Source organism: Chenopodium quinoa, unplaced genomic scaffold (genome assembly GCF_001683475.1).
Source record: "Chenopodium quinoa cultivar QQ74 unplaced genomic scaffold, ASM168347v1, whole genome shotgun sequence".
NCBI classification, from domain to species: Eukaryota; Viridiplantae; Streptophyta; class Magnoliopsida; order Caryophyllales; family Amaranthaceae; genus Chenopodium; species Chenopodium quinoa.
This window is the reverse complement of record NW_018743894.1, coordinates 116,827-261,005: the sequence shown is the minus strand read 5'-3', so window position 1 is coordinate 261,005 and position 144,179 is coordinate 116,827. Positions and strand designations below refer to the sequence as shown.

Below are 144,179 nucleotides of genomic sequence, written 5' to 3'. Positions count from 1 at the left end.
TAGCATATGATTGTGCTTCAACCCACTTCGTAAAGTAATCAATCTCTACTAGAATAAATTCATGGCCTCCTGTCCCTGGAGGAGCGATCTTGCCAATTATGTCAATTCCCCATGTAGAGAATGGCCATGGTGATGTGTAGGTGTAGAGCAAAGATGGAGGAACGTGTTGTAAGTTGGCATAAATTTGACACTTTGGGCATCTTTTTACATATTGATGGCAGTCCCTATTCATGGTAGTCCAATAATACCCTTCTCGCATTATTTTCTGGACTAACATTTTGCCATTTATATGAGTTCCACAGATTCCTTCGTGGACCATTCTCATTATTCTTTGTGCATCCACTTTCCCTACACATAGGAGAGCTCGACCTTTAGGTACCCTTTTATGTAGCTCGTTGTCTATGAGTACATATTGAGAAGCCAAAAGTCTCAAGGCTCGTTTAACTCTTTTGTCAGCATGAGGAGGGTGTTCTCCATTGGTGACATAGTTGAGAATGTCTGTGTACCGTGGTTCTTCTTCTTGTTCTTCATCTTCGTCTTGGACTGGGTTGTCGTCTTCTATAGCCTGTATATATGCCGGTTTGTGCCTTTTTCGATAGTTAGAGACATTTGCTCGATATCCGTGGGAATCATAACCATTGAGGCTAATCTTGCCAAGGCATCAGCAAATTGATTTTCTTCTCTAGGTAGATATGTGTATTCCACCTTCTCTAACTGATCGGTAAGAGTTTCCAGATAAGTTTGGTAAGGGGCTAGGCTTTCGCTCCTTACTTTCCACCTTTTAGATATTTGATTGATGATTAGAGAGGAATCTCCGAATATCCTTAACTTCTTTACTCCCAATGCCAGGGCTGTTTCAAGGCATACCACACATGCTTCATATTCAACAGCATTGTTGGTAACGTCGAAATCAAGCTTTATTGAGATTGGGACATGTTCTTCTTTAGGTGATACTAGTAGCACTCCAACACCACATCCCTTTTGGTTTGAGGCTCCGTCGAAATACAAGGTCCAAGTATCATCTTTGGTGACCATCAAATCTTCATCTGGAAATTCATTGTCCTGTATTGGTGTCGAGTCTTCTATTGGAAAATCTGCCAGAAAGTCTGACACCACAGATCCTTTAATAGCTTTTTGTGGCATAAATCGCACATCGAACTGGGCTAAGTTGACTATCCATCTTGAAATACGCCCATTGAGCGTTGATTTCTCGAACAAGTATTTGAGTGGATCCAATCGAGATACCACGAAAACGGTATCCACCAACATGTAATGTCTCAACTTAGTTGTGGACCACACCAAAGCGAGGCACAATTTCGTGAGTGGTGTATAGCGTGTTTCGTATTCGAGCATCTTCTTACTTAAGTAATAGATTGCATTCTCTTTGTTTTCTACCTCTTGTGCTAGCATGGCTCCCATTGTCTCTTTGGTAACCGTCAAATATAACTTAAGAGGTATTCCGGGAAGTGCTGGTGCTAATACGGGAGGATTTGCGAGATAGGCTTTGATCCGGTCAAAGGATTTTTTGACACTCGTCATCCCATATTACTGGTACATTCTTCTTGAGCTTTTTGAAGATTAGTTTGCATATCGTTGTTAGTTTTGATATGAACCTACTTATGTATTGCAACCGGCCAATGAATCCTCGAATCTGTTTCTCGGTTTTGGGCGGTGGCATTGACATGATTGCTTTAATCTTGGTTGGATCTATCTCTATTCCTCTAGAGCTTATGACGTACCCCAAGAGCTTGCCTGAGGTGACTCCAAAAGCACATTTTAATGGATTCAACCTCATATTGTATTTTCTTAACCTTTCGAAAAATTTCCTTAAGGCTACTTGATGGCCTGGACGGTCCTTTGATTTCACAATCATGTCGTCGACATATACTTCAACTTCTTTGTGCATCATGTCATGGAGCAAGGCAGTTGCTGCACGTTGGTAAGTAGCACCTGCGTTTTTCAACCTAAATGGCATTACCGTGTAAAAGTAAGTGCCCCATGGTGTGATGAAAGTTGTCTTCTCCATGTCTTCTTCCGCCATGAGAATCTGATTGTACCTTGCGTATCCGTCCATGAATGAGAAAAGCACGTGATTTGCTGTGTTGTCTACCAGAATATCGATGTGTGGAAAAGGGAAGTCGTCCTTTGGACTTTCCTTTTTTAGATCTCGATAGTCGACACACATCCTTACCCTTCCGTCTTTCTTTGGAACTGGGTCGACGTTGGCGACCCATTCGGGGTATTTGGATACCTTGATGAAACCTGCAGTTATTTGTTTTTGAACTTCTTCTTTTATTTTAAGTGCTACGTCGAGTTTCATTCGACGTAACTTTTGTTTTACAGGTTTCATTCCTGGAATTAATGGTATAGTGTGTTGAGCTATTTCTCTGTTAATGCCTGGCATATCTTCATATGACCAAGCAAATACATCGATAAATTCTTTAAGCAAGTTAATTAAATCGGATCTTTCTTGTTTATTCAATGTAAGTCCAATTTTAACTTCTCTTTTATAAGTTGAATCATTTGAGATGTCAACTGTTTCAGTCTCTTCAATTACTGGTGTTTTCTTTTCAAGTGTTTCCATTGCTTTAATAAATTCTTTATCTTTTTCATCGTTAGCCAAGCAATGTTCGTCATCTTGGGTTAGGGAAGAAAACGAGAAGTAAGGAGAATGAGCGATATTATTATACTCTGAGATCATTACATCAAAGAGTAATATGTCCTCAGGGACTGGATCACTAACTATCCTAGGAGAAGAAATAGGAAGGGAAGGCGTTATAGCTAAAGACTTAGAAGATTCTAAAGGGAAAGACTCTGACTCAGACTCTGACGATTCTTCAAACATTGGCCCTTGTCCTATCGTGATCGATATCTTCCTCCCACTCGGAGTAATTACCTTGATAGTCTTGCGCCACCCTTGCAGTAATCCTTCAGCTGGAGTAATTAGCTTTGAGGGGTCAAAGTTTTCGCTTTGTAGGACCGTTTGAATGAGTGAGGAGTTATCTTCCTCATAAACTGGCTCAATCTTTTCTCGCCCAAACAGTAATCCCATGACGTTAAAATCAAAGCATGGAGGTGCTCTCTCCTTATGGACGGGAGTTGGGATTTCGTCAATGAAGTAGCAATCCAAGAAAATCTCGAATCCTGGTGTCGTATGCCATTTACAACAAATGGTTCGGGAAATTCATGGCATGGATAATCCTCTCCTTCTTTTATAAACTGACCATTAAGCGTAAGAGGGTACTCATCCATTGGAATTGCTTTCTTTTGAATGCGAGCGTCCCTACGTGCTTTTAATTTGTCCTGGGCTCGCTTGAGATCTTTCTGAGTCGGTTCGAAAACAAGTCCGAAAGTATCTAGTTTAGGGAGGCCAGGTGACTCTATCGATTTTGCTATCCCCTTCTTCTTTCCTAAGGTCATCCGAGGGAAGTGTCCTTGTTTCTTTAGCATAGTGTTGATAATCATATTGGAATGGGGGTCGTGGCAAAGAGATGTCCTTCATCCTCTTGGATTAAGGAGACTTCTTCGTTAAAGCCCCATAGGTCTTCATCATCTTCGTCGTGCTCCACGTTGATGATTGGATTCTCTATTGATTTGATCCTCATTGGCGAAGCATCAATAGTGATGGGGATTCCTCCAACTATAGCTTTCACTTGTTGGTGGAGAGATGAAGGGACGGCCTTTAGATTGTGGAGCCAAGGGCGTCCTAACAACAGATTGAATGAGGCTTTGATGTCTACCACTTGAAAAGTAGTAGCATGTTCTATTGCTCCGGCCGTCACATCTAGGGTTATTTTTCCAAGAGCTTGACGTCGAGTATTATCGTAAGCTCTTATTCCTTGTGTGGACGGAGTTAAATCCTCATCCTTTATGCCGATCATCCTTGCAGTCCTAAGTGGACAGACATTAATAGCCGATCCATTGTCTACAAGAGTCACGGGAACATTCATCCTTTTGCAGACTACCGTAAGGTTTAATGCTTTGTAGTGCTTGTCACCTTCCGGGGGTAAATCTTTATCAGAGAAGGTGATTAGATTAATTGGACTAGGGAGATCACTCGTGAGGAAGTTAGCTAGTCCCTCAGGAGTAGTGTCAGAATCTGTCCTGATTTTATCCAAAGCATTCATCACAGCCAACCTATGTTCTCGAGATGTTGCTAAAAGCTTCCATACATTCATCTCAACTTTTGTCTTCTTGAATTGTTTAACGATGTCATTGTCTTCGATGATAGGTATGGGAACTTGTTGTACAGTAGGCATGGGTTGTGTTGAAACAGGAGGTTGTATTCTCTCGGATCTTGTGAGGACGTCTATTGATGAATCTTCTTCAGCCCAAACGTCGTCCATGGTGTATGATACAGAAGGTGAAGGTCCTACTATGTCTTTTAGATAGACATCTTCTTCATCACTGTACCATACTCCATTAACATTTATATCATCTTCTTGTTGAACTTGGACTAATTCCTTTCTATCAATCATTTTCTGCACCAAATCCTTGAATTTGAAGCAGTTTTCTATGGTGTGTCCTCCTGACTGATGGTATTAACATTAATATCTATCTGTTCTTTTTAATGATTCAAATGGTCTCGGTTCGAGAGGTTTGACCTTGCCACTCTCGGAGAGCATTTTAAACATTTGTGCATATGGGATCCCAATTAGAGTATAAACTTTATTGCTCTTCTTGGGTCTTTCGGTGACTTGTAAGGGAAAGTGTTTTGCCTCATAAGTCGTTTTTACTGGTGTGAATTCTCTCTTAGGTTCTTCATCATATTCCTTGCGAAGTTCATTCAAAATTTTGAGAGTTTCATGTAACAGTTGCGATGTCTCCCTCAGATATAGTGTGAGTATTTGTATCTCTACCTCTTTTACTAGTTCTGGAAGATTATCTTCGACATCGAAAAAGGTCTCTTCTTCTTCCTCTTCGACGTTGGTTGCTTTGACAGGTTTAATGAGGGAGGAGGGGTCAGCTTTGCTTTCTTCATCGGAGATAGCCAATGTGTGAGCTAGAGGTGCATTGTCAATACTCAGTTTCTTACTGGCAGGAGGCAACGACAGCTTGTTACTGTCAATCAGGTCTTGGATAGCTTCCTTAAGCTTCCAACAGCTTTCAGTAGAATGGCCCCTACCTTGATGATATTTGCAATGCGCATTGGGGTTCCAATTAGGCGACCTCTTCTTGACTGGTGGATCTCCAAATGGTCCAATGGGAGTTATAAGACCTTTTGCATTTAGCCGATCAAACGCGGTGTCATAACTCATGCCAATAGGAGTGAAGTTTCTCCTAAACGGTTTCTTTTGTCCTTGGTTGTTCATGGCGAGGACTTCTCCCAGATTAAAAGCGCTAACATCATTTGAGTGGGCGGTTTTGGAAGAAGAAGGATTGTCGTTCTGCTTTCCTTTCCAGCCATTGTTGGAGTTATTGTTGGCAGCTTTAGATTTAGCTAAGTCATCTTCAATATTAATCCCAATATCATAAACAACCTTAAAGGTATGAAGGTTATTTTGATATTTAAGATGTTTTGAATATTTTTCTTGGAGATTTTTAATGAACAATCTCACAGACTCTTTTTCACTTGGTACCTCAATCATTTTAGCCGAGGTTTCTCTCCACTTGTTAAAGAAAGATGTGAAGCCTTCATTCTCCTTCTGCTTGAGAATTTCAAGTTCTCTATGGTCAATTTCGACTTGAACGTTGAACTTGTACCTATCGACAAAAGCGTTTGCTATGGATTCCCAGGTAGAGGTCTTTTCTTTTTCAAGAGAAAAGAACCATTGTTGGCAAACGGTCTCGAGAGATAGCGAGAACAAAGAAGGGAAAACTTTCTTATCGATACCCTTGATATTCATTATTGTTTAAAATGCCCTTAGATGGAAGTAGGGGTTGTCGATTGCCCTAAACTTTGGGATGTCGTTGGCGCTGAACTTCTGCGGGAGAAGATCCTTATCCACCGAGACCCCTTGGGATGTGAGTTCTTGAAACTTGTAGTCGATGTACAACTTTCTTAGGCTTTCTTGCATGAGGTCCATTTTTTGTTGCTTCGCGGGATCCTCGATCTTAAGTGCGAGAAGCTTTAGTGTTTCAGTTACAGTAGGCAGTTGGTTCTTGAGATCATTAACTTCTTCCTGAGTTGCCATTATAATTCTTGCTTTCCTCTTGCGAGCTATAGGTTTGTCGAAAAGTTGGACTTGTACGAAGAGGTTATCTTTGATTAATCGCCCTTCCTTTCTTGACCACGCGCTGTAAATTAAGCCAGTTTGCGTTTTAATTACTTAACTCGAATCAGTTTGACTTTATGGCTTTTATTTTAAAAAAAAGTATGCATATTTTTAGGGAGCAATAATGTACATGTGTTTAGGGAACTTAAGTACTATTATTTATTGGAGGACTAATATCCGACTTACCCCCCTAAAAAAAATGACGAAAAAATAACGCGCGCACACAAGACTCCCTTAATCATGGTCAAGACATGTGTATTAGTGTGTGTATTGAGTGTAAGTGACATGCTTGGACTTCTTGTGTAAGACCATGGGACTTAGTGCCTAAACTCGAATATTAATTCGATTAAGCATTATTGCTAGCAAAATTAACCGAATTAAACAGGAAACTGATTAATTAGACATTAGGTGATGACCCGACAAATAAACCGAACTGTCGGCCAAGCAACAGGACTGGCGTCACAACATGGTGGTTGGCGCCAGACTTTTTAGTAAACGTCTGGCGCTACAGCCCAGATTTTGGCACCAATACTGGCGCCTCGGTCTGGGACTGTTTTCGATATTATTAGTCAACTGGGGTATACCTAAAGTCGTACTAGGTCAATTCCGATTAAAAGAAGAAAAAACTTTATTGACTCGAATTAATTAATTAATTAATTAATTAGGAAAAGTTCTTTAAGTCATTAATTATAATCTCAACACAAATCAACAAACGGTTAGGAGGAGCATAAAATATATATGCACAACAAATAATGCACAATTAGTCAAGTAAGCACAATATGATGCAATGAGTTCGCAACCTAACCATGGCTCTAGTTCTCTAAAGTTTGGGATATGGTTTAGTCAAACAGGGTCCATGGTTAATTGTCCAGATGCACCACGTAGAAGCCTAACCGTGAAGGGTTAACACGTGTGGATAGAACACCGCGAGTTTTTAGGAAAAACTCACTTCCATGGTTTGGTGAATTCAACCTCTCAGATATACCCCTTGTTGCCAGGAGCGTTCAATCGGGTAGATAGAGCATGAATTCCCAGAGGGTTATGTCCATATGTAGAACACATATGGGTTTTAGAAAAGTGAGAAAAAATTCAATCAGGAAGTAGGATCGAGCAAACAATACGAAAAACCGGTCGAAATTAGAACGCATATTTCTGGCTCGGTATTAAGGGAAATTGGCGTCAGCAAACGGAGACTGGCGCCGACTTTTAACTGTAGCGCCTGGCGCCAATACTGGCGTCTGGCGCTACGGAAAAAAGTATGGCGCCAAGCTCTGGCCCCTGACGCTACTTCCCACATGCCTCAGCAGCTTTCTGTGCTCAATAAAATCATCCAGTTTCGCGCGGTGTTATTTCAGTCCTAGTTGTGAAAGACATTTCTCAAATTTCCTACGTGTAAAATCCTACGTTTTTGACTCATTACGGATGGTCTTTCCAATGAGAACCTTTTTATGCATATGACAATAATGTTAATCAAAATTACGCACGTGAAATACTTAGAACTTTTCGAGTCTCATCCACTCATTCTAAATCATTGCCGAAACAAATTCAGGAATTAAAATAGAAATCCTCCCCAGTGGAGTCGCCAAAAACTGTAAGGAATAATTTCAAGCCTTTAAAAATCCCACTAGCTTGAACCCCACTGTGATCATACACTAAAGTACGGTGGCGTCCAAAAGGGAAGAAGATAGAGCAAAAGAGTCGCCAACAAGTTTTTAAGGAACTTGTAAAACCGTTCACGAGGTGAAGGTTACACCCCTTAACGATCCAAGAGATCGTCAACTCCATAAGGTCATGAACCAAATAAGGGTTCGGGGATGATGGTACAAATCCAACCTAAAAAAAATTGAACCTGCCCTAATAATAGGCCTCTACTTTATTCTGATCGTATTCGTGCGCGCTTTCTGATTAACATACAATCAATAAGATTAACCCTAAACCTGTTTAATCTATGTTGGTTGAATTTAATGCACAAATAAACTATTATTGGCGATCACTTGAATTTATAATCACAATTATCCCTAAACAAGATTATTAATATCTTATTAAGCGTGGTTGCAAGTACCAATTCCCTTTATCATGCAATAAAAGGTGATCAAGCAGTAAAGAATAAATATAATATGCATATCAAGCAACATAATAAATAATAATAATCAACATCATTAATAATAATAATCATAAATATTAGGAAGAATATAGGAAGCATCATACTTTTAATCATACTTAATATTAAAGATACCCTGGACATGATACCAGGAATCAAAATTACAATCTAAGCATGATATCTACATCATGAAATCAATTAAACCATTAAAGTACTTACTTGGATGCCTCGTACCTCTTTCTAATTACAAAATACACACGTTAGTAACTTCAAGGAAAAATAATAATCAAAACAATTAAATTAAATAATTGAAATAGAGATTTGGGACCAAACCCTCAGAAATTAAAACCTTTCACGTCTAGGGCGAAGGCAACTTCGAATATGGCTAGGTGTTAATAAATCTTGTGAATGCGGAATTTTGTACGAAAAAGCAAAGTTTAGAAAAGAATGCTAAAAGATTAATGTTATTGAAAATTGATGAATGAATGATGAAGATGAATGAAAAGAATTGATTATTGGTAATTCATAAAGTGATTGTTGCTGATTATAGATTGTAGATTATTGAAACCGAAGTTTTTGATAAGATATTTATAGAGAAAATCATCCAAAAAAGATAATTTATCAAAACAGAGTCTGAAGATCGCAAAACTAACTTGGCGCTAGCCCTGGCTCATTGGCGCCAGGACCAGTGGCTAGCGCCAGGCGCCAATGGCTTGCGTCTGGCGCCAATCCTGATTCTAGGCGCCAAGGCCTGGGGTTGGACGCCAAATTGGATTTCAACGTGTTTTCGAAAATCTGATAAATTCCCGTACTGGAAGATAAAATAATATAATTTCAGTCGAAAATGCTATTTGATCTTGATTAAAACTCTGAAGAATCCTAATTGAATTAAGAATGATAAGACCGTCTAGAATGTTCTAGAAGACTAAAACCATTCCTAATTACATTAGGAATGATAAATCATATTAGGCCCTCCCCGAGATCGTTGGGCCGTACTTAAAACTCAAACCGGGCCCAGTTTAGTAAATTGGCCATAAATTCCTCAATATTCATCGGAATTGGACTTATAATATATCGTTGGAAAGGTCTTTGCAAACCCCATCCAACTACACCACTATTGGACCCATATCATGGACCAACCAAACTGGATTGGCTGTTTTCTTAAAATAAAGTTTTCAAAAACAGAGAGAAGAGAAAAGAATTAAAACTTTCCGTAGCACTAGACTTTTCCACACTTTCGTTTCATTCGATTATGATTCGACGTGAAAGGAACGCATCACTGGGTTTGGTTTTGGGGAGACACAAATGGGTGTCTACACATACTTAGGAGAGAGGGTCTCTAGACAGCACTCTTCTGATGTCTTCGTCGTTCCTACTGCTCCACCACGTCATATGTTCGACGAGGCGTGGTTGTCGAGCATGTCTGAGGGAGCTGGTACCCCTTGGCGGTCCCATGCAATCCTCGGGCGGTGTTATGCTGAGGAGCTACTACCTTTGTTAGCTCCAGCCCTCGTACCGGCTGAGGATGTGAGGGTAAGATTTTCTTAGCTTTACTTTCCACTAAGTAGCCCCCAAGTAATGTTTTACTGACCTTTGTCTTATCAGGACGGTGCTGCTGAGTTCGTGCCACCCCGTATGTCCATCCACTACCAGGGGATGTACGGGCCGATCGAGGAGATGATTCTCCGGCTCCGGAGGGCGAGCGCTTCGTATAGCGGTCGATTCCTCGCCACCAGACTCAAGTAAGCCTAGTTTTTTCATACTTTTGTGTTCATATATCATGCATATTTACTGACTTTTTTTTCTAACAGTTTTCACGCGAGGTGGTTTCGGCTATGGCACGATGCATAGATGCCTTCCGAAGCCAGCTCGTCCGGATGAGGAACGCGGCCACTTGCCGTCGGGATGACGTCAACTGAGAGGTAGCCTTTCTTTACTCATTATTTTTGCATTGCTGCTTCAATTTTACTTTGTTTTTGATTTAATTCTTTTTGCAGGGCCAACCTATTGCTTCTCACACCCGCACGAGACCTGAGGGGCGGAGGGATCCGGCGGGGTCCAGTTCGAGAGGTCGTTGCACTTTGTCAGGGGATAGAGGCGGTCGCTCTGAGGCTGATCAAGCTGACGTTGCTGAGGGCTCGGGATCTTCTTTTGAGGGTGCTCACGCTGCACCGGTAGGAGAGGCTACCTCGGCTTTCAGAGGGGGTGGGATGTACGAGGTTGGATCGTCATCGCAGTAGCCTTCGCGTCCTCAGCCTCAGGTTGATCCTGGCTGGAGTGGTCCTTTATTAAGTCTTCCTCGTCCTACGGAGACTGGAGCTGGAACTGGAGCTGGTGGAGAGGTGACTCCTCGTACGGTGCAATTTTATGATATGATGGGCCTACGTCCTTCGGCGCCGTAGTTTGTTCCTGTGTATATTTTATTTTGACTTTTTTTATAGAACTTTGCCTTAGACTCTTTATTCATAGACACATTTTGTATATTTATGCTATTATGAATTTTTTTACTGTTGTGTGTATGTTTGTGTGTGCAAGAATTCCGTCATTTTTATTATTGATGGAGGGTATCTGATTGTCTCCCCCAAAAAGAAAATATAAAAAAGGAAAAAATCGAATAGAATGTCGGGTGTTTGGAAATTAAAATAAAGTCCAAAAATAATAATAAAAATTAAAAAAATAATAGCTATATTTAATTAATTATAAAAAAGGATAGAAAAGGATTAAACAGAGCCATAAAGTCATTAACCGACTCGAGTTTAATATTAAAAACGCAAGTTGAGGACGTGCGGCTGATCAGGCAACTTGGCGCCAGCTGGCGCCACACTATGGCGCGTGGCGCCGGGCGCTACACTATGGCGCGTGGCGCCGGGCGCTACACTTAGCGTGTGGCGCCAAGCGCTGGCGGCTGGCGCTAATTGACGCTGATGCTGTATTTTAATCTGTTTAAAATTCCTCGCAGTTTGTGTATAAAAATCCCCCTGCCCAATCGATTCTTTTCATAATTCCAGCGAATAAATAATTCTCTTCTTTTAGAAAAACAATAATCATGTCTTTAGTCACCAAGACCTTCACCCAATACACTCATGAATGGTGTCGATCTCTTAATGCGAGGGAGAGAAAAGAATTAGATTTATTTCACCTTGGGGGAATTTATGGCATCAAAGGGGTAGATCTTGACCTAGACTTCATACATACCGCTTTAGAATTTTGGAATGTTGATACTCATTGTTTCAGAATAGGGTATAATGAGACTAGCCCTTTGCCGGAGAATTTGGTGCTATCTTAGGCTTCCCTACGATAGACCTTATAGCAATCCCTAAAGTAGATGCATATTATTATAAGGATTTTGAGCGCTTCTTTAATTTGAAGGAAAGGGATTTATCAAAAATTGTGAATGGCAACATAGTTAATTTGAAAGAATTTGCACTCTATTATTTTGATAAACCTCTTTCTGAATCTTTTCATATATATAGAAGAAGGGCGTTCCTATTTTGCATGCTTAACCAATTTTTTCTTAGTAGTGGTAAAAATAATGAGGGTCAATCAATTATAACCACTGTAGTAGAACAAATTGAATCAGGGAGAAATCCAATGCCATTAATAGTTGGAGAGACTATGAATAGTCTAGATGAATTGAAAAGGGACCCAAAAACGCCTCTTCGCGGCTCTCCAATTTTATTACAGGTAGAAAAATAATATTTTTAATTACAAAAATCAAAAAAATATATATTTTTGTATTGTAATAATAATTTATTTGCATTGCAATTTTTTTTTACAGATGTGGCTAATGGAGAGGCTAGGATTAATTAGCCCTCTGGACGACATTGAAAAATATACTCCCAATTGCTTCGTGAGAAGGAAGAAGCGCATCCCTAAAATTGGGCGCCATGGGTGGAGAAAAGTCTTTGAATCACGTGATTTTTCTATCAAGTGGGTCATTCCATGGTGGAAAATAGAAAGGATGGTTGGTGTTAACAAGCAGCCTTTCTGTCGTCTTCCAAGCTTGTCTCGTGTAACTTATTATTATCCCTGCAGGGTAAAAAGACAATACGGCTTGCTTCAGAATATTCCTTCCGGAGATCTTCGTCCTCCCTTTGAGTACCCTATTTCTCAAGAAGTAGACAGATTTGATGCTTACTGGGGTGCTAGACCTTTATGGGAAGTGATTACCCAAAAGGTTCCTCCTTCTTTGCCCAATGATGTAAAGAAGTGGTTGTTGAAGAAATCTTCGATTGATCAGGGTAGAACCGATGTGAAGAATCGTCTAGGTGACAGGGTGACTCCTGCCAAGGAACGCTTAGGTGCAAGAATTGAATTCAAAACACCTGCAATGCCTAGGATGAAAGTTACTACAAAAGACAAAGGGAAAAGGAAAGCTAACACCATATACACAAAAGCTCGGGTGGAAAAGAAGCATGGAGTGTTAGCTGAAGGGGAGACCATCTACTCCAAAATCGAATGTAGGTCCTCCAAAGGATGCCTACTAGCTAAAGTCATGGATGAAGAGGAGGAAGCAGACAAGAATTGGAAAAGAGCTAGAAAGGAAAAGAAAGATTAAGAGCATTGCTTAGCTATAGATTTATTAGACTTAGATTGTTATTTAAAGTTAATTTATTTCAGCTTTATTTAAATTCCATCAATAATGTAATTTTATTTTATTAATGAAATTTCAGCTTTCAATTAAATTATTTACTTTAAATTTATTTTAATAAAGCAATGAAAATCGAAAAAATTAATTTTCAAGAAATTCTTCGAGTACGGAAGTCGAAAATTTTCCGAAAAACACCGAAATTCGCCCAGATTTTATTCCCAATTGGCGCCAGTCATTGGCATTTGGCTCCTGCCATTGAAGTCTGGCGCCAGGCGCCAATTCCATCGGCTGGCGCTGATGACTTCTGGCTGGCGCCAGGTTCTGTTCTGCGACGCCAATAATTCGCCGATTTTTTGTTGAAATTTTTATTAATTCTGGAACGCGGAGATGTCGAAAAATAAAGTGGTCGCACCCGTAAAGGGTTTCCTACATATCCTTTCTTAAGGAATCAGGCCGAACGTAGCTCTCTTGAGTATCCTACTCAAGTAATTATGGGTAGTATTTTCTTAAGTTGGTCATGTTTGAGAATTCATTGCCATCCATATCAGTTAGTTTCGCTGCACCTCCTGACATGATTGTTTTGACAATGTAGGGTCCAGACCAATTAGTTCTAAATTTTCCCCTTGGGTCTAAAACATTTTTCCTTAGTGCTTTTAATACCAAATCTCCTACTTTGATATTTCTTGTCTTGACCTTCTTATTAAAATGCCTAGCCATACGAGTTTGGTAACACTGAGTATGATGTAGAGCTTCTAGTCGTTTCTCATCAAGTAGAATTAATTCTTCGTATCTTGCCCTAGTCCATTCAACTTCATCGAGTTTACTTTCTAGCGCAATGCGTAGAGATGGTATTTCTAATTCGATAGGTTGTACGGCATCCATTCCATTTACCAAGGAAAATGGCGTATTTCCTGTTGATGTACGGATTGACGTGCGATAACCCCACAACGCGAAGTGAAGCTTGTCAGGCCAATCCTTATAATTTTCTGTCATTTTCTCGATGATAGTCTTTAGATTTTTATTAGCTACTTCGACTGCTCCGTTTGCTTGAGGTCTATAAGGAGAAGATTGATGGTGTTGAATGCCATATTTTTGTAGCAATTCTTCAAATTCGGCTTGAAAGTGAGTTCCATTATCACTTATCATTTCATGTGCGACTCCATATCGACAAATAATATTTCTTTCGATAAAGAGTACTACATGTTTTGCAGTGAGTTTGGCGTATGATTGCGCTTCGACCCACTTTGTGAAGTAATCGATTGCTACTATAATAAATTCGTGGCCTCCTGTTCCTGGGGGAGTGATTTTGCCAATGATGTCAATTCCCCATGTAGAGAATGGCCATGGCGATGTGTTTGTGTAGAGAAAAGATGGAGGGACATGTTGTAAATTGGCATAAATTTGGCACTTAGGGCATCTTTTTATGTATTGATGGCAATCCCTATTCATTGTAGTCCAATAATATCCTTCTCGCATTATTTTCTAGACTAACATTTTGCCGTTTACGTGAGTGCCACAGATTCCTTCGTGAACTATTCTCATTACTCTTTGTGCATCCTTCTTTCCTACGCATTGGAGAGCTCGACCTTTAGGTACCCTTTATATAGCTCGTTGTCTATGAGTACATATTGAGAAGCCAAAAGTCTTAATGCTCGCTTTGATCTTTTGTCAGCATGAGGAGGGTATTCTCCATTGGTGACATAGTTGAGTATGTCCGTGTACCACGGTTCTTCTTCTTCTTCTTCTTCTTCTTCTTGGACTAAGTCGTCGTCTTCTATAGCCTGGATATATGCTGGTTTGTGCCTTTTTTCGATAGTTAGAGGCATTTGCTTGATTTCCGTGGGAATCCTAACCATTGAGGCTAATCTCGCCAAGGCATCGGCAAATTGGTTTTCTTCTCTAGGTAGATATGTGTATTCTACCTTCTCTAACTGATCAGTAAGAGTTTCCAGATAGGTTTGGTAAGGGGACAGGCTTTCGCTCCTTACTTTCCACCTTTTAGATATCTGATTGATGATCAAAGAAGAGTCTCCGAATATCCTTAACTTCTTTACTCCCAATGCCAAAGTTGTTTCAAGGCCTACCACGCATGCTTCATATTCAGCAGCATTGTTGGTAACGTCGAAATCAAGATTTATGGAGATTGAAACATGCTCCTCTTTAGGTGATACTAGTAGTACTCCAACGCCACATCCATTTTTGTTTGAGGCTTTGTCGAAATACAAGGTCCAAGTATCATCTTCAGTGACCATTAGGTCTTCATCTGGAAATTCATTGTCTTGCATTGGCGTCGAGTCTTCTATTGGAAAGTCTGCTAGAAAGTCTGACACCACAGATTCTTTAATAGCTTTTTGTGGCATAAACCTTACATCGAACTGGGCTAGATTGACTATCCATCTTGATATGCGTCTATTGAGTGTAGATTTCTCGAATAGATACTTGAGTGGATCTAATCGGGAGACTACGAAAACGGTATCCACCAACATGTAATGTCTTAACTTAGTTGTGGCCCACACCAAGGCGAGGCACAACTTCTCGAGCGGTGTATAGCGTGTTTCGTATTCGAGCATCTTTTTACTTAGGTAATAGATTGCGTTCTCTTTGCCTTCTATTTCTTGTGCTAGCATGACTCCCATTGTTTCTTTGGTAACCGTCAAATATAACCTAAGAGGTATTCCGGGAAGTGCTAGTGCTAATACGGGAGGATTTGCGAGATAGGATTTGATTTTTTCAAAGGCTTTTTGAAACTCGTCATCCCATATTACTGGTACATTCTTCTTTAGCTTCTTGAAAATTGGTTCACATATCATCGTCAGTTTTGATATGAACCTACTTATGTATTGCAACCGACCAATAAATCCTCGAATATGTTTCTCAGTCTTAGGTGGTGGCATTGACATGATTACTTTAATCTTGGTTGGATCTACCTCTATTCCTCTAGAGCTTATGACGTATCCCAAGAGCTTGCCTGAGGTGACTCTAAAAGCAGATTTTGATGGATTCAACCTCATGTTATATTTTCTTAGCCTTTCGAAAAATTTCCTTAAGGCTACTTGATGGCCTGGACGGTCTTTTGATTTTACAATCATGTCGTCGACATATACCTCGACTTCTTTGTGCATCATGTCATGGAGTAAGGCAGTTGCTGCACGTTGGTAAGTAGCACCCGCGTTTTTCAACTCGAATGGCATTACCGTGTAGCAGTAAGTACCCCATGGTGTTATAAAGGTTGTTTTCTCCATGTCTTCTTCTTCCATGAGAATCTGGTTGTAACCTGCGTATCCATCCATGAACGAGAGAAGCACGTGATTTGCCGTGTTATCTACCAGAATATCGATGTGTGGCAAAGGGAAGTCATCCTTTGGACTTGCCTTATTTAGATCTCGATAGTCGACACACATCCCGTCTTTCTTCGGAACTGGGATGACGTTGGCGACCCATTCGGGGTATTTGGATACCTTGATGAAACCTGCAGTTATTTGTGTTTTAACTTCTTCTTTTATTTTAAGTGCTACGTCGGGTTTCATTCGACGCAACTTTTGTTTTATAGGTTTCATTTCTGGAATTAGTGGTATAGTGTGTTGAGCTATTTCTCTATTAATGCCTGGCATATCTTCATATGACCAAGCAAATACATTGATAAATTCTTTAAGTAAGTTAATTAAATCAGTTCTTTCTTGCTTATTCAATGTTAATCCGATTTTAACTTCTCTTTTATGAGTTGAATCATTCGAGATGTCAACTGTTTCAGTTTCTTCAATTACCGGTGTTTTCTTTTTGAGTGTTTCCATTGCTTTAATAATTTCTTTGTCTTTTTCATCGTTAGTTAAGCAACGCTCGTCATCTTGGGTTAGAGGAGAGCACAAGAAGTAAGGAGAATGAGAGATATTATTATACTCTAAGATCATTACATCAAAGAGTGATATGTCCCCAGGGACTGGATCACTAACTATCCTAGGAGAAGAAACAAGTGGGGGAGGTGCTACTACTAAAGACTTATAAGATTCTAAAGGGGAAGACTCTGACTCGGACTCTGACTCAGAAGACTCTTCAAACATCGGTCCCTGTCCTGTCGTGATTGATATCTTCCGTCCGCTTGGAGTAGTCACTTTGATAGTCTTGCGCCACCCTTGCAGTGATCCTTCGGCTGGAGTAATTATCTTCGAGGGGTCGAAGCTTTCACTTTGTAGGACCGTTTGAATGAGCGAGGAGTTATCTTCTTCATAAGTTGGCTCATTCTTTTCTCGCCCAAACAATAATCCCATGACGTTAAAGTCAAAGCATGGGGGTGCTTTCTCCTTATGGACGGGAGTTGGGATATCATCAGTGAAGTAGCAATCCAAGAAAATCTCGAATCCCGGTTGTCTTATGCCGTTTACAACAAATGGCTCGGGAAATTCATGGAATGGATAGTCCTCTCCTTCTTTTATGAACTGACCATTAAGCGTAAGAGGGTACTGATCCATTGGAATTGCTTTCTTTTGAATGCGAGCGTCCCTAGGTGCTTTCAACTATTCCTGGGCTCGCTTGAGATCTTTCCGAGTCGGTTCAAAACCAAGTCCAAAAGTGTCTAACTTAGGGAGGCCAGGTGACTCCAGCGGTTTTGCTATTCCTTTCTTCTTTCTTAAAGTCATCCCAGGAAAGTGTCCTTGTTTCTTCAGCATGGCGTTGACAATCATGTTGGAATGGGGGTCATGGCAAAGAGATGTCCTTTCATCCTCCTAGATTAAGGAGACTTCTTCGTTAAAGCCCCATAGGTCTTCATCATCCTCGTCATGCTCCACATTAATAATTGTATTTTCTATGGATTTGATTCTCATTGGCGAAGCATCGATAGTGATTTGAATTCCCCCAACTATGGCTTTTACTTGCTGGTGGAGAGATGAAGGGACGACCTTTAGATCATGAAGCCAAGGGCGTCCCAACAATAAGTTGAATGAGGCTTTGATGTCCACTACTTGGAAAGTAGTAGCATGTTCTATTGCTCCTGCCGTTACATTTAGGGTAATCTTACCAAGAGCTTGACGACGAGTATTATCATAGGCTCTTATTCCTTGTGTGGACGGAGTTAAGTCTTCATCCTTTATGCCGAGCATCCTCGCAGTTCTAAGTGGACAGACATTGATAGCCAATCCATTGTCTACAAGAGTCACAGGAACATTCATTCTTTTGTAGACTACCGTGAGGTTTAATGCCTTATAATGTTTGTCACCTTCTGGAGGTAAATCTTTGTCAGAAAAGGTGATCAAATTAATCGGACTAGGAAGGTCACTTGTGAGGAAGTTGGCTAATCCCTCAGGAGTAGTGTCATAATCTATCCCGATTTTATCCAAGGCATTCATTACAGCCAACCTATGCTCTCGAGATGTTGCCAGAAGTTTTCCACACATTCATCTCAACTTTTGTCTTCTTAAACTGTTTAACAATGTCATTGTCTTCGATGATAGGTATGGGAACTTGATGTACGGTTGGCATAGGTTGTGTTGAAACGGGAGGTTGCATTCTCCCAAATCTTGTGAGGACATCTATTGATGAATCTTCTTCAGCCCAAATGTCATCTGTGGTGTATGACATAGAAGGTGAAGGTCCTACTATGTCCTTTAGGTAGACATCTTCTTCATCACTGTCCCAAACTCCATTAATAGTTGTATCCTCTTCTTGTTGATCTTGGACTAGTTTCTTTTCATCAATCATTTTCTGTACCAAATCCTTAAATTTGAAACAGTTTTCTATAGTGTGACCCCCCGATTGATGATACTGACAGTAATATCTATCTGTCCTTTTTAATTACTCAAATGGTCTCGGTTCGAGAGGTTTGACGTCGCCACTCTCGGAGAGAATTTCGAACATTTGCGCATATGGGATCCCAATTGGAGTGTAGATTCTATTGCTCTTCTTGGGTTTTTCAGTGACTTGTAAAAAAAAGTGCTTTGCCTCATAAGTCGTTTTCACTGGTGTGAATTCTCTTTTAGGTTCTTCTTTTGGAAGTGGAAGCTCATCATATTTCTTATGAAGTTCGTTCATAACTTTGAGAGCTTCACGTAGTAACTGCGATGCCTCCTTCATATACAGTGTGAGCAATTGTATATCTTCCTTATTTGCCGGTTCTGGAAGGCTGTCTTTGACATCGAAAAAGATCTCCTCTTCTTTTTCTATGGTATTGATTTCTTTGACAGGTTTAATGAGAGACGAGGGGTCAATCTCGTTTTCTTCATCGGAGATAGCTAGGGTATGAGCTAGAGGAGCATTGTCGATTCTTGGCTTCTTACTGGCAGGGGGCAACGACAGTTTGTTATTGTCGATTAGGTCTTGGATGGCTTCCTTAAGCTTCCAACAACTTTCAGTGGAATGGCCCCTACCTTGGTGATACTTACAGTGTGAATTAGAGTTCCAGTTAACCGACCTCTTCTCAACTGGTGGGTCCCCAAATGGTCCAATGGGAGTTATGAGACCTTTTGCATTTAATCGATCGAATGCGGTGTCATAACTCATGCCAATAGGAGTGAAGCTCCTCCTAAACGGTTTCTTCTGTCCTTGTTGTTCATGGCAAGAACTTCTCCTAAATTAAAGGTGCTAACATTATTTGAGTGGGCGGTTTTGGAAGAAGAAGGATTGTCGTTCTTTTTTCCTTTCCAGCCACTGTTTCAGTTATTGTTGGCAGCTTTTGACTTAGCCAAGTCATCTTCAATATTGATCCCAATGTCATAAACGGACTTGAAGGTATGGAGATTATTTTGATATTTGAGATGCTTGGAATATTTTTCTTTGAGATTCTTGATAAACAGTCTCACAGACTCTTTTTCATTTGGCACCTCAATCATCTTAGCTGAGGTTTCTCTCCACTTGTTAAAGAGAGAGGTGAAGCCTTCATTCTCTTTCTGTTTGAGGATTTCATGTTCTCTATGGTCAGTCTTGACTTGAATGTTGCACTTGTACCTATCAACGAAAGCTTTTGCTATAGACTCCCAGGTAGAGGTCTTTTCTTTCTCGAGAGAAAAGAACCATTGTTGGCAAACGGTCTCAAGAGATAGTGAGAAAAGAGAAGGGAAGACCTTCTTATCGATACCCTTGATACTCATTATTGTTTCAAACGCTCTTAAATGAAAGTAAGGGTTGTCAATTGCTCTGAATTTTGGGATGTCGTTGGCGTTGAACTTCTGCGGAAGAAGATCTTTGTCCACCGAGACCCCTTGTGATGTAAGCTCTTGAAATTTATAGTCGCTGGAAAACTTGCTTAAACTCTCTTGCATGACGTCCATTTGTTGTTGCTTCACGGGATCGTCGATCCTAAGTGCGAGAAGCTTCAGTGTCTTAGTCTCAGTAGCCAGTTGGTTCTTAAGATCATTGACTTCTTCTTGAGTTGCCATTATAGTCTTAGCTTTTCTCGTGCGAGCTATGGGTTTGTCAAAAAGTTGGACTTGCACGAAGAGATTATTTTTTATTAATCGTCCTTCTTTTCTTGACCACGCGCTGTAAATTAAACCATTTTGCGTTTTAATTACTTGACTCGAATCAACTTGACTTTATGGTTTATTTTAAGGGAAAAAGAAATAAAAAGGGTGCATGTTTTTGGCAAAAATAATGTACATATTTTTAGGGAAATAAGTATTATTATTTTTATTGGAGGATTAATATCCGACTTACCCCCCTAAAAAAAATGACGGAAAAACGCGCACACAAGACTCTCTGAAACATGGTCAAAGTACGTGTATGGGTGTGTGCGTTGAGTGTAAGTGACATGCTTGGACTCTTGTGTAAGACCATGGGACTTAGTGCCTAAACTCGATCATTGATTCAATTAAACATTATTGACAGCAAAATTAATCGAATTAAACAGAAAACTGATTAATTATACCCTAGGTGATGACTCGACCAATAATTCGAACTGTCGGCCAAGCGACAGGACTGGCGTCACACTGTGGAGCTTGGCGCCAGACAACATAGCTGTCGTCAGGCGCTACACTCTATAGGGCGGCGCTACAGCTCAGACCTTGGCGCCAATATTTGAGCTTCGGTCTGGGACTGTTTTCGGTGTTATTAGTCAACTGGGGTATGCCTAAAGTCGTACTAGGTCAATTCCGATTAAAAAAATTAGACTTTATTGACTCAAATTAATTAATTAATTAATTAGGCAAAGTTCTTTAAGTCATTAATTTATTTAGTCTCAACACAAGTCAACAAACGGTTAAGAGAAACATAGAATATATATGCACAACAAATAATGCACAATTAGTCAAGTAGGCACAATATGATGCAATGAGTTCGCAACCTAACCATGGCTCTAGTTCTATAAAGTTTAGGATATCGTTTAGTCAAAGAGGGTCCATGGTTAATTGTCCGGATGCACCGCGCGGAAGCCTAACCGTGAAGGGTTGGCGCGAGTGGATGGGACACCGCGAGTTTTAGAAAAAACTCGCTTCCACAGTTTGGTGAATTCAACATCTCGGATGTACACTTTGTTGCACGGAGCATTCAATCCGGTAGATGGAGCATGCATTCCCAGAGGGTTATGTCCATATGTGGAACACATATGGGTTTCAGAAAAGTGAGAAAAAATTCAATCAGGAAGTAGGATCGAGCAAACAATACGAAAAACAGGTCGAAATTAGAACGCATATTTCTTGCTCGGTATTGGGGAAAATTGGCGCTAACAATCAAAGACTGGCGCCAGTTTTTAATTGTAGCGCCTGGCGCCAATACTGGTGTCTGGAGCTACGGTTAAAATGCTGCTCTGGCCCCTAGTTGTGAAAGATATTTCTCAAATTTCCTACGTGTAAAATCCTATGTTTTTAACTCATTACGGATGGTCTTTCAAATGAGATCTTTTTTATGCATATGACGATAATGTTAATCAAAATTACGCACATGAAATACTTAGAACGTTTCGAGTCTCATCCACTCATTCTAAATCATTGCCGAAACAAATTCAGGAATTAAAATAGAAATCCTCCCAAGTGGAGTCGCCAAAAACTGTAGGGAATAATTTCAAGCCTTTAAATCCCACTAGCTTGAACCCCACTGTGATCATACACTAAAGTACGGTGGCGTCCAAAAGGGAAGAAGATAGAGCAAAAGAGTCGCCAACAAGTTTTTTAGGAACTTGTAAACCGTTCACGAGGTGAAGGTTACACCCCTTAACGATCCAAGAGATCGTCAACTCCATAAGGTCATGAACCAAATAAGGGTTCGGGGATGAAGGTACAAATCCAACATAAAAGAGATTAAACCTGCCCTAATAATAGGCCTCTACTTTATTCTGATCGTATTCATGTGCGCTTTCCGACTAACATACAATCAATAGGATTAACCCTAAACCTATTTATCTATGTTGGTTGAATATAATGCACAAACAAATCTATTATTGGTGATCACTTGAATTATAATCAAATTAAACCTAAACAAGATTATAAATATCTTATTAAGCGTGATTACAAGTACAAATTCCCTTTAAACATGCATAAAAGGTGTGATAAAGCAATAAAAATATCAAGCAACATAATAAATCAATATCATGAATAATAATTATTTATCATAATCATGTTCATGTTAATATTAAAGCATAATAAACATAGCAAGATCCTAGGCATGATACTAACAAGATTAATAACAAACCATAGCATGTCACTAAACATTAAAAATCAAATCTTTAACCCTAACATGATACTAACAATCATAAATATTAGGAAGAACATAGAAAGCATCATAACAATCATATTTAATATTAAAATTACCCTAGACATGTTACTAGGAATATCATAATAACAATGTAAACATGATTTCTACATCATAATATCAATAAAAACCATTAAATTACTTACTTTGATGCCTTGTACCTCTTTCTAATAAGAAAATACACACGTTAGTAACTTCAAGGAAAATAATAAATCAACAATTAAATTAAATAATTGAAATAGAGATTTGAGACCAAACCTTCATAAATTAAAACCTTTCACGTCTAGGGCGAAGGCAACTTCGAATATGGCTAGGTGTTTCTAGATCTTCTGAATGCGGAATTTTGTATGAAAAAGCAAAGGTTTAGAAGAACGAATTGAATGTTTTAAGAGAGATGAATGATTTAGAGAATGCTAAAGAATTAATGATTGTTGATGATTGAAAACGAAGTTTTTAATACGATATTTATAGAGAAAATCATCCAAAAAGATAAATTAACAAAACAGAGTCTGACGCTCAGAAAACAAAACTGGCGCCAACCCTGGCTAGCTGGCGCCAGACACCACCACTAGCGCCAGGCGTCAATGGCTAGCGCCAGGCGCCAGGCGCCAGGCCTGGTTCCATGCGCCAAGGCTTGGGGTTAGGCGCCAAGCCTGATTCCAACGCGTTTTCGAAAATCCGATAAGTTTACCGTACTGGAAGATAAAATATAATTTCCTCAAAAATGCTATTTGATTTTGATTAAAACTCTGAAAAATCAACAAAAGTCAATTTATCAATGCTAATTGAATTAGGAATGAAAAGAACCATCTAGAAGATTCTAGAAGACTAAAACCATTCTTAATTGCATTAGGAATGATAAATCATATTAGGCCCTCCCCTAGATCATTGGGCCGTACATAAAGCTCAAATCGGACCCAGTTTGGTAAATTGGCCATAACTTCCTCAATATTCATCGGAATTGGGCTTATAATAAATCGTTGGAAAGGTCTTTGCAAGCCCCATCCAACTACACTACTATTGGACCCATATCATGGACCAATCAAACTGGATTGGTTGTTCTCTTAAAATAAGTTTTCAAAAACAAAGAGAAGAGAAAAGAAAATAAAACTTTCCGCAACACTAGACCTTCCACACTTTCACTTCATTCGATTATGATTCGACGTGAAAGGTACTCATCAATGGGTTTGGTTTTGGGGAGACACATTTGGGTGTCTACAATATCCATCACAAAAGGGCAAGGACCGATGTTTGAAGAGTCGTCTGAGTCAGAGTCGGAGTAAGAGTCTTTCCCCCTAAAGTCTTCTAAGTCCCTAGTAGTAGCACCTTCCCCTCCTATTTCTTCTCCTAGAATAGTTAGTGATCAAATCCCTGAGGATATATCACTCTTTGATGTAATGATCTCAGAGTATAATAATTTCTCCTCCTTATTTCTCGTGTTCTTCTCTAACCCAAGATGACGAGCATTGCTTAACTAACAATGAAAAAGACAAAGAAATTATTAAAGCAATGGAAACACTCGAAAAGAAAACACCGGTAATTGAAGAAACTGAAACAGTTCATATATCAAATGATTCAACCCATAAAAGAGAAGTTAAAATCGGATTAACACTAAATAAACAAGAAAGAACCGATTTAATTAACTTACTTAAAGAATTTATCGATGTATTCGCTTGGTCATACGAAGATATGCTAGGCATTAATAGAAAAATAGCTCAACACACTATACCACTAATTCCAGGAATGAAACCCGTAAAACAAAAGTTACGTCGAATGAAACCCGACGTAGCTCTTAAAATAAAAGAAGAATTTCAAAAACAAATAACTGCAGGTTTCATCAAGGTATCCAAATACCCCGAATGGGTCGCCAACGTCGTCCCAGTTCCGAAGAAAGACGGAAGGGTAAGAATGTGTGTCGACTATCGTGATCTAAATAAGGCAAGTCCAAAGGACGACTTCCCTTTGCCACACATCGATATACTGGTAGATAACATGACAAATCACGCGCTTCTCTCATTCATGGATGGGTACGCAGGTTACAACCAGATTCTCATGGTAGAAGAAGACATGGAGTAAACAACTTTTATAACACCATGGGGCACTTACTGCTACATGGCAATGCCATTCGGGTTGAAAAACGCGAGTGCTACTTACCAACGTGCAATAACTGCCTTACTCCATGACATGATGCATAAAGAAGTCGAGGTATATGTAGACGACATGATTGTAAAATTAAAAGACCGTCCAGGCCATCAAATAGGCTTAAGGAAATTTTTCGAAAGGCTAAGAAAATATAATATGAGGTTGAATCCAGCTAAGTGCGCTTTTGGAGTCACCTCAGGCAAGCTGTTGGGATATGTCATAAGCTCTAGAGTAATAGAGGTAGACCCAACCAAGATCAAAGCAATCATGTCAATGCCACCGCCCAAGACTGAGAAACAGATTCGAGGATTTATTGGCCGATTGCAATACATAAGTAGGTTCATATCAAAATTGACGACAATATGTGAACCAATCTTTAAAAAGCTGAAGAAGAATGTACCAGTGATATGGGATGACGAGAATAATATCTCGCAGATCCTCCCGTATTAGCACCAGCACTTCCCGAAATACCTCTTAGGTTATATTTGACGGTTACCAAAGAGACAATGGGAGCTATGACAGCACAAGAAGTAGAAGGTAAAGAGAATACAATCTACTATCTAAGAAAAAAGATGCTCGAATACGAAGCACGCTATACAGCAATCGAGAAGTTATGCCTCGCCTCGGTGTGGGCCACAACCAAATTAAGACATTACATGCTAGTGCATTCCGTCTTTGTAGTCTCCCGACTAGATCCACTAAAGTATCTATTTGAGAAATCTACACTCAATGCACGCATATCAAGAAGGATAGTCAATCTAGCCTAGTTTGATGTAAGCTTCATGCCACAAAAAGCTATCAAAGGATCCGTGGTGTCAGACTTTCTAGCAGATTTTCCAATAGAAGAATCGACGCCAATACAAGACAACGAATTTCCAGACGAAGACCTAATGGTTACTAAAGATGATACTTGGACCTTATACTTCGACGGAGCCTCAAACCAAAAGGGATGTGGCGTTGGAGTATTGCTAGTATCACCTAAAGAAGAGCATGTTCCAATCTCCATAAAGCTCGGTTTCGACGTTACCAACAATGCTGCTGAATATGAAGCATGCGTGGTAGGCCTTGAAACAACTTTGGCATTGGGAGTAAAAAAGTTAAGGATATTCGAAGACTCTTCTCTAATTATCAATCAAATATCTAAAAGGTGGAAAGTAAGGAGCGAAAGCCTAGCCCCTTACCAAACCTATCTGGAAACTCTCACCGATCAGTTAGAGAAGGTAGAATACACATATCTACCTAGAGAAGAAAACCAATTTGTCGATGCTCTGGCAACACTAGCCTCAATGGTTAGGATTCCCACGGAAATCGAGCAAATGCCTCTAACCATAGAAAAAAGGCACAAACCGGCATACATCCAGGCTATAGAAGACGACGAAGTAATCCAAGGCGAAGAAGAAGAGGAAGAAGAACCATGGTACACGGATATACTCAATTATGTCACTAAAGGAGAATACCCTCTCCATGCTGACAAGAGAGCAAAACGAGCATTAAGGATTTTGGCTTCCCAATATGTACTCATAGACAACGAGCTACATAAAAGGGTACTTAAGGGTCGAGCTCTCTTATGTGTAGGAAAAAAGGATGCACAAAGAGCAATGTGGATAGTCCAAGAAGGAATCTGTGGCACTCATATAAACGGTAAAATGTTAGTCCAAAAAATAATGCGAGAAGGATATTATTGGACTACAATGAATAGGAATTGCCATCAATATGTAAAAGGATGCCCTAAATGCCAAATTTATGCCAATTTACAACATGTTCCTCCATCCTTGCTCTACACCTACATATCACCATGGTCATTCTCTACATGGGGAATCGACATCATTGGCAAAATCACTCCCCCAGGAACAGGAGGCCACAAATATATCTTAGTAGCGATTGATTACTTCACAAAGTGGGTCGAAATGCAATCATACGCTAAACTCACTGCAAAACATGTAGCAATCTTTATCGAAATAAATATTATTTGTCGATACAGAGTCCCACATGAAATGATAAGTGACAATGGAACTCACTTTCAAGCCGAGTGTGAAGAATTGCTACAAAAATACGGCATTCAACATCATCATTCTTCCTCTTATAGGCCTTAAGCAAATGGAGCAGTCGAGGCAGCTAATAAAAACCTAAAGACTATCATCGAGAAAATGACAGAAAATTACAAGGATTGGCCTGACAAACTTCACTTCGCATTGTGGGGTTACCGCACGGCAATTCGCACATCAACAGGAAATACGCCATTTTCCTTGGTATATGGAATGGATGCCGTACAACCTGTCGAACTAGAAATACCGTCTCTACGCATCGCGCTAGAAAGTAAACTCGATGAAGTTGAATGGACTAGGGCAAGGTATGAAGAATTAATTCTACTCGATGAGAAACGACTAGAAGCTCTGCATCACACTCAGTGTTATCAAACTCGCATGGCTAGGCATTTTAATAAGAAGGTTAAGACAAGAAACATCAAAGTAGGAGACTTGGTGTTGAAAGCATTAAGGAAAAATGTTTTAGATCCAAGGGGAAAATTTAGACCTAATTGGTCTGGACCCTACATTGTCAAAACAATCTTGTCAAGAGGTGCAGCAAAACTAACTGATATGGATGGCAATGAGTTCTCAAACATGACAAATCTTGACCAACTTAAGAAATACTACCCATAATTACTTGAGTAGGATACTCAAGAAGGCTACGTTTGGCCTGATTCCTTAAGAAAGGATACGTAGGCAACTCTTTACGGGTGCGGCCACCTTATTTTTCGACATTCTCGCGCCCCGGAATTAATTAAAAATTCGACAGAAATTGGTAAAATATCGGCGTCGCAAAGTAAGCTCTAGCGCCAGCCAACAACCATCAGCGCCAGCCGATGGAATTGGCGCCTGGCGCCAGACTTCCCTGGAAGGCGCCAATTCACAGACAAATTCTGGGCAAATTTCGGTGTTTTTTGGAAAATTTTCAACTTCCGTACTCGAAGAATTTCTGGAAAATTAATTATTTCGGTTTTCATTGCTTTAATAAAATAAATTTAAAGTAAATAATTTAATTAAAAGCTGAAATTTCATTGATAAAATAAAATTACATTATTGATGAAATTTTAATAAAGCTGAAATAAATTAACTTTAAATAAAAATATGAACTAAGTCTAATAAATTGAAAATAAGCAATGCTCCTAATCTTTCTTTTCTTTCCTAGCCCTTTTCCAATTTTTATCTGCTTCCTCCTCTTCATCCATAACCTTAGCTAGTAGGCATCCTTTAGAGGACCTACATTCAATTTTAGAGTAGATGGTCTCCCCTTCAGCTAGGACTCCATGCTTCTTTTCTACCCAATCTTTTTTCTCTGTGGTGTCAGCTTTCCTTTCACTAGTGGAAAAAATCTCATTCGTAACACGATATTCGTAACGGGCAAAGCTTTGCCCGTTACAATTAAGATATTCGTAACGGGCAAAATAGTGTCCGTTACGAATACTTATTTATTTGTAACGGGCAAAATAATGTCCGTTACAAATACGTATGTAATTGTAACGGACAAATTAGTGCTCGTTACAAATAAATAAGTATTCGTAATGGACACTATTTTGCCCGTTACGGATACTATATTACACGTAACATACATATTGTGCCCGTTACAAATGCCCAAAATTGACCCAAAATATGAGAGGAGCCCAGTATTTGGCTCTTTAGGGTTTCACCCAAATGCCCAAACTATGCCGTCATTCACCTCTTTCTCTCTCATCACTCCCTCACTCCCTCTCTCTCTCCTCTCCTCTTCTCTCCTCCCCGTAATTCAACAATCTTGCCCATCAATCTCAGGCCCTCTCTCGTCTCATTTCAAAATCATGCCCTCTCTCCTCTACTCCATCAATCGATCTTCCCCTTCCATTGTTGGAACGACGAGAGAGAGAAATGGTTAAATTGACTGGGGTTGTGCCGGATCTCCTTCAATCCGCCCTTCCACCGCCTTCCGCCGCCCTCCTTCACCGCTTCTCCTTAATCTCGCCCGCAATTTTCGCCGCCTCTCTTTCACTAACCCTAGGTACCAATTTTATAATTTAATGATTATTATTTTTTATGTTTGAATTTCTGGATTCGTTTTTTATTTTTTTAATATACGGGTTTGTTTAATCAAATTTGTGTGACTTGATTTGGATGATTGATGGGTTTGTGTTAATTTTGCTGGATATTTTGTTGTGTATATTAGTTAATTTAAACATTTGAAATCACCTAGGTTTTTTTTATTTGATTAGTTCTTTTTTATTTCATTGATTTTGATCTATTTGTTGCTATCTCTGTTTTTACTGGATTAATTAATTTAAACAGTTGAAATCAATTAGGAAATTTTAAATTGACTGATTGATAAACTGAATTTTCAGGGTTTGTGATTTTGTGTTTTGAATCCTTGTTTTTGTTGTAAAGTTTGTAAATATTACTTGATTTGGAATTTTATGGTTTATCATGTTAGGGTAATGATATGTTTTTATATATGTAATGTTGCAAATTGATAGCTTCTGCTAGTTTGTTCTTCTAATTAGGTTAAAAAAAAGTAGTGGGTTTTGTTTAATTATCATAATTTATGTTATATTTGAGATTTTTGGGAGGAATTTAGCCACAGTAGTATAGCATATGTTTACTTAATACTTTTTTTCTTATAATTCTGCTATCCTTCAGCCTAAAATATGTATACTCAACAGTGCAATCGTTAACCTATCCCACAGGCTTGGGAAATTTTTAGTAATTGATTTCATAAGAAAATAGTTTTTTTTTTTTTTTACATGTTACACTTCATTTTAGATCAAAAGATGCTTAACTTACATAAATTGGTCAATTCTGAATCTTGGACTTGTATCTATAATCTATGTCTGTCACTACTCAATAATCACCAACTTCTCTTACAATATGAAAGATCAAAGGAGGAACCTGAGGAGAAGCATAAGATTCTTAAAGAGATAACTGAGACTATGAAGCATAGAAGCCACCTTGACAGCAGCATTGAATTGATCGGAAAACTTTTATTTGGACTAAACAATGGTCCTTCGGTCCTACACGCAAAGCCAAGCCGTGGAATGCCGCTTGTGGATGATTGGGATTGCTTGAAATCAATGGTAATTAATTAAATTTGTATTCTTGGTTGATTTCATAGTAACAGGACATGTAGCTAAATTTCTGTTATTTTGAACTTAATTAACTGTGAAAACTTTCATATCTTTAGGTTCGGGTGTTTGAGAAAGAATGTGGGACCTTAACTCAATACGGGATGAAACATATGCAGGCCTTTGCAAACATCTGCAACAAGGATATTCCGCTATCAGTAATGCAAGAAGCTTGTGTTGCAGCTTGTAGTGGCCACAACTCTGGCCAGTGGCATCCATCATTCCATGGTTATAGTGCTTAAATGGCTTTTCAGTTGTTATATAATGCTATATATTACTGTATCATATGTGTGAATGTGTTGTTAGACGGTTAGACTAGACCACAACATGGTGATATACTACGGTCCAGAAAGTGACTACTGTGTAGTGTGTTATGTGGTCAATTGCCCAGCTTACGTGCTTAATCAATGCATTTGTTCATAAATATTTTTCATAATTGGCACTTTCATGGGGTATGGACTATGCCCACTATGGTCCCTTAGGACCCTTACCCCAAGACGTGAGGTCGAATTCTACCTCTTGGTTTTCCCCATGTAGATTCGATTGGGATGTTTTAACGAGCATGAGTTCAATAATGTAGGTTATATATACTCATGCTTGAAGCAAAGATTAGATGTCTTAGTCCTAAGACAAAATAGTCACTTTGCAACATTACTTTTATTCAAGGAGTAATTATAAAAGTAAAAAGCGGGTTGGTGGGAAATAGATTTGAGTTCATCATATATTCTTGTGAGTTTTGCTCAGTTAGTTTAGGACTTTAGGTTCATGCTTTATTTGACCTTAAGTATCTGTGAAAGCCCATGATAAATGAACACTGGCTGTGGTTTGCAATTGTTTGAATTTTGGTGTACTATTTTTAAGTGGAGAAAAGCTGCTGATTGAATTATTGGGTGCAGAGTAAATTATAATTGGGGGACATATCAGTCAAACATCTGTATGTGATGTGTATTGATCTGTTACTTTTACCTTTTTTATTTTTATTTTGTTTTTTTATGCTTTATCCTAGATATTAGGCAGCCATTTCCTAATATCTTTCTCTGTATCATATTATGTATTATTGTCCTAATCTCATGTAATATATAGGAGAGGTTTTCTATCCAGATTGGACATCTTTCAAGTTCAAGCAAGTGACCTGTCTGGTAGTTCTTTGGAAAACAGTCCTCATAGTTTTAGAGATGATCAAACTCAGGCTAACAGCACAAATGAGGGCATTGACAATACTCATGTACCAAATGATCCTCAGATTGAGGTTCTTGATAGTGCTAAAGTACAGAATGAGCTTGCAAATGAGATCCTAGATGATGCTCAACAAAATGAGTCTGCAAATGAGATGTAAATCAGTCGAGAGGGCAGTGGGACTTGTGAACAAAGTGATATTGAAGGAAATGCTGGTGTTGGTCCATCTGCTGATGTAAATCAGTCGAGAGGGCAGTGGGCACATTAATTTACAACAATTGGAAGTTCAAGCTGAAATGACGCTGGAGCTTGCCTCAGATGCGGAGAATAGATTAGAGACAATTACGAATTTTTTGAGATGTAAATTTAAAATTTGATGTGCCATATTTTGATAATGTTTGTGTGCCTTTGTGGCATGGAAATCAGTATTTGGGTTTTTGGTTGTTCATTATTATAAATGATAATTTGAAATGTCAATGGAAAAGGAAAAGGGGTATTTGTAACAAGCACCTTTTGTGCATGTTACAAATACCCCTAATATTTTGATTTTTCAAGACATTATTCGTAACGGGCAGTCAAAGTGTCCGTTACAAATAATGGCTATTTGTAACTCGCAGTCAACATGTCCGTTACAAATACCTGGCTATTCGTAACGGGCAGTCAACTTGTCTGTTACAAATACCTGATTATTCGTAACGGGCACTTAACCTGCTCGTTACAAATACCTGGATATTCGTAACGGGCACTTAACCTGCCCGTTACAAATAACTAGTTATTCGTAACGGACAAGTGGCCGTTACGAATAATATTTCTATCCGTAACGGCGGTATTTGTAACGCCCGCTGCCCGTTACGAAAAGCCTATTTTTTCCCGTTACGGATAGGCTTTTTTCCACTAGTGTTTTTCCTTTATCTTTGGTAGTACTTTTCTTCCTAGGCATTGAAGGTATTCTGAATCCAATTCTTTCACCTAAGCGTTCCTTGGCGGGAATCACCCTGTCACCTAGACGACTCTTCACCTCAGTTCTACCCTGATTTTTCTTTGAATCCTTCGAAGGTTTCTTCAGCAACCACTTCTTCACATCATTGGGAAAAGAAGGAGGAACATTTTGGGCAATCACTTCCCATAAAGGTCTAGCACTCCAATAAGCATCAAATCTATCTACTTCCTGAGAGACAGGGTACTCATAGGGTGGACGAAGATCCCAGGAAGGAATATTCTGAAGCAAGCCGTATTGTCTTTTTACCTTGCAGGGATAATAATAAGTCATACAAGACAAACTTGGAAGACGACAGAAAGGTTGCTTGTTGACACCAACCATCCTTTCTATTTTCCACCATGGGACGACCCACTTGATAGCAAAATTGCAAGATTCAAAGACCTTTCTCCACCCATGGCGCCCAATTTTAGGGAAGCGTTTCTTCCTTCTTACGAAGCAATTGGGAGTGTACTTCTCGATATTTTCCGGAGGGCTAATTAATTCTATCCTTTACATTAGCCACATCTGTAAAAATTGCAATGCAAATAAATTATTATTACAATACAAAAATATATTTTTTGATTTCTATAATTAAAAATATTATTTTTCTACCTGTAATAAAATTGGAGAGCCGCGAAAAGGTGCTTTTGGGTTCCTTTTCAATTCATCAAGACTAATCATAGTCTCTCTAACTATCAATGGCATTGGATTTCTCCCTGATTCAATTTGTTCTAGTACGGTGGTTATAATTGATTGACCTTCATTATTTTTACCACTACTAAGAAAAAATTGATTAAGCACGCAAAATAAGAAAGCCCTTCTTCTATATATATGAAAAGATTCAGAAAGAGGCTTATCAAAATAATGGAGTGCAAATTCTTTTAAATTAACCATGTTTCCATATACTATTTTTTATAAATCCCTTTCTTTTAAATTGAAGAAGCGTTCAAAATCCTTGTAATAATATGCATCAACTCTAGGGATTACTATGAGGTCTATCGCAGGGAAACCTAAAATAGCACCAAATTCTTCTGGCAAAGGGCTAATCTCATCATACCCTATTCTAAAGCAATGAGTATCAACATTCCAAAATTCTAGAGCGGTATGAATGAAATCTAAGTCAAGATCTACCCCTTTTATGCCATAAATACCCCCCAAGTGAAACAAATCTAATTCTTTTCTGTCTCTAGCATTAAGAGATCGACACCATTCATGGGTGTATTGGGTGAAAGTTTTGGTGACTAGAGACATGATATTATTTTTCTAAGGTCAAGAATTATTTTATTCGCTGGAATTACGAAAGATTCGGCTGAGGCAAGGGGCTATTTATGCACGATTTACGAGCAGTTTTAATCAGGATGAAATACGGAAACAGCGCCAATTGGCGTCAGACTCCGTAATTGGCGCCAGACGCCAAGGCTTGGCGCCACACGCCAAGTGTAGCGCCTAGCGCTACACCCAATTGCGTGGCGCCAACTGGCGCCAATATGCCACGTCATTCGCGCTTTCTTAAATTGCGTTTTTACCTTAATCCGATTCGACTAATGACTTTACGGCCCCGATTATCTTTTCTAAACTTTGTTTAATTAATATAGTTATTATATTATTATTATCTTATTCTTTTTGGATTTTATTTAGATTAATTTCCAAAATTTGTTATACACACAAGATTTTATTTGATTTTTCCTTTTTTCATTTTTCTTTTTTTGGGGAAGAGAGTCGGATACCCTCCATCAATAATAAAAATGACGGAATTTTTGCGCAAAATTGTTTGTCACACTTTTCTTGCACACACAAACATGCACATAATAATAGCAAACATAATTAAACTCATAATAAGTATGTATATACAAAATATGTCTAAAAATGAGTTTAACTAACAGGCAAAGTTCTATACAAAGTCAAATAATAAAAAGCACAGGTACAAATCACTTCGCGCAAGAGCTGACAAAGAAATAAGTCAGTAAACATGCATAATATATGTGGACAAAATTTGCAAATAAATGAGCTTACTCGAGTCTGGTGGCGAGATATCGACCGCTCTATGAAGCGCGGCCGAGGAAATCATCTCCCCAATCGGCCTATATGTCCCTTGGTAGTGGATAGACATACGAGGTGGCACGAACTCAGCAGTATCGTCCTGATAAAGCAAAACCAAGTCTGTGAAGCATTACTTGGGGGCTACTTAAAGATAAGAGCCGAAAAGGCGTACCGTCACATTCTCAGCCGGTACAGGAACTGGAGCTAGGAGCTAACAACGGCAGTAGCTCCTCTACACAGCATCGACCAGGGGTCGTGCAAGATCACCAAAGGGGACTAGTTCTCTCTGACATGCTCAAACAACCTCGCAGCACCAGAACACTCAACCACTCGCTGGGGTTGTTCTATCTTCTTGCAACATTTTTTCGGGTTCCTTGGTACGCCAGTTAGCCCCTTTAAGCAATTTGACATGATTTTTAGTAATCGGCTTGATTTCATAAAGTGATCGACCTGATGAAAGATCGTCTCACTTAGCTTAAAGTGCCTAAGCATTGGCTCATTGACAAAAGGCGCCGACATACTAGTTCATTCGCAAAAGTCACTGATATAGTGGTTCATACGCAAAAGGCACCAGCATACTGGTTCATTCGCAAAAGGGCACCGACGTACAGGTTCAAAGCAACGAAAGCGCCGACGTACAGGCATAGCGAGAGCAAAGTTCAAGAGAGCTTTTAAAGATCGACAAGCGGAGATCTTCGGTAATTTCCTTTGGAAAATTATCGCATCAAATGAGGATGGCGTCAAGTGAGGATATCTTCGACGGCATTCCCTAGCTTGCGGAAAGTTGTCACAAACAACTGAAGGTAATTTCAGGAAAAGTTGTCTTCGATCGTGTTCCCTTAGGCGTGGAAGATGGTCATAATGCGGAAGGAGATTGTTTCAAGAGAAATAATCTTCGATAGTATTCCCTTGGTCATGGAATATTATCAATGCGGATGAGGATTGTTTCAAGAGAAGCAATCTTCGATAGTATTCCCTTGGACGTGGAATATTATCAACGCAGATGAGGATTGTTTCAAGAGAAATAATCTTCGATAGTATTCCCTTGGACGTGGAATATTATCAATGCGGAGAGGATAGTTCAGGCGAAGCAATCTTCTATATTGGAAGCAGTTACGGGCGTAGCGGTTTTAAAGCGGGATGGCATTCTCTAGCTTGTAGGAGGTCATCAAACAACAGTGAAGCGACAATAATCGGTTACTTTCAGAGACGTGTGCTCAACGGTGCAAGATACGCGTTTCTTAACTCTTTTATCTGTTTAACTAACGCTAGTTTGTAGGTATCGGCGTTACAAGAGTGATTTAGGATCGCAAAACGTTCTGAATCATTCTCCGTCCCTATCGATAATTTGACTTTCGTTTTCGGAACTTGTGTTTCTCCAAAACTCAATCAAAGTGGGGGCTTATGTAGACACCCATTTGTGTATCCCCAAAACCAAACCCAGTGATGAGTACCTTTCGCGTCGAATCATAATCGAATGAAGCGAAAGTGTGGAAAGTCTAGTGTTGCGGATAGTTTTAATTTCTTTTCTCTTCTCTCTGTTTTTGAAAAATTATTTTAAAAAAAAAGCTAATCCAGTTTGGTTAGTCCATTATATGGGTCCAATAGTAATGTAGTTGGATGGGGCTTGACAAGAGCTTTCCAACGATATATTATAAGCCCAATTCCGATGAATATTGAGGAAGTTATGGCCAATTTACTGAACTGGGCCCGGTTTGAGTCTTATATGCGGCCCAATGATCTAGGGGAGGGCCTAATATGATTTATCATTCCTAATGCAATTAGGAATGGTTTTAGTCTTCTAGATTCTTCTAGAAGGTTCTTTTCATTCCTAATTCAATTAGCATTGATAAATTGACTTTTGTTGACTTTTCAGAGTTTTAATTAAGATCAAAGACGATTTTATCCTCCTGTACGGCAAAACTTATCTGACTTTCAAAAACGCGTCAAAAACAGGCCTGACGCCTGACTCCAGGCATTGGCGCCTGGCGCCAGTTAGCCAGCGTTGGCGCCAGCTCTGTTTCAGTTGCGCCAGGACTCTGTTCTGTTAATTTATCTTTTTGGCTGATTTTCTCTATAAATAACATATTAAAAACTCCGTTTTCATTCACCTACAACCAGTTTTCAATTCTCTCTCATTCTCTTCAATTCTTATTCTTTCATTCGCTAATTCTCATAAAGATTTCCTTAATTATCTCTCTTTTTCTCTTTCTTAAAAACTTGCTTTTACATACAAAATTCCGCATTTACAAGATCTAGAACACATCTAGCCATATTCGAAGTTGCCTTCGCCCTAGAAGTGAAAGGTTTAATTTCAGAGGGTTTGGTCCCAAATCTCTCTTTCAATTATTTAATTTGATTGTTTGTTTATTATTTTCCTTGAAGTTACTAACGTGTGTATTTTGTTATTAGAAAGAGGTACGAGGCATCAAAGTAAGTGCTTTAATGGTTTTTATTGATGTTATGATGTAGAAATCATGTTTAGATTGTTACTATGATATTCCTAGTATCATGTCTAGGATAATTTTAATATCAAGTATGATTAAAAGTACGATGCTTTCTATGTTCTTCCTAATATTTATGATTGTTAGTATCATATTAGGGTTAAAGATTTGATTTTTATTGCTTAGTGACATGCTAGGATTTGTTATTAATCTTTTTAGTATCATGCCTAGGATCTTGCTATTTTTATTATGCTTTAATATTAACATGAACATGATTATGAATATTATTATTGTTATTATAATGATTATTTTTATGATTTATGATTATAATTGTTATAATTGTTATGATGATTATTTTTATGATTGATGATTATTATTTATTATGTTGCTTGATGATATTTTATTGTTATTTCTTGATCACACCTTTTATGCATGTTTAAGGGAATTTGGTACTTGTAATCACGCTTAATAAGATAATTAATAATCTTATTTAGGGTTAATATGATTATAATTTCAAGTGATCGCCAATAATAGTTTATTTGTGCATTAATATTAAACTAACATAGATAAACAGGTTTAGGGTTAATCCTATTGATTGCATGTTAATCAGAAACCGCACATGAATATGATCTGAATAAAGTAGAGGCCTATTATTTGGGCAGGTTCAATCTCTTTTAGATTGGATTTGTACCTTCATCCCCGAACCCTTATTTGGTTCTAGACCTTATGGAGTTGACGATCTCTTGGATCGTTAAGGGATGTAACCTTCACCCTGTGAACGGTTTACAAGTTCCTAAAACTTGTTGGCGACTCTTTTGCTCTATCTTCTTCCCTTTTTGGACGCCACCGTACTTTAGTGTATGATCACAGTGGGGTTCAAGCTTGGGTATTAACGCTTGAAATTATTCCCTACAGTTTTTTGGCGACTCCACTGGGGAGGATTTCTATTTTAATTCCTGAATTTGTTTCGGCAATGATTTGGAATGAGTGGATGAGACTTGAAACGTTCTAAGTATTTCATGTGCGTAATTTTGATTAACATTATTGTCATATGCATAAAAAAGATCTCATTAGAAAGACCATCCGTAATGAGTTAAAAACATAGGATTTTACACGTAGGAAATTTGAGAAATATCTTTCACAACTAGGACCGAAATAACACCGCGCGAAACTGGAAAATTTTATCGAGCATAGAAAGCTTCTAAGGCATGTGGGAAGTTAAATAGTCATAAGTATCACAATGCAATTGAAATAAACCACTCATTCCAATACCCTTAAACAATTTTTCTACCGGTTTATCGATTCCTAATCTAGAAAGCGTAGAATGATGAACAAATCGTGTAGGAATCACCTGCCTCTAGATGAGGTTGAGCATCCTTTTCCGTTGTTCTTGTGAGTTTATCACCACCTCGCTTCATCCCGGAATTTGCAGCTCCGGGTCAACCAATGGTGGTTGTTGTTGCCTTGAGCTTTCACCCCTTACGGTTCAAGATCTTTTGGAGGCCATTTTTTATGAGAAATGGTGGAATTTGAAGCTTTCTCTCTCTTAGGGTTTTGGAAAAATTTGAGAAAAAGTGGTAGAAATTTAGTGTAGATAGAAGGGAAAGATGAGAGGATTAAGAATATGTAAAAAAATTTGAGTTAGGATGGAAGAATTAGAAAAGATCTTGAAAAGAAGTAGAGTTTGAAGGTATGAAAATGGGGGTTTTAGAGAGAGAAAGTGATAAAGAAGTAGATGAAATAAGGAGAAAGTGAGAAAAGAAGAGGAAGAAAAGAAAGTATTAGGTCTGCCAAAAAGTGGCGTGCCCGATCGGGCAAGCGTCACCCGATCAGGCGAAAATAGTTTGTTCTGAAAGTTTAAGTGTGCGCCCGATCGGGCGCGAATGCGAAGGGAATTTTCGCCCTTTACTCGCCCAAAATATCTTTTTTCCTTACTCGATTTTTCAAAAATTTTGCCCGATCGGGCGAAAAAAGCTTGATTTCCAACCTCACTTGCGTGCACGATCGAGCGAAAATAAAGTTGGAATTTTCTTTACTTGCGCGCCCGATCGGGCGAGCCTCGCCCAATCGGGTCCGTGCCCAAATCGGATCTCTTCTTTATTTTCAACTTGTTTTGTTAAGTCTCCGTACCTGTCAAATCTATACCTGTACAAAAACACTCGCAAAAGGTCTCTAAAAAAATAAAAATAAAAATCAAGTAAAATAAGAGAAAAACTAGTCTAGAAAACAAGAAATATGTGTTTCCTCCCGCAAAGCGCTGGTTTATCCAGGTCCCGCACTACCTTCTTACCAAGTACAAGAACTAGGACCGTTGACCTAACGCTTGGTTGGGTGGTTTCTCACCCGGTCGAGCGATGTTTAGGCTACATCGCGACTTTTTGACATACCTTGTGGGACGCCAATTCACCTTATCTGGTTGATCCTCCTTGACTTGGACTGAGGGTTCTTCAATGTGACGCACTAAAGATCCCTCTTCGACCGAGGGTTGCTTCAAATTGTCACTGTATTTAGCACTTGCAACTCGATCTGGCGGAACACTCACCGTAGGCTCAATTGTCACAACTTGCTTGTTTGATTCCACCTTTTCATCCTCAAAGCCAAGACCGACAGTGTAGAGGGATCTTTCTATTGCATCAACTTCCTTCTGCCATTTGTCTATCTCATCTGTAAAGGACGCAACACAAGATACCGCCTCCAAGGGATCTTTTACAAGAGCTTGGGGCTTCTTAGAATAATTATGAACCACATTAACACTAAAGCACTTCTCCTCTGTCATGGGGCATTTAGGGGTATTATTAAGATTAAAAATAATTTTATCGTCCCCTACCGATAGTGTTAATTTTCCACTTCTCACATCTATAATTGCTCCTGCAGTGTTAAGGAATGGTCTACCCAAAATAATTGGGGTTTGCATATCCTCGGCCATATCAAGAACAACAAAATCAATAGGTATATAAAATTTACCTACTCTAACAGGAACATCCTCTAAAACACCTAAGGGGTATTTGAAAGAACGGTCGGCCATTTGTAGAGTAATATTAGTAGCTTTTAATTTACCCATATTTAACTTGGAACACACAGATAATTGCATAACACTAACGCTAGCACCCAAACCACACAGTGCATTCACTAGTAAAAAAATACAAAAAGACACCCCCTAATTGGCAGCGGTTCAGTCCAAACCGGTGCCAAAAATAGCCTTAAAACATGCTGGTCTAATGAACCAAGACATATGGCACCGGTTCGTTTCAAACCGGTGGCAAAAAATAAAGCCCACCGGTTTGAAGCGGTGCCTTTTTTTAATAAAAAAAACCGCCCCTTTATAATCACCCCCAACCCTAATTACAAACCAGCCGCTCTCTCTCCTCTTCTCCTCTTTCTCTCTCCTCTCCTCTCCTCCTCTTTCACGATCTCCTTCTCCCTACTATTTCTCTTTCTATCTCCTTCTCCTTTCTTTCTTTCATTTGAAGACCACCAACATGCAACATATGGGTTTTTTTTTCGAGTTTGATTTCAATTTCTGGGTTTGTGATTTTCGATTTAGATTTTTTTTTCGAGTTTGATTTAAATTTCTGGGTTTGTGTTTTTCGATTTAGATTTTTTTTCGGTTATTATTTTTGTTTTTCTGATTTTGATTTTTGACTTTTGATTTTGATTTTTGTTGTCTGTTTTTGATTTTTGTCGTCTGATTATGATTTTTGTTTTTCGATTTTGATTTTCGATTTTTTCTGGTTTTTGTTTTCTGATATTGATTTTTGAATTTTGTTTTTCGATTTTGATTTTTGAATTTTTCTGGGTTTTTTCGATTTCAATTCTTTTTCGTTTTTGTTTTATTTTAATTGATTTCAAGGTTTTTTATTTGTTCGTTTTTGTTTTTATTTTTTCGATTTCTAGGTTTTTCAATTTTTTATTTTTGTTTTTCGATTTCGATTTTTGTTTTTCTTTTTTTTCGATTTTGATTTTTGTGTTTCGATTTTTAATTTTGTTGTCTGATTTTGATTTTTTATTTTTGTTTTTTGATTTTCGATTTTTTCTGGGTTTTTTCGATTTCAATTTTTGTTTGTTTTTGTTTTTATTTTAATTATTTCTGGGTTTTTTAATTGTTCGATTTTGTTATTATTTTTATGATTTCTGGGTTTTTGTCATTTTTTTTTCTGGGATTTTGTTTTTATTTTTTCGATTTCTTGGTTTTTCAATTTTTCTCGATTTTGTTTTGATTTTTTGATTTCTGGGTTTTTTCGATTTTGTTTTTATTTTAATCAAATTTTTTTTCCTTTTAATCGATTTTAATTCGATTTTTTTTATTTTTTGGGGTTGTTTTTTTATTTTTTTCGCAGCTTATTCATTTTAATCAACTTATTTTTGATGTTTTAATTGGCGCAGGTATACTTAATCGAAGAATCAAGAATCACGAATATGGGGATTTTTAGATTGTGATGTTCTAATTTTTTTTTGATTTATATTGTAGTTTTTTTTTTTATTTATATGTTGTAATTTTTTTTTGATTTATATGTTGTAATTTTTTTTATTTATATGTTGTAATTTTTTTTATTGATCTATGCTGTAAAATTTTATTGATTATATATATATTAAACAGAATCGTTTATATTGATTGTGATGTTTGGTTTATATTTTGTGTTCTTATTTAATTTAGTTTATTTAATTTTTAAGCAAAAAAAGACAAAAAAAATATTTAATTTTGTTGTCACTTTTGGCACCGGTTAACCGGTGCCAAAGTCATTGAATTAATTTTTTTTTGAGATTTTTCGGCACCGGTTAACCGGTGCCAATTCCAACTTTTGCCACCGGATTGAACCGGTGCCTTTTTAAACCTCTTATTGGCACCCCCCCACATTGGCACCGGTTCAAACCGGTGCCTTAAGCCGGGTTTGCACCGGTGCCAATGTGACAAGGGATAGAAAAACTAACTGGATATTTTAATTTAGGTGGAGATTTATTTTGAAGTACGGCACTACACTCTGCAGTGAAAGCTACTGTCTCTACCTCACTAATAGACCTTTTTCTTGTCAATATTTCCTTCATAAATTTTGCATGTGCAGGAATTTGTGTGATTAATTCAGTGAAGGGAACTGTTACCTTCAAATCTTTTACCATCTCCAAAAACTTACCAAACTGCTTATCCAAATTTGTTTTCAAGTGACGATTGGGGAATGGAAGTTTAATAACTGGATTTGGATCATTATTGCTCTTACCTGGAGTGGCCACCTTCCTTGGAGAGTCGTACCCTTCAATGTTGAATTAGATATATTAGTACTACTCTTTAGCCCTGCGGGGCTATTAGCTACATTGTCTGGTTTAACGGAATCAAGATTAGCATTATTTATTAAGACAGGTTCATCATCTCTGGGCATAGGGGGCCCTTCATAGTTTGAACCACTCCTTCTTAGAGTAATTCCATAGGCTTGATCCGTAGGCCTGGTCGGCTGTGCTGGCAAAGCTCCCTGTTGGCGGGTTCGTAGAGTAGCGGAAAGTTGCGCAATTTGATTATCTACAAATTTATTGTGTGCTAGAATTGAATCAATTTGTGCATCTCTACTCTCCATGTGCTTCTGCATATTAACCATCATCACTCTAATTTCTACCAAAGCAGGGTCGGAAGATGAGGAGGGCTGTTGTGGTTGGTTCTTTTGGCCAGCATTGGGGTGGTAATATTTCTGTAGGCTTGGATTAACATTATTTATTAATTTCTAATGCCATTGTAAAAGGCTTGGATTAACTGCCATTGTGCCAAATTATGGTGGGGCTATTCTCTTTGTAGGTCTTTGAACCTCTCCCAAGCCTCATATAAAGTTTCATCGGCTTCTTGGGCAAAGTTCTGAATCGCACTCCGTAGTACGGCTGTTCTCTCTGCAGGATAATACTTGTTATAAAAATTCAAAACAAGAGTTTCCCAGTCAGTTATACCAAGTGCAGTTCTATTTAAACCATTAAACCATAATTTGGCTTTTCCAGTTAAAGAAAAAGGAAAGAGAATCTCCCTGATTTGGTCTTGTGTGACCCCAGCTTGCCTGATGGTATTACAGTACTGACAATATTCTGCAATATGAATATTTGGGTCTTCATTCTTAGCTCCACTAAATTGCTTCCTTTCTATCATCGTTATAAATTGGGGTTTAATCTCAAACTATACCCCATCAAGAGCCGGAGTGGGAGTAAGGTGTGGAAAATCTGTAAGCCTTGGTTGTGAGTAATCACTAAGATTCTTTGGAGCCGTCATCTTTGATTCTGGATCTAATGATAGCTCTGAATCGCTAGAATCAGTTGGAGGATCTCGGTGATTATTATTATCACCAGAATCCGCCAGAATTTGCTTGTGAAGATTCTTCTATCTATGGAAGTATCGTTTGATCTCAGGATCGAAAGGGATGTACCCTAATCTGGAACACCTAGGCATAAACAAAAAAAACTAAAAGCAAATATGAGACCTGCCTCAAAGAACTAATGTTCCCTGAGACAGAAAGAAATAACCTAGACTACAAAAATAATCAAAAATAAAAATAAAATCGTTTCACCGGCAACGACGCCAAATTTTGACAGGCTATAGTCGTATCACCTAATCAAAATTAATTCCTAAATCCTTTAACTAATGTAGATAGGGAAGTAGGGTCGAATCTACAGAGAAACGAGTCTTTCTATTCCTAATTAATTAAAATAATCTAGATTATAAAGTAACCAAAATATTATAATCAAAAGGAATTAAACTACGAAGATTAAGAATAAGGAGAAAACAATATATAAAAGGTCTAGGGTATAGGTTCACCAATAAATAATATTCCAGGGTAAAACATAATAATCAATTATCAATGCATAAATTAATCAGATTATAAAGGGCTTTCGCTACGTATTACAATCACACAATTAATTTACCGGTATCAAATCTCATCTCTCGAATCTCGACTTAACCATTTATAAATTAACCTGCCTATTAAAACTAAATCTAAACATCAATTCTCATCTTTTGAATCGAATCAATATTGTCAAACTCATGCATAAAAGATCTGCGTAAACCTAGTCACAGAGCATTAAATATATCAATAGGAAATTAATCTAGCATTGACAAATAACAACAATAAATTACCCCTTCATATATATTATTTATAGAGCCCCATAAACCCTAGAAATAAAACCTACTCACACATAATTAATTCTAAACAAATTCAAAGTAATAAAACAAGACATGATCAAAGGAATAAAATAAATAACTAAGATTAAGAGAAGATAAATCGTTACCAAAGAAATTTGGAATTAAGAATAAAGTTAAGAACAAAGTATAAGAGAGAGAAACTAATCTAAAAGCTAAGTAAAGAGAGAAAATCTAAGAAAGAATTAAGAAAAAGTAAAAAGAAGATCCTAAACTTGCTTAACGGAAAAGTATTTATACTAAGCAAGAATCCTAAACTAAACCAAATTTAATCGTCGAAAATTAACTCCTTAAAATAACATGCGCCCGATCGGGCTTAAGGCCGCCCGATCGGGCGCGCCTTTGGCCACGCACCAGCACAACTCTCGCACCACGCCTGATCGAGCTAAGCTTGCCCGATCGGGCCCTTGCTTCACCTCGAGGCTTAGAATTTTGATTGGGCTTATTTCTTCGGCCCAATCCAGATATCCACTTAGGGTGTTGATCATTCGGTCCAAATACCTTGGTAACCCGATTACCGAGCCCTTAATCACCGGCTTGATGACTCTAACCGGCCTTGGACTTCAAAGATGGTCGTGCTCCTCCAATTCCCATAGTTAATCCATGAAAACCCGGTAAAATGCTCCAAAAGTGCAATTTCCTAAAAACTCAACAAAAACTATGAAAACACTAGAAAACACCAATTAGTAATAAAAGTGGCTCTAAAGATCCAAAAACACTACTAATTATGTCCAAGGGACGGGGGTAAAATATTATATAAAATAGACACATCAAACCTTCTAGAAGGTTCTTTTGAATCCTATTGTGATTAAGATTGATAATTAAGTTTCATGAGTTTTATTTGGAATAAAATAAGTGTTTTAAATGAAATTACGATTTTACCCCTCGTACAGACTTTTACGCTTAATTTTATCAAAAAAAAGAAAAATGTGTGAGAAAATCTCCTGCAGCGTCGAACGTTAGGCTGTCGCCTAGCGACAGCCCCTATCGCGCGAGGCTGTCGCCTAGGGAGTCGCTTGGCGACAGGGCCATCGACGTGTTTTATTCCTCTTCAAACTCCGATTCTTTTTTATCAAATCCGGACTGTTTTCATTAGAAATAGATTTCTTAGACCTCCGTTTTTAATCACCAATTCTCATCAAGAATTTCTTGATTTTCTCTCTCTCTCTTTCTAAACCAACCGTTTTCACAAACAAAATTCCGTATTCACAAGATCTAGACACACCTAGCCAAATTCGAAGTTGCCTTCACCCTAGACGTGAAAGGTTTGATATTTATGAGGGTTTGGTCCCAAATCTCTATCTCAATTATTTAATTTAATTGTTTTATTTTAATATTTTCCTTGAAGTTACTAACGTGTGTTTTTTGTTATAAGAAAGAGATACGACGCATCCAAGTAAGTGCTTTAATTTTTTTATTGTTATTTTGATATAGAAATCATGTTTAGGTTGTTATTTTGATTCCTAGTATCATGATAGGATGCTTTTCTTAGTATGATGTTTAGGGTAAAGAATAAGTTCCTTATATTAATTATGATTTCTGTGATACTTCTTATTTTCTTTCTTAATAGCATGTTAGTATCATGTTAGGGTTAAAGCTTTAATATTTATTGTTTAGTGACATGCTAGGGTTTGTTATTAATCTTGTTAGTATCATGCCTAGGATCTTGCTATTATTATGCTTTAACATGATTATGTTAATTATGATTATAATTTTATGATGATGATTTATTATTATGATGATTATTATTATGTTGCTTGATGTTTATTTATTATTATTTCTTGATCATGCATTTTATGCATGCTTAAAGGGAATATGTACTTACAATCACGCTTAATAAGATAATTAATAATCTTGTTTAGCGTTAATTTGATTATAATTCAAGTGATCTCTAATAATAGTTTTGTTTTGCATTAATATTCAACCAACATAGATAAACAGGTTTAGGGTAAACCTATTTCTTGCATGTTAGTCAGAAAGCGCACATGAATACGAGAAGAATAAAGTAGAATCCTATTATTAGGACAGGTTCTTTCTCTTTTAGATTGGATTTGTACTTTCATCCCCGAACTTCCAGTCTAGGTTCCAAACCTATTGGTGTTAACGATTGCTTGGATTGTTAAGGGGTGTAACCTTCACCTTTTGAACGGTTTACAAGTTCCTAAAACTTGTTGGCGACTCTTTTGCTCTAGCTTCCTTCCCTTTGGACGCCACCATGCTTAAGTGTATGATCACAGTGGGGTTCAAGTTTGGGGTAATGCTTGAAATATTCCTATAGTTTTTAGCGACTCCACTGGGGAGGAATCCTATTTTAATTCCTGAAATTTATTTCGGCAATGATTTAGAATGAGTGGACGAGACTCGAAAAGTTCTAAGTATTTCATGTGCGTAATATTGATTAACATTATTGTCATATGCATAAAAAAAGGTTCTCATTCTAAAGACAATCCGTAATGAGTAAAAAACATAGGATTTTTACACGTAGGAAATTCGAGGAATATCTTTCACAACTAGGATCGAAATAATACTGCGAAAACTGGAAAATCTAAGAACACAGAGAGTTGTTGAGGCATGTAGGAACTGGCGTCTAGAAAATAGAGCCTGTCGCCGAGTGACAATTCTGTCGCTTGGCGATAGGGCTCATATCCTGGCGACAGACTCTGTTGGCTAGTGCTACGTTCTTCTAATACCGAGCCAGAAATTAAATTTGCCTTCTTGTTTTGCCCAATTCTAGCATTGTTGGCTCGATTCTACTTCCTGATTGAGTTTTTCTCACTTTTCTAAAACCCATATTTGTTCTACTTATGGACATAACCCTTTGAGAATTCATGCTCCATCTACCTGATTGAACGCTCTGAGCAACAAAGGGTGCATCCGAGAATGTTGAATTCACCAAACCATGGAAGCGAGTTTAACTCGCGGGGTCCCATCCACACGTGCCAACCCTTCCAAAGGTAAGGCTTCCGCGTGGTGCATTTGGACTCATAACCATGGACCCTCTTTGACTAACCCATATCCCGAACTTTAGAGAACTAGAGCCATGGTTAGGTTGCAAACTCATTGCATCATATTGTGCCTACTTGACTATTTGTGCATTATTTGTTGTGCATACTTTATGTGTTTTTCCTAACCGTTTGTTTGACTTGTGTTTAAGCCTAAATAAACTTATTAATGACAAAAAGGACTGTGTCTAATTAATTAATTTGAGTAATTAAAGTTTAATAAATTAATCAAAACTGACTTAGTACGACTTTAGGCCTGTCCCGTAGAGTACAAATGTTCCAGTAATGGCGCAAAAATTTGGGTTGCAGCGCCAAACGCTGCTGTGTAAAGCCGTGTGTCAACTCTGTCGTCTGGCGCTACACTACAGAGTGCGGCGACAATCTTGTTGCTTTGGCGACAGTTCAGATTTTTACTCGAGTCACCACGACAAGTCTAATTAAACAGTTTATTAATTAGTTTGGATATTTTTTTGAAGGAAGTAACCTTATTTAGTCCTTAATTGAGTTTAAATACTTAGTCCCATGGTCTTACACAAGAGTCAAAGCATGTCACTTGCACTCACAAATAAAGCACACACTAATATGAATAAACACTTTGACCATGTCTAGAGAGTCTCATATGCGCGTGTTTTCCGTCATTTTATTAGGGGGGTAAGTCGGATATTAATCCTTCAATTAAACCACTTGTTTAAACCCATATACTTGATTCCCAAAAATATGCACCCTATTTTTGCTTTTTTTTTTTCTTTTTCCTTATAAACCAGTAAAGTCAAAGTCAATTTGAGTCAAGTCATTAAAACAAATAAAATGGTTTAATTTACAACGCGTGGTCAAGAAAGGAAAGACTTTTAATCAGAGACAACCTTTTCGTTCAAGTATAACTTTTTGATAAAACAGTCGATCGGAAAAGAAAAGCTAAGAAGATAATGGCGAGTCAAGAAGAAGTCAATGAACTCAAGAAGCAAATGGCTAGTGTTACTGAAGTGCTAAGAACCCTAACCATCCAAATCAATGACCCTGTAAAGCAACAACAAATGGAGCTCATGTAAGAGAGCCTGAGCAAGATATCCAATGACTACAGGTTCTAGGGCATTAGCGCACAAGGGGTCTCGGTGGACAAGGAGCTTCTTCCGTAGAATTTCAATGCCAACAACATCCCAAAGTTTAAGGAAACTAACAACCCCTATTTCCATTTAAGATCCTTTGAGACTCTAATGAATATTAAGGGGATAAATAGGAAAGTATTTCATTCTTTATTTTCTCTATATCTTGAAAGCGTTTGCCAACAATGGTTCTTTTTCCTTGATAAAGAGAAGACCTCTACTTAGGAATCAATTGTAAACGCTTTTATTGATAGGTATAAATACAATATTCAAGTTGAAACTGATCATAGGGAACTTGAAATACTTAAGCAAAAAGAGAATGAAGGATTCACTTCTTTCTTTAATAAATACAGTGAAACCTCTACTAGGATGATTTAAGTACCAAGTGAAAAGGAATCTGTAAGGATGTTCATTAAGAACATCCAAGAAAAGTACTCCAAACATCTTAAGTATCAAAACAACTTGGAGCCCTTCAAGGCCGTCTATGATATTGGAATTAATATTGAAGACGACCTTGCTAAACAAAAAGATGCTAATAAAAACATCTCCAACAGTGGCTGGAAAGGTAAGAAGAACGACAATCCTTCTTCTTCCAAAACCACCCACTTAAATAATGTTAGAACCTTTAATTTGAGTGAAGTCCTTGCTATGAACAACCAAGGACAAAAGCAACCATTTAGGAGGAACTTTACTCCTATTGGTATGAGTTATGACACCACATTCGACCGACTGAATGAAAAAGGTCTTATAACTCCCATTAGACCATTCAGGGATCCACCTGTTGAAAAGAGGACAGCTAACTTGAATCCCAACGCACATTGCAAGTATCACCAAGGCAGGGGCCATCTCACTGAGAACTGTTGGAAGCTTAAGGAAGCTATCCAAGACTTGATTGACAACAACAAAATTTCATTGCCCCCTACAAGAAAGAAGCCAAGTATCAACAATGCACCACTCTCTGATTCTTTGGCTATCTTTGATGAGGAAGACTATGTTGATCCTTCATCTCTCATCAAACCAGTTGAAGATATTCATGCTATCGAAGAAGAGGAGGAAACCTTCTTCGATGCCATGGGTGACTCCTGTCACGGACAAGAACCTGCAACTAAGGAAGAATTATGGATTCTCATACGATCAATGTGGGAGGGGATAGATTTGCTGCGCACAGCTATTAAATTCGCGAAGAAACAAGAAAAGGAGATTCAAAGAAAGCATGTCAAAATTCCACCTATGGAGAAGAATCCATTTTCTCTCCAAGTAATCGACACACCCAAGAAGAGTAATAAGCCTTACACTCCAATTGGTACTTCTTACGCTAAAATGTTCAAAATGCTCTCTGAGAGTGGTAATGTTAAACCTCTCAAACAGAGACCATTTGAATCATTAAAGAGGACAGATAGGTTCTATTGTCCATAACATCAATCAAGGGGACATTCCATTGAGAATTGTTTTAAATTTAAAGATTTAATTCAAAAGCTGATTGATAACAAGAAGCTAGTCCAAATTTCACAAGAACAAGATATTAGCATCAATGGGGTTTGAGACAGCGATGATGAAGACACCTATCTTAAAGATATGGAAGGACCTCCACTTTCAATGACATATTCAGTAAATGATTTTTGGGATGAAGAAGATTCACCCATTGACGTCCTCACAAGATTAGGGAGAATGCAACCTCCCATCTCAACACAACCTATTCCTACCATGCAACAAGTTCCCATACCAATCATAGAGGACAACGATATTGTAAAGCAATTCAAGAAGACCAAGGTCGAGATGAATGTATGGAAACTCCTAGCTACATCCCGAGAATATAGGTTGGCGGTAATGAATGACTTGGACAAGATTGGGATAGACTCCGGAACCACTCTTGAGGGGTTGGCTAACTTTCTCACGAGTGATCTTCCTAGTCCCATTAACTTGATCACTTTTTTTGACAAGGATTTACCTCCAGAAGGTGATAAGCATTACAAGGCTCTAAACCTCACAGTAATCTGCAAAAGGATGAATGTCCCAATGATTCTTGTAGATAATGGATCGGCAATCAATGTTTGTCCACTTAGAACTGCAAGGATGCTAGGAATAAAGGATGAATACTTAACCCCGTCAACACAAGGAATAAGAGCCTACGACAATACTTGTTGCCAAGCTCTTGGAAAGATTACTATGAACGTACTGGCGGGAGCAATAGAACATGCCACTACTTTCCAAGTAGTGGATATTAAAGCTTCCTTCAACTTATTGTTGGGACGCCTTTGGCTTCATGACCTTTAGGCCGTCCATTTATCTCTTCATCAACAGGTAAAGGCTATAGTTGGAGGGATCCCCATTACAATCGATGCTTCACCTATGAGGATTAAGGCTATTGAAGATCCGATTATTAATGTCGATCACGATGAGAATGATGAAGATTTTTGGGGCTTTAATGAAGAGGTCTCCTTAATCGAGGAGGATGAAAGGACCCCTCTTTTCCATGAACCCCACTCTAATATGACGGTAAATGTTATTCTTAAGAAACAGGGAAACTTTCTCGGAATGAATCTAGGAAAGAAAAAGGAGAAAGTAAAGCAAATAGAATTACCTGGCCTCCCTAAATTAGATACTTTCCAACCTGGTTTCGAACCGACTCTAGAAGATCTAAAGAAAGCCCAGGAAAAGTCTAAGGCGCGTAGAAACGCTCGCACCCAAAAGAAGGCAATCCCAATGGACCCATATCCTCCTACACTTAATGGACAGTTTATAAGAGAAGGAGAGGACTATCCATGCTACGAATTTCCCAAGCCCTTTGTTGTAAATGGAATAGGAAACCGGGGTTCGAAATCTTCCTGGATTGCTACTTTCTAGATGAGATCCCAACTCCTATTCACAAGGAGAAAGCAGCCCCATGCTTTGACTTTAATGTCCTGGGACTCCTCTTTGGGCGCGAGAAGGATGGGCCAAAGTATATAGAGGATAACTCCTCGCTCATTCAAACGGTCCTACAAAGTGACAATTTCGACCCTTCGAAACTCATCACTCCAGCAGAGGGCTTAGTGCAAGGATGGCGCAAGACGGTCAAGGTGATTACTCCGAAGGGAAGGAAAATCTCAATAACAATAGGATAAGGACCAATGTTTGAAGAGTCGTCTGAGTCAGAGTTAGAGTTAGAGTCGTTTCCTTTAGAGTCTTCCAAGTCCTTAGATGTAGCACCCCCTATTTCTGATTCTTCTATTTTAACATCTACTCCTAGGATAGTTAGCAATCAAGTCCCCGAGGACATTTCTTTATTCGATGTAATGATTTCCAAATTTAATAACATGTCTTCTTCCTCTTACTCCTCGTGTTTTTCTCTAACCCAAGATGACGAGCATTGCTTAACTAACAATGAAAATGACAAATAAATTATTAAAGCAATGGAATCACTTGAAAAGAAAACACCGATAATTGAGGATACTGAAACGGTTGATATCTCAAATGATTCAACCATTAAAAGAGGAGTTAAAATTGGATTAACGCTAAATAAAGAAGAGAACCGATTTAATTAATCTACTTAAAGAATTTATCGATGTATTTGCTTGGTCATATGAAGATATCCCAGGTATTAATAGAGAAATAGCTCAACACACTATACCACTAATTCCAGGAATGAAACCTGTAAAACAAAAGCTGCGTCGAATAAAACTCAACATAGCTCTTAAAATAAAAGAAGAATTTCAAAAACAGATAACTGCAGGTTTTATAAGGGTATCTAAATACCCGGAATGGGTCGCAAATGTTGTCCCAGTTCCAAAGAAGGATGGAAGGGTAATAATGTGTGTCGACTATCAAGATCTAAATAAGGCAAGTCCAAAGGACGACTTCCCTTTACCACACATCGACATCTTAGTAGATAATACAACGAATTGCGCGCTTCTCTCATTTATGGATGGATACGCAGCGTACAACCTGATTCTCATGGCAAAAGAAGACATGGAGAAAACGACATTCATAACACCATGGGGTACTTACTGTTACACGGTAATTCCATTCGTGTTGAAAAAAGCAGGTGCCACTTAGAAACGAGCAGCAACAGCCGTACTCCATGATATGATGCACAAAGAGGTTGAAGTATATGTAGAAGATATTATCATGAAATCGAAGGATCGCCAGGGCATCAAGTAGCCTTGAGAAAGTTCTTCGAAAGGCTAAGGAAATACAACATGAGGTTGAATCCGTCTAAGTGTGCTTTTGGAGTCACCTCAGGCAAACTCTAGGGATATGTCATAAGCTCTAGAGGAATAGAGTTAGACCCAACCAAGATCAAAGCGATCATGTCAACGCCATCGCCGAAAATCGAGAAAAAAATTTGAGAATTTATTGGCCGGTTGTAATATATAAGTAGGTTCATATCAAAGCTAACAACGATATGTGAACCAATATTCAAGAAGCTCAAAAAGAATGTGCCAGTAATATGGGACGACGAGTGTCAAAAAGCCTTTGAAAAGATCAAAGCCTATCTCGCAATTCCTCCTGTATTAGCACCAACACTTCTAGGGATTTCTCTTAGATTGTACTTAACAGTTACCAGAGAGACAATGGAGGCTATGCTTGCACAATAAGTTGAAGGAAAAGAAAATACAATCTAGTACCTAAGCAAGAAAATGGTCAAGTATGAAGTACGCTACACACTGCTTGAGAAATTGTTCCTCGCATTAGTATGGGCCACAACCAAGCTAAGACATTACATGCTCGTACATACAAAGTAGTTTCTTGAATGGATCAACTTAAGTATTTTTCGGAAAGTCTACACTCAATGGGCGCATATCAAGGTGGATAGTCGACTTAGCCCAATTTGATGTAAGATTCATGCCTCAAAAGGCTATAAAAGGATCTGTGGTTTCGTACTTCCTAGCGGATTTCCCAATAGAATATTCGACGCCAGTACATGACAACGAAGTTCCAGACGAAACTTGATGGTCACAGAAGATGATACTTGGACCTTATACTTCGACGGAGCCTCAAACCAAAAGGGATGTGGCGTTGGAGTACTATTAGTATCACCTAAAGAAGAGTATGTTCCAATCTCCATAAAGTAAGATTTCGACGTTACCAACAACGCTGCTGAATACGAAGCATGCGTGGTGATATGTCTATTTTATATAGTGTTTTACCCTCGTCCCGTGGTCATTATTAGTAGTGTTTTTGGCTCTTTCGGGCCACTTTTATTACTAATTTGTGTGTTCTAGTGTTTTCTTAGTTTTAGTTATATTTTACACGAAATTGCGCTGTTAGAGCATTTTCCCGGGCATTATTGGATCGACTACGGAAGCTAGAAGGACACGACCACTTTTGGAGCCCAAGATCGGTGAGAGTCGGTGACTAAGGGCTCGGTTATTTGGATCAAGAGGCAATTGGACCATGTATTCGAGACCCGAGAGGAAATATGGATTGGGCCGAGAAATCTAGCCCAATCGAAGTCCAAGCCTTGAAGACGAAGGTCGGGCCCGATCGGGCAAGCATACGCCCGATCGGGCGGATGCGCGCATGACTGCTATCAAGGAAAGGCGCGCCCGATCGGGTGAGCGTAGGCTCAATCGGGCGCGGCACATTAGACTGGGCGTTGTAAAAAAGGCGGGCCCGATCGGGCGCCCCTTCGCCCGATCGGGCGCGTGTTTTTCCTAGTGTATGATTAAGTTTAGTTAATTCTTGTTTTAGGAGAAGTATATATACGTTTTGTACGGATTATTTACTTACCTTCTTTCTGTTAGACTTTCTCTCTCTACTTAGTATTTTTCTCTCTTTTAAATTCTCTCTAACTCTTGTTCTTAATTCCTTCATTAATTCCAGATTTAGTTTGGTACAATTTCTTCCCTTTTTAATTTCAGCTATTTTAATTGTTTTCTTGATTATGTTCTTATTTATTTATTTGATTGGTTTAGTTATGATGATTAGTGAGTAGTTTAATTATAGGGTTTATGGGGATTCATAATTAATATGAAGGGATAGTTTGTTATTATTGGTTGTTGATATTGCATGATAATTTCCTATTGAATTGTTTTAGTTCTTTGCAATTAGATTATGAATCGAGCAGATGAAATTTGATTGTGAATGTTTAGCAATATTCGATTAATGAATCGAGTAGATGTTGATTTAATATTAATGGCTATTTTTAATAGGAACTTAGGTCTAATAAATTGCGAGAGCCTGTTAGATCTATGTTGCTTAATAAATTGTGAGAGCCTGTTAATCATGTTATCTATGCATTGTTAATTATTAATTACTTCGTTCTATCCCGGAATATTAATTATTGGTGAACCTGTGACCCTAGGCCTTCTTATTATTGTTTCTTTTCCCCTCAAACTCATTCTTCGTAGTATAGAATTCACACTAAAAACATTGGTTATTTGGATAATTTAGAATATAATAATTAATTAGAACTAAAAAGACTTGTTTCCCTGTGGAGTTCGACCCTACTTCCCTATCTACCTTAGTTAGTGATTTAGGTAATTATTTTTTATTAGGGGATACGTTTACCCTGTCAAAATTTGGCGCCGTTGCCGGGGAAACGGTTTTATTTTTATTTTCTGATTATATTTTTGTAGTCTAGATTATCCCCCTTTTTCCTCAGAGAACATTAGTTCTTTGAGACAAATCTCATATTTGTCTCTAGTTCTTTGTTTATACCCAGGTGTTCTAGATCAGGTGACATCCCTTTTTGATCCTGAGATCGAGCGTTCTTTTCATAGGCAAAGGAGACTCTATAGACAAATTCTGGCGGGTTCTGAGGAGGACAATGATCAAGAGATCCTCCCCCCTGATTCTAGTGATACAGATATTCCTTCAGATTCAGAATCAGAGATGACGGCTCAGAAGAAACTCAGTGATTATTTGCAACCAAAGCTCACAGATTTCCCGCACCTTACTCCTACTCCGGCTCTAGATGGAGTTCAATTTGAGATTAAGCCCCAATTTATCACTATGATAGAGAGGAAGTAGTTCAGCGGAGCTAAGGGTGAAGATCCTAATCTTCACATCGCAGATTTCTGCCAATATTGTAACACCATTAGACAAGCCGGGGTTACGCAGGACCAAATCAGGGAGATTCTCTTTCCCTTTTCATTATGTGGCAAAGCAAAATTATGGTTTAATGGTTTGAATAGAATTGCACTTGGTATTACTGACTGGGAAACTCTTGCTTTGAATTTCTATAATAAATATTATCCTGCAGAGAGAACAACGGTACTAAGAAGTGCTATTCAGAACTTCGCTCAAGAAGCCGACGAAACATTATATGAGGCTTGGGAGAGGTTCAAGGATCTACAGAGAGAGTACCCCCACCACAATCTAGCACAATGGCAATTGATCCAAGCATTTTATAATGGACTTGGAAATTCTTCTAGATCAGTACTAGATTCAGCAGCTAGTGGGAGGTTTATGAATTTAAATGTGGATGATGCAGGACAGGTTATCGAAGACATGGCAATACACAATTCCCAATATGGGAATGCGAGGGGGTTTGAAAATAAGGGAAAACATAATGTCGATTCCGTATCCTTTTTGCAAGCTCAATTAACATCTATTTGCCAAAAATTAGATAATCTTACTACTGCTCCTAACTATGTAGCTAATGTTTCTTCTGTTGCTAACCATGAAGCTTTTTGTGAAAATTGTGGAATTGTAGGTCATTGGGGGCAAGATTGTAGGAGCTCTATGGAACATGTTAATGCCTTCCAAACTTATAGGCAAAATAACCCCTATTCCAATTTCAACAATGCCGGTTATAAAAACCATCCTTATCTTTCATACCGGAGTACCAATGTACAAAACCCTCCACCTCCACAACAACCACAACAGCAACCCCCACCACAGCAAAAATATTACCATCCTAATGCCGGCCAGAAAAGCCAAGCATCACCCTCATCATCTTCCGACCCTGCCATGACAGAAATTAGAGCGATGCTAGCTAATATGCAAAAGCATATGGAGAGTAGGGATGCGCAAATTGATTCTATTCTAGCCCATAATAAAATCATGGACAATCAAATTGCACAACTTTTATCTACCCTACAATCCCGTCAGCAGGAAGCTCTACCATCACAACCTATCCATCCTATAGATCATGCTAATGCAATCATTCTAAGGAGTTGTTCACATTATGATGGACCTCCTATGCCAAAGGAAGATGGACCAGTTTCTGATCTAGATTTCTCTATACCAAACGGTAATCCTGCTAGCCCTGCAGGGCTACAAAAAGATACTAACCCTACTAATGTTTCTGTGCAGGGTAAATTGCAGGATAAGGGAGGAGTTGTGCGGAGCCCAGTTATCAAGCTTCCATTCCCTAATAGACAAATGAAGAGTAAGCTTGATAAACAATTCGGTAAGTTTTTAGGGGTTGTGAAAAACCTGCAGGTAACAGTTCCTTTCACTGATTTAATCACTCAAGTACCTACTTATCCTAAATTCATGAAAGACATTATGACTAGGAAAAGGGCCTTTAATGAAGTAGAAACTGTAGCTTTCACAGAGGAGTGTAGCGCTTATTTGCAAAATAAATCACCTCCTAAATTAAAGGATCCCGATAGTTTTTCTATCCCTTGTCACATTGGGAATGTTTTTATTGATAAAGCTTTATGTGATCTGGGTGCTAGTGTCAGTGTCATGTCATCATCTATATGTGCTAAATTAAATATGGGGGAATTAAAAATTACTAATATAACTTTGCAAATGGCAGATCGTTTGGTAAAATATCCCTTAGGTATTTTAGAGGACGTACTTGTCAGAGTTGGTAAATTTTTTATTCCTGTTGATTTTGTTGTTTTAGATATGGCAGAGGACACACAAATACCCATTATATTAGGTAGGCCTTTCCTCCACACTGCAGGAGCTATTATTGATGTGAAAAATGGTAAACTAACCCTTTCTGTAGGTGACGATAATGTTACCTTTAATTTAGGGAAGGTTTTGAAAGGGCCTATGTTAGAGGAAAATTGTTGTTATATTGATACAATTGATATAATGGACGATATTTTTGTTGATAGCTTGCCACAGGTTCTTGCGAAGGATCCCTTGGAGGAAGTTCTCTGCGGGAATTTATCTAGCGACAATGCAAGCATTTGGGGTAATGAGGTACAAAGTATTGAAAAGGCTCTTTCCTTAGAAGAGTTATGCCCTAAGGAGACAATGAAGGTAGTAAATTTAGTTCAAGAATCAAAACCTGCAGAGGTCAAGAAACCTGCGCTAAAACCTCTCCCTTCTCATTTAAAATATGTTTTTCTAGATGAGCAGGAACTACACCCCGTGATCATCAGTACTGCACTCACTGACCTACAATCTCCCCAACTTCTAGGGGTCCTCAAAACCCATAAGAAGGCTATAGGGTACAATATTGATGATCTCAAGGGTATTAGCCCTGATTTTTGCATGCACAGGATTCTTCTAGAGGACAATTACAAGCCCTGCATTCAACCCCAACGAAGATTAAATCCCAACATGCAGGAAGTAGTCAAGAAAGAGGTGATGAAATTACTTGATGCAGGTATCATCTATCCTATTTCTGACTCCAAGTGGGTAAGTCCTGTGCAGGTAGTACCGAAGAAAGGTGGGATGATTGTGATAACTAATGATAAAAATGAATTAATTCCCACTAGAACTGTAACAGGGTGGCGTATGTGCATAGACTATCGTAGACTAAATATTGCCACTAAAAAGGATCACTTCCCTCTCCCCTTTATTGATCAAATGCTTGAGAGGTTAGCTAATCACAAATTCTTTTGCTATTTGGACGGGTATTCAGGATTTTTCCAAATTCCGATTCACCCTGAAGATCAGGAAAAGACCACCTTAGACGAATCACGTCCTGACCGAACAGTCAAAGTTGGGACGACTGCTCTGAGAAACCTTGGTGACGACTTTCACAACCTATTGAAAGAATATAAGGACATCTTTGCATTTGAAGTCCATGAAATGCCAGGCATTAGTCCTGATCTGGCGGTACATAAACTCGCCGTGGATCCAAAAAAGAAGCCGGTACGGCAAAAGAAGCGGAACCATGGCGAAGAAAGAAGTCAGGCGGCAGCCGCCGAAGTTAAAAAATTACTTGATGCAGGGTTCATTCGGCAATGTTACTTCCCAGACTGGGTTGCAAATGTGGTGCTTGTTAAAAAGCCGAATGGCACCTGGCGAATGTGTGTAGACTACACAGACTTAAACAAGGCGTGCCCCAAAGACAGTTACCCTCTGCCTAAAATTGATAACCTGGTCGACTCGACAGCCGGCCATGCCTTGATGAGTTTTATGGACGCCTATTCTGGTTTCCATCAAATTCCTTTATGGAAGAAAGATCAGGAGAAGACGGCCTTCGTCACTGATCTGGGGTTATACTGTTACACGGTCATGCCGTTTGGTCTTAAGAATGCCCCGGCTACCTTCCAACGAATGATAAACACTGTGTTCTTTGATCAGATTGGGAGAAACGTCGAGGCATACATTGATGATATGATTGTCAAGACTAAACTTCAGAAAGATCATCTGTCGGACCTCCGAGAAACTTTCGCCACACTCAGGCGGCACCATGTCATGCTCAATCCCAAGAAATGTGTCTTTGGAGTTGAGTCTGGGAAATTTCTCGGATTCCTTATCAATCAGAGAGGAATAGAGGCGAACCCTGAGAAGGTGCAGGCGGTCATTGACATGCAGTCGCCTCGTACCATCCGAGAGGTTCAGAAGTTAACAGGTTGTCTGGCGGCCTTGGGGAGATTCCTAAGCCGATCAGGCGACAAATGCCTATACTTTTTCCAGGCAATTAAGAAAAAGGCAAGGTTTGAATGGGGGCCGGATGCTGAGGCCGCCTTCCAGAAATTAAAAGTTCACTTGCATTCCTTGCCGAGGCTGGTCAGCCCTTTGCCCAAAGAGGTTCTCTACATGTACCTGGCCGTCTCTGATCATGCGTTAAGCGCTGTTCTCCTTGCTGAAAGGGACGGCTGTCAGCTCCCGCTCTACTTTGTCAGTCACGTACTGAAAAATGCCGAGTTGAGGTATCCCCTAGTGGAGAAATTTGGTCTTGCACTCTTCATGGCTGTTAAAAAATTGAAGCCCTACTTTTTGGCACATACAGTCGTCGTGTATACAGACCAACCTATCAAGCGGCCGCTGACCATCATGGAGTCGTCAGGCCGAATGATCAAATGGGCCATAGAAATACAGAGCCTCGAAGTTACTTTCGAGCCTAGAAAAGCAGTGAAGGGGCAAGCCTTTGCTGACTTTATTGTAGAGATGACTCGTCCTCCTGACTCTCAAGTTCCAGACCAAGTATGGAAGGTATATGTGGACGGAAGCTCTACTTCAAATGGTTGTGGAGCAGGCGTCATATGTCAGTCGCCAGAGGGCGACAGGTTCGAGTATGCTCTACGCTTCAGTTTTCAGGCCTCAAACAATGAGGCAGAATATGAAGCTTTACTAGCCGGGATCCGCATGTGCAAGGCGGCAGGGGCAAGAAAAATAGACGCCTGTTCCGATTCACAATTGATAGTGAGTCAGTACAATGGCGAATACGAAGCAACCCATCCGGCCATGATCAAGTATTTACAGGCCGTCCGACAAGCAGTCGGCTCCCTTGAGGATTTCTATCTGATCCAAGTGCCGAGATCAGAAAACAACCAGGCGGATGCACTGTCAAAATTAGCATCATCCGCCTCCTCTGATACTCCTCGAACTGTTTTTTGGGAAGTAATGGAGAAGAGAAGCATCGAGGAAAACCCTATTGGAATCCTAGACAGAAGCCCAACCTGGATGGATTCAATCAGGGCATATCTGACAAACGGTACACTGCCGGATGATCCTCAACAGGCGGCAGCACTGAAAAAACGAGCCACCTGTTTTGAAATGATAAAGGGAGAACTTCACAAGAGGGGGTACCTTCAACCCTTCTTAAAGTGTGTTACTCCAGAAAAGGGACGAGAGATACTAGATGATCTTCACTCTGGTTACTGTGCTTTTCATATAGGTGGTAGGATGCTTGCTCAAAGGGCAAGGCGGCAGGGCTACTTTTGGCCTACTTTGGAAGCAGATGCAATGGAGATGGTGAAAAAATGTGACAAGTGCCAAAGGTTTGGCAAACTAATTCACCGTCCGGCTACTGACCTCACTACCATTCACAGCCCACTACCGTTTGCTAAGTGGGGCATGGACATTCTGGGTCCATATATTCCTGCTACAGGCGGAAGGAGGTACATACTTGTTGCCGTCGACTACTTCACTAAATGGGTAGAGGCGGAGGCTGTAAAGGGAATCAAGACGAAAGATGTAATTTCATTCATTTGGAAAAACGTCATCACTCGGTTCGGGGTTCCCATGTCTATGGTTTTTGATAATGGTCCCCAATTTGAGACGCCTGTTCTCAAAAGCTGGTTGGGTGATCAAGGAATTGCAAACTACTCTGCATCTGTCGGCCGTCGACAAGCAAACGGCCAGGTAGAAGCCTTTAATAAAATCATCTCAGACGGTCTCAAGAAAAAGATTGAACGAGCAGGCGGCCTATGGGCGGATGAACTACCACATGTTCTCTGGGCCATTAGGACGACTGAAAAAGGGGCGACTGGAGAAACTCCATTCCTCCTAACTTACGGTGCGGAAGCTGTTCTTCCAATAGAACACTACGAGCCGACTCTTCGAGTGATGCTATTAGACTCACTTCCTGAAAAGAGGGGCAATGCTGTCTTGCGCCATGAGATCTATCGCCTGAGAATGACTAGATCATACAACAAAAAAGTACACAGGCGTCCACTCAAAGTAGGGGACTTTGTACTTAGAAAAATGGAAGCAGTTGGTAGGGCTAATGAGTCTGGCAAACTAACTCCAAATTGGGAAGGACCCTACCGAATCTATGAGGAAGTCAGGGATGGTACCTACCGTCTGGAAACACCAGACGGACAACCGTTGCCTCGAACTTGGAATGTAGATAATCTTAAGAAATATTTCTTTTGAATGATGTAAAGTAAAGAGCTACTTAATAAAAGTTTGCACTTACTATTCAAATTTGTACTACGAGGGGCATGCCGTCTGTACCTTTACAGTCGGCTACTCTCCATTGAGTTTTACACTATCTTCAGAGGGGCATGCCGTCTGTACCTTTACAGTCGGCTACTCTCCATTGAGTATTTCACTCACAATAGGCGCATGTCGCCTGGGCATATAGTCGGCTACTCTCCCTAAGAAGATGGCCGACTGGTTCCAAACACATAGCCACCCCCCTAATACTTAGCTAAAAAGATTAGGGCCTGGCCGACCCTGTGCCTAACAGGCGGCTACCCTCCTTTTATTTAGCACCTACGTTCACCAAGAACTTACCAAGGCCACAGGCCGAATGATCAGACCAGGCGCCAAGCCAACTGATCAAATCTACAAAACTAATACGACCTGTCCCAACATCATAGCAGGCGTCCGACGGCATCCCTCCGGATGAAATTCGTCGCAGAGAGCAGCTCCCTTTTGGGTGGAACATTGTTCTATAAACTAATTACACGGCACCTATACGACTGTCCCCAAGGGCAACCACGTAGCCGTTTTTGAGACAAGGATAACTCTATCACTAACCAAACCAGTGGTAGCAGTTGACATCTGAGTCAGATGACCGCCTGTATTACTTGGGGTAAATGCAGGGGGTACCTATTGAGTTAATAGCCAACAAACATTGGCGAATCAAGGGGTCTAGCCGGCCTCCGCCGCCTGGTACCTCTACTACTCAAGCAAGAGTGACGGCGACTGAGTAACACCAACGTTAACTCATAGTCACTCCCTCAAACTTGGTATGGAACTTAAAAGGTTTGAGTAGACCGCCTGTTTTTTGGCAAACAGCGGCACTCAAATTCCTATTCCTACTAGGTAACCTCTTGAGTTAATAGCCAACAAACATTGGCGAATCAAGGGGTCTAGCCGGCCTCCGCCGCCTGGTACCTCTACTACTCAAGCAAGAGTGACGGCTACTGAGTAACACCAACGTTAACTCATAGTCACTCCCTCAAACTTGGTATGGAACCTAAAAGGTTTGAGTAGACCGCCTGTTTTTCGCAAACAGGGGCTCTCAACCACTACCCCTGCTAGGTTAACAACTTGTGAGTTAAAAGCCAACAAACATTGGCGAATAAAGGGGAACAACCGGTACCCACCGCTTAATACCTCTACTACTCAGTTCCTTGGAAACTAAGTAACAATCATATTCACTTGGTCAGACCACTTTCCTAGGTTAAATTTACAAATGACAGGACCGCCTGCCTAAAAAGGATCCAGTCTTTAAAATAGTTCGAATACCGATTGGATAAATGGCCGACTGATCGTCTATCCTGGAAACAGACAACCAGTCGTCCAGGGGCATAGGCGGCGTACTAACTATCCGTACCTGTCTGCAACGTTCGGCCATGAAAAACAGTCGGTCTAGTAAACAATTGGATATTAGATATGGAATACTTAGACAAATTTGAAGCAAAACAAAAATTCATTAAAAATAAGCCGGTCATTAAAGACCAGCAAAATATTCAAAGCCCCGGCCCCCTGGCCGGGTAAATACAAAGCAAACGGCACGCAGGCCGTGGAAAGAATACATAAAGCTTAAGAAGGGGGCAGTTCAGTATTAGTAGCTGCCGCCTGGTCAGCACTCTTCTTGCTGGACTCGGCTTCAGCTGCATCCTTTTTTGATGCCTTACCCCCAAGCGGCACAAGCGCCACTACCGGCTCCTCCTCCTCCTCCAACGCTTCTCCCAACGCCTCTTCTTCAGCAGCCGCCAGGATCCCTTGATTATATGCATCCGAGCACTGGCGGTACGTTCTTTCCCAAGAGGCAAAGTCGGCACTGGGGAAGAGGCGGCCCCAGGTCATGCGCTGGATTTGAGCGGAGTCTTCCATCATCTCCCGGACCAACTCTTTCTTCTCTTGCTCGGCCTTTTCCGAGAGCTCTTGGGTAAGACTCTTCTCCTGGGTCACCAGGCGTTCCTTTACGTTGGCCAAGGATTTCTTCATGGCTTCGTAAGAGTACATTTTCAGGCGAAGAGGTTTCAGCTCGGCCTGGAGATTTGTGATGGTCGCCTCCAGCTCATCATTCTTCTTCTGGGCCGCCTCTAACTGAGCCCGAACAGCGGCGGTAGCCTGCGCCTGATAATAGAGAATATCAATGGTCAGTACTTCATTTTGGGCAATTTGAAACATTGCCTTATCACAGTCAGAGGCGGCCATAGCTTTTGCAGCCTTTACCTCTTTGTTTTTCCGATCAAGCGGCTTGCGAAGGCCGTTAACTCGGAGCAGGGCCTAAGTAAAAAACAAAAAAAAACAGGCGTCAGTTTCCAAACAAAAAAGAAAACAGGCGTCCAGAAAATTCAAATACTCAAAAATATGCTAAGTATACCTCAGCAAGGACCCCTGCAATCCCGTCAAGGTCAAGGGTGCCGACACCCCTGACCGCCTCCCTTTCAGCCGGAGGAACTGCCCTGATCATAGACTTGGCCATCTCTACCAAGTCAGGCCCCTGGGGGCCGGCTGCATCAAGCATAAACAAACGGATTAGACTTAGTAAAAAAGGAGCAAGTCTAAAATTTACAAGGACAACTTCATACCTCTAGGCGGCCCAGTTGGAGCTTTAGAAGAAGTGGCCGGTTGTTTCTCAGCCGCCACCTGTTTCCTGGCAGAACCAGGAGAGCTCCCAACAGTCGTCTTCCGGGCCTTGGGGTCCGGCTGTTGGGAAGAGGAAGCTCTTGGAGCACCCGTCTAAAACAGAAGAAAACAGTCAGTATATGCATAAACACTCCAAAAAGAGGGTGAAAGGTTCGGAGCTCACCAAGGGTGCCCCCTTCTTGGGGGAGTCGGCTGAAGCTTGTTGCATAATAGAGGCCCGCAACATGGCCGCCGCAGTCTTGGAGGCGGTGATTTTGCTCATGGCGTCAGCTGCAAAAACAAACGGCAAAGTTAATAAAAGATAAACAACAAATGTATGAAACAACAGAGTATTCGACAGGCCGACTACCTCTTGAGCACCGACTGCTGAGGCCACAGGCGGCCAAAAAGTACTCGTCATAGAGCCACTTGAAGCTCGGGACGCAGTGCAGGGGTACTTGCTCTCGTACCCCTGAAGTAGAGTCGACCCTCGACTCTACTTTAAAGAGTCCTTTGTCAAGAATCTCTTTCTTAGCCTTGGGGGGAACAGGCGGCATGCTACGGCCGCCTGCAAGAAGGGGCGGATTCCTGTTCCACCTATTGAAGCGCTTGTTCTGCTCAATGTCAGAACTCTCAATGATGAGGAAGGTGCTCCGCCAGTCCTTCCACTTGTTTGCTTTACCTCTCGTCATGAGGTAGCCCTTGTGGCTTGTCAATTGATACCAGCCGGTACCGCCTGACTTAGGGGTCCGGCTGAGATAGTTCATGTGGGCGAAAGCCTCGAAGCTCGGCTCCACCCCGTGCAGTTCGCACCCGGCCACATAGCCGAGTACGTTGACCCAGGAGTTTGGGGCTAACTACCATAACCCCAACTCATACCCATCCAAAATCCGCTGAACAGTCGGATGTAATGGGAAGCGAAGCCCTGCCTTGATGGCCGCCTCGTAGCAGCCAAAGCAGGAGCTTTCGTAACTAGAACCAGCCGGCCAGACGACTGTGTCTTCTGGATCCGGCACAAACACTAGAAAATCGGGGCCCATGGTGTGGTTGGCAATAAAGCTCTCCACTTTCTCTTGCATGGCTGTGATTCGGCCCCGAGGTACCGTGCAATAGTAGGGGGTATTTAGCTCTCGGTAAGAGGCGGATGGTTCCGCCCAATTGTCCCCCTTCTCAACTGTGTGAGAAAGTCTCGCCTCTTGCAGGCGGCTGTTTTTCTCTTCTGTACCCAAAGAAGCATGGCCAGAAGAGCTTGACGAGGAATCGTCCTCGGACGAGTCTGAAGAGGACGACTCCTCCCCTCTCCCGGAGGGGCCCGCCTCCTCTCTTTGAAAAGGAGCAGATTTGTTAACTGTTAAATTGGAAGGGGTCACTATGACTCCCCCCACAGAATTGCCGGCATCCAGGCCGCCTTGTCTCACTTCAACATCTGGCGCCTGGTCAGATGTTTCACTAATCGGCACCCTGTGGGAGGAGCCGTCTGAATTTGAGATCCTAGCTGTCTTTTTCGTTCTGGCCATCCTGCTCTGCATAGACACAGATACAGTCGGACTTTGTATAAAGGGCAAAGATGGGTCCGGAAAAGGGCAGGCGGCACTCCTAGTCCTAGATTCAGCCGTCCCCGGTGACCGGCTGATCACTAACCTAGGTCGTGTCGTGTGCTTCCGTAGTGCCATTTCAGAAAATAAAAAGAAAATTAAGAGTAAGAGAACTGAGTTACCTGAACGAGTGACGTTTGATGAAGTTCTGAAAATCCTGTGTAGTCGGCTTGTCATAACAGGCGGTAGGCAGAAAAAGTCCAAAATGTCAGAGCAAGTTCAGGGGTCCGAATTTTCTCAAATAGTTCTCAAAGTGTGAAAATGACTCAAGACAACTCTCCCTTATATAGGCGAAGTGAGAAGGCGAAGGGTCACTTTCAGAATTCAAAATTTGGGCGGGAAAATCTCTCGTCCTTTCGCCGACTGACACCTGTAGCAGGCCGTCGCCCGTTACAGTGCGACACCTGTCACAGGTAACACGTGACCAATCACGTGCCACCTGTGAGGGGCAAATGATTAGGGGATTTTGCTCCCACCAATCGGAATGCGCCACGTGGGCCAATCAGGACCTGCCAAGTGTCCCCTAGTTGGAACTGTCAGGACTTGCCACGTGGCACGCGCTTATTCGTCCACCTTGGACCTGTTATGTCACGACATGTGGCATACTCCATGCCTAATGGAGAACCCGGCCACCCAGGCCCAACTTCCGAGGGAAGCCCAATCGGCCCTAGGTTTACCTAAACCTAGGATGGGCACGTTTCCCAAGGTTATAAATACCTCCCTTAATCCTCATTAAGGGGGAGGACAGAAACAACACGCGAAAAACATTACGGAACACACTAATAACCGGCTGATCTCGCTAACAAAGCAGATTACCTACATTAAACACTCTCACCTAGAGAGACCTTATTACTTTAATTTCCGCATTAATTACTCCTTAATCATGTACTAACTTGACCGTTGGAGGCGGAGCTCACATGAGTCTCCGTTATTTTGCAGGTACAGGCGTCCGGTTCCAGTCTCGGAATTGTAACTCTCCCGCAGGACATCAGAAAACCCCGAAACATATGGCACTTTTGCATATTGTAGAATGCCCTTTGGTTTATGTAATGCACCTGCTACCTTGCAACGTTGTATGATTAGCATTTTTTCTGATTTCATAGAGTCTATTATGGAGGTCTTTATGGATGATTTTAGCGTATATGGTTCTTCATTTGATTCATGCTTAATTAATCTCGCTAAAATTTTGAAAAGATGTGAAGAGTGCAACTTAGTACTTAATTGGGAGAAATTTCACTTTATGGTGACAGAGGGAGTAGTCCTTGGCCATATTATATCTGATAAGGGCATACAAGTAGACAAAGCTAAAATATCAGTGATTGAGCAATTACCTCCCCCAGTCAATGTTAAGGGAGTTAGAAGCTTCTTGGGTCATGCGGGGTTTTATCGCCGTTTTATCAAAGATTTTTCTAAAATTGCTAAACCACTAACACAGCTTTTGCTCAAGGATGCCCCATTTAATTTTACTGACGAGTGTCTTGAGTCTTTTAACAGGATTAAGCAGGCCTTGATATCGGCACCCATCATATGTGCTCCAGATTAGAACCTTCCTTTCGAGATCATGTATGATGCAAGTGACTTTGCACTAGGAGACGTGCTCGGACAGAGGTAGGATAAGGTTTTGCATGCTATTTATTATGCTAGAAAAACCTTAGATGAAGCCCAAGTCAACTATGCCACCGCAGAAAAGGAGTTCCTTGCTGTTATTTATGCTTTAGAAAAATTTAGATCATATCTAGTTGGTTCTAAAGTCATTGTTTTTACTGATCATGCAGCATTGAAATACTTGATAGCCAAGGCGGAATCAAAGCCAAGGCTACTTCGTTGGGTTCTCTTGCTCCAAGATTTCAGCATTGAAATAAAAGATAAAAAGGGAGCAGAGAACGTGGTGGCAGACCACTTGTCACGTATCAGGTATGATGAGGGTAAGGATTCTTTACCTATAGATGATTCTTTCTCTGATGACAACCTATATGCAGTTGTAGAGAATCACCCTTGGTACGCCGATTTTGCTAATTATATAGTGGGTGGTACTTTTGTGCAGGCTTGTTACTCTTGCCAGAGGACTGGCAACATTTCGCGGAGGCATGAGATGCCCCAAACTGGGATTCTCGAAGTCGAAATATTTGATGTTTGGGGTATCGATTATATGGGACCGTTCCCATCTTCCAATGGGAATTGTTACATACTTTTCGCCGTAGATTATGTGTCCAAATGGGTAGAAGCCATAGCTTCACCGACAAATGATTCCAAGGTAGTCATTAAGCTCTTCAAGAAGATCATATTTCCCAGGTTTGGTGTTCCACGAGCTATTATTAGTGATGGGGGTACCCACTTCCATGAAAGACAATTGGATAACCTCCTCAAGAAGTATGGCGTATATCACATAACAGGGCTTAGTTACCACCCCCAAACTAGTGGTCAAGTTGAGGTCTCTAATAGGGAAATCAAGGCGATCCTAGAAAAGGTAGTATCCAAGTCAAGGAAAGATTGGAGCATGAAGCTTGATGACACACTTTGGGCATACCGAACAGCATTTAAGACACCGATTGGTACTTCACCTTATAGATTGGTCTATGGTAAGGCATGTCATCAACCCGTAGAATTGAAGTACAAAGCTTTTTGGGCGATCAAAGAGCTTAATATGGATTCTAAGGCCGCGGGTAAGAAGAGACTCCTCCAACTCAATGAGTTGGATGAGTTTAGATTGTCGGCATATGATAGTGCGCGGATCTACAAGGAGAAGACCAAGAAGTGGCATGACAAGAGGATCCTACCAAGAGAGTTTGCAGCGGGCGATAAGGTTCTTCTCTTTAATTCTAGATTGAAGATTTTCCCAGGAATGTTGAAGTCTAGATGGTCCGGTCCCTTCACTGTCACAAAGGTGAACAAATTTTGTTCGGTAGAGTTGGTGAATGACAAAGGTGAAGAATTCAAGGTGAATGGCCAAAGGTTGAAATTGTATCATGAAGGTGCTACCATTAGAGATGTGGAGGAGACTCTTCTAACTCCACTTCCAACATGAGCTTCAAGGTGGTGACAAGGTGCGCAAGCTACCCAGAATTCAGCAGCAATTTCGCCCGATCAGGCGACGTTGCCCGATCGGGCGCGAAAGCGAGTTAAAATTCGGAACTAAATTCGCCCGATCAGGCGAAACAACCCGATCGGGCGCGCAAGCACAGTTGGATTCAGGAGCAATTTTCGCCCGATCGGGCGAAGCTTGCCCGATCGGGCAATTTTTTTGGAAAATCGAGTAAAAGAAAAAGATATGTCTCGCGAAGCTCGCCCGATCGGGCGAGCAAAGGGCGAATATTTCGTTCGCGTTCGCGCCCGATTGGGTAGAGCTCGCCCGATCAGGCGCGCAACCTGAGAATTGGAATTCCGCACTTTCGCCCGATCGGGCGAGGCTCGCCCGATCGTGCGCGCCTTCAGGCCGTCCCCCCTTTATTTTCTTTTCTCCTCTTTCTTTCCTCATTTTCTCCTTATTTCATCTTCTTCATTCACTTTCTCTCTCTAAAACCTCCATTTTCAAACCTTAAACTTACACTTCAATCCAAGATCTTCCCTAATTCTTCCATCCAAAATAAAAAGTTCTTACATATTCCATCTCCCCTCACCTTCCTCTACAATCTATACTAATTTTCCCCAACTTTCTATCAACTTTTCTCAAACCCTAAGAGAGAGAATCCTCAATTTTTCCACCATTTTCAAAGACTATGGCCTCCAAGCGTTCAAGGAATCAAAGGGGTGAGAGCTCAAGTGCACCACAACCAACAACCAACCTGGACCTTCAAATTGCGGGATGGGAGGAGGTTGTAATCACCTCGGAGGAGCAACGGGTTCGGATGATCAACCTCATCGATCGTCAGGTAATTTCTACCCGTTTCATTCATCATCCTACATTAGCTAGGCTAGGTCTTGATAAATACGTAGAAAATTTGTTAAGGGCATAGGCTTGAGTGGTTTTTTTCAAATGTGCCACGATACTTATGATTATTTAACATTGGAATTTATCTCAAGTTTTAATGTTATTAAAATGAATGCACTTATCACTCATGTACAATTTCGATTGTTGAACAACGATGTGAGACTAACTTTAAAAGAATTTGGAAAGTTGTTTGACTTAAAATCGGACAAGCCTATTGAACTCTCTCAAGACCACACCGCCGTGGTATATAAGAGGTTAACAGGGGAGGATTTAGTGAACCTCCAACATGCCAAAGGGACGTGGATTCAACATCCCGTCCCCAAACTTTGGCAAATATTTGTCGGCCTTACCATTTTTGGGAGGCATGAACCGGAAAATGTTCAGAGAGATGAATTGGAACTTTTGGCATCCTACATCATTCCCACTGCTGAAAAATTAAACATACCCCATAGGATAGCCAACCATTTTCAAAGGGCGGCCAATGCGGCCGAGGCTTGTAGGTCTAGAGCGCCTATTTACTTTGGGGGGTAGTGACCCATATAGCTAGGAAACACTTAGGTTGGAACCCCGATGGCCATAGAAAAGTTGTGGGATCGTACCTAATGGACCTACCCTATTTCGGGAGCTTGAATTGGGTACAACCGGTGGGGAGTGATACTTGGTGGATTGTCCACCGACAATCGGGTAGGAGGGACCAAGCCTTTACCTTACCCAACCCCGCCTTGACCAAATTTGAGACGGGGAAGCCCTCTTATACTTTCGAGTTAGATGGTCAAGGTGAGGTTCAACCACCTCACCCCTCACCACAACCTCACCAATCCCCCATTCAACACTCACCCGGTGTTCTTTCACCTTGGAAATTCTCTTCCTTTTCTCTCTTTATTTGCTTTCTAGTATAGTTTTTATTTGCTTTCCTAGTGTAGTTTTTTATTGCTTTCTTATATTTTAAAAATACAAAAAAATTGAAAAAATAAAAAATTCAAAAATACGTTCCAATGAATTGTAAATCATACTTCCCTGTGCCCCATACTTGAGAAAATTGTTTTGATTCTTGGTATTTGATGATGAATATTGTGGATTTTTTTGGTCATGATTTGAAGTCTAATTGTTTGGATTCCTAAACATGCGTCAATTTTGTCCAACTACTTGTGAATATAGTGCTTGACTAGTTGATTTGGTTAGGAAATGTGTGATAGTTCCATAATTCCTGGTATGTCAATGAATCTGAGTATTGATTTGCAACTATGAGTAGTGTTTCATGACTTTTTATTATGCACATGAGGAGGACGAAGGCATTTGTTCTTTTAGGTAGCCTTCAGAGTTTTTAGATACATTTGTTCCCTTCTTGTCACCCATGTTGTTGCTTGTGCCCTTTTATTGTGCCCTTTTTTTCTTATAAGTCTGCTATCCTTGAACCTAAAATATGTATACTCAACAGTGCAATCGTTAACCTATCCCACAGGCTTGGGAAATTTTTAGTAATTGATTTCATAAAAAAATTGTTTTTTTTTTATATGTTACATTTCATTTTAGATCAAAAGATGTTTAACTTACATAAATTGGTCAATTCTGAATCTTGGACTTGTATCTATAATCTATGTCTGTCATTACTCAATAATCACCAACTTCTCTTACAGTATGAAAGATCAAAGGAGGAACCTGAGGAGAAGCATAAGATTCTTAAAGAGATAACTGAGACTATGAAGCACAGAAGCCACCTTGACAGTAGCATTGAGTTGATCGGAAAACTTTTATTTGGACTAAACAATGGTCCTTCGGTCCTACGCGCAAAGCCAAGCCGTGGAATGCCGCTTGTGGATGTTTGGGATTGCTTGAAATCAATGGTAATTAATTAAATTTGTATTCTTGGTTGATTTCATATTAACAGGACATGTAGCTAAATTTCTGTTATTTTGAACTTAATGAACTGTGAAAACTTTCATATCTTCAGGTTCGGGTGTTTGAGAAAGAATGTGGGACCTTAACTCAATACGGGATGAAACATATGCGGGCCTTTGCAAACATCTGCAACAAGGATATTCCGCTATCAGTAATGCAAGAAGCTTGTGTTGCAGCTTGCAGTGGGCACAACTCTAGCCAGTGGCATCCATCATTCCATGGTTATAGTGCTTAAATGGCTTTTCAGTTGTTATATAATGCTATATATTACTGTATCATATGTGTGAATGTGTTGTTAGACGGTTAGACTAGACCACAACATGGTGATATACTACAGTCCAGAAAGTGACTACTCTGTAGTGTGTTATGTGGTCAATTTCCCAGCTTACGTGCTTAATCAATGCATTTGTTCATAAATATTTTGCATAATTGGCACTTTCATGGGGTATGGACTATGCCCACTATGGTCCCTTAGGACCCTTACCCCAAGACGTGAGGTCGAATTCTACCTCTTGGTTTTCCCCACGTAGATTCGATTGGGATGTTTTAACGAGCATGAGTTCAATAATGTAGGTTATATATAGTCATGCTTGAAGCAAAGATTAGATGTATTAGTCCTAAGACAAAATAGTCACTTTGCAACATTACTTTTATTCAAGGAGTAATTATAAAAGTAAAAAGCGGGTTGGTGGGAAATAGATTTGAGTTCATCATATATTCTTGTGAGTTTTGCTCAGTTAGTTAAGGACTTTAGGTTCATGATTTTTTTGACCTTAAGTATCTGTGAAAGCCCATGATAAATGAACACTGGCTGTGGTTTGCAATTTTTGAATTTTGGTGTACTATTTTTAAGTGGAGAAAAGCTGCTGATTGAATTATTGGGTGCAGAGTAAATTATAATTGGGGGACATATCAGTCAAACATCTGTATGTGATGTGTATTGATCTGTTACTTTTACCTTTTTTTATTTTTATTTTGTTTTTTTATGCTTTGTCCTAGATATTAGGCAGCCATTTCCTAATATCTTTCTCTGTATCATATTATGTATTATTGTCCTAATCTCATGTAATATATAGGAGAGGTTTTCTATCCAGATTAGACATCATTCAAGTTCAAGCAAGTGACCTATCTGGTAGTTCTTTGGAAAACAGTCCTCATAGTTTTAGAGATGATCAAACTCAGGCTAACAGCACAAATGAGGGCATTGACAATACTCATGTACCAAATGATCCTCAGATTGAGGTTCTTGATAGTGCTAAAGTACAGAATGAGCTTGCAAATGAGATCCTAGATGATGCTCAACAAAATGAGTCTGCAAATGAGATGTAAATCAGTCGAGAGGGCAGTGGGACTTGTGAACAAAGTGATGTTGAAGGAAATGCTGGTGTTGGTCCATCTGCTGATGTAAATCAGTCGAGAGGGCAGTGGGCAACAATTGGAAGTTCAAGTTGAAATGACGCTGGAGCTTGCCTCAGATGCGGAGAATAGATTAGAGACAGTTACAAATTTTTTGAGATGTAAATTTAAAATTTGATGTGCCATATTTTGATAATATTTGTGTGCCTTTGTGGCATGGAAATCAGTATTTGGGTTTTTATTAGTTAATTATTATTAATGATAATTTGAAATGTCAATGGAAAAGGAAAAGGGGTATTTGTAACAAGCACCTTTTGTGCATGTTACAAATACCCCTAATATTTTGATTTTTCAAGACATTATTCGTAACGGGCAGTCAAAGTGTCCGTTACAAATAATGGCTATTTGTAACTGGTAGTCAACATGTCCGTTACAAATACCTGGCTATTCGTAACGAGCAGTCAACTTGTCTGTTACAAATACCTGATTATTCTTAACGAGCACTTAACCTGCCCGTTACAAATACCTGGCTATTCGTAACGGGCACTTAACCTGCCCGTTAAAAATAACTAGTTATTCGTAACGGACAAGTGGCCGTTACGAATAATATTTCTATCCGTAACGGCGGTATTTGTAACGCCCGCTGCCCGTTACGAAAAGCTTATTTTTGCCCGTTACGGATAGGCTTTTTCCACTAGTGTTTTTCCTTTATCTTTGGTAGTACTTTTCTTCCTAGGCATTGCAGGTATTTTGAATTCAATTCTTTCACCTAAGCGTTCCTTGGCGGGAATCACCCTGTCACCTAGACGACTCTTCACGTCAGTTCTACCCTGATTTTTCTTTGAATCCTTCGAAGGTTTCTTCAGCAACCACTTCTTCGCATCATTGGGCAAAGAAGGAGGAACCTTTTGGGCAATCACTTCCCATAAAGGTCTAGAACTCCAATAAGCATCAAATCTATCTACATCCTGAGAGACAGGGTACTCATAGGGTGGACGAAGATCCCAGGAAGGAATATTCTGAAGCAAGCCATATTGTCTTTTTATCCTGCAGGGATAATAATAAGTCATACGAGACAAACTTGGAAGACGGCAGAAAGGTTGCTTGTTGACACCAACCATCCTTTCTATTTTCCACCATGAGACGACCCACTTGATAGCAAAATTGCGAGATTCAAAGACCTTTCTCCACCCATGGCACCCAAATTTAGGGAAGCGTTTCTTCCTTCTTACGAAGCAATTGGGAGTGTACTTCTCGATATTGTCCGGAGGGCTAATTAATTCTATCCTTTACATTAGCCACATCTGTAAAAATTGCAATGAAAATAAATTATTATTACAATACAAAAATATATTTTTTGATTTCTATAATTAAAAATATTATTTTTCTACCTGTAATAAAATTGGAGAGCCGCAAAAAGGTGCTTTTGGGTTCCTTTTCAATTCATCAAGACTAATCATAGTCTCTCCAACTATCAATGGCATTGGATTTCTTCCTGATTCAATTTGTTCTAGTACGGTGGTTATAATTGATTGACCTTCATTATTTTTACCACTACTAAGAAAAAATTGATTAAGCATGCAAAATAAGAAAGCCCTTCTTCTATATATATGAAAAGATTCAGAAAGAGGCTTATCAAAATAATGGAGTGCAAATTCTTTTAAATTAACCATGTTTCCATCTACTATTTTTTATAAATCCCTTTCTTGTAAATTGAAGAAGCGTTCAAAATCCTTGTAATAATATGCATCAACTCTAGGGATTACTATGAGGTCTATCGCAGGGAAACCTAAAATAGCACCAAATTCTTCTGGCAAAGGGCTAATCTCATCATACCCTATTCTAAAGCAATGAGTATCAACATTCTAAAATTCTAGAGCGGTATGAATGAAATCTAAGTCAAGATCTACCCCTTTTATGCCATAAATTCCCCCCAAGTGAAACAAATCTAATTATTTTCTGTCTCTAGCATTAAGAGATCGACACCATTCATGGGTGTATTGGGTGAAAGTTTTGGTGACTAGAGACATGATATTATTTTTCTAAGGTCAAGAATTATTTTATTCGCTGGAATTATGAAAGATTCGGCTGAGGCAGGGGGCTATTTATGCACGATTTACGAGCAGTTTTAATCAGGATGAAATACGGAAACAGCGCCAATTGGCGTCAGACTCCGTTATTGGCGCCAGAGGCCAAGGCTTGGCGCCACACGCCAAGTGTAGCGCCTAGCGCTCCACCCAATTGCGTGGCGCCAACTGGCGCCAATATGCCACGTCATCCGCGCTTTCTTAAATTGCGTTTTTACCTTAATCCGATTCGACTAATGACTTTACGGCCCCAATTATCTTTTCTAAACTTTGTTTAATTAATATAGTTATTATATTATTATTATCTTATTCTTTTTGTATTTTATTTAGATTAATTTCAAAAATTTGTTATACACACAAGATTTTATTTGATTTTTCCTTTTTTCATTTTTCTTTTTTTGGGGAAGAGAGTCGGATACCCTCCATCAATAATAAAAATGACGGAATTTTTGCGCAAAATTGTTTGTCACACTTTTCTTGCACACACAAACATGCACATAATAATAGCAAACATAATTAAACTCATAATAAGTATGTATATACAAAATATGTCTAAAAATGAGTTTAACTAACAGGCAAAGTTCTATACAAAGTCAAATAATAAAAAGCACAGGTACAAATCACTTCGCGCAAGAGCTGACAAAGAAATAAGTCAGTAAACATGCATAATATATGTGGACAAAATTTGCAAATAAATGAGCTTACTCGAGTCTGGTGGCGAGATATCGACCGGTCTATGAAGCGCGGCCGAGGAAATCATCTCCCCAATCGGCCTATATGTCCCTTTGTAGTGGATAGACATACGAGGTGGCACGAACTCAGCAGTATCGTCCTGATAAAGCAAAACCAAGTCTGTGAAGCATTACTTGGGGGCTACTTAAAGATAAGAGCCGAAAAGGCGTACCGTCACATTCTTAGCCGGTACAGGAACTGGAGCTAGGAGCTAACAACGGCAGTAGCTCCTCTACACAGCATCGACTAGGGGTCGTGCAAGATCACCAAAGGGGACTAGTTCTCTCTGACATGCTCAAACAACCTCGCAGCACCAGAACACTCAACCACTCGTTGGGGTTGTTCTATCTTCTTGCAACATTTTTTCGGGTTCCTTGGTACGCCAGTTAGCCCCTCTAAGCAATTTGACATGATTTTTAGTAATCGGATTGATTTCATAAAGTGATCAACCTGATGAAAGATCGTCTCACTTAGCTTATAGTGCCTATGCATTGGCTCATTGACAAAAGGCGCCGACATACTGGTTCATTCGCAAAAGTCACTGATATAGTGGTTCATACGCAAAAGGCACCAGCATACTGGTTCATTCGCAAAAGGGCACCGACGTACTGGTTCAAAGCAACGAAAGCGCCGACATACAGGCATAGCGAGAGCAAAGTTCAAGAGAGCTTTTAAAGATCGACAAGCGGAGATCTTCGGTAATTTCCTTTGGAAAATTATCGCATCAAATGAGGATGGCTTCAAGTGAGGATATCTTCGACGACATTCCCTAGCTTGCGAAAAGTTGTCATAAACAACTGAAGGTAATTTCAGGCGAAGTTGTCTTCGATCGTGTTCCCTTAGGCGTGGAAGATGGTCATAATGCGGAGGAGATTGTTTCGAGAGAAATAATCTTCGATAGTATTTCCTTGGACGTGGAATATTATCAATGCGGATGAGGATTGTTTCAAGAGAAGCAATCTTCGATAGTATTCCCTTGGACGTGGAATATTATCAACGCAGATGAGGATTGTTTCAAGAGAAATAATCTTCGATAGTATTCCCTTGGACGTGGAATATTGTCAATGCGGAGAGGATAGTTCAGGCGAAGCAATCTTCTATATTGGAAGCAGTTACGGGCGTAGCGGTTTTCAAGCGGGATGACATTCTCTAGCTTGTAGGAGGTCATCAAAAAAACAGTGAAGCGGCAATAACCGGTTACTTTCAGAGACGTGTGCTCAACGGTGCAAGATACGCGTTTCTTAACTCTTTTATCTGTTTAACTAACGCTAGTTTGTAGGTATCGGCGTTACAAGAGTGATTTAGGATCGCAGAACGTTCTGAATCATTCTCCGTCCCTATCAATAATTTGACTTTCGTTTTCGAAACTTGTGTTTCTCCAAAACTCAATCAAAGTGGGGGCTTCTGTAGACACCCATTTTTGTATCCCCAAAACCAAACCCAGTGATGAGTACCTTTCGCGTTGAATCATAATCGAATGAAGCGAAAGTGTGGAAAGTCTAGTGTTGCGGATAGTTTTAATTTCTTTTCTCTTCTCTCTGTTTTTGAAAACTTATTTTAAGAAAAAAGCTAATCCAGTTTGGTTAGTCCATTATATGGGTCCAATAGTAATGTAGTTGGATGGGGCTTGACAAGAGCTTTCCAACGATATATTATAAGCCCAATTCCGATGAATATTGAGGAAGTTATGGCCCGGTTTGAGTCTTATATGCGGCCCAATGATCTAGGGGAGGGCCTAATATGATTTATCATTCCTTATGCAATTAGGAATGGTTTTAGTCTTCTAGATTCTTCTAGAAGGTTCTTTTCATTCCTAATTAAATTAGCATTGATAAATTGACTTTTGTTGACTTTTCAGAGTTTTAATTAAGATCAAAGAGCATTTTTGAGGAAAACATACGATTTTATCCTCCTTTACGGCAAAACTTATCTGACTTTCGAAAACGCGTCAAAAACAGGCCTGACGCCTGACTCCAGGCATTGGCGCCTGGAGCTAGGCGTGGTCCCTGGCGCCAGTTAGCCAGCGTTGGCGCCAGCTCTGTTTTTGTTGCGTCAGGACTCTATTCTGTTAATTTATCTTTTTGGCTGATTTTCTCTATAAATAACATATTAAAAACTCCGTTTTCATTCACCTACAATCAGTTTTCAATTCTCTCTCATTCTCTTCAATTCTTATTCTTTCATTCGCTAATTCTCATAAAGATTTCCTTAATTATCTCTCTTTTTCTCTTTCTCAAAAACTTGCTTTTACATACAAAATTCCGCATTTACAAGATCTAGAAACATCTAGCCATATTCGAAGTTGCCTTCGCCCTAGAAGTGAAAGGTTTAATTTCAGAGGGTTTGGTCCCAAATCTCTCTTTCAATTATTTAATTTGATTGTTTGTTTATTATTTTCCTTGAAGTTACTAATGTGTGTATTTTGTTATTAGAAAGAGGTACGAGGCATCAAAGTAAGTGCTTTAATGGTTTTTATTGATGTTATGATGTAGAAATCATGTTTAGATTGTTACTATGATATTCCTAGTATCATGTCTAGGATAATTTTAATATCAAGTATGATTAAAAGTACGATGCTTTCTATGTTCTTCCTAATATTGATGATTGTTAGTATCATATTAGGGTTAAAGATTTGATTTTTATTGCTTAGTGACATGCTAGGATTTGTTATTAATCTTTTTAGTATCATGCCTAGGATCTTGCTATTTTTATTATGCTTTAATATTAACATGAACATGATTATGAATATTATTATTGTTATTATAATGATTATTTTTATGATTTATGATTATAATTTTTATAATTGTTATGATGATTATTTTTATGATTGATGATTATTATTTATTATGTTGCTTGATGATATTTTATTGTTATTTCTTGATCACACCTTTTATGCATGTTTAAGGGAATTTGGTACTTGTAATCACGCTTAATAAGATAATTAATAATCTTGTTTAGGGTTAATATGATTATAATTTCAAGTGATCGCCAATAATAGTTTATTTGTGCATTAATATTAAACTAACATAGATAAACAGGTTTAGGGTTAATCCTATTGATTGCATGTTAATCAGAAACCGCACATGAATACGATCTAAATAAAGTAGAGGCCTATTATTAGGGCAGGTTCAATCTCTTTTAGATTAGATTTGTACCTTCATCCCCGAACCCTTATTTGGTTCTAGACCTTATGGAGTTGACGATCTCTTGGATCGTTAAGGGATGTAACCTTCACCCTGTGAACGGTTTACAAGTTCCTAAAACTTGTTGGCGACTCTTTTGCTCTATCTTCTTCCCTTTTTGGACGCCACTGTACTTTAGTGTATGATCACAGTGGGGTTCAAGCTTGGGTATTAACGCTTGAAATTATTCCCTACAGCTTTTGGCGACTCCACTGGGGAGGATTTCTATTTTAATTCCTGAATTTGTTTCGGCAATGATTTAGAATGAGTGGATGAGACTTGAAACGTTCTAAGTATTTCATGTGCGTAATTTTGATTAACATTATTGTCATATGCATAAAAAAGATCTCATTAGAAAGACCATCCGTAATGAGTTAAAAACATAGGATTTTACACGTAGGAAATTTGAGAAATATCTTTCACAACTAGGACCGAAATAACACCGCGCGAAACTGGAAAATTTTATCGAGCATAGAAAGCTTCTGAGGCATGTGGGAAGTTAAATAGTCATAAGTATCATAATGCAATTGAAATAAACAACTCATTCCAATACCCTTAAACAATTTTTCTACCGGTTTATCGATTCCTAATCTAGAAAGCGTAGAATGATGAACAAATCGTGTAGGAATCACCTGCCTCTAGATGAGGTTGAGCATCCTTTGCCGTTGTTCTTGTGAGGTTATCACCACCTCGCTCCATCCCGGAATTTGCAGCTCCGGGTCAACCAATGGTGGTTGTTGTTGCCTTGAGCTTTCACCCCTTACGGTTCAAGATCTTTTGGAGGCCATTTTTTATGAGAAATGGTGGAATTTGAAGCTTTCTCTCTCTTAGGGTTTTGGAAAAATTTGAGAAAAAGTGGTAGAAATTTAGTGTAGATAGAAGGGAAAGATGAGAGGATTAAGAATATGTAAAAAATTTTGAGTTTGGATGGAAGAATTAGAAAAGATCTTGAAAAGAAGTAGAATTTGAAGGTATGAAAATGGGGGTTTTGGAGAGAGAAAGTGATGAAGAAGTAGATGAATTAAGGAGAAAGTGAGAAAAGAAGAGGAAGAAAAGAAAGTATTAGGTCTGCCAAAAAGTGGCGTGCCCAATCGGGAAAAAATAGTTTGTTCTGAAAGTTTTAGTGTGCGCCCGATCGGGCGCGAATGCGAAGGGAATTTTCGCCCTTTGCTCGCCCGAAATATCTTTTTTCCTTACTCGATTTTTCAAAAATTTTGCCCGATCGGGCGAAAATAGCTTGATTTCCAACCTCACTTGCGCGCACGATCGAGCGAAAATAAAGCTGGAATTTTCTTTACTAGCGCGCCCGATCGGGCGAGCCTCGCCCAATCGGGTCCGTGCCCAAATCGGATCTCTTCTTTATTTTAAACTTGTTTTGTTAAGTCTCCGTACCTGTCAAATCTATACCTGTACAAAAACACTCGCAAAAGGTCTCTAAAAAAATAAAAATAAAAATCAAGTAAAATAAGAGAAAAACTAGTCTAGAAAACAAGAAATATGTGTTGCCTCCCGCAAAGCGCTGGTTTATCCAGGTCCCGCACTACCTTCTTGCCAAGTACAAGAACTAGGACCGTTGACCTAACGCTTGGTTGGGTGGTTTCTCACCCGGTCGAGCGATGTTTAGGCTACGGCGCGACTTTTTGACATACCCTATGGGACGCCAATTCACCTTATCTGGTTGATCCTCCTTGACTTGGACTGAGGGTTCTTCAATGTGACGCACTAAAGATCCCTCTTCGATCGAGGGTTGCTTCAAATTGTCACTGTATTTAGCACTTGCAACTCGATCTGGCGGAACACTCACCGTAGGCTCAATTGTCACAACTTGCTTGTTTGATTCCACCTTTTCATCCTCAAAGCCAAGACCGACAGTGTAGAGGGATCTTTCTATTGCATCAACTTCCTTCTGCCATTTGTCTATCTCATCTGTAAAGGACGCAACACAAGATACCGCCTCCAAGGGATCTTTTACAAGAGCTTGGGGCTTGTTAGAATAATTATGAACCACATTAACACTAAAGCACTTCTCCTCTGTCATGGGGCATTTAGGGGTATTATTAAGCTTAAAAATAATTTTATCTTCCCCTACCGATAGTGTTAATTTCCACTTCTCACATCTATAATTGCTCCTGCAGTGTTAAGGAATGGTCTACCCAAAATAATTGGGGTTTGCATATCCTCGGCCATATCAAGAACAACAAAATCAATAGGTATATAAAATTTACCTACTCTAACAGGAACATCCTCTAAAACACCTAAGGGGTATTTGAAAGAACGGTCGGCCATTTGTAGAGTAATATTAGTAGCTTTTAATTTACCCATATTTAACTTGAAACACACAGATAATGGCATAACACTAACGCTAGCACCCAAATCACACAGTGCATTCACTAGTAGAAAAATACAAAAAGACACCCCCTAATTGGCAGCGGTTCAGTCCAAACCGGTGCCAAAAATAGCCTTAAAACATGCAGGTCTAATGAACCAAGACATATGGCACCGGTTCATTTCAAACCGGTGGCAAAAAATAAAGCCCACCGGTTTGAATTGGTGCCTTTATTTAATAAAAAAACCGCCCCTTTATAATCACCCCCAACCCTAATTACAAACCTGCCGCTCTCTCTCCTCTTCTCCTCTTTCTCTCTCCTCTCCTCTCCTCCTCTTTCACGATCTCCTTCTCCCTACTATTTCTCATTCTATCTCCTTCTCCTTTCTTTCTTTCATTTGAAGACCACCAACATGCAACATATGGGTTTTTTTTCGAGTTTGATTTCAATTTCTGGGTTTGTGATATTCGATTTAGATTTTTTTTTTCGAGTTTGATTTCAATTTCTGGGTTTGTGTTTTTCGATTTAGATTTTTTTTCGGTTTTTATTTTTGTTTTTCTGATTTTGATTTTTGACTTTTGATTTTGATTTTTGTTGTCTAATTTTGATTTTTGTCGTCTGATTTTGATTTTTGTTTTTCGATTTTGATTTTCGATTTTTTCTGGGTTTTTGTTTTCTGATTTTAATTTTTGCATTTTAATTTTCGATTTTGATTTTCGATTTTTTCTAGGTTTTTTCGATTTCAATTCTTTTTCGTTTTTGTTTTATTTTAATTGATTTCAGGGTTTTTTATTTGTTCGTTTTTGTTTTTATTTTTTCGATTTCTAGGTTTTTCAATTTTTTATTTTTGTTTTTCGATTTCGATTTTTGTTTTTCTTTTTTTTCGATTTTGATTTTTGTGTTTCGATTTTTACATTTGTTGTCTGATTTTGATTTTTGATTTTTGATTTTTGTTTTTCGATTTTGATTTTTGTTTTTCTTTTTTTTTTTTTTTGATTTTTGTGTTTCGATTTTTACTTTTGTTGTCTTATTTTGATTTTTGATTTTTGTTTTTCGATTTTGATTTTCGATTTTTTCTGGGTTTTTTCAATTTCAATTTTTGTTTGTTTTTGTTTTTATTTTAATTGATTTATGGATTTTTTAATTGTTCGATTTGGTTATTATTTTTAAGATTTCTGGGTTTTTTTCATTTTTTTTTCTGGGATTTTGTTTTTATTTTTTCGATTTCTTGGTTTTTCAATTTTTTTCGATTTTGTTTTGATTTTTTGATTTCTGGGTTTTTTCGATTTTGTTTTTATTTTAATCGATTTTTTTTCTTTTTAATCGATTTTAATTCGATTTTTTGGGGTTTTTTTTTATTTTTTTCGCAGCTTATTCATTTTAATCAACTTATTTTTGATGTTTTAATTGGGGCAGGTATACTTAATCTAAGAATCAAGAATATGGGGATTTTTAGATTGTGATGTTGTAATTTTTTTTTATTTATATTGTAGTATTTTTTTTATTTATATGTTGTAATTTTTTTTTTATATGTTGTAATTTTTTTTTTTTATATGTTGTAATTTTTTTTATTGATCTATGCTGTAAAATTTTATTGATTATATATATATATATATATATTAAACAGAATAGTTTATATTGATTGTGATGTTTGGTTTATATTTTGTGTTCTTATTTAATTTAGTTTATTTAATTTTTAAGCAAAAAAAGACAAAAAAAAAATTTAATTTTGTTGGCACTTTTGGCACCGGTTAACCGGTGCCAAAGTCATTGAATTAATTTTTTTTTGAGATTTTTTTGGCACCGGTTAACCGGTGCCAATTCCAACTTTTGCCACCGGATTGAACCGGTGCCTTAAGCCGGGTTTGAACCAGTGCCAATGTGACAAGGGATAGAAAAACTACCTGGATATTTTAATTTAGGAGGAGATTTATTTTGAAGTACGACACTACACTCTGCAGTGAAAGCTACTATCTCTACCTCACTAATAGACCTTTCTCTTGTCAATATTTCCTTCATAAATTTTGCATGTGCAGGAATTTGTGTGATTAATTCAGTGAAGGGAACTGTTACCTTCAAATCTTTTACCATCTCCAAAAACTTACCAAACTGCTTATCCAAATTTGTTTTCAAGTGACGATTGGGGAATGGAAGTTTGATAACTGGATTTGGATCATTATTGCTCTTATCTGGAGTGGCCACCTTCCTTGGAGTCGTACCCTGCAATGTTGAATTAGATATATTAGTACTACTCTTTAGCCCTGTGGGGCTATTAGCTACATTGTCTGGTTTAACGGAATCAAGATTAGCATTATTTATTAAAACAGGTTCATCATCTCGGGCATAGGGGGCCCTTCGTAGTTTGAACCACTCCTTCTTAGAGTAATTGCATAGGCTTGATCCGTAGGCCTGGTCGGCTGTGCTGGCAAAGCTCCCTGTTGGCAGGTTCGTAGAGTAGCGGAAATTTGCGCAATTTGATTATCTACAAATTTATTGTGTGCTAGAATTGAATCAATTTGTGCATCTCTACTCTCCATGTGCTTCTGCATATTAACCAGCATCGCTCTAATTTCTACCAAAGCAGGGTCGGAAGATGAGGAGGGTTGTTGTGGTTGGTTCTTCTGGCCAGCATTGGGGTGGTAATATTTCTGTAGGCTTGGATTAGCATTATTTATTAATTTCTAATGCCATTGTAAAAGGCTTGGATTAACTGCCATTGTGCCAAATTATGGTGGGGGCATTCTCTTTGTAGGTCTTTGAACCTCTCCCAAGTCTCATATAAAGTTTCATCGGCTTCTTGGGCAAAGAATCGCACTCCGTAGTACGGCTGTTCTCTCTGCAGGATAATACTTGTTATAAAAATTCAAAACAAGAGTTTCCCAGTCAGTTATACCAAGTGCAGTTCTATTTAAACCATTAAACCATAATTTGGCTTTTCCAGTTAAAGAAAAAGGAAAGAGAATCTCCCTGATTTGGTCTTCTGTGACCCCAGCTTGTCTGATGGTATTACAGTACTGACAATATTCTACAATATGAATATTTGGGTCTTCATTCTTAGCTCCACTAAATTGCTTCCTTTCTATCATCGTTATAAATTGGGGTTTAATCTCAAACTATACCCCATCAAGAGCCGGAGTGGGAGTAAGGTGTGGAAAATCTGTAAGCCTTGGTTGTGAGTAATCACTAAGCTTCTTTGGAGCCGCCATCTTTGATTCTTGACCTAATGATAGCTCTGAATCGCTAGAATCAGTTGGAGGATCTCGGTGATTATTATTATCACCAGAATCCGCCAGAATTTGCTTGTGAAGATTCTTCTGTCTATGGAAGTATCGTTTGATCTCAGGATCGAAAGGGATGTACCCTGATCTGGAACACCTAGGCATAAACAAAAAAAACTAAAAGCAAATATGTGACCTGCCTCAAAGAACTAATGTTCCCTGAGACAAAAAGAAATAACCTAGACTACAAAAATAATCAAAAATAAAAATAAAATCATTTCACCGGCAACGACGCCAAATTTTGACAGGCTATAGTCGTATCACCTAATCAAAAGTAATTCCTAAATCCTTTAACTAATGTAGATAGGGAAGTAGGGTCGAATCCACAGAGAAACGAGTCTTTCTATTCCTAATTAATTAAAATAATCTAGAGTATAAAGTAACCAAAATATTATAATCAAAAGGAATTAAACTACGAAGATTAAGAATAAGGAGAAAACAATATATAAAAGGTCTAGGGTATAGGTTCACCAATAAATAATATTCCAGGGTAAAACATAATAATCAATTATCAATGCATAAATTAATCAGATTATAAAGGGCTTTCGCTACGTATTACAATCACACAATTAATTTACCAGTATCAAATCTCATCTCTCGAATCTCGACTTAACCATTTATAAATTAACCTGCCTATTGAAACTAAACCTAAACATCAATTCTCATCTTTTGAATCGAATCAATATTGTCAAAATCATGCATAAAAGATCTGCGCAAACCTAGTCACAGAGCATTAAATCAATCAATAGGAAATTAATCTAGCATTGACAAATAACAACAATAAATTACCCCTTCATATATATTATTTATGGAGCCCCATAAACCCTAGAAATAAAACCTACTCACACATAATTAAATCTAAACAAATTCAAAGTAATAAAACAAGACATGATCAAAGGAATAAAATAAATAACTAAGATTAAGAGAAGAGAAATCGTTACCAAAGAAATCTGGAATTAAGAATAAAGTTAAGAACAAAGTATAAGAGAGAGAAACTAATCTAAAAGCTAAGTAGAGAGAGAAAATCTAAGAAAGAATTAAGAAAAAGTAAAAAGAGGATCCTAAACTTGCTTAACGGAAAAGTATTTATACTAAGAAAGAATCCTAAACTAAACCAAATTTAATCGTCGAAAATTAACTCCTTAAAATAACACGCGCCCGATCGGGCTAAAGGCCGCCCGATCGGGCGCGCCTTTGGCCACGCACCAGCACAACTCTTGCACCACGCCTGATTGAGCTAAGCTTGCCCGATCGGGCCCTTGCTTCACCTCGAGGCTTAGAACTTCGATTGGGCTTATTTCTTCGGCCCAATCCAGATATCCACTTAGGGTGTTGATCATTCGGTCCAAATACCTTGGTAACCCTTAATCACCGACTTGATGACTCTAACCGGCCTTGGTCTTCAAAGATGGTCGTGCTCCTCCAATTCCCATAGTTAATCCATGAAAACCCGGTAAAATGCTCCAAAAGTGCAATTTCCTACAAAACTCAACCAAAACTATGAAAACACTAGAAAACACCAATTAGTAATAAAAGTGGCTCTAAAGAGCCAAAAACACTACTAATTATGACCAAGGGACGGGGGTAAAATATTATATAAAATAGACACATCAAACCTTCTAGAAGGTTCTTTTGAATCCTATTGTGATTAGGATTGATAATTAAGTTTTATGAGTTTTATTTGGAATAAAAGAAGTGTTTTAAATGAAATTACGATTTTACCCCTCGTACAGACTTTTACACTTAATTTTATCAAAAAATAGAAAAATGTGTGAGAAAATCTCCTGCAGCGTCGAACGTTAGGCGACAGCCCCTATCGCGCGAGGCTGTCGCCTAGGGACAGACCCTATCGCTTGGCGACAGGGCCATCGACGTGTTTTATTCCTCTTCAAACTCCGATTCTTTTTTATCAAATCCGGACCGTTTTCATTAGAAATAGCGTTCTTAGACCTTCGTTTTTAATCACCAATTCTCATCAAGAATTTCTTGATTTTCTTTCTCTCTCTTTCTAAACCAACCGTTTTCACAAACAAAATTCCGTATTCACAAGATCTAGACACATCTAGCCAAATTCGAAGTTGCCTTCACCTTAGACGTGAAAGGTTTGATATTTATGAGGGTTTGGTCCCAAATCTCTATCTCAATTATTTAATTTAATTGTTTTATTTTAATATTTTCCTTGAAGTTACTAACGTGTGTTTTTTGTTATTAGAAAGAGATACGATGCATCCAAGTAAGTGCTTTAATTTTTTTATTGATATTTTGATATAGAAATCATGTTTAGGTTGTTATTTTGATTCCTAGTTACATGATAGGATGCTTTTCTTAGTATGATGTTTAGGGTAAAGAATAAGTTCCTTATATTAATTATAATTTCCGTGATACTTCTTCTTTTCTTTCTTAATAGCATGTTAGTATCATGTTAGGGTTAAAGCTTTAATCTTTATTGTTTAGTGACATGCTAGGGTTTGTTATTAATCTTGTTAGTATCATGCCTAGGATCTTGCTATTATTATGCTTTAACATGATTATGTTAATTATGATTATAATTTTATGATGATGATTTATTATTATGATGATTATTATTATGTTGCTTGATGTTTATTTATTATTATTTCTTGATCATGCATTTTATCCATGCTTAAAGGGAATATGTACTTGTAATCACGCTTAATAAGATAATTAATAATCTTGTTTAGCGTTAATTTGATTATAATTCAAGTGATCTCTAATAATAGTTTTGTTTTGCATTAATATTCAACCAACATAGATAAACAGGTTTAGGGTAAACCTATTGCTTGCATGTTAGTCAGAAAGCGCACATGAATACGAGAAGAATAAAGTAGAATCCTATTATTAGGACATGTTCTTTCTCTTTTAGATTGGATTTGTACTTTCATCCCCGAACTTCCAGTCTAGGTTCCAGACCTATTGGTGTTAACGATCGCTTGGATTGTTAAGGGGTGTAACCTTCACCTTGTGAACGGTTTACAAGTTCCTAAAACTTGTTGGCGACTCTTTTGCTCTAGCTTCCTTCCCTTTGGACGCCACCATGCTTAAGTGTATGATCACAGTGGGGTTCAAGTTTGGGGTAATTCTTGAAATATTCCCTACAGTTTTTAGCGACTCCACTGGGGAGGAATCATATTTTAATTTCTGAAATTTATTTCGGCAATGATTTTGAATGAGTGGACGAGACTCGAAAAGTTCTAAGTATTTCATGTGCGTAATTTTGATTAACATTATTGTCATATGCATAAAAAAAGGTTCTCATTCGAAAGACCATCCGTAATGAGTAAAAAACATAGGATTTACACGTAGGAAATTCGAGGAATATCTTTCACAACTAGGATCGAAATAATACTGCGAAAACTGGAAAATCTAAGAACACAGAGAGCTGTTGAGGCATGTAGGAACTGGCGTCTAGAAAATAGAGCCTGTCGCCGAGTGAAAATTCTGTCGCTTGGCGATAGGGCTCATATCCTGGCGACAGACTCTGTTGGCTAGTGCTGCGTTCTTCCAATACCGAGCCAGAAATTAAATCTGCCTTCTTGTTTTGCCCAATTCTAGTATTGTTGGCTCGATTCTACTTCCTGATTGAGTTTTTCTCACTTTTCTAAAACCCATATTTGTTCTACATATGGACATAACCCTCTGGGAATTCATGCTCCATCTACCTGATTGAACGCTCTGAGCAACAAAGGGTGCATCCGAGAATGTTGAATTCACCAAACCATGGAAGCGAGTTTAACTCGCGGGGTCCCATCCACACGTGCCAACCCTTCCAAAGGTAAGGCTTCCGCGTGATGCATTTGGACTCATAACCATGGACCCTCTTTGACTAACCCATATCCCGAACTTTAGAGAACTAGAGCCATGGTTAGGTTGCAAACTCATTGCATCATATTGTGCCTACTTGACTATTTGTGCATTATTTGTTGTGCATACTTTATGTGTTTTTCCTAACCGTTTGTTTGACTTGTGTTTAAGCCTAAATAAACTTATTAATGACTAAAAGGACTGTGTCTAATTAATTAATTTGAGTAATTAAAGTTTAATAAATTAATCAAAACTGACTTAGTACGACTTTAGGCCTGTCCCGTAGAGTACAAATACTGAAAGCAGTCCCAGATTAATGTTCCAGTAATGGCGCAAAAATTTGGGTTGTAGCGCCAAACGCTGCTGTGTAAAGCCGTGTGTCAACTCTAACGTCTGGCGCTACACTGCAGAGTGCGGCGACAATCCTGTTGCTGTGGCGACAGTTCATATTTTTACTCGAGTCACCACGACGAGTCTAATTAAACAGTTTGGATATTTTGTTAAAGTAAGTAACCTTATTTAGTCCTTAATTGAGTCTAAATACTTAGTCCCATGGTCTTACACAAGACTCAAAGCATGTCACTTGCACACACAAATAAAGCACACACTAATATGAATAAACACTTTAACCATGTCTAGAGAGTCTCATATGCGCGTGTTTTCCGTCATTTTATTAGGGGGGTAAGTCGGATATTAATCCTTCAATTAAACCACTTGTTTAAACCCATATACTTGATTCCCAAAAATATGCACCCTATTTTTGCTTTTTTTTTTTCTTTTTCCTTATAAACCAGTAAAGTCAAAGTCAATTTGAGTCAAGTCATTAAAACAAATAAAATGGTTTAATTTACAACGCGTGGTCAAGAAAGGAAAGACTTTTAATCAGAGACAACCTTTTCGTTCAAGTATAACTTTTTGATAAACCAGTCGATCGGAAAAGAAAAGCTAAGAAGATAATGGCGAGTCAAGAAGAAGTAAATGAACTCAAGAAGCAAATGGCTAGTGTTACTGAAGTGCTAAGAACCCTAACCATCCAAATCAATGACCCTGTAAAGCAACAACAAATGGAGCTCATGCAAGAAAGCCTGAGCAAGATATCCAATGACTACAGGTTCCAGGGCATTAGCGCACAAGGGGTCTCGGTGGACAAGGAGCTTCTTCCGTAGAATTTCAATGCCAACAACATCCCAAAGTTTAAGGCAACTGACAACCCCTATTTCCATTTAAGAGCCTTTGAGACTCTAATGAATATTAAGGGGATAAATAGGAAAGTATTTCATTCTTTATTTTCTCTATCTCTTGAAAGCGTTTGCCAACAATGGTTCTTTTCCCTTGATAAAGAGAAGGCCTCTACTTAGGAATCAATTGTAAACGCTTTTATTGATAGGTATAAATACAATATTCAAGTTAAAACTGATCATAGGGAACTTGAAATACTTAAGCAAAAAGAGAATGAAGGATTTACTTCTTTCTTTAATAAATAAAGTGAAACCTCTGCTAGGATGATTGAAGTACCAAGTGAAAAGGAATCTGTAAGGATGTTCATTAAGAACATCAAAGAAAAGTACTCCAAACATCTTAAGTATCAAAACAACTTGCATCCCTTCAAGGCCGTCTATGATATTGGAATTAATATTGAAGACGACCTTGCTAAACAAAAAGATGATAATAAAAACATCTCCAACAGTGGCTGGAAAGGTAAGAAGAACGACAATTTTTCTTCTTCCAAAACCACCCACTTAAATAATGTTAGAACCTTTAATTTGAGTGAAGTCCTTGCTATGAACAACCAAGGACAAAAGCAACCATTTAGGAAGAACTTTACTCCTATTGGTATGAGTTATGACACCGCATTCGACCGACTGAATGAAAAAGGTCTTATAACTCCCATTAGACCATTCAGGGATCCACCTGTTGAAAAGAGGACAGCTAACTTGAATCCTAACGCACATTGCAAGTATCACCAAGGCAGGGGCCATCTCATTGAGAACTGTTGGAAGCTTAAGGAAGCTATCCAAGACTTGATTGACAACAAAAAACTTTCATTGCCCCCTACAAGAAAGAAGCCAAGTATCAACAATGCACCACTCTCTGATTCTTTGGCTATCTCTGATGAGGAAGACCATGTTGATCCTTCATCTCTCATCAAACCAGTTGAAGAAATTCATGCTATCGAAGAATAGGAGGAAACCTTCTTCGATGCCATGGGTGACTCCTGTCACGGACAAGAACCTGTAACTAAGGAAGAAGTATGGATTCTCATACGATCAATATGGGAGGGGATAGATTTGCTGCGCACAGCTATTAAATTTGCGAAGAAACTAGAAAAGGTGATTCAAAGCAAGCATGTCAAAATTCCACCTATGGAGAAGAAGCCATTTTCTCTCCAAGTAATCGACACACCCAAGAAGAGTAATAAGCCTTACACTCCAATAGGTACTTCTTACGCTAAAATGTTCAAAATGCTCTCTGAGAGTGGTAATGTTAAACCTCTCAAACCGAGACCATTTGAATCATTAAAGAGGACATATAGGTTCTACTGTCCATAACATCAATCAAGGGGACATTCCATTGAGAATTTTTTTAAATTTAAAGATTTAATTCAAAAGCTGATTGATAACAAGAAGCTAGTCAAAATTTCACAAGAACAAGATATTAGCATCAATGGGGTTTGAGACAGTGATGATGAAGACGTCTATCTTAAAAATATGGAAGGACCTCCACTTTCAATAACATATTCAGTAAATGATTTTTGGGATGAAGAAGATTCACCCATAGACGTCCTCACAAGATTAGGGAGAATGCAACCTCCAATCTCAACACAACCTATTCCTACCATGCAACAAGTTCCCATACCAATCATAGAGGACAACGATATTGTCAAGCAATTCAAGAAGACCAAGGTCGAGATGAATGTATGGAAACTCCTAGCTACATCCCGAGAATATAGGTTGGCGGTAATGAATGACTTGGACAAGATTGGGATAGACTCCGGAACCACTCCTGAGGGGTTGGCTAACTTTCTCACGAGTGATCTTCCTATTAACTTGATCACTTTTTTTGACAAGGATTTACCTCCAGAAGGTGATAAGCATTACAAGGCTCTAAACCTCACAGTAATCTGCAAAAGGATGAATGTCCTAATGACTCTTGTAGATAATGGATCGGCAATCAATGTTTGTCCACTTAGAACTGCAAGGATGCTAGGAATAAAGGATGAATACTTAACCCCGTCAACACAAGGAATAAGAGCCTACGACAATACTCGTCGCCAAGCTCTTGGAAAGATTACTATGAACGTAACGGCGGGAGCAATAGAACATGCCACTACTTTCCAAGCAGTGGATATTAAAGCTTCCTTCAACTTATTGTTGGGACGCCTTTGGCTTCATGACCTTTAGGCCATCCCTTTATCTCTTCATCAACAGGTAAAGGCTATAGTTGGAGGGATCCCCATTACAATCGATGCTTCACCTATGAGGATTAAGGCTATTGAAGATCCGATTATTAATGTCGATCACGATGAGAATGAGGAAGATTTTAGGGGCTTTAATGAAGAGGTCTCCTTAATCAAGGAGGATGAAAGGACCCCTCTTTTCCATGAACCCCACTCTAATATGACGGTAAATGTTATTCTTAAGAAACAGGGAAACTTTCTCGGAATGAATCTAGGAAAGAAAAAGGAGAAAGTAAAGCAAATGGAATTACCTGGCCTCCCTAAATTAGATACTTTCCAACTTGGTTTCGAACCGACTCTAGAAGATCTAAAGAAAGCCCAGGAAAAGTCTAAGGCGCGTAGGAACGCTCGCACCCAAAAGAAGGCAATCCCAATGGACCCATATCCTCCTACACTTAATGGAAAGTTTATAGAGAAGGAGAGGACTATCCATGCTACGAATTTCCCAAGCCCTTTGTTGTAAATGGAATAGGAAACCGGGGTTCGAAATCTTCTTGGATTGCTACTTTCTAGATGAGATCCCAACTCCTATTCACAAGGAGAAAGCAGCCCCATGCTTTGACTTTAATGTCCTGGGACTCCTCTTTGGGCGCGAGAAGGATGAGCCAAAGAATATAGAGGATAACTCCTCGCTCATTCAAACGGTCCTACAAAGTGACAATTTCGACCCTTCGAAGCTCATCACTCCAGCAGAGGGCTTAGTGCAAGGATGGCGCAAGACGGTCAAGGTGATTACTCCGAATGGAAGGAAAATCTCAATAACAACAGGATAAGGACCAATGTTTGAAGAGTCGTCTGAGTCAGAATTAGAGTTAGAGTCGTTTCCTTTAGAGTCTTCCAAGTCCTTAGATGTAGCACCCCCTATTTCTGATTCTTCTATTTTAACATCTACTCCTAGGAAAGTTAGCAATAAAGTCCCCGAGGACATTTCTTTATTCGATGTAATGATTTCCAAATTTAATAACATGTCTTCTTCCTCTTACTCCTCGTGTTTTTCTCTAACCCAAGGTGACGAGCATTGCTTAACTAACAATGAAAATGACAAATAAATTATTAAAGCAATGGAATCACTTGAAAAGAAAACACCGATAATTGAGGATACTGAAACGGATGATATCTCAAATGATTCAACCATTAAAAGAGGAGTTAAAATTGGATTAACGCTAAATAAAGAAGAGAACCGATTTAATTAATCTACTTAAAGAATTTATCGATGTATTTGCTTGGTCATATGAAGATATCCCAGGTATTAATAGAGAAATAGCTCAACACACTATACCACTAATTCCAGGAATGAAACCTGTAAAACAAAAGCTGCGTCGAATGAAACTCGACATAGCTCTTAAAATAAAAGAAGAATTTCAAAAACAGATAATTGCAGGTTTTATAAGGGTATCTAAATACCCGGAATGGGTCGCAAATGTGGTCCCAGTTCCAAAGAAGGATGGAAGGGTAATAATGTGTGTCGACTATTAAGATCTAAATAAGGCAAGTCCAAAGGACGACTTCCCTTTACCACACATCGACATCTTAGTAGATAATACAACGAATTGCGCGCTTCTCTCATTTATGAATGGATACGCAGCGTACAACCTGATTCTCATGGAAGAAGAAGACATGGAGAAAACGACATTCATAACACCTTGGGGTACTTACTGTTACACGGTAATTCCATTCGGGTTGAAAAACGCAGGTGCCACTTAGCAACGAGCAGCAACTGCCGTACTCCTTGATATGATGCACAAAGAGGTTGAAGTATATGTAGAAGATATGATCATGAAATCGAAGGATCGCTTGGACATCAAGTAGCCTTGAGGAAGTTTTTTGAAAGGCTAAGGAAATACAACATGAGGTTGAATCCGTCTAAGTGTGCTTTTGGAGTCACCTCAGGCAAACTCTAGGGATATGTCATAAGCTCTAGAGGAATAGAGATAGACCCAACCAAGATCAAAGCGATCATGTCAATGCCATCGCCGAAAACCGAGAAAAAAATTTGAGGATTTACTGGCCGGTTGTAATATATAAGTAGGTTCATATCAAAGCTAACAACGATATGTGAACCAATATTCAAGAAGCTCAAAAAGAATGTGCCAGTAATATGGGACGACGAGTGTCAAAAAGCCTTTGAAAAGATCAAAGCCTATCTCGCAATTCCTCCTGTATTAGCACCAACACTTCCAGGGATTCCTCTTAGATTGTACTTAATAGTTACCAGAGAGACAATGGAGGCTATGCTTGCACAGGAAGATGAAGGAAAAGAAAATACAATCTAGTACCTAAGCAAGAAAATGGTCGAGTATGAAGTACGCTACACACCGCTTGAGAAATTGTTCCTCGCATTAGTATGGGCCACAATCAAGCTAAGACATTACATGCTCGTACATACAAAGTAGTTTCTCGAATGGATCCACTTAAGTATTTGTTCGGAAAGTCTACACTCAATGGGCGCATATCAAGGTGGATAGTCGACTTAGCCCAATTTGATGTAAGATTCATGCCTCAAAAGGCTATAAAAGGATCTATGGTTTCGTACTTCCTAGCGGATTTCCCAATAGAAGATTCGACGCCAGTACATGACAACGAAGTTCCAGACGATGACTTCGACGGACCCTCAAACCAAAAGGGATGTGGCGTTGGAGTACTATTAGTATCACCTAAAGAAGAGTATGTTCCAATCTCCATAAAGTTAGATTTCGACGTTACCAACAACGCTGCTGAATACGAAGCATGCGTGGTGATATGTTTATTTTATATAGTGTTTTACCCCCGTCCTGTGGTCATTATTAGTAGTGTTTTTGGCTCTTTCGGGCCACTTTATTACTAATTTGTGTGTTATAGTGTTTTCGTAGTTGCAGTTATATTTTACAGGAAATTGCGCTGTTGGAGCATTTTCCTGGGCATTATTGGATCGATTACGGAAGCTAGAAGGACACGACCACTTTTAGAGCCCAAGATCAGTGAGAGTCGGTGACTAAGGGCTAGGTTATTTGGATCAAGAGGCAATTGGACCATGTATTCGAGACCCAAGAGGAAATATGGATTGGGCCAAGAAATCTAGCCCAATCGAAGTCCAAGCCTTGAAGATGAAGGTCGGGCCCGATCGGGCAAGCATACGCCCGATCGGGCGGATGCGCGCATGACTGCTATCAAGGAAAGGCGCGCCCGATCGGGTGAGCGTAGGCTCGATCGGGCGTGACACATTAGACTGGGCGTTGTAAAAAAGGCGGGCCAGATCGGGCGCCCTTTCGCCCGAACGGGCGCGTGTTTTTCCTAGTGTCTGATTAAGTTTAGTTAATTCTTGTTTTAGGAGAAGTATATATACGTTTTGTACGGATTATTTACTTACCTTCTTTCTCTTAGACTTTCTCTCTCTACTTAGTATTTTTCTCTCTCTTAAATTCTCTCTAACTCTTGTTCTTAATTCCTTCATTAATTCCAGATTTAGTTTGGTACAATTTCTTCCCTTTTTAATTTCAGATATTTTAATTGTTTTCTTGATTATGTTCTTATTTATTTATTTGATTGGTTTAGTTATGATGATTAGTGAGTAGTTTAATTCTAGGGTTTATGGGGATTCATAATTAATATGAAGGGATAGTTTGTTATTATTGATTGTTGATATTGCATGATAATTTCCTATTGAATTGTTTTAGTTCTTTGCAATTAGATTATGAATCGAGCAGATGTAATTTGATTTTGAATGTTTAGCAATATTGAATTAATGAATCGAGTTGATGTTGATTTAATATTAAAGGCTATTTTTAATAGGAACTTAGTTCTAATAAATTGCGAGAGCCTGTTAGATCTATGTTGGTTAATAAATTGCGAGAGCCTGTTAATCATGTTATCTATGCATTGTTAATTATTAATTACTTCGTTCTATCCCGGAATATTAATTATTGGTGAACCTGTGACCCTAGGCCTTCTTATTATTGTTTCTTTTCCCCTCAAACTCATTCTTCGTAGTATAGAATTCACACTAAAAACATTGGTTATTTGGATAATTTAGAATATAATAATTAATTAGAACTAAAAAGACTTGTTTCCCTGTGGAGTTCGACCCTACTTCCCTATCTACCTTAGTTAGTGATTTAGGTAATTATTTTTTATTAGGGGATACGTTTACCCTGTCAAAATTTGGCGCCGTTGCCGGGGAAACGGTTTTATTTTTATTTTCTGATTATATTTTTGTAGTCTAGATTATCCCCCTTTTGCCTCAGAGAACATTAGTTCTTTGAGGCAAATCTCATATTTGTCTCTAGTTCTTTGTTTATACCCAGGTGTTCTAGATCAGGTGACATCCCTTTTGATCCTGAGATCGAGCGTTCTTTTCATAGGCAAAGGAGACTCTATAGACAAATTCTGGCGGGTTCTGAGGAGGACAATGATCGAAGAGATCCTCCCCATGATTATAGTGATACAGATATTCCTGCAGATGACGGCTCAGAAGAAACTCAGTGATTATTTGCAACCGAAGCTCATAGATTTCCCGCACCTTACTCCTACTCCGGCTCTAGATGGAGTTCAATTTGACATTAAGCCCCAATTTATCACTATGATAGAGAGGAAGCAGTTCAGCGGAGCTAAGGGTGAAGATCCTAAACTTCACATCGCAGATTTCTGCCAATATTGTAACACCATTAGACAAGCCGGGGTTACGCAGGACCAAATCAGGGAGATTCTCTTTCCCTTTTCATTATGTGGCAAAGCAAAATTATGGTTTATTGGTTTGAATAGAATTGCACTTGGTATTACTGACTGGGAAACTCTTGCTTTGAATTTCTATAATAAATATTATCCTGCAGAGAGAACAGCGGTACTAAGAAGTGCTATTCAGAAATTCGCTCAAGAAGCCGACGAAACATTATATGAGGCTGGGGAGAGGTTCAGGGATCTACAGAGAGAGTGCCCCCACCACAATCTAGCACAATGGCAATTGATCCAAGCATTTTATAATGGACTTGGAAATTCTTCTAGATCAGTAATAGATTCAGCAGCTAGTAGGAGGTTTATGAATTTAAATGTGGATGATGCAGGACAGGTTATCGAAGACATGGCAATACACAATTCCCAATATGGGAATCCGAGGGAGTTTGCAAATAAGGGAAAACATAATGTCGATTCCGTATCCTTTTTGCAAGCTCAATTAACATCTATTTGCCAAAAATTAGATAATCTTACTGCTGCTCCTAACTATGTAGCTAATGTTTCTGCTGTTGCTAACCATGAAGCTTTTTGTGAAAATTGTAGAATTGTAGGTCATTGGGAGCAAGATTGTAGGAGCTCTATGGAACAAGTTAATGCCTTCCAAACTTATAGGCAAAATAACCCATATTCCAATTCCTACAATGCCGGTTATAAAAACCATCCTTATCTTTCATACCGGAGTACCAATGTAAAAAACCCTCCACCTCCACAACAACCACAACAGCAACCCCCACCACAGCAAAAATATTACCATCCTAATGCCGGCCATAAAAGCCAAGCATCACCCTCATCATCTTCCGACCCTGCCATGACAGAAATTAGAGTGATGCTAGCTAATATGAAAAAGCATATGGAGAGTAGGGATGCGCAAATTGATTCTATTCTAGCCCATAATAAAATCATGGACAATCAAATTGCACAACTTTCATCTACCCTACAATCCCGTCAGCAGGGAGCTCTACCATCACAACCTATCCATCCTACAGATCATGCTAATGCAATCACTCTAAGGAGTGGTTCACATTATGATGGACCTCCTATGCCAAAGGAAGATGGACCAGTTTCTGATCTAGATTTCTCTATACCAAACGGTAATCCTGCTAGCCCTGCAGGGCTACAAAAAGATACTAACCCTACTAATGTTTCTGTGCAGGGTAAATTGCAGGATAACGGAGGAGTTGTGCAGAGCCCAGTTATCAAGCTTCCATTCCCTAATAGGCAAATGAAGAGTAAGCTTGATAAACAATTCGGTAAGTTTTTAGAGGTTGTGAATAACCTGCAGGTTACAGTTCCTTTCACTGATTTAATCACTCAAGTACCTGCTTATGCTAAATTCAAGAAAGACATTCTGACTAGGAAAAGGGCCTTTAATGAAGTAGAAACTGTAGCTTTCACAGAGGAGTGTAGCGCTTATTTGCAAAATAAATCACCTCCTAAATTAAAGGATCCCGGTAGTTTTTCTATCCCTTATCACATTGGGAATGTTTTTATTGATAAAGCTTTATGTGATCTAGGTGCTAGTGTCAGTTTCATGCCATCATCTATATGTGCTAAATTAAATATGGGAGAATTAAAAATTACTAATATAACTTTGCAAATGGCAGATCGTTCAGTAAAATATCCCTTAGGTATTTTAGAGGACGTACCTGTCAAAGTTGGTAAATTTTTTATTCCTGTTGATTTTGTTGTTTTAGATATGGTAGAGGACACACAAATATCCATTATATTAGGTAGGCCTTTCCTCCACACTGCAGGAGCTATTATTGATGTGAAAAATGGTAAACTAACCCTTTCTGTAGGTGACGATAATGTTACCTTTAATTTAGGGAAGGTTTTGAAAGGGCCTATGTTAGAGAAAAATTGTTGTTATATTGATACAATTGATATAATAGACGAAATTTTGGTTGATAGCTTGCCACAGGTTCTTGCGAAGGATCCCTTGGAGGAAGTTCTCTGCGGGAATTTATCTAGCGACAATGCAAGCATTTGGGGTAATGAGGTACAAAGTATTGAAAAGGCTCTTTCCTTAGAAGAGTTATGCCCCAAGGAGACAATGAAGGTAGTAAATTTAGTTCAGGAATCAAAACCTGCAGAGGTCAAGAAACCTGAGCTAAAACCTCTCCCTTCTCATTTAAAATATGTTTTTCTAGATGAGCAAGAACTACACCCCGTGATCATCAGTACTGCACTCACTGACCTACAATCTCCCCAACTTCTAGGGGTCCTCAAAACCCATAAGAAGGCTATAGGGTACAGTATTGATGATCTCAAGGGTATTAGCCCTGATTTTTGCATGCACAGGATTCTTCTAGAGGACAATTTCAAGCCCTGCATTCAACCCCAACGAAGATTAAATCCAAACATGCATGAAGTAGTCAAGAAAGAGGTGATGAAATTACTTGATGCAGGTATCATCTATCCTATTTCTGACTCCAAGTGGGTAAGTCCTGTGCAGGTAGTACCGAAGAAGGGTGGGATGACTGTGATAACTAATGATAAAAATGAATTAATTCCCACTAGAACTGTAACAAGCTGACGTATGTGCATAGACTATCGTAGACTAAATATTGCCACTAAAAAGGATCACTTCCCCCTCCCCTTTATTGATCAAATGCTTGAGAGGTTAGTTAATCACAAATTCTTTTGCTATTTGGACGGGTATTCAGGATTTTTCCAAATTCCGATTCACCCTGAAGATCAGGAAAAGACCACCTTTACATGCCCTTATGGCACTTTTGCATATCGTAGAATGCCCTTTGGTTTATGTAATGCACCTGCTACCTTGCAACGTTGCATGATTAGCATTTTTTCTGATTTCATAGAGTCTATTATGGAGGTCTTTATGGATGATTTTAGCGTATATGGTTCTTCATTTGATTCATGCTTAATTAATCTCGCTAAAATTTTGAAAAGATGTGAAGAGTGCAACTTAGTACTTAATTGGGAGAAATGTCACTTTATGGTGACAGAGGGAGTAGTCCTTGGCCATATTATATCTGATAAGGGCATACAAGTAGACAAAGCTAAAATATCAGTGATTGAGCAATTACCTCCCCCAGTCAATGTTAAGGGAGTTAGAAGCTTCTTGGGTCATGCGGGGTTTTATCGCCGTTATATCAAAGATTTTTCTAAAATTGCTAAACCCCTGACACAGCTTTTGCTCAAGGATGCCCCATTTATTTTTACTGACGAGTGTCTTGAGTCTTTTAACAGGATTAAGCAGGCCTTGATATCGGCACCCATCATATGTGCTCCCGATTGGAACCTTCCTTTCGAGATCATGTGTGATGCAAGTGACTTTGCACTAGGAGTCGTGCTCGGACAGAGGAAGGATAAGGTTTTGCATGCTATTTATTATGCTAGCAAAAACCTTAGATGAAGCCCAAGTCAACTATGCCACCACAGAAAAGGAGTTCCTTGCTGTTATTTATGCTTTAGAAAAATTTAGATCATATCTAGTTGGTTCTAAAGTCATTGTTTTTACTGATCATGCAGCATTGAAATACTTGATAGCCAAGGCGGAATCAAAGCCAAGGCTACTCCGTTGGGTTCTCTTGCTCCAAGATTTCAACATTGAAATAAAAGATAAAAAGGGAGCAGAGAACGTGGTGGCAGACCACTTGTCACGTATCAGGTATGATGAGGGTAAGGATTCTTTACCTATAGATGATTCTTTCCCTAATGACAACCTATATGCAGTTGTAGAGCATCACCCTTGGTACGCCGATTTTGATAATTATATAGTGGGTGGTACTCTACCTCCTTACTTGTCCTACCAACAGAAAAAGAAATTCCTTTATGATGTTAACATTATTTTTGGGATGACCCTTTTTTGTTTCGTGAGTGTGCAGATGGATTATTTCGCAGGTGTGTTCCCAAATGGGAGGTTCACGGCGTCCTTACCAGTTGTCATACTTCACCTTATGGTGGACATCATGGCCCCACTAAAACGGTGGCTAAAATTAATGAGTCAGGCTTCTTTTGGCCTACTATGTTTAAAGATGCTAACACTTTTGTGCAGGCTTGTGACTCTTGCCAGAGGACTGGCAACATTTCGCGGAGGCATGAGATGCCCCAAACTATGATTCTCGAAGTCGAAATATTTGATGTTTGGGGTATCGATTATATGGGACCGTTCCCATCTTCCAATGGGAATTGTTACATACTTGTAGCCGTAGATTATGTGTCCAAATGGGTAGAAGCCATAGCTTCACAGACAAATGATTCCAAGGAAGTCATTAAGCTCTTCAAGAAGATCATATTTCCCAGGTTTGGTGTTCCACGAGCTATTATTAGTGATGGGGGTACCCACTTCCATGAAAGACAATTGGATAACCTCCTCAAGAAGTATGGCGTATATCACAGAACAGGGCTTAGTTACCACCCCCAAACTAGTGGTCAAGTTGAGGTCTCTAATAGGGAAATCAAGGCGATCCTAGAAAAGGTAGTATCCAAGTCAAGGAAAGATTGGAGCATGAAGCTTGATGACACACTTTGGGCATACCGAACAGCATTTAAGACACCGATCGGTACTTCACCTTATAGATTGGTCTATGGTAAGGCATGTCATCAACCCGTAGAATTGGAGTACAAAGCTTTTTGGGCGATCAAAGAGCTTAATATGGATTCTAAGGCCGCAGGTAAGAAGAGACTCCTCCAACTCAATGAGTTGGATGAGTTTAGATTGTCGGCATATGATAGTGCGCGGATCTACAAGGAGAAGACCAAGAAGTGGCATGACAAGAGGATCCTACCAAGAGAGTTTGCACCGGGCGATAAGGTTCTTCTCTTTAATTCTAGATTGAATATTTTCCCAGGAAAGTTGAAGTCTAGATGGTCCGGTCCCTTCACTGTCACAAAGGTGAACAAATTTGGTTCGGTAGAGTTGGTGAATGACAAAGGTGAAGAATTCAAGGTGAATGGCCAAAGGTTGAAATTGTATCATGAAGGTGCTACCATTAGAGATGTGGAGGAGACTCTCCTAACTCCACTTCCAACATGAGCTTCAAGGTGGTGAGAAGGTTGTGCGGGACCTAGATAAACCAGCGCTTTGCGGGAGGCAACCCGTATTTCATGCTTTCTAGGCTAGTTTTCCTTTTCCTTAATTTTTCTTTTTTTATTTTTATATTTTTTTTAGAGAGGCATGAAGAGTGATATTTCACCAATTGTAAGTGTTGTTGTACAGGTATGAATTTGACAGGTATAAAGACTTAGAAATTTTTTGAAGAAGAAACAAAATCGGGGAATAAGGCTCTATCGGGCCCGATCGGGCGAGCCGCGCAAGCTACCCTGAATTCAGCAGCAATTTCGCCTAATCGGGCGCAAAAGCGAGCTAAAAATCGGAACTAAATTCGCCCGATCGGGCGAAACAACCCGATCGGGCGCGCAAGCACAGTTGGATTTAGGAGCAATTTTCGCCCGATCAGGCGAAGCTTGCCCGATCGGGCAATTTTTTTGGAAAATCGAGTAAAAGAAAAAGATATGTCTGGCAAAGCTCGCCCGATCGGGTGAGCGAAGGGCGAATATTTCGTTCGCGTTCGCGCCCGATCGGGCAAAGCTCGCCCGATCGGGCGCGCAACCTGAGAATTGGAATTCTGCACTTTCGCCCGATCGGGCGAGGCTCGCCCGATCGTGCGCGCCTTCAGGCCGTCCCCCCTTTATTCAGCAATTTTCTCCTTATTTCATCTTCTTCATTCACTTTCTCTCTCTAAAACCTCCATTTTTAAACCTTAAGCTTACACTTCAATCCAAGATCTTCCCTAATTCTTCCATCCAAAATAAAAAATTCTTACATATTCCATCTCCCCTCACCTTCCTCTACAATCTATACTAATTTTCCCCAATTTTCTATCAACTTTTCTCAAACCCTAAGAGAGAGAATCCTCAATTTTTCCACCATTTTCAAAGACTATGGCCTCTAAGCGTTCAAGGAATCAAAGGGGTGAGAGCTCAAGTGCACCACAACCGACAACCAACCCGGACCTTCAAATTCCGGGATGGGAGGAGGTTGTAATCACCTCGGAGGAGCAACGGGTTCGGATGATCAACCTCATTGATCGTCAGGTAATTTCTACCCGTTTCATTCATCATCCTACATTAGCTAGGCTAGGTCTTGATAAATACATAGAAAAATTGTTTAAGGGCATAGGCTTGAGTGGTTTTTTTCAAATGTGCCACGATACTTATGATTATTTAACATTGGAATTTATCTCAAGTTTTAATGTTATTAAAATGAATGCACTTATCACTCATGTACAATTTCGATTGTTGAACAACGATGTGAGACTAACTTTAAAAGAATTTGGAAAGTTGTTTGACTTAAAATCGAACAAGCCAATTGAACCCTCTCAAGACCACACCGCCGTGGTATATAAGAGGTTAACCGGGGAGGATTTAGTGAACCTCCAACATTCCAAAGGGACGTGGATTCAACATCCCGTCCCCAAACTTTGGCAAATATTTGTCGGCCTTACCATTTTTGGGAGGCATGAACCGGAAAATGTTCGGAGGGATGAATTGGAACTTTTGGCATCTTACATCATTCCCACTGCTGAAAAATTAAACATACCCCATAGGATAGCCAACCATTTCCAAAGGGCGGCCAATGCGGCCGAGGCTAGTAGGTCTAGAGCGCCTATTTACGTTGGGGGGTAGTGACCCATATAGCTAGGAAACACTTAGGTTGGAACCCCGATGGCCATAGGAAAGTTGTGGGATCAAACCTAATGGACCTACCCTATTTCGGGAGCTTGAATTGGGTACAACCGGTGGGGAGTGATACTTGGTGGATTGTCCACCGACAATCGGGTAGGAGGGACCAAGCCTTTACCTTACCCAACCCCGCCTTGACCAAATTTGAGAGGGGGAAGCCCTCTTATACTTTAGAGTTAGATGGTCAAGGTGAGGTTCAACCACCTCACCCCTCACCACAACCTCACCAATCCCCCATTCACCACTCACCCGGTGTTCTTTCACCTTCGAAATTCTCTTCCTTTTCTCTCTTTATTTGCTTTCCAGTATAGTTTTTATTTGCTTTCCTAGTGTAGTTTTTTATTTCTTTCTTATATTTGAAAAATACAAAAAAATTGAAAAAATAAAATTCAAAAATACGTTCCAATGAATTGTAAATCATACTTCCCTGTGCCCCATACTTGAGAAAATTGTTTTGATTCTTGGTATTTGATGATGAATATTGTGGATTTTTTGGTCATGATTTGAAGTCTAATTGTTTGGATTCCTAAACATGCATCAATTTTGTCCAACTACTTGTGAATATAGTGCTTGACTAGTTGATTTGATTAGGAAATGTGTGATAGTTCCATAATTCCTGGTATGTCAATGAATTTGAGTATTGATTTGCAACTATGAGTAGTGTTTCATGACTTTTTATTATGCACGTGAGGAGGACGAAGGCATTCGTTCTTTTAGGTAGCCTTCAGAGTATTTAGATACATTTGTTCCCTTCTTGTCACCCATGTTGTTGCTTGTGCCCTTTTATTGTTTATAGCCACATTACATGCCTTAATTGCCCCATTGGTTACTGGTCCCAAGCTTGGCTTGGGGGAGCTATTAGTGAGTGAGGTGAGGGAGTTTGTAGTGTGCACTTTATTTGCACAATTTGGGTGGGTTTTGAGAAGTAATTTGTTCTTGATCATATTTTTGTTTTTATGAGTTTGAAAGTTGTAAATATTTGAGAAAAATAAAAGTGTGATACAAAAAAAAAGAAGTTCAAAGAAAAAAGTGAGAAATTTGAGAAAAAAAGGAAAGTGAACTTCTAAGAAAAAAATGTTTGATGTTCAAATGTTCTAAGTGAAGGTTAATCAAGAGAAAAGAAAAAAAAAGGTTGAGTTTCAATGTAAATATTTCAAGTTATGAGTTAAAGGGTTTGTTTTTCACTCAAGTTCTACATTATCATATTTTTATGAAGTGAAATTGTGAGTGTTGGGATTGTTTTTATTGTTTGGAGTATATATTTGGTGGTTTGTTGTTGGATTTGGTTATGTTGGAGATGTGTATGATCATTATTTTTTATCATGGATTTATTAGGATTTGGCTCCCTTAATGAATAGCTTTTCTCTCACATAATCCCAAATTTATCCTACCTTTACCCTAGCCTTACATTACAAGCTTAAAAGACCTTCCGACCTTGTGCATAGAAGTTATGTAAATGTGAAAGTGTTGCTTTTCAATGCAAGTTATGACTTGGCATATTTCGAGTCGACTAGTAGGATGAGCGTTCAACGTTTTTATACACACGAGAGTGTTAGTTGGGTGGGCATTGTTCACACTAAAGGGGTTGGGTGGAGAGCGATCGAGTACATTCTTTACTCGCCACATAAATGAGAGTCGAGTGTGTGAGCACTAGTCTTGAATTCTATATGCTCTTGTGGTTTTCTCTACTTGACAATTGTTGGGGAGGAAGGGTGATTAGATGAATAAGATTGATTGATGTTGAAGCATGTTCATTTAATTTTACCTTGAATCGTTGGTTTTTTATTTGTTTATTGGGGTGAAGTATGTTTTATATGTTCATTGATGAGCTCTTTGCTTAGGGACAAGCAAAGGTTTGGCTTGGGGGAGTTTGATATGTCTATTTTATATAGTGTTTTACCCCTGTCCCGTGGTCATTATTAGTAGTGTTTTTGGCTCTTTCGGGCCACTTTTATTACTAATTTGTGTGTTCTAGTGTTTTCGTAGTTTTAGTTATGTTTTACAGGAAATTGCGCTGTTGGAGCATTTTCCCGGGCATTATTGGATCGACTACGGAAGCTAGAAGGACACGACCACTTTTGGAGCCTAAGATCGGTGAGAGCCGGTGACTAAGGGCTCGGTTATTTGGATCAAGAGGCAATTAGACCATGTATTCAAGACCCGAGAGGAAATATGGATTGGGCCGAGAAATCTAGCCCAATCGAAGTCCAAGCCTTGAAGATGAAGGCCGGGCCCGATCGGGCAAGCATACGCCCGATCGGGCGGATGCGCGCATGACTGCTATCAAGGAAAGGCGCGCCCGATCGGGTGAGCGTAGGCTCGATCGGGCGCGGCACATTAGACTGGGCGTTGTAAAAAAGGCGGGCCCGATCGGGCGCCCCTTCGCCCGAACGGGCGCGTGTTTTTCCTAGTGTCTTATTAAGTTTAGTTAATTCTTGTTTTAGGAGAAGTATATATACGTTTTGTACGGATTATTTACTTACCTTCTTTCTCTTAGACTTTCTCTCTCTACTTAGTATTTTTCTCTCTCTTAAATTCTCTCTAACTCTTGTTCTTAATTCCTTCATTAATTCCAGATTTAGTTTGGTACAATTTCTTCCCTTTTTAATTTCAGCTATTGTAATTGTTTTCTTGATTATGTTCTTATTTATTTATTTGATTAGTTTAGTTATGATGATTAGTGAGTAGTTTAATTCTAGGGTTTATGGGGATTCATAATTAATATGAAGGGATAGTTTGTTATTATTGATTGTTGATATTGCATGATAATTTCCTATTGAATTGTTTTAGTTCTTTGCAATTAGATTATGAATCGAGCAGATGTAATTTGATTTTGAATGTTTAGCAATATTGAATTAATGAATCGAGTTGATGTTGATTTAATATTAAAGGCTATTTTTAATAGGAACTTAGTTCTAATAAATTGCGAGAGCCTGTTAGATCTATGTTGGTTAATAAATTGCGAGAGCCTGTTAATCATGTTATCTATGCATTGTTAATTATTAATTACTTCGTTCTATCCCGGAATATTAATTATTGGTGAACCTGTGACCCTAGGCCTTCTTATTATTGTTTCTTTTCCCCTCAAACTCATTCTTCGTAGTATAGAATTCACACTATAAACATTGGTTACTTAGATAATTTAGAATATAATAATTAATTAGAACTAAAAAGACTTGTTTCCCTGTGGAGTTCGACCCTACTTCCCTATCTACCTTAGTTAGTGATTTAGGTAATTATTTTTGATTAGGGGATACGACTTTACCCTGTCACATGGTAGGCCTCAAAACAACTTTGGCATTGGGAGTAAAGAAATTGCGAATATTCGGAGACTCTTCCTTGATCATCAATCAAGTATCTAAAAGATGGAAAGTAAGGAGTGAAAGTTTAGCGCCTTACCAAACCTATCTGGAGACTCTCACCAACTAGTTAGAAAAGGTAGAATACACCTATCTACCTAGAGAGGAGAATCAATTTGCTGATGCCTTGGAAAGACTAGCCTCAATGGTTAGGATTCCCACGGAAATCGAGCAAATGCCTCTAACCATAGATAAAATGCATAAACCGGCTTACATACAAGCCATAGAAGATGATGAAGTGGTCTAAGATGAAGAAGAAAAAGAAGAAGAACAAGAACCATGGTATACGGATATACTCAATTATGTCACCAAAGGAGAATATCCTCCTCATGATGACAAAAGAGAAAAACGAGCATTAAGACTCTTGGCTTCCCAATATGTGCTCATAGACGAGTTACACAAAAGGGTACCTAAGGGTCAAGCTCTCTTATGTGTAGACCAAAGAACTATGAGAATAGTCCATGAAGGCATTTGTGGAACTCATGTTAATGGCAAAATGCTAGTCCAAAAGATAATGCGAGAAGGATATTATTGGACTACCATGAATGGGGATTGTCATCGATATGTAAAAAGATGCCCTAAATGCCAAATATACGCTAACTTGCAATATGTTCCTCCATCTCTACTGTACACCTTCACTTCACCATGGCCATTATCTACATGGGAAATTGATATTATTGGTAAAATTACCCCCCCCCCCCGTGGGACAAGAGGTCACGAATACATTTAAGTAGCAATCGATTACTTCACAAAGTGGGTTGAAGCACAGTCATATGCTAAACTCACTGCAAAACATGTAACACTCTTTATCTAAAGGAATATTATTTGTCAATACGGTGTCCCACATAAGATGATAAGTGACAATGGAACTCACTTTCAAGCAAAATGTGAAGAATTGTTACAAAAATATGGTATTCAACACCATCATTCCTCTCCCTATAGACCTCAAGCAAACGAAGTAGTTGAGGTGGCTAACAAAAATCTAAAGACTATTATTGAGAAAATGACACAAATTTACAAGGATTGGCCTGACAAACTCCATTTCACACTTTGGGGTTATCGCACGTCAATTCGCACATCAATAGGAAATACGCCATTCTCCTTGGTTTATGGAATGGATGTCGTACAACCTGTAGAGCTAGAGATACCGTCTCTACGCATTGCAATAGAAACTAAACTCTATGAAGTCCAATGGACTAGAGCAAGATATGAGGAGCTAATTCTACTCGATGAAAAACGACTAAAAGCTCTACATCACACCCAATGCTATCAAACCCGTATGGCTAGGCACTTTAATAAGAAGGTCAACTAGGAGACTTGGTGTTAAAATCATTAAGGAAAAATGTTTTGGATCCAAGAGGCAAATTTAGGCCTAATTAGTCCGGACCATATATCGTCAAAACCATTCATTCAGGAGGTGCAGCAAAACTAACTGATATGGGTGGTAATGAGTTCTCAAACATGACGAACCTTGACCAACTAAAAAGTAATACCCATAATTACTTGAGTAGGAAACTCAAGAGAGCTATGTTTGGCCTGATTCCTTAAGAAAGGATACGTAGGCAACCCTTTACAGGGTGCGGCCACTTTAATTTTCACAAACCTCACTTCCCAGCAGCAATAAAAATTCGACGCCATAGCAGCGCCACAGAAAAGAGTCTGTCGCCAGACGACAGACTACAGCGTAAGGCGACAAGTCCTGTCACCCGACAATTGATAGCAACGCCTGGAGATAGATGAAAAATAGCGGCGCCGGTTTTTGGCGAATATCTGGGCAAATTTCGGTGTATTTCGGAAAATTTTTGACTTTCGCACTCGAGAAAATATCTGGAAAATAATTTAAGTTGTTTTCATTGCTTTAATAAAAATAAAAAAAGAAGTCAATTTAATTAAAAAAAGCTGAAATTGCATTAATAAAAGAAAGTAAAAATTACATTATTGATGGAATTTAAATAAAAGCTTAATAAAATAAATTGACTTAAAATTTAAACTAGTCTAATAAATTGGAAGTTAAGCAATGCTTCAATCTTTCTTCTCTTTCTTTGCCCTCTTCCAATTTTTATCTGCATCTTCTTCATCATCCATGACTTTAGCTAGTGGACATCCTTTAGAGGACCTATATTTAATTTTAGAGTAAATGGTTTCTCCTTTAGCTAGGACCCCATGTTTCTTTTCTACCCAAACCTTATTTTCTGAAGTGTCAGCTTTTCTTTTCTCTTTACCCTTAGTAGTGTCTTTCTTCTTAGGCATGACAGGTGCTTCAAATTCAACTTTTTCACCCAAATGTTCCTTAACAGGAATTACTTTGTCACCTAGACGATTCATCACATTGGTTCTACTCTGATTTTTTTTCATGTCCTGTGAAGGCTTATTAAGAAGCCAATTCTTCACATTGTGAGGCAAGGAAGGGGGAACCTTTTGGGAAATCACCTCCCATAAAGGCCTAGCGCTCCAATATGTGTCAAACTTCTCTCTTCTTGTGAAACAGGGAATTCATAGGGACGACGGAGATTCCCTGAAGGAATTGTTTGAAGTTGACTGTACTACCCTTTTACCTTGTAGGGATAATAAAAAGTCATCTTGGTTAAGCTTGGAAGACGACAGAAGGGTTGCTTGTTGACACCAACCATCTTCTTAATTTTCCACCATGGGACGACCCACTTGATAGCAAAGTTGCAAGAGGCAAAAACTTTATTCCACTCATCGCGACCCATCTTAGAGAAACGCTTCTTTCGCCTTACAAAGCAATTTGGAGTATATTTTTAAATGTTGTCAGGAGGACTAATTAATTCTAGTCCCTCCATTTTCCATATCTGCAAAACAATTCAATGCAAATAATTAGTATTACTATACAAAAATATGTTTCTGATTTCTATGATTAAAAATATTATTTTTCTACTTGTGATAAAATTGGAGAGCCCCGAAAGGGTGCATTTGGATTTTTCTTTAATTCTTCTAGACTAAGCATAGTCTCTCCAACAATTAATGACATTTGATTTCTTCCAGATTCAATTTGCTCCAATACAGATAATATGATTGCTTGACCCTCATTATTTCTACCACTAGTGAGAAGATATTGGTTAAGCATTCCAAAGAGAAAGCCCTTCTTCTATAAACATGAAAAGACTCAAAATATGGTCTATCAAAGTAGTGGCGTGAAAATTCTTTTAAATTAACTGCACTACCATCTACAATATTTGTTAGATCTATGTCTTTTAAATTAAAGAAGCTCTCAAAATATTTATAATAATATTCATTCACTCTAGGAATTACCGCAAGATCTAAAGAAGGGAAGCCTAGGATGGCACCAAATTCTTCCGTAAAGGGCTAATTTCATCACAACCTAGTTTAAAATAATGCGTATCTATATCCCAATATTCTAAGGTGGTATGAGTAAAATCTATGTCAAGATCTACCCCCCTTAATACCATAAATACCTCCCATGTAAAAAATTCGAGTTCTTTTCTCTCTTTAGCAGTTAAAGACCGACACCATTCACGAGTAAAATCACTAAAACTCTTAGTGACTAAATACATGATTATTTGTTGAGAAGCTAAGATTATAATTAATCTGATCGAATTATATAGAAAATCGGCAGATTGGGGGCGATTTATGTGCAAAATTGTTGCAATTCGACTCTGAAAGGATTCGGAGGCAGCTCACTGCACCGCCAGATGACAAGCCTGTCGCCTAGCAACAGAAGCAGCGCTCGGCGACAACGTGAAGCGCGTGGCGACACAGAACGTTGCAATGCCACCTCAGCATGCTATGCAAACCGCGTTTTTTTTACTATGATTCGAATTCGTACAATGACTTTACAATTTTGCCCTTTATTCAATTACCCCATACATATTAATTTAATATATTTTCCTTCTTTTTCTTTTTGTATTTATTCAAGCTTAATTAAATCTAGGCTTATTTTAAGTCTGATTTATGTTTCATTTTTTCTTTTCGGGGGAGAAAGTCGGATACCCTCCATTAATAATAAAAATGACGGAAATTTTTGCGCAAAATTAATCACAAAATTTTTGCACATACATATATCATATATGCACATAAAAATGAAAAATAAAATGCAAAGATAAAGCAGTCATAACAGATAATAGTCTGTATATACAAATATGTCTAATAAATGAGTCAGTCGGCAAAGTCCTACAAAAGTCAAAATAAAATAACAACACAGGTACAACTACAGTGCTGAAGGGCGCAGATGATGAGGGATGTTCATCATATCGAAGAACATCGTAGACCGATGAGTATGCTTCTAACCAGCTTTAGTCTCGCCAGGAGTCGGGAACCTCAACTCAGGACCAGTCCACCCAGGCTCACCCTGGTGCTGAATTAACAAAGGCTGAGGCTACGGAGGCTGCTGCGATGACGAGCCAACCTCGTACGTCACACCACCTACCGGAGGAGCCGATGTCGCGCCTCCTTGGCCCATTGGCCCAATCCGTGCACCCTCAGAGGAAGAACTCGAGCCCTCCACTGCCTCGGTCCGTGCAGCCTAAATCGGCCACCTCGGCCACCAAAAGTAATGCGGCGACTGATATGTTCATTTTATATAGTGTTTTACCCCCGTCCCTTGGTCGTTATTAGTAGTTTTTTTGGCTCTTTCGGGCCACTTTTATTAATAATTTGTGTGTTCTAGTATTTTCGTAGTTTTAGTCGTATTTTACAGGAAATTGCACTCTTGGAGCATTTTCCCGGGCTTTATGGATCAACTACGGAAGCTAGAAGGACGTGACCACTTTTGGAGCCCAGGATCGGTGAGAGCCGGTGATTAAGGGCTTGGTAATTGGGATCCCGAGGCATTTGGACCAAATACTAAGACCCGAGGAGGAAATCCGGATTGGGCCGAGAAATCAAGCCCAATCGAAGTCCAAGCTCAAGGAGAAGCAACCGCCCGATCGGGCTACCTCTAGTACGATCGGGCACGGCAAGGCTTGTTGCTGAGCGCGCTAAGGCGCGCCCGATCGTGCGAGCCTCTAGCATGATCGGGCGACGCTGCTTGGGAAGAACGCGGAGAAAAAGGCGCGCCCGATCGGGCGCGCGTTTTTAGAAAACCTGTTTAAGTTAGTTTTAATTTTTGTTTTGGGAGACGTTTAAGTACGATTTTGTACGGAATTTTTAGCTTACCTTCCTTCTTAGACTTTCTCTCTCTACTTAGTATATTTCTCTCTCAACTTTTGTTCTTAATTATTTCATTAATTCCAGATTTCTTTTTGGTAACAATTTCTTCTCTTTTAATTTCAGCTATTTTACATGCTTCTTTGATTATTCTTTTATTTGATTATTTTATTAGTTTAGTTATGATGATGCGTGAGTAGTTTCATTCTAGGGTTTATGGGGATCCATAATTAATATGAAGGGATAGTTTGTTAATATTGATTATTGATATTGCATGATAATTTCTTATTGAATTCTTTTAATTCTTTACAATTAGATTATGAATCGAGAAGATGTAATTTGATTGTTAATGTTTAGCTATATTTAATTCATGAATTGAGCAGATGTTAATTTAATATCAAAGGCTTTTTTCAATAAGAACTTAGATCTAGTAAATTGCGAGAGCCTGTTAGATCTATGTTGATTAATAAATTGCGAGAGCCTGTCAATCATGTTATTTTTGCATTGTTAATTTTAATTACTTCGTTCTATCCCGGAATATTAATTGTTGGTGAACCTGTGACCCTAGGCTTCCTTATTATTGTTTCTTTTCTCCATAAACTTATTCTTCGTAGTATAGAATTTATTCCCTAAAATATTGGTTACTTAGATAATTTAGGCTATAATAATTAATTAGGAGTGAAAAGATCTGTTTCCCTATGGAGTTCGACCCTACTTCTCTATCTACTTTAGTTAGAGGACTTAGGTATTTACTTTTGATTAGGGGATACGACTTTACCCTGTCAAAATTTGGCGCCGTTGCCGGGGAAACGGTTTTATTTTTGTTTTCTGATTTTATATTTGTAGTCTAGATTATCCCCTTTTTGCCTCAGAGAACATTAGTTCTTTGAGGTAATTTTCATATTTGTCTTTAGTTCTTTGTTTATGCCCAGGTGTTCCAAATCAGGTTACATCTCTTTTAACCCTGAGATCGACCGTTCTTTTCATAGGCAAAGGAAACTCTAAAGAAAAATTCTGGCGGGTTCTGCGGAGGACAACGATCGAAGAGATCCTCCACCTGATTCTAGTGACAGAGATATTCCTTCAGATTCAGAATCAGAGATGACGGCTCAGAAGAAACTCAGTGACTACTCGCAACCGAAGCTCACAGATTTCCCGCACCTTACTCCCACTCCGGCTCTAGATGGAGTTCAATTTGAGATCAAGCCCCAATTTATCACTATGATAGAGAGGAAGCAGTTCAGCGGAGCTAAGGGTGAAGATCCTAATCTTCAAATCGCAGATTTCTGCCAATATTGTAACACCACTAGACAAGCCGGAGTCACGCAAGACCAAATCAGGGAGATTCTTTTTCCTTTTTCATTATGTGGCAAAGCTAAATTATGGTTTAATGGTTTGAATAGAACTGCACTTGATATTACTGACTGGGAAACTCTTGCTTTGAATTTCTATGATAAATATTATCCTGTAGAGAGAACAGCGGTGCTAGGGAGTGCTATTCAGAACTTCGCTCTCAAGAGGCCGACGAAACGTTATATGAGGCTTGGGAGAGGTTCAAGGATTCACAGAGTGAGTGCCCCCACCACAATCTAGCACAATGGCAATTGATCCAAGCATTTTATAATGGACTTGGAAATTCTTCTAGATCAGTGCTAGATTCGGCAGCTATTGGGAGGTTTATGAATTTAAATGTGGATGATGCAGGACAGGTTATCAAAGACATGGCAATACATAATTCCCAATATGGGAATCCGAGAGGGTTTGCAAATAAAAGAAAATATAGTGTCGATTCCGTATCCTTTTTGCAAGCTCAATTAACATCTATTTGTCAAAAATTAGATAATTTTACTGCTGCTCCTAACTCTGTAGCTAATGTTTCTGTTGTTGCTAACCATGAAGCTTTTTGTGAAAATTGTGGAATTGTAGGTCATTGGGAGCAAGATTGTAGGAGCTCTATGGAACAAGTTAATTCCTTTCAAACCTATAGGCAGAATAACCCCTATTCCGATTCCTACAATGCCGGTTATAAAAATCATCCTTATCTTTCGTACCGGAGCACCAATGTACAAAATCCTCCACCTCCACAACAACCACAGCAGCAAACCCACCATAGCAAAAATATTATCATCCTAATTCCGACCAGAAAAGCCAAGCATCACCCTGATCATCTTCCGACCCTGCCATGACAGAAATTAGAGCAATGCTTGCTAACATGCAAAAGCATATGGAGAGTAGAGATGCGCAAATTGATTCCATCCTAGCCCATAATAAAATCATGGACAATCAAATTGCACAACTTTCATCTACCCTACAATCCCGTCAGCAGGGAGCTCTACCATCACAACCTATCCACCCTACAGATCATGCCAATGCAATCACTCTACGGAGTGGTTCACATTATGATGGACCTCCTATGCCAAAGGAAGATAGACCAGTTCCTGATCTAGATTCCCCTATACCAAACGGTAATCCTGCTAGCCCTGCAAGGCTACAAACAGATACTAACCCAACTAATGTTTCTGTGCAGGGTAAATTGCAGGATAAGGGAGGAGATGTGCAGAGCCCATTTATCAAGCTTCCATTCCCTAACAGACATCTAAAGAGTAAGCTTGATAAACAATTCGGTAAGTTTTTAGAGGTGGTGAAAAACCTGCAGGTAACAGTTCCTTTTACTGACTTAATCATTCAAGTTATGCTAAATTTATGAAAGACATTCTGACTAGGAAAAGGGCCTTTAATGAAGTAGAAACTGTAGCTTTCACAAAGGAGTGTAGCGCTTTATTGTAAAACAAACCCCCTCCTAAATTAAAGGACCCCGGTAGTTTTTCTATCCCTTGTCACATTGGGAATGTTTTTATTGATAAAGCTTTGTGCGATTTGGGTGCTAGTGTCAGTGTCATGTCATCGTCTGTCTGCGCTAAACTTAAAATGGGAGAATTAAAAGTTACTAATATAACTGTGCAAATGGTAGATCGTTCGGTAAAATACCCCTTAGGTATTTTAAAGGACGTACCTGTCAGAGTTGGTAAATTTTTTATTCCTGTTGATTTTGTTGTTTTAGACATGGTAGATGACACACAAATACCCATTATATTAGGCAAGCCTTTCCTCCATACTGCAGGAGCGATTATTGATGTAAAAAATGGTAAACTAACCCTTTCTGTAGGTGACGATAATGTTACTTTCAATTTAGGGAAGGTTTTGAAAGGGCCTATGCTAGAGGAAAATTGTTGCTACATTGATATAATTGATGTAATGGACGATATTTGTGATGATAGCTTGCCACAGATTCTTGCGAAGGATCCCTTAGAGGAAGTTCTTTGCGGGAATTTATCTAGCGACAATGCAAGCATTTGGGGTAATGAGGTACAGGATATTGAAAAGGCTTTTTCCTTAAAAGAGTTAAGCTACGAGGAAACAATGAAGGTAGTAAATTTAGTTCAGGAATCAAAACCTGCAGAGGTCAAGAAATTTGAACTAAAACCTCTCCCTTCTCATTTAAAATATGTTTTTCTAGATGAGCAGGAACTACACCCCGTGATCATCAGTACTGCACTCACTGACCTACAATCTCCCCAACTTCTAGGGGTCCTCAAAACCCATAAGAAGGCTATAGGGTACAGTATTGATGATCTCAAGGGTATTAGCCCTGATTTTTGCATGCACAGGATTCTTCTAGAGGACAATTACAAGCCCTACATTCAACCCCAACGAAGATTAAATCCCAACATGCAGGAAGTAGTCAAGAAGGAGGTGATGAAATTACTTGATGCAGGTATTATCTATCCTATTTCTAACTCCAAGTGGGTAAGTCCTGTGCAGGTAGTGCTAAAGAAAGGTGGGATGACTGTGATAACAAATGAAAAGAATGAATTAATTCCCACTAGAACTGTAACAGGGCGGCGTATGTGCATAGACTATCGTAGATTAAATATTGCCACTAAAAAAGGATCACTTCCCTCTTCCCTTTATTGATCAAATGCTTGAGAGGTTAGCCAATCATAAATTCTTTTGCTATTTTTACTCGGGATTTTTCCAAATTCCGATTCACCCTGAAGATCAGGAAAAGACTACTTTTACATGCCCTTATGACACTTTTGCATATCGTAGAATGCCCTTTGGTTTATGTAATGCACCCGCTACCTTTCAACGTTGTATGATGAACATTTTTTCTAATTTCATAAAGTCTATTATGGAGGTCTTTATGGATGATTTTAGCGTATATGGTTCTTCATTTGATTCATGCTTAATTAATCTCGCTAAAATTTTGAAAAGATGTGAAGAGTGCAACTTAGTCCTTAATTAGGAAAAATGTCACTTTATGGTGACAAAGGGAGTAGTCCTAGGTCATATTGTATCTGATAAAGGCATACAAGTAGACAAGGCTAAAATATCAGTGATTGAGCAATTACCTCCCCCAGTTAATGTTAAGGGAGTTAGAAGTTTCTAGGGTCATGCGGGGTTTTATCGCCGCTTTATCAAAGATTTTTCTAAAATTGCTAAACCACTGACACAACTTTTGCTCAAGGATGCCCCATTTATTTTTACTGACGAGTGTCTTCAGGCTTTCAACAGGATTAAGCAGGCTTTGATATCGGCACCCATCATATGTGCTCCCTATTGGAACCTTCCTTTCAAGATCATGTGTGATGCAAGTGACTTCGCGCTAGGAGTCGTGCTCGGACAGAGGAAGGATAAGGTTTTTCATGCTATTTATTATGCTAGCAAAACTTTGGATGAAGCCCAAGTCAACTATGCCACTACGGAAAAGGAGTTTCTTGCTGTTATTTATGCTTTAGAAAAAATTAGATCATATCTTGTTGGTTCTAAATTTATTTTTTTTACTGATCATGCAGCATTAAAATATTTGATAGCTAAGGCGGAATCAAAGCCAAGGCTACTCCGGTGGGTTCTCTTGCTCCAAGATTTTAACATAGAAATAAAAGATAAAAGGGAACATAGAACGTAGTGGCAGACCACTTATCACGTATCAGGTATGATGAGGGCAAGGACTCTTTACCTATAGATGATTCTTTCCCTGATGACAACCTATATGCAGTTGTAGAGAAACACCCATGGTATGTGGATTTTGCTAATTATTTAGTGGGTGGTACTCTACCTCCTGACTTGTCCTACCAACAGAAAAAGAAATTCCTTTATGATGTTAAACATTATTTTTGGGATGATCCTTTTTTGTTTCGTGAGTGTGCAGATGGATTATTTTGCAGGTGTGTTCCCGAATGGGATGCTCATGGCGTTCTTACCGCCTTTCATACCTCACCTTATGGAGGACATCACGGCCCTAATAAAACGGTGGCTAAGATTAATGAGTCAGGCTTCTATTGGCCTACTATGTTCAGGGATGCTAACACTTTTGTGCAGGCTTGTGACTCTTTCTAGAGAACTGGTAACATTTCGCTGAGGCATGAGATGCCCCAAACCGGGATTCTTGAAGTAGAAATATTCTATATTTGGGGTATTGATTACATGGGGCCGTTCCCATCTTCCAATGGGAATTGCTACATGCTTCTAGCCGTCGATTATGTGTCTAAGTGGTTTGAGGCCATAGCTTCACCAACAAACGATGCCAAGGTAGTCACCAAGCTCTTCAAGAAGACCATATTTCCGAGGTTTGGCGTTCCACGGGCTATTATTAGTGATGGAGGTACCCACTTCCATGAAAGATATTTGGATAACCTCCTTAAGAAGTATGACGTATATCACAGAACCGGGCTTAGTTACCATCCTCAAACTAGTGGTCAAGTTGAGGTCTCTAATAGGGAAATCAAGGCAATCCTAGAAAAGGTAGTAGCCAAGTCAAGGAAAGATTGGAGTATGAAGCTCGATGACACACTTTGGGCATACCGAACAGCATTCAAGACACCAATTGGTACTTCACCTTATAGATTAGTTTATGGTAAGGCATGTCATCTTCCCATGGAATTGGAGTACAAAGCTTTTTGGGCGATCAAGGAGCTTAACATGGACTCTAAGGTCGCGGGTAAGAAAAGACTCCTCCAACTCAATGAGTTAGATGAGTTTAGATTGTCAGCATATGATAGTGCGCGAATCTACAAGGAGAAGACCAAGAAGTGGCATGACAAAAGGATCTTACCAAGAGAGTTTGCACCAGGTGATAAAGTTCTTCTCTTTAATTCTAGATTAAAGATTTTCCCAGGAAAGTTAAAATCTAGGTGGTCCGGTCCCTTCACTGTCACAAGGGTGAACAAATTTGGCTCGGTAGAGTTGGTTAATGACAAGGGTGAAGAGTTTAAGGTAAATGGCCAACGACTGAAGGTGTATCATGAGGGCGCTACTAGTAGAGATGTGGAGGAAACCTTCCTAACTCCACTTCCAACCTGAACATCAAGGTGGTAAGAGGGTCGTGCGGGACCTAGATAAACCAGCGCTTTACGGGAGGCAACCCGTATTTCTTGCTTTCTAGACTAGTTTTCCTTTTTATTTATTTTTATTTTTTTAGAGGCGAGGAGAGTGTAATTTTACCGTTTATAAGTGTTTTTGTACAGGTATAGGTTTAAGAGGTCGAAAGACTTAGAAAAAATTTGAAGACGAAGAAAAGCTAAGGAAACGACTGGGCACGGGCCCGATCGGGCGAGGCTCGCCCGATCGGGCGGGCAAGTGAGCGATATTTCCAGCCTTTAATTCGCAAGATCGGGCGTGGCTGCCCGATCGGGTGCGCAAGTGCAGTCAGAAACTCGAGCAAATTTCGCCCGATCGGGCGCAAATCGAGTGAAGGAAAAGATATGTCGGACGAAGCTCGCCCGATCGGGCGAGCCATAGGGCAAATTTTTCGTTCGTGTTCGCGCCCGATCGGGCGCGCAACTACGATTCTGAAATTTCAAATGATCCGCCCGATCGGGCGCGCTTATTTTTGGCCGTCCCCTTATATTTTTCTTCTTCTTTCTTTCCTCATTTTCTTCTTACTTCATCTTCTTCTCCTTTACTTTCTCTCTCTAAAACATCCATTTTTACACCTTCAAACTCACTTATTTTCAAGATATTCTCCAATCCTTCCATCAAAAGTCAAAATTTTTTACATATTTCTAATCCTTTCATCTTTCTCTACAATCTAGACCCAATTTCTACCATTTTCTCTCAATTTTCTCTAAACCCTAAGAGAGAGAAACCACTCAATTCTTATTCTTTCTACCATCAATGGCTTTCAAGAGGTCAAGAACGGTAAGGGGGGAAGGCTCAAGGAACCAAGAGGCGAGAATTGACAAGGATTTGCAAATTCCGGGATGGGAGAGGGTGGTCATCACCACCCAAGAGCAAAAACAGAGGATGCTTAACCTCATCACGAGGCAGGTAATTCCCACTCGTTTCATTCATCACCCTACCCTTATTAGACTAGGAATTGATAAGCATGTAGAAAAATTATTCAAGGGAGTTGGCATGAGTGGTTTCTTTAACATGCATTACGATACTTATGATTATTTAACCTTAGAATTCATTTCTAGTTTTAATGTCATAAAATCAAATGCCTTAATTTCTCATGTTCAATTTCGGTTAATCAATAATGATATTAGATTAACATTGAAAGAACTTGGTAAAATTTTTGAGTTGGAATCGGATAGGCCTCTTGAACCACCCCAAGACAACATTGCCGTTTTCTATCAATCCCTTATGGGGGATCCTAATTTGAACCTCCAACACGCTAAAGGTACTTGGATACAACATCCCGTGCCAAAGATTTGGCAACGGTTTGTTGGTATTACCATTTTTGGAAGGCATGAACCCACCAATGTTAGAAAGGATGAGCTTGAATTACTAGGGTCATACATGATCCCTAGGAGTGAAAAACTCAATATAGTCCATAAAATGGCCAACCACTTCCAACGGGTGGCCAATGCGGCCGAGGCGGGTAGGTCTAGGGTACCCATTTACTTTGGTGGCCTAGTTGCACATATAGCGGTCAAACACCTTAGCTTTGTCCCTAACGATGATGGTAAGGTAGTCGGCCCAACTATTATGGACCTACCCTATCTAGGTGGCCTTAATTGGGTTAATGTCATGGGAGGGGAGACTTGGTGGGTGATTCAACGGGAATCGGGTAGGAGAGATAATGCTTTCACTTTACCCCACCCCACCTTGACTAAATTTGAGAAGGGGAGGCCTTCTTACACTTTTGAGCTTAACGGTGAAGGGTGAGGTGCAACCACCTCACCCTTCACCTCAACCCCATAACTCTCCCATTGACCACTCACCTCCTCACCATTCACCACATTATCCACCACCTCAACCCTTTACATACGATATCCCCACTTCCTCTACCAACTACAACATATACCCCAACGCCCCTTATGACTTCTCGGCTTTTAGGAGCCAATTAGATAGGATTGAGACGGGGCAAGGGAGAGTTGAGGGTTTGGTCAGGGATTTGGATGCTAGAGTAGGGTCTCTAGATAGAAGGGTAGGTTATGTGGAGAGGAACCTAGGGAGGGGTTTATACCCCATGTATGATGACTACGCCCGTCGGGGGGCTATTCCCCCCGACTCACTTTTCCCTGATTGGTTCCAATATCCGCAGGGTGGATATACGAACCCAAGTGCCTTTGGTACCTACGTCGACTACTCATCGGTCCATGGTTATGGGACCGATGTACCTTTTGGTGGGCTTGGGGGGAATGTGGACCCTAACTACTTTACAGGTGGTTCGGGTTATGGAGGTGGTGGCTCTAGCCATGGAGGAGCCGGTTCTAGCCACGGCAGGGGCTATTCGAGGATGGATGAGGATGAGGAGTAGGCTACTCTCCCAAGTCAATGAGGGCATTGCTTGATTTGGCTTGGGGGGGGGTGTTCTTTCACTTGGTAATTCTCTTCCTTTTCTCTCTTTATTTGATTTTTAGTATAGTTTTTATTTGCTTTCCTAGTGTAGTTTTTTATTGCTTTCTTATATAAGAAAAATACAAAAAAATGGAAAAATAAAAAAATAAAAAAAATTCAAAAATACGTTCCAATGAATTATGAATCATACTTCCCTGTGCCCCATACTTGAGAAAAATTTGTTTTGATTCTTGGTTATTGATAATGAGCATTGTGGATTTGTTGGTCATGATTTGAAGTTTAATTGCTTGGATTCCTAAACATGAGTCAAACTTGCCCAACTACTTGTGAATATACTACTTGACTAGTTGATTTGGTTAGGAAATGTGTGATAGTTCCATAATTCCTGGTATGTCAATGAATTTGAGTATTGATTTGCAACTATGAATAGTGTTTCATGACTTATTATTATGCACATGAGGAGGACGAAGGCGTTTATTCTTTTAGGTAGCCTTCAGAGTATTTGATACATTTGTTCCCTTCTTGTTACCCATGTTGTTGCTTGTGCCCTTTTATTGTTTATAAACCACATTACAAGCCTATTTAAGCCCCATTGGTTACTAGTCCCAAGCTTGGCTTGGGGGAGCTAATAGTTGGTGAGGTAAGGGAGTTGTGGTGTGCATATTATTTGCACAATGTGGGAATAAAAGAAGAGTTATTGTTCTTTGATTTTTGATTGGAAAATATTGATATTGTGTTTCAAAGTTGAAATTTCCAATATGGGTGAAAAAGAAAAAAAAAAGAGCAAAAGAAAAGAAATTTAACGCTCAAATGTTCTATTCGAAGGTTGTTCAAAAGAAAAAGAAAAGAAGAAAAAAATTTCAAGTAGAAAAAAAAAATGAGTTCAGAGTTTATTTTTCACTCAAAGTTCTATATTATCATATTTTTATGAGTGATTATTGTAAGTGTTGGGATTGTTTATGATGATTAGAGTTGTGTTTGGTGGTTTTTGTTGGAGTTGGTTATGTTTATGGAGATGTATGATCATCGTTATTTTGATCATGGGTTTATTAGGATTTGGCTCCCTTAATGCATAGCTTTTCTCTCACATAATCCCAAATTTATCCTACCTTTACCCTAGCCTTACATTACAAGCTTTAAAGACCTTCCGACCTTGTGCATAGAAGTTATGTAAACGTGAAAGTGTTGTTTGTCAATTCAAGTTATGACTTGGCATATTTCGAGTCGACTAGTAGGATGAGCGTTCAATGTTTTTATACACACGAGAGTGTGAGTTGGGAGGGAATTGTTCACATTAAAAGGGTTGGTAGGAGAGCGATCGAGTACATCTTTTACTCGCCACATAAATGAGAGTTGAGTGTGTGAGCACTAGTCTTGAATTCTATATGCTCTTGTGGTTTGCTCTACTTGACAATTGTTGGGGAGGAAGGGTGATTAGATGAATAAGATTGATTGATGTTGAAGAATGTTCATTAGATTTGCCTTGAATCGTTGGTTTTTGATTTGATTATTGGGGTGAAGTATGTTTTATATGTTCATTGATGAGCTCTTTGCTTAGGGACAAGCAAAGGTTTGGCTTGGGGGAGTTTGATATGTCCATTTTATATAGTGTTTTACCCCCGTCCCTTGGTCGTTATTAGTAGTGTTTTTGGCTCTTTCGGGCCACTTTTATTAATAATTTGTGTGTTCTAGTGTTTTCGTAGTTTTAGTCGTATTTTACAGGAAATTGCACTCTAGGAGCATTTTCCTGGACTTTATGGATCAACTACGGAAGCTAGAAGGACGTGACCACTTTTGGAGCCCAGGATTGGTGAGAGCCGGTGATTATGGGCTCGGTAATTTGGATCCCGAGGCATTTGGACCAAGTACTCAAGACCCGAGGAGGAAATGCGGATTGGGCCGAGAAATCAAGCCCAATCGAAGTCCAAGCTCAAGGAGAAGCAACCGCCCAATCGGGCTACCTCTAGCACGATCGGGCGCGGCAAGGCTTGTTGCTGAGCGTGCTAAGGCGCGCCCAATCGTGCGAGACTCTAGCACGATCGGGCGATGCTGGTTGGGAAGAATGCGAAGAAAAAGGCGCGCCCAATCGGGCGGCCCTTCGCCCGATCAGGCGTGCGTTTTTAGAAGACCTGATTAAGTTAGTTTTGATTTTTGTTTTGGGAGACGTTTAAGTACGATTTTGTACGGAATTTTTAGCTTACCTTCCTTCTTAGACTTTCTCTCCCTACTTAGTATTTTTTCTCTCTTAAATTCTCTCTCAACTTTTGTTCTTAATTATTTCATTAATTCCAGATTTCTTTTTGGTAACAATTTCTTCTCTTTTAATTTCAGCTATTTTACTTGCTTCTTTAATTATGCCTTTATTTGATTATTTGATTAGTTTAGTTATGATGATGCGTAAGTAGTTTCATTTTAGGGTTTATGGGGATCCATAATTAATATGAAGGGATAGTTTGTTAATATTGATTATTGATATTGCATGATAATTTCTTATTGAATTGTTTTAATTCTTTGCAATTAGATTATGAATCGAGCAGACGTAATTTGATTGTGAATGTTTAGCTATATTGAATTGATGAATCCAGCAGACGTTAATTTAATATCAAAGGCTATTTTCAATAAGAACTTAGATCTAGTAAATTGCGAGAGCCTGTTAGCTGATCTATGTTGATTAATAAATTGCGAGAGCCTATCAATCATGTTATTTGTGCATTGTTAATTATTAATTAATTCGTTCTATCCCGGAATATTAATTGTTGGTGAACCTGTGACCCTAGGCTTCCTTATTATTGTTTCTTTTCTCCATAAACTTATTCTTAGTAGTATAGAATTTATTCCCTAAAATATTGGTTACTTAGATAATTTAGGCTATAATAATTAATTAGGAGTGAAAAGATCTGTTTCCCTGTGGAGTTCGACCCTACTTTCATATCTACTTTAGTTAGAGGACTTAGGTATTTACTTTTGATTAGGGGATACGACTTTACCCTGTCAGTGACGCCTCGAGTCATACCGAGACGGCTCCCTCCTAGCCTCGGGTCTCGTCCGAGTACGTGAAGGAATAGGTTGTCCCTACAAGATTAAATCAAGTAAGATACAAAGAAAACAGAAGGATAAACAATGCAAAAATAAAGGAAAAAAGGTACCTCCTGAGCAACGTCGTCACGACGACAGGAAGCTACATTCCTCATCCTCACCAGCTGGCTCCAAAAGGCGTCTATGCACCTCGCCATCGCTGTCACCACCTCGCGCGAGAACTGTCAAAAACAAATTTAGTAACAATACAAGTCAAGTATAAATAAATAGCAAGCAAGTAACTCACTCGAGTCTGGTGACGAGGAATAGATCTCTTAACTAAGCGCTTATCCTCAGGAGCCGGGGGGATCATCTCCTCTCCTCAACAGGGCCGTATATCCCCTGATAGCTGATGGACATCCGAGGAAGAACAAACTCAGCAGGCTTGGCCTGGCAAAAAAGAAAATTTAAGCGATTAAAGTCCACTTGGTGGCTACCTAGCAAAGAAATAAAAGCCAAAAAAGCATACCGCCACCTCCTCAGACAGAACAGGGGTCGGAGCTAGCAATGGCAGCAAGTCCTCCTCGTAGCATCACCCTGAGCTAGCATGAGATCGCCAAGGGGTACCAGCAGGTGACCTCTCTGCCAAGTTGAGCAGCATCACATCATGGAACATGTGGAGAGGCGGAGGAGAAAGGACGACAAAGATCTCCAAAGAGTGCTGAATATCAACTCTCTCACCAAGGTACACCGCTGCATCATACGTTACTTAAAAGTAGCGACGCTCAGCGATGTACTGCGCAGCCAGTGCAGGAATAACTAGGCCGGCCCATGGCCGATATACCACATTAGGCTCTTGCAAAATATGATTGTAAAATAAAAACACTATCAAAAGGCAATACAAAGACGACAACTGTTCAAAAGAACATATCGAGAGGATCAGCTCTCGAATATGGGCAATGGCCACGGGATCACTAATGCGACCTCCCCAACAGGCGCCAACAGGGAGCTCGTGTGGAAATGCTCTTGCCCGCCAAGCGACGAAAAATGCTCATAGAACCAGATCTATAAAGATAGAAGAATATCAGCAGTTTCTAATAAGAATCTAGAGCTAACTTTTAAAGAGACAAAGTATACCTCTACGATTCTCCAGAAGCTGGAGAGTGCGATGTTTCCCATGAAGGCCATGTGGCGACAGGAATCTCGCAAACCTCGCAAGAAGTCAGCATAGGCCAAGCTGGCCCAATCATAAGTCCCGATCAGCTGAAGATCCCGAAGAGCAGGAAGGTAGTAGAGAAGCACCCGACTACCCTTATCAGGGGAAAAGGTCCCTACCAGCAAGATAAGGACAAAGATGCGCACTCGTTACTCACTGGTGGTCACATCATCCTAGAAAGCCATCGCCAGAGTCGACTGGCGAATGCACTAAGAGCTAAGTCATGTTGGCTCCACCTCGGCACGGGCCTAAACAACGATCGGACCCAACAACTCCTCGACTATTAGAGAAAAGGCAATAATGGTACTGTCAAATGGCAGCGTAGTCAAGCGAAATTCTAGTCCCGAGATGAGGCTGAAGTCGGCTGGGGTGACAGTCATCTCACCCTAGGGAAAGTGAAAGGTGTTGGTGGTGTCCCACGAGAACTCCACCAAAGCACGAACGACGTGGTGGCTCGCGTCAAACGAGTACATGGCATGAGTAGCCCGAATCAGGGCCGTCAGTCCACAGGACTCCCAAAGCCGTTGCAGCTCCTCATCGCCGCAAAAATACTTATCGTACAGGTTGCCGATGGACTCGTTGCTCGAGCCATGGCTACGGGTCCTCCCGCTAATAATCCCACGACGCACCCTCTCAGAAATGTGGTGGTTGGGAGCAAAAAACATCATCTGCTCATCCCACTCAGGGATGGGACCAAGAGAAGTGGACGAATCCTCGTCCTCCTACACGGGCTCATGCTCCCGTCGAGTGTCTCGAGACCGGGAACCAGAACCTCGTTGTCTAGCCATACTACATTATGAAAAATTGACAAAAATTAAGGCTCTATAGTATCTAAGGTTCGCCTAGCCGCATGATACTATGTTCGCAAAAAACAGAGTATGTAGTACTAAAATAGAGCACGATTTCAATTCAAGCATATATGGAATTTTTCAAGCAATCAAACAATTTCTTGCAATATTATGATAATTATTGTGACAAATTGGACAAGAATCGCTAGTAAAAACACGAAGAACAACCCACAATGTTCTCACAACCTCAAGGGGTTCAACAATGGTGAATTATTCATTTCACCACCAAATTAAGTCAAACAAGTCTCTAAATACTCCTAAGGAAATATATAAACGTAATCAAGCAATTTCATGGCATAAAATTCGATGAACAAAGCAAATAAAGCAATATAAATTTCAAATTTCTAGAAAATTTGAGATTTAATATGCAAAAATTCATCAAAATACGAGTGAGTTTGAATAAAACTTACATAGATCAGCAAACTACATGAACTAAGCTTCGATTTACAAAATTTTGGAGCAAATTTGGTTGAGAAATGACCGAACACGAGTGATTTGATGTTTCGTGGCGAATTACGAACAAGAACAGAAATAAACACGAAAATGAAGAAGAAAGGGGTTTTATTCGGAAAACTCGAGTGCAGCTCCGCGCGACAAATTTGTCGCCGCACGAAAAAAGTTTTCGCCTCGCGATAGAGGCTGTTGCTGAGCGACAGGCAGAAATTATGGCGACAACAACTTCTGGCAGCCGTTGGAGTGAACACAGATTATGAGGCTTCGTGAAATTATTATTCAAACCTCGTGCAACAATTTTGGGTTCCTTGGTACGCCACTTAGCTTCTCTAAGCAATTTGACATGATTTAGTAATCGACTCGATTACAATCACATTAAGTGATCGACCTGATTTATGATCGTCTCACTTAACTTGAAGTGCCAAAACATTGGCTCATTGCAAAGGCACCGACATAATGGTTCATAAAACAGCAAAAGCACCGACACTATGGTTCATAAATAGCAAAGGCACCGACATACTGGTTCACAAGCAGCAAAAGCGCCGACGCATTGGCATAGAAAAACAAAAGTTCAAGCTAACTTTTAAAGGATCGACAAGCGTTGGTCTTCGGTGATATCCTTCGGAATATTATCGCAACAGATGAGGATAACATCAAGCGAAGATATCTTCGGCAGCGTTTCCTATCTTGCGGAGGGTTGTCACAAACAACCGAAGGTGATATCAAGCGAAGTTATCTTTGATCATACTCCCTGGCTTGCGGAAGATTGTCACAAAGCGGTAGAAAATCGTTTTAAGCTAAGAATTCTTCAATAGGATTATCTAGCTTGCAGAATACTATCACAACATAATGGGAGGTAGTTACAAGCATAGCATACTTCATGCGGTATCCCTAGCTTGAGGAGGATCGACAAAGAAACAGGATAACGTTCCCTAGCTTGTGGATGGTTGTCACAACAACAATGCAATAATCGGTTACCCCCAGAGACGTGTGCTTGACGGTGCAAGATACGCTTTTCTTAACTCTTTTATCTATTTTAATTTACTAATGCTAGTTTACAGGTATCGCTGTTAAAAGAGTGATTTAGAATCACTGAACGTTCTGAATCATTCTCCGTCCCTATCGCTATTTTGACTTTTGTTTTTGAAACTTACGTTTCTCCAAACTCAGTCAAAGTGGGGGCTTCTATAGACACCCATTTGTGTCTCCCCAAAACCAAATCCGGTGATGAATACCTTACACGTCGAATCATAATCAAACGAAGTGAAAGTGTGAAAAGTCTAGTGCCGCGGTTTGTTTTTATTTAAATTCTCTCTTTTTGTTTTTGAAAACCTATTTTATTTTATGAAAATAGCCAATTCAGTTTGGTTTGGTCCATAACAAGGGTCCAATAATAGTGTAGTTGGATAGGGCTCGAAAAGAAAAGATCTTTTCAACGATATATTATAAGCCCAATTTCGATGAATAATGAGGAAGTTGTGGCTAAAATACTAAACTGGGCCCGGTTTGATCTTTATATGCTGCCCAATGATCTAGAGGTGGGCCTATTATGAATTATCATTTCTAATGCAATTAGGATCGATTATAGTCTTCTAGAACCTTCTAGAAGTTTCTTTTGAATCCTAATGTGATTAGGATTGATAATTAAGTTTTATGAGTTTTATTTGGAATAAAAGAAGTGTTTTAAATGAAATTATGATTTTACCCCTCGTACGGACTTTTACGCTTAATTTTATCAAAAACTAGAAATCCTGTGAGAAAATCTCTTGCAACACCGAACGTCAGGCTGCCGCCTAGCGACAGACTCAGTCGCGCGGCGACAGGGGTTGTTGCGGCGACAACGACGTGTTTTATTCCTCTTCAGACTCTATCGCGCGGCGACAAGGGCTGTTGCGGCGACAAGGACGTGTTTTATTCCTCTTCAGACTCTGATTATTTTTTATCAAATCTGGACTGTTTTCATTATAAATAGCGTCCTTAGACCTCCGTTTTTAATCACCAATTCTCATCAAGAATTTATTGATTTTCTCTCTCTCTCTTTTTAAACCAACCGTTTTTACAAACAAAATTCCGCATTCACAAGATCTAAATACACCTAGCCAAATTCGAAGTTACCTTCGCCCTAGACGTGAAAGTTTTGATATTTCTGAGGGTTTGGTCCCAAATCTCTATCTCAAGTATTTAATTTAATTGTTATATTTTAATATTTTCCTTAAAGTTACTAACGTGTGTATTTTGTTATTAGAAAGAGATACAAGGCATCCAAGTAAGTGCTTTAAATGTTTTATTGATATTTTGATATAGAAATCATGTTTAGGTTGTTATTTTGATTACTAGTATCATGATAGGATGCTTTTCTTAGTATGATGTTTAGGGTAAAGAATAAGTTCCTTTTATCAATTGTGATTTCTGTGATGCTTCCTATTTTCTTTCTTAATAGCATGTTAGTATCATGTTAGGGTTAAAGGTTTAATCTTTGTTGTTTAGTGACATACTAGGGGTTTTTTTTTTTATTAATCTTGTTAGTATCATGCCTAGGATCTTGCTATTATTATGCTTTAACATGATTATGTTAATAATAATTATTACGATTATAATTTTATGATGATGATTTATTATTATGATGATTATTGTTATGTTGCTTGATGTTTATTTATTGTTATTGTTTGACCACGCCTTTTATGCATGTTCAAAGGGAATTTGTACTTGTAATCACGCTTAATAAGATAATTAATAATCTTGTTTAGCGTTAATTTTATTATAATTCAAGTGGTCGCTAATAGTAGTTTTGTTTGTGCATCAATATTCAACCAACATAGATAAACAGGTTTAGGGTAAACCTATTGATTGCATGTTAGTAAGAAAGCGCACATGAATACGAAAAGAATAAAGTAGAGGCCTATTATTACGGCAGGTTCTTTCTCTTTTAGATTGGATTTGTACCTTCATCCCTGAACTTCCAGTCTTGGTTCCAGACCTATTGGAGTTAACGTTCTCTTGGATCGTTAAGGGGTGTAACCATCACCCTGTGAATGGTTTACAAGTCCCTAAAACTTGTTGGCGACTCTTTTGCTCTAGCTTCTTTCCCTTTGGACATCACCATGCTTAAGTTTATGATCACAGTGGAGTTCAAGTTTGGGGTAATGCTTGAAATATTCCCTACGGTAACCTTAAATCCTAAACCGAGTATTTTTATTACTACTCGTCTACTATCTTGAGTATGAAAAAATACTACCAAACCAAAGTAATTTTCAATCGGAATTTGAAAAATGAATTACCATACCAAATTAATTTTAAACCTTCCTATGGAAAACTATCTTTCATGTAACAGAAATAATACCGCACTAGTAAAACATATAACCAAACCTAAGAAAAGTTATATCTGATTATCGTAAACTATCTTCAAACTAAGTATTATGATATCGGACTATACTAAACTGTTGTCATACAAAAAACTATAACAAATCTAACAAACTTATACTACCTCCGTTTCTTTTTAGTTGACACGTATTCCTTTTTAGAAAGTTTTTTTTTAGTTGACACATTTTCTTTTAGGGTAAATTTTTACCTTCCATTTACAAGCTACCCCACTTGTTTTTTCATTCTCTCTCACTATCTCTCCTCTCCTTAATATATGTGTCTAAATCAAACGCGTCAATAAATAGAAACGGAGGAAGTATCATAGTATCACACCAATGAATCGAAAATAATAAGTGAGATACTAATATTATTCTGATATAGATAATATCCCTTTGTAAGTCTTTACTGAATCTCAACAGCTTACAATTTATACGAACTCTGAGATCATGAATATAACATCTATTGTCATCTAATATAAAAATAAAACAGATAATGTTGAATAATATGATAGTATCAGAAATTAAAGTGAAAAACCTAACATTATTAATTTCTTTTCTGACGAGACATATTTAATTTTTTATTGGGAATTATTATTCTTGGGATCTAGTGAGAAGTGTGCTTGTGGTAAGAAGTATGAGAATCTAAGTTACATCAGGCTACTACTACTAGTACGTTAGAAGAAATCAAAGGTATTAAGTGCTCTCTAAGAAACCCTTGTTTCCATGGAAAACCAAAACCCTGAAAATGGATCTTTTCAATCACCAAAAGAGATTGATCTGCAGGATCGATCCAAGAAAAAACCTAATAGAAAAATAAATCATTTGATTTTTAATAATGAAAATCAAACTGATGAAGAAATGGCTGAAGTTCAAGAAGTTAACAAGAATGCTAGAGAGATTAATGCTTAAAAATCATTGGTGCCGCCTCCATTAATACCGAAAGGTGCAGGAGTCTCTTTCAGAGATTTAATGGAGGAGGAAACTTACAAACAGATGGGAAATATTCTATACAACTCTAATGTAGAGGTAGAGGAGGATATAATTTCTGATGACAAAGAAGTGCCGGAGGATGTTTTGAATGATGAACGATTCCCTGTTATTAGTCTTACAAAGGAGGAAAAGAGAAAGTTGAGGAGTCCATGGAAGACTTCACTAATTGTTTCGGGTGTTTTTTGGAATTCCTCGGGATACTGGTCGTGCTCTCCAGACAATGAGACTTGGACACCTGCAAAACGAACGAATATTCCTGTATCGAAATATTCGCCTCCGACGATCAAGTTAGAGATCTGAAACGGAAATGGCTAGAGAGAGAAAGTAGAGAGAAGTTGGAGCTATTTAATGCTCTTTTCTTTCAATGTCGCAATCCACCCCTCCCATCATAAATGATTGGGATATTTATAGGGGTGGGAGTTAGTGCCCCTTTAGGGTTTGTACCCTAAAATTCTGTGATGTGATTGGCTTCGCAATCATGCGATGCCACGTGTAATATGGGGGCGCCGTTTTGCGAATTTCATGAAGATCTCTCTGGATTTGGGCCATGATGTAATTAGGCCTTTTTCAGTGCTAATTTCAGGAGCTCTTTATGCCTTGGACACGCGACATCTTCCCATAGTGACACGTGTCACCCTTTGATTGGGCCACGTGTTGTACGGGATTGGTCCACGTATATAGGGTATTTTTACCCTAAACATTTGCCCCTCGGAGGGGGTGGCTCGTACGATAACGACCGCCTCCTCTGATCTTTACTTGCCTTGATGCGTACGAGTATACAGGGATTGGGCAGACTGCTGAGGTGCTTGGGTTTGTCCGCCCCATTCGAAGTTGGCTGTTTTGGCTGGCATGCTGCTTTCGTCCGCCTAAGAATCCTCCAGCGGACGCCTAGCTCTGAGAAAGAAGTAGACAAGGTACGCCACATCAATTTTTAGGGAAAAACGGGCGTCTATCTGTTGAGATGGACTATTTTGTCCGTCATTTCGGACGCGTCGTTATTAGGCCGTCTCTTTTTTAGTTCATTCTAACAGCGTTGTCCTTTTGCCCTGTCAAATTCTAGGTTATTTTTTTCAAATTATAACCGTTCAGCTTCCTTAGGCGGGAATGGTGAATTTACCATTATGCCCCATAAATTTTGCCTATATATATACAGGGGTTTTGACCTCATTTTCACACTTTGGATCTTTGTAATTTTTAGAGAGAGATCAGAGCCTTTAGAGAGAGAAAGTGTTTTTTCTTTGAATCTTCAAGAGCTCCGCCGTGCCTTTGAGTTTTTTGGGCGTATTTTGGAGTTTTTCGGTCAACTTTCAAGACTTTTCAAGTGTTCTACACGTACAGAGGTAGGACGCCTATTTTCTTTCTCATCTTTAATTGTATTATTTTCCCGCTTTTTATTTTTTTAATCTGGCTCAATACTCGGCTTCGTCCGTTTCTCCTCATAAGGCCGGTCGTTCGCCTGGGACTAAGGAGTCTAGAGTGGACGGAGACGAGTTGTCTCCTTCATGGAGTGGGTCCATTTCTAGTGCGTACCAACTCATCTCCACCCATTCTTCTCTGTCCCTGCAGTCGGACATGGCAAGAACAATGCAGACGCATGATCGTCATGCGGCCAGAAATCCAGACGGTAGTCTGGTGAATCCTAGGATTCCATATGACCCAAACAACACTGACTTAGAAACTCCTTCCACTACTCCTACGACCGCTTCCACAGGTACTCATTGCTCGGTCGTGGAAGTAACTTCATCTTTTGAGGAGCGCCAACGTGCACAGGGCATCGCTTCCGCTGCTCGGGTGTCCGGGCCAACCCCTGAACCTAGGTCCTCACAACAAGCCAACTCGGCCAGACAATCAGTCGGGTTGCGATCTCGTGAGAGGCCTCCTTCCTCTTCTTGGGCAGCCATTACTAGTCCGTCCTCTTAAGTTCCCTTACCACCCCATCTCCAACATAGCAGGTCGGACAGACCAAGAGTTGGAATCTCTATCAACGAACCGTCCAACCTGCTCCCTCGTAATGGCCTATCTTTGGAAACCAAGGCGGCCGCTGCTAAAGATAAGGGTAAAAGTCCCTTAGTTTCTGAAGAGCCTCCTTTAGCTGTGGGCGGCCATATCTCTAGAAGATGTAGCTCGACCAAGGTAGGTGACTTGGACAGAGTTCTGTCCTCTGAGTTTGGTATTGCCCCTCACCAAGAGGATGAGGAGGAAAAAGATGAGGCCAAGGCCGAAGGTGAGACGACCGAAGGAGAGGCGGTAGCCGAAGGTGTGGTCGCCAATGTAGACAACTTCAAGGATTTGTACGCCTGTACGGTGGGTAGCACGGCCTTGGGCTACCTCAATGATGGATTCGAGGAGTACAAGGAGTTCCTCCATTTAGGCGAGGGTTTCGAACTGGTGGCGCCACAGAAATCTCACTCCATGGCCGTATGGGAGGATGAGCGGCCACGACGCAAAGCCTTCTGCGTCTATAGGGTCGCCTTTGATGTTGGGCTCCGCTTCCCTCTTCACCCTTTCGTCTGCACTATTCTGGATGAGTACAATATAGCTCTATACTAGATGATGCCCAACAACTGGCTGAACGTGTTCGGGTACCTGGTGTCGTGCATCCGCAAGGGCTTTAAGCTGGACTTTCCGGTTTTCTACGAGATGCACTCCATGACCAAGATGGAGAAGCACACGGACGACTGGTTCATCCTTAGCACCACCAAAGACTATATGGTGGTGGTTGACCGTGTCTCCAAGTGGAGAGACTGAAAGAATCGGTTCTACTGCGTCAAGACTAAAGATGTGGAGTTCAACATTAGGATGAACCGATTCAATGTCAAGCCGATCCAACTTGGCCGCGGGGTCCATAAGCCGTACAAGCCACTCGTCCACCCCAGCCAAATGTAACATCTTGAATACTTTGGGGTCAATAGAGTGGAGAAGGACGGCAAGATGGTGGCCATGCCCAAGAACTAAGTTCTTTTGGCTAGTTGGCTTAGAGACATGTAGGCGTCCCTCGAAGTGCGCCTACATTAAAGCATGTGTGAATATGCTTGGCACTCATAGGAAGTGGGAATTGACATAATACGATTAGGGAAAAGGAAAGTAGGGAGTCGCCAACAAGTTTTTAAGGAACTTGTAAACCGTTCACGGATCATAAAACGCAACCACGATAAAGGGACAATGAAAGGCAACAACGATTGACCAGTGAAGGTTACACCCATTCATAATCCAAGAGATTACTAACTCCATATGGTTCATAACCACGAAAGGAGGAACGGGGATGATGGTACGAAGTGAGTCATGGAGTCACATTCGCCCGTATTGGCCTCTAATCGATTCTTATAGTGAAAAGTGATTCTTGCGATTTCAAAGGCATACAAACAAAGACTCAATTTGCTCCAAAATATTATTAAGATAAATTTTTTGAATATTATTGCAACATGTAATTCAAAAATATTTGTGATCATTTGATTTAAAAACAAAGATTAAAAAGGAATCTAAGCCGGTTGTCCAAATTATCTGATTAGGCGTGATTTTCAATTACATATTCCCTTTAAACATGAAACATGGTGATCATAAATTAAGCATTAATATTGGAAGCAATTTAACAATAATAGCGTTAGTCAAATCAAATATAAAATAAGCCTAATCATGATACTAGCAACAAGAATAAAAATAAGAGTAATTAAGTGATTAATTACTCACTTTTCGCGTTTCCTTTAAATTGCTACATCATGAATAAACTGTTAGTAACTTCAATTAAAATATAAATCAAATTAAATTAAATGAAATAAAAAGTAGAGATGATTTGTTCCAAACCCTCAGTCAATTATACCTTTCACGCCTTGGTTTAAGTATAGAAATTTTGGTATTATATGGACTCCTTGGAGTGCTTAAAGGAAGGAATAATGAAAGAATTGAGAGGCTAGTGTTTAGGATAAAGAGGGACAAGATAATTATTTTGTGATCAAGCTTGTTAATGATTGGAAAAGGGGTGATACCTCTATTTATAGAAAAAAAAAAGAATGCTCGAAGAATTAAGATAAGATCCGAATTAAATCGGAATAAAACTCGGTAGACTGCAGGTTTTATCATATATTTTGATCCAGAAATCGGAATGAGATGAATAAGATACAGTTGGAAAGATATTGAAGTCTAATTTCTTATACAATTAAAATCAGATTAAAATATTTTATAGAAAAAAAGATATGGTCGAAATAGTGAGACGGTGCCAGTTTTGGATAGAGTTTGATATTTTATTCATATCTTTTCCGTTATAGCTCGGAATTGATATTATACTATTTCATTGGAAAGATAATTTCAAGGGATATCTAACCATATAAAATTTGGATAAAAAATATGAAGCAAAAAAAAAGTGTATGTCTATCTTTGAATGTCTTTCAATTCGAATAAAATTAGGACTTTAAAAAAAGGAGTTTTATTCAATTTCAAACTCTTTAATCTTATTTTTTTCAAAAAGGATAATTAGTATCTTTTAGAAACTTATAGAGGTTTCTAATTTATGCTAATTGGTTTAGGAATTGGATTAAATCATTTGTACCCTCCACATGATCATTGGGTCGTAGGTAAGGTGGGCTTAGGTTCGGTTTGGGCTCAGTGTAATATTTTGGCCATAACTTATTCGTTATAACTCGGATTTGGGCTTATAATATATCGTTGGAAAGATCTTTTAAAACTCCATCCAACTATTTAATCATTGTACCCTGATTATGGAATAAAACAAACAGGATTAAACGTTTTTATAAAAAGGACACGAAATGAATGATTTTAAAGGACACGAAATGAATTATTTTGGGTTTAAAGCGGTGAAAGGTTGTTCATCATCGGGTTTGGTTTTCGGGAGACATTTTTAAGTGTCTATAGAAGCCCCCATTCTGACTGAGTTTGTAGAAACATCACTTTTGAAAACGATAGTCAAAGTAGTCGATAGGGACGAAGAATGATTTAAGACGTTCTGCGATCCTAAATCACTCTGTATACGCCGATACTTGCAAAAAATGTTAATTCCACAAATAAAAGAGTAAAGGGATAAAACGCTTATCTGACACCAGTGTATCGGTGACAAATGAGTTTGGTATTTTCCTATGCTTGAAGGAATCCACCGGATGACGTTTTATGAAATGCTTTCCATGCTTGAGGAAAGCTGACAGATTAGTTTGGTAGCTTTCTAAGCCTGAAGAAATCTACCGGATGACACTTTCCATGCTTGAGGAAAGTCGACATATGATTTTGGTTTTTTCTATGCTTAAAGAAATCCACCGATAATGCTTTCCATGCTTGAGGAAAGCCGACAAAGGAATTTGGCGGTTTTTAATGCTTGAAGAAATACACCAGATAATACTTTCTATGCTTGAGGAAAGTCGACTAATGATGAGATTGAAAGTCTCTATGTATCGAGAACCTTGCGTCATGAAATGATGGCGGTTCGATTGTCCCCGAACGTGGGCTGTAGATGGTCCGCTTCTCCCCGGACGTGGATTGTAGTTGGTTCGCTTGTCCCCGAACGTGGGCTGTAAATGGTTCGCTTGTCCCCGAACGTGGGTTGTAGATGGTCCGCTTGTCCCTGGACGTGGGTTGTAGATGGTCCGCCTGTCTCCGGACATGGGATGTAGATTGTCCGCTTGTCCCCGAACGTGGGTTGTAGTTGGTTCGCTTGTCCCGAACATGGGTTGTAGATAAGACCTGCAAAAATAAATTTGCCAATGGACTCGTTTATATTCTGATTGACTTGACCAAGTTTGACTTGATGTGACATGACATGTGTATGAATTTTGAGTGTGTGTGTGTGTGTGTATATGTGTGTGTGTGCAGACGCAAGAAAATGAAGATGCAAAAGCAAAAAATTTCCGTCAATTTTTGTCATGAGTGGAGGGTACCGACTTTCTCCCGAAAAAGAAAGATGTGAAAACTGAACTTTTATTTTCGAACTTCCCTCGATGAGAAAATTTTGAAAAAGTTTTTTTAAACTTCCCCTAAAGGAAAAGACGCGAAAAAAGGAAAGAAGTTTTGAACTTCCTTGTTGAGCAAGACAAAATGAATTGCATGGATTGAATTGTTTTTCTTGAAAGTAACATATGCATGGTGCATGTCCTTAGGACAGGAGGCTAAGGACAATAACATCATGTGACACGATGAATGAACTTAGGTCATGGAGCTAAGCATCATATATGGTGTAAAGAAATGATCTTGAACGTCACTTAGGTCTGGAAGCTAAGCACGTATACAGTTGAAGTGATATTGCATAATGAACGTTGCTTAGGTCAAGGAGCTAAGCACGATATGCTTTGTATGATTAAAAATCATTGATATATAAATGTTTCTCAGCACATTATGCGATGCATGAAACAATGGATATTGTTCAGGTCAGGAAGCTAAGCAAGTATACAATTTTTCTTCTAATGAATGTTATCTTTAAGTATGATGAAATATGCACAGTGTTGAAACAAGATTTCATGATAAAGGGCTCTTAAAGGGAAGGATGATTGATAAGGATATGGATGTGTGAGTGAAGTGTGTGAATGTGATACTAAGGTTGGCTGCAAGGGTTATGGCGATGGAAAGAGATGTGAGAAGAGTCAAATATGATGACTCTTTAGGCTAGGTAGGCTAAATGATGTGGGTTCAAGCCCCGAAGTCTAGCTCTAAATGGGTAGGGTCATAGGATTAAGCATTGGATATTCTTCGACTCGATCATGCATATGAATGTGGCCGCACCTCAATGTGAGGTTGCCTACGTATCTGTTAGGAATTAGGCCGAACATAGCTCTAACCAAACTTTGCACAAGTGTGTGTACACCTCAAAGAGGTCTTTCAAGGGTTATAATGTGGTTAAGCTGAAGGTTTAAAGAAGAAAGGGGTAAAAGGCTTAAGACCCGAGAGAAGCCCCCAAGATATGCAATTATGTATTACACTTTGCAAGTTTTATTTTTCATATATATATATTTTTTCTTTTTTCCATTCTTGAATCAATGTAGGCAATCTCAGATCATGCGTTCCATCACTCACTTCGCATTCATGTTTCTCGGACACTGTACCAAGCACTCGATGAGAGACGCAATTTGAGACATGTTCATATCAAATACATTGGAACACTTGCCTTTAGACATTGTTTTTTTTTTTTAACTTATTCTTTTCCCTTTTTTATTTTTTTTAATTTGAACTTGCTTTCCGACTGTTACACAAATTGCTCACCTTCCCATCCCAGGGTTAAGTGAATGTGCGTTGAATAAATAAGGTTAATCGTTAGACGAGGCTGAAAGTGGTTGACGAAGAAATGAATATGTTATTGAGCTGTTAATAAGGAATGACAGGGTTGCAAAGGTGCCTCAAGTCATTGGTGTACCTTGTGTTTAGTTCAGTAATTGATTTTTTTTTTCTTTTATGTAGGCGTCGTTCGAAGTACGCCAACGTAAAAGCATGTGGTGAATATGCTTGGCACTCATAAGAAGTGGGAATTGACATAATACGATTAGGGACAAGGAAAGTAGGGAGCCGCCAACAAGTTTTTAAGGAACTTGTAAACCGTTCACGGATCATAAAAGGCAACCACGATAAAGGGACAATGATAGAAAACAACGATTGACCCGTGAAGGTTACACTCCATTCATAATCCATGAGATAACTAACTCCATATGGTTCAGAACCACGAAAGGAGGATCAGGGATGACAGTACGAAGTGAGTCATGGAGTCACAGTCGCCCGTATTAGCCTCTACTCGATTCTTATAGTGAAAAGTGATTCCTGCGATCTCAAAGGCATACAAACAAAGATTCAATTTGCTCTAAAATATTATTAAGCTAAATTGGTTGAATATTATTGCAACATATAATTCTAAAATATTTTTGATCACTTGATTTAACAACAAAGATTAAAAAGGAACCTAAGCCGGTTGTCCAAATTATCTTATTAGGCGTGATTTTCAATTACATATTCCCTTTAAACATGAAATATGGTGATCATAAAATAAACATTAATATTGGAAGCAATTTAACAATAATAGCGTTAGTCAAATCAAATGTAAAATAACCCTAATCATGATACTAGCAACAAGAATAAAAATAAGATAAATTAAGTGATTAATTACTCTCTTTCCGCGTTTCCTTTAAATTGCTATTTCATGAATGAACTGTTAGTAACTTCAATTAAAATATAAATCAAATTAAATTAAATCAAATAAAAAGTAGAGTTGATTTGGTCAAACCCTCAGTCAATTATACCTTTCACGCCATTGTTTAAGTATAGAACTTTGGGTATTATATGGACTCCTTGGAGTGCTTAAAGGAAGGAATTATGAAAGAATGGAGAGGCTAGTATTTAGGCTAAAGAGGGAGAAGATAATTATTTTCTGATCAAGCTTGTTTATAATTGGAAAAGGGGTGATATGACCTCTATTTATAGAGAAAAAAGAAGGGTCGAAGAATTAATATAAGATCCAAACTAAATCGGAATAAAACTCGATAGACTACAGTTTTTGCGGTTTTTGTTTTTATCATATCTTTTGATCCAGAAACTGGAATAAGATGAATAAGATATTGTTTGAAAGATATTGTATTCTACTTTGTAACCCAATTAGAATAAGATTAAAATATTTTATAGAATAAAAGATATGACCGAAATAGTTAGACTGTGTCAGTTTTGGATAGAGTTTGATATTTTATTCATATCTTTTCCGTTATAGCTCGGAATTTATAATATATCATTAGAAAGATAATTTCAAGGGATATCCAACCATATAAAATTTGGATAAAAAACTATGAGGCACAAAAATAATATCTGTCTATCGTTGTTTGTCTTTCAATTCGAATAACTTTCAAAACAAGGAGTTTTATTCAATTTCAAACTCTTTAATCTTATCTTTTCAAAAAGAATAATTAAGATCTTTTAGAAACTTATAGAAGTTTCTAATTTATCCTAATTGGTTTAGGAATTGGATTAAATCATTTGGACCCTCCACATGATCATTGGGTCGTAGGTAAGGTGGGCTTAGGTTCGGTTTGGGCTTAGTTTTATATTTTGGCCATAACTTATTCGTTATAACTCGTATTTCGGCTTATAATATATCGTTAGAAAGATATTTTAAACCCCCATCCAACTATTCAATCATTGGACCCTGATTATGGACCAATATAAACTGGATTAAACGTTTTTATAAAAAGGACACGAAATGAATGATTTTAAAGGACACGAAATGAATTATTTTGGGTTTGATGGCACGAAAAGAGGAAAATAAGTTATGGTTTGGGGAAATGGGTTAGAAGTTGGGTTGGTTTATGAAATGGAAATATGGATTTAAGCACTCCAAGATTAAATACTCAACCCGACCAATAATGGTGGTGAAAGGTTGTTCATCATCGGGTTTGGTTTTGGGGAGACATTTTTAGGTGTCTACAAGACCCAACATTCATGTCGGCCTGCGGCCTATACAAGAAATTTCCCCAAGGTGGGATGTCTAGGTTTCTCTGGTACGCACCTTATTTTCATCGAAAATTTTCTAACTCTTTTTCCTCTCCTATTTTGCAGCGGAGGCATACGCTATGCTGGTTTCCGAGTAGAAGGGGGAGATTGACATGGCCGAGATTCACTTAGCCAGATACAAGGCTCGTTAGAAGATGTACAAGAGAACCAAGGATGTAAAAAACCTTTCGATTTCTAGCGTTCGTGTTTCTAGGTTGGAATGAGGCTTCTTCCTGAGCTTGCACAGACGTTATTCCAAATATTTTTATTTATTTATTTATTTTTGAATGACTCGTCGTCCGAGTTGGTATGTTGGGAGCAGGATCCCAACTGTATCTACATGGACGTTGACAAAGTTTTATTGAGTTTACCTTTTGCTTGCTCTTTGCAGCTGTCAACTCCCACCCCAAGGGCTAAACGAAAGCAATCGTCCTTAGCTTCTAAAAATGACAAGGACGGGAAGGCGTCCAAGTAAAGGAAGACGGTCGCGTCCAAGACCACTTCCACCACTACGGAAAAGACTACGTAGTGGACTGCTTCTGAGTAGTCTAAAGGAGAGCCACCCCGGATGGGTGATAGCAGGGTCTCTAAGTCCGTGGATTCGGCCGCCAAGCCGATCCATGATGAGTCCGTTAAAACAGATGATAGGGGTAAGTAAACCCCGGTAAAACCGACCGGGCCCAACGTGACTCCGCTCATCCCAAGAGTCCAAAAAATCTGATTGGCTTGAGCCCTCTCAGTCGGCCGGTGACCAACCTGGCCGCACAGGTGAGGAGGGTGACGAGCCTGCACTTCCTCCTCCATTCACCTTCAACCCTCTTTCTCCTCCGAGCTTCTCAGACGGTTTAGCTTAAACAGCTTTGCACATTCTTTCCTTTTTAAGTCTACTTGCTTATGCTAAACTCTTTTGCGCCAATGTGTGTAGACACCTAAAAATGTCTCCCCAAAACCAAACTCGATGATGAACAACATTTCACCGCCATTATTGGTCGGGTTGAGTATTTAATATTGGAGTGCTTAAATCCATATTTCCATTTCATAAACCAACCCAACTCCTAACCCATTTCCCCAAAACATAAGTTATTTTCCTCTTTTCGTGCCTTTAAACCCAAAATAATTCATTTCCTGTCCTTTAAAATCATTCATTTCATGTCCTTTAAAATCATTGATTTCGTGTCCTTTTTATAAAAACGTTTAATCTACTTTATTTTGGTCCATAATTTGGGTTTAATGATTGAATAATTGGACGGGTTTGAAAATAGCTTTCCGACGATATATTATAAGCCCAAATTCGAGTTATAACGAATAATTTATGACCAAAATATTAAGTCGAGCCCAAACCGAACCTAAGCCCACCTTACCTACGACACAATGATCATGTGGAGGGTTCAAATTATTTAATCCAATTACTAAACCAATTAGGATTAATTATAAACTTCTATAAGTATCTAAAAGATCCTAATTATCCTTTTTGAAAAGATAAGAATAAAGAGTTTGAAATTGAATAAAACTCCTTTTTTTTAAAAGTCCTAATTTTATTCGAATTGAAAGACATTCAAAGATAGACAGATATTATTTTTGTGCCTCATAGTTTTTATCCAAATTTTATATGTTGTATAGCCCTTGAAATTATCTTTCCAATGATATATTATAATATCAATTCTGAGCTATGAAGGAAAAGATATGAATAAAATATCAAACTCTATCCAAAACTGGCACCGTCTCACTATTTCGACCATATCTTTTTTTGCTATAAAATATTTTTATCTGATTTTAATTAGATTAGAAAGTAGACGTCAAGATCATTCAAAGGATATCTTATTCATCTCATTTCGAGTTTTGGATCAAAAGATATGATAAAAACAAAAACCGCAAAAATGCAGTCTATCGAGTTTTATTCCGATTTAATTCGGATCTTATCTTAATTCTTCGACCCTTCTTTTTTTCTCTATAAATAGAGGTCATATCACCCCTTTTCCAATCATATGTAAGCTTGATCACAAAATAATTCCCTTCTCCCTATTTAGCCTAAATTCTAGCCACCCTATTCTCTCACCATTCTTCCCTTAAGCACTCTGAGGAGTCCATACAATACCCGAAGTTTTATGCTTAAACCAAGGCGTGAACGTTGTAATTAACCAAGGGTTTGGACCAAATCAACTCTAATTTTATTTTATTTATTTTTTTCAATTTGATTTATATTTTTATTGAAGTTACTAAGAGTTTATTCATGATGTAGCAATTTAAAGGAACGCGCGGAATGTGAGTAATTATTTAATTTAATTACTCTTCTTTTATTTTAATATTGCTAGTATCATGATTAGGTTATTTTATATTTGATTTGACTCGCATTATTATTGTCAAATTTCTTCCAATATTAATGTTTATTCTATTATTATTATGATCACCATATTGCATGTTTAAAGGGAATATGTAATTGAAAATAACGCCAAATAAGATAATTTGGACAACCGGCTTAGGTTCCTTTTTAATCTTGTTGTTAAATCAAGTGATCACAATATTTTAGAATTATGTGTTGCATTAATATTCAACCAATTTAGCATAATAATAGTTTGGAGCAAATTGAATTTTTGTTTGTATGCCTTTGAAATCGCAAGAATCACTTTTCACTATAAGAATCGAGTAGAGGCCAATACGGGGTAATGTGACTCCATGAATCAGTTCGTACCATCATCCCCGATCCTCCTTTTGTGGTTTCGAACCATATGGAGTTAGTAATCTCATGGATTATGAATGGGGTGTAACCTTCACGGGTCATACGTTGTTGCCTATCGTTGTCCCTTTATCGTGGTTGCCTTTTATGATCCGTGATTGGTTTACAAGTTCCTTAAAAACTTGTTGGCGGCTCCCTACTTTGCTTTGTCCCTAATCGTATACGTCAATTCCCACTTCCTATGAGTGCCAAGCATATTCACACATGCTTTAACGTAGGCGCACTTCGAGCGACGCCTACAGTGTGCATATATTACGGAGGTGTTAAACATTAAGATTCCTGGCAAGTCTCTTACTGGGGCGGACAAAAAGGCCATGAGAGCAGCCATAGCCAGGGCCGTCCCAGCTGAGCAACGAGACAAGCTGCGGGGGATTCATGAGGGGTTCCTCGGCCCTATGATTAAATGCAGTGCTGAGATAGCTTTTCCCAACTCTCACACTTAGAATATTTTTCATCTTTATTTTGCTAACTTATTTTGTCTTATACACAGCTCTTCCTGCGCGCGGCCGAACGCCTTCCTTGAATGGAAGGATAAAGAAAATAAAAATCTGAAAAGAGCTTGGGAGAAGGTCCAAAAGGCCCAGGATGTCGTTACTGGGACGGGCGCCGTCCAGGGCACTTATTTTGAAACCCAAATCAATGCGATGTCCAACAAGGCGACGCGGCAAGTTGAAGATCTGGTCAAGCTGGGAAAGGCTCTCGAACAAGAGACCTTGGCCAGGGAGACCATGAGACAAGAAAGGGATCAGGTTGTCCTGGACGGCCAGCGCTGGAAAGAAGGGTTCCAGGCCCTTGAGAAGCTGAAAAGCAACGTGGCCCTCGCCCAAAAGAATCTGAAGGAGGCCTTGGATGAGGCGGACGCTCTCCGGGCCGACGTGGAGACTTTAAAGAAGTCCGTTGAGGACTTAACTCAACAGGTGAAAGCACCTCTGCCCCCCTAGTGCAGACGAGGTCGTCTGCATCGAGCAAAATGCTAAGGATAGGTTGAAGAGCCACTTCTTCAAGGCATTTGAGCTTATGGTAGATGAAGGTGAGACCGCCTACTATTAGGAGCGCTTCACCAAACGCCTTAACTTCGTCTGCCTCAAGGAAGAGGCTAAGAAGGCCGGCCAGCCTTCTCCCGTGCTGAACGTCACACCAGCTACCTTAGAAGATGAGGAAGATGAGGAGGAGGCGGACGGAGCTGAGGGCGAAGAGGAGAGCAAAGAAGAGCCCGCTGATGATTTATCCATCCTTGCCTCTGAGGAGCCCGTCCAAGGCCAAGATCCGATTAAATAGAGCCGAGGTCCTCCTTCGGCCATCCCCTGATTTTAGCTTTTTAATTATCTGCTTTTGTTGAACAATTTTTCTTTTTATTTAGTGCCGCCTTTTTTGAGCGGTTTTTGTAAGATATTTTTTCGCCTTTTGAGCGGTTTTTATTAATGCAAGTTTTGCTGGTTTTTGAGCGGTTTTCCAATTCATCAATTTCGTACTTAGCAAATTTTGCGTATTTTTACATTTTTGCGCTTTCGTGCGATGGGGGGGGGGGGGTGTGCCCCTTTATTCGGCGTTCTCCTAGTCCATATTCTGAATGGTTTGGTTGACTTGGTAGTTTTTATACCTCCAAGGGTATGACTACTACCAAGTTAATCAAATCATAGTAATGATTGCCCTTGGGTTAGGTGAAGCGCCGAATCAACTACTATTGTGGCCGTTTTATAGGCCTCATGTGAGCCGTCCGTTGAATCTATCGCTCGGACATACTCAAGAAAATTCAAGTACTATCTCAACTTTGAAATTTTCTAAGTTTGGCAGGGCTATTTTTCCTAGGTATGCCCTTGCCCTTAGTTAAGAAGGTAAATATCTTTGACTGATTTAGGGTACCTTGTGCCCTTCTCCGTCCGTCCCAATGGGAGATGAACGTTTGTCTGTATTATTTTATTTATTATTATTATTTTTATTATTATTATTATTATTATTATTTTAGTTTTTTTTTTTTTTTTTTTTGCAGACCTTTGTGACCGTTTTGCTATTATCTTGAATAATTTTGTTTGGCTTTAATAAGCCGTGTTGCTATGTTTCAAGCAGCATTGTTATGGCTTTTACTCGGCATTTAGTTCATTAAACAGAGGCGTACATATGCAAAAGAAAATAACTTAATAAGATAACAATGCATGACTTTCATTAATTTTGTCAAGATTACATTTTTGGGCCATACGACTTTAATTATATGGCTCGGTTATCAAGACCTAGCTGTATATACAGCGTTTTGGCTAAGTACAAAAACTTCTAAACATGATATTTTTTAAGATTGTCCGTGTTCCATGTACGCAGAATTGGAAGGCCGTTTAAGGCTTCAAGACGGTATGTACCATCTTGAACTTCTT

General features: G+C 39.2%; 1 protein-coding gene and 1 pseudogene across 1 annotated transcript; both read left to right on the top strand.

Moving 5' to 3' along the window:
• Positions 1-28,363: 28,363 nt before the first annotated feature.
• Positions 28,364-31,514, top strand: LOC110686818 (vacuolar-processing enzyme-like). Its single transcript, XM_021863407.1, has 4 exons — positions 28,364-28,753; positions 29,621-29,819; positions 29,927-30,095; positions 30,951-31,514. The coding sequence occupies exons 2-4, from the start codon at positions 29,676-29,678 to the stop codon at positions 31,163-31,165; spliced, it is 528 nt and encodes a 175-aa protein (XP_021719099.1). The 5' UTR covers positions 28,364-28,753; positions 29,621-29,675; the 3' UTR covers positions 31,166-31,514.
• Positions 31,515-49,477: 17,963 nt separating this feature from the next.
• On the top strand, positions 49,478-116,334 carry LOC110686863 (annotated as a pseudogene).
• The last annotated feature ends 27,845 nt before the right edge of the window (positions 116,335-144,179 follow it).

Coding starts and splice junctions, on each gene's coding strand:
- LOC110686818 (XM_021863407.1), top strand. CDS start 29,676: ATGAAGCATAGAAGCCACCTTGACAGCAGCATTGAATTGATCGGAAAA. Junction 29,820..29,926: donor GGGATTGCTTGAAATCAATG/GTAATTAATTAA, acceptor TCATATCTTTAG/GTTCGGGTGTTTGAGAAAGA. Junction 30,096..30,950: donor GTGGCATCCATCATTCCATG/GTTATAGTGCTT, acceptor TGTAATATATAG/GAGAGGTTTTCTATCCAGAT.